The sequence below is a fragment of the Acomys russatus genome, chromosome 16 (assembly GCF_903995435.1).
Source record: "Acomys russatus chromosome 16, mAcoRus1.1, whole genome shotgun sequence".
Classification (NCBI taxonomy): Eukaryota; Metazoa; Chordata; class Mammalia; order Rodentia; family Muridae; genus Acomys; species Acomys russatus.
The window spans coordinates 29106438-29246132 of NC_067152.1; the positions used below are offsets into that span (position 1 = coordinate 29106438).

A 139695-nucleotide genomic window follows, 5' to 3' on the forward strand; every position below is an offset into this window, starting at 1 on the left:
TTCCAATGTGATGTGATACATATGCACATCCATAGACATATACACAACACCTATCCACCTTAAAAAAATGTAATAAAGATAAACAGAAAAGACAGGCAGGAGAGACACACGATGGACAAAGTGCTTGCCAGGCAAGTGTGAGGAGTTAGCATCCCAAGCACCCGGGTAAAAACCGAGAGGCCACCCACAGCGGCCTAACCATAATTGCAGCACTCGTAATCAGGCATGCACTTCTGACCTTCATGTGTGCATGCAAGTACACATGTGTACACAGATGTGCATACGTCTTTGTGAACATTCATACACAGGCAGGATACACACATATACAAATAAAAAACAAACGAACAAATCCAAGACCACCCCACACGAAGCAGACCACTGAAACCAAAGGTTCCGCCTGGTCCAGATGCTGTAAATCCAGGTCTATTTCAGGAGTCTTGCTTACTTTCACTTCCCATCAGGAATGTGCAGACAGTCTGGACAGCCTGTGCTTACCCTGTACAAGCCTTCTCAGGAGATATGACTTCAGGGACCCCAGGCCTGATGCTGACCTCTTTGCATAGCCTAAGACTTGTCACTGCTCTAAACAGCACCTGGGTACAGGATCTAAGGTGGCCACTGCCTGCTGGGTAGAGGTCACAGCTGCAGCATGCCTTTAAACGGCGGGCCGGGCCAGGCCAGAACTGCTCCCTTGTCAGTGTTTTTTAATGTTCCTGGCACAAAGATAACATCTCACTTTCACAAGACTACACATACTAAAAATAAAATATTTGAAAAGCTATCCACTTCCGTATCATTTCCCCCCATGGTCAGGTCCCATTCAGGTCACTGGCCATGCACGGACGCGTTATGAACGGTTGCTTGGTTCTGCCTTGCCTCGGGTTCAGGGCTGCCAGCCTCTCTGGGCCCCCCAGGGATAGCAGAGCAGATAGAGACACTTGTTTGCCTGAGGTTCAACGAGGGAATCCAGTCAGTTTTTCCTCCAGACACTAGCAGTGGGCTGGCTTCCTAAGGTTTTCTTTCACAGCTCCTTAATCTAGTTTAAAGTTGGCAGAGCGTGTCAAGGACAGGGCAAGGAAATTCTGCCCCATTTCCTCAGGACGGAGGGAGCAGAGGAAATCAACTGGCAATGAGCGCTACCCAGCATCCCTTGCTTTCCACTCCTGAGATACCGTTCTGTCCAGGTTGGAGAAATTTCTAGGTAATGATACTGACTCACCTAGGGGTGGGATGATTTTTCCCATGGGTCTAATCGTGGTCACAACGTCCTGAAACTACACTTCATGCTCTGAAAACTTAGGCTTAAGGAACTAATTGGTGATGGCACATTGTTCTGTGCACCCCGTGCCTGGCTTCCAAAGTCACTTTGGGTTCGTTCGCTTTAACCCGGATGGACAAGCCTGAGCCCTGGACAAAGTCCTTCCCCTCAGGCACCAAGCATTCCCAGCTCAGATACAACTCACTATGGCACGTCTGAACCTCTCTCTGCATCGGAGACTGTAAACATCCTCTTCGCTCCTCACTAGGGCCCACATTCCAAAGTACCTTTTCTTAAGACTTATAGCTCTAAAGCCATAATTTAACAATCAGCTAGAAAGAATTTTGGTGGTAGAACAGGCTTATATATTTCTTTGCATGGAAATTACAACATAACTTAAAAGTTCTGGACTAAGGATGGTGGCCCACACCTATGAGGCCCTTCTCAGAAGACTGAGGCAGGGGGCTTTCAAGTTTGAAACCAGGCACTGTAGGCAACTGAGTACTCAAAATTAAGTAAATATACAGCGATGGGGTGAAAGGCGGTGGTGAAAAATTTGCTATCATGTTTGAGGGCCTGGGTTCAGTCTTTACCAGAAACACACACACACAAGGTGTGTGGGGTGGGGAGCTTAGGTCTGTGGGTAAATCTGGGGGCAAATGCATTCCTGGCATGACTATGGCCTTAACTTCTATCCTTATCACTAAACCCAAACCACTTATTTTAAAATGAAACCACCATCCATAGACCTGATTATTCTGACTGCATAGGCCTAAGAAATCTGTTTAACAGGTGATGTAATGGCTACATTTGTTAAGAAAACCCCACCTCAAAGTTGGAAAGATGGCTCAGAGGATAAGAGCACTGGCTGCTCTTCCAAAGGTCCTGAGTTCAATTCCTAGCAACCACATGGTATCTCATATCCATCTATAATGCGATCTGGTGCCTTCTTCTGGCATGCAGGCCTAGAAGTAGGCAGAATATTGTATAAACAAATTCTTTTTAAGATTTACTTATTTATTGTTATGTATGAGTGTTCTATCTGCATGCACACCTACATGTCAGAAGAGGGCATCAGATCTCATTCTAGATGGTTGTGAGCCACCATGTGGTTGCTGGGAATTGAACTCAGGACCTCTGGAAGAGCAGTCAGTGCTCTTAACCTCTGAGCCATCTCTCCAGCCCCCTAAACAAATATTTTTTAAAAGGAAAATCCCACCTCACTTTTTATTTATTTATTTTTTGTTATTGTTGTTTTTCAAGACAGGTTTTCTCTATGTAACAGCTCTGGCTGTCCTGGAACTCGCTCTGTAGTCCAGGCTGGCCTTGAACTCATGGAGATCCACCTGCCTCTGCCTCCCAAGTGCTGGGTTTAAAGGTGTGTGCCACAACTTCACCTTTAATCCCACCTCACCTTTAATCCCAGCACTTGGGAGGCAGAGGCAGGTAAATTCTTGAGTTCAAGGCCAGCCTGGTTTACAGAGTGAGTTCCAGGATGGACAGAACTACAGTGAGAAACAAAACCACAAAGGGAAAGGAAGCCCTGCCTCAGGGCTCTCAAGCCCTCTTGGAAAGAGCAAAGAACACTGGATGAGGCACTGGGCAGCTATCCCACAGGCCTGGATTCTGTCCTCAACTTGCCTACTTCCACATTCTTCCTGCCTGTGAGCTTTCACCTCAGATCGCTAACAGCCATAAGCATGAAAAGTATAGTACTGGGGACGAGGGGGACAGCTCAGTGGGTGAAGAGCTTGCTGGGCAAACATGAGGACTTGTGTGTAGATCCCCAACACTGGACAAGAGCTGGTGTGGACTTGTGTGTAGATCCCTAACACTGGATAAGAGCTGGTGTGGACTTGTGAGCAGATCCCTACCACCCTGGATAAGAGCTGGTGTGGACTTGTGAGCAGATCCCTAACACTGGATAAGGGCTGGTGTGGACTTGTGAGCAGATCCCTAACACTGGATAAGAGCTGGTGTGGACTTGTGAGCAGATCCCTACCACCCTGGATAAGAGCTGGTGTGGACTTGTGTGTAGATCCCTAACACACTGGATAAGAGCTGGGTGTGGCTGTGCATCTGTACCCTCAGTGCACAGGGGCAGAGACAGGTGGGTCCTGGGACTCACTCGCCTCCTGCCTGGTCAAAATTCCGATTCCAGGTTCAGTAAGAGACCATGTCACAGCCTGGGCATGGTGGTGCTTACCTTTAATCCCAGCACTCAGGAGGCAGAAGCAAGCAAATTGATGCAAGTTTGAGGCCAGTCTTCGTCTACAAAGGCCAGCCAGGGCTACAGAGAAACTCTGTCTCAAAAAACAAAAACAAAAGAAAAAAAAAAGACCGTCACAAAAAGTAACAGAGAAGTAACTGAAGAAGACACTTGACGTGGACCTACAGCTCCTGCGGTCAGGCTCATATCCGTGTACTCGAACATAGTGTGTGCACACACAGAGTGGGTTATCCTATGTAAACCATGACACTACTGCCTTCCCTAGGTACCAGCAAATCTAGCAAAGATTCACTTTCAAAGCAAAGTCAAGGCTTTAAATGGCCCACAAGTTTATTACCAAATATGGTTGGCTGACTGGTTTAGTCTGTGCCGCAGAGCTCGGGCCCCTGTGTGCAACCAGTCGGACTCTCCTGTGTCTGCTCTCTGGGGAACCAAACGTATCGTTGGAGATTAATGCTCCCATCTCCGACTCCCCTTCCAAGGGAGGATTAGACTTCTGCCTCCTCCCACAATGTCTATGAATCAAACGGATCCAAAGATGGGTCACTGCTCCCATCTCCTGAGCTTAGAGCACAGCTTTGCCCTGCTTTCATGAGGTGACATCTTCCTCCCTGTTCATGAGCTCTGGCCCTGCCATGAAAAAGGACCTCCTTAGAGTCCAACTGTGTAGTAAGAAAATTTTTCTTTTTAAAGTTTGTTTGAGGCAGGGTTTCTCTGTGTAACCCTGGCTGTCCTAGACTTGCTTTGTAGACCAGGCTGGCCTCGAACTCATCAAGATCCGCCTACCTTTGCCTCCTGAGTGCTGGGATTAAAGGTGTGTGCCACCATGGCCACCTCAAGAAATAAATCTTTAAAAAAAAAAAGACCAAGCGCCTTGGGCACAGTGCTTGTCTGTAGCATGAGAAGTTTACATATTATACAGAACAAACGGACAACGGGTGCTCCTTGGCAGTAACGCAGGTAATCCCTTAGCTGTTCATGCAACATCCAAACTCCACTCCACATGACTGCATGGCGGCAACATTAGATTGATGGCTAACAAGTGAAAAAAAAATTGAGACAAGGTTTCTCTGTGTAGCCTTGGCTGTCCTGGACTCACTTTGTAGACCAGGCTGGCCTCGAACTCATAGCGATCCACCCGCCTCTGCCTCTCCAGTGCTGGGATTAAAAGCGTGTGCCACCATGCCCAGCGCCCCTAACAATTGATTTTTACATTGAAATTTTTTCCTGGTTTGCTGAGACATAGTTTCTCTGTGCAGCCCTGGTTCTTCTGGAACTTGCTCTGTAGACCAGGCTGGCCTTGAACTCCAACTGCCTCTGCCTGAGCTCTGTGTGAAGCCACCTGGTTACATTTAAATTATCTTAAGAAGGTAAAGTTGGGGGCTGGAGAGGTGGCTCAGAGGTTAAGAGCACTGAGTGCTCTTCTAGAGGTCCTGAGTTCAATTCCCAGCAACCACATGGTGGCTCACAACCGTCTATAATGGGATCTGATGTGCACTGTATACATAATAAATAAACAAATCTTAAAAAAAAAAAAAAAGGAGGTAAAGTCCTAGCTATGTTTTCTGGAACCAATACAGGAACTGCACCAACACTTAGTGCCTGAGGTAGAGACTTTACTGGAGAAAACAATTTTTCAAAATAATCTCAAATTTTGGGAGCACAGATTAGCCAATACCAGCCAACCCTGAGAAGCAGAATTTTACCATTTCCTACAGAGATTGTGGCCTAGAGTAGAGAGCCATTTAAACACCTGGATTTAGAGAGTGACGTGTGCTTCTCTGACAACACAGGTGCCTGAATCAAACCCACTTAACATGGTCATTATTAGCAGCAGCAACAGAACACACTAGGGACATCAGCCATAGGGTGTTCCCAAGTCTGTCTGTCTGTGTGGGTGGGATGAGCGGCAAGCAGGGCACTCAGCCTAGTGGCTCTCACATTTGATGTCTGTGCACTATCACCGTCTATCGCATAGAGACTAAGTGGAAGTTCTTTCCAAGCCGCACTGTACAGGTGCGGGGGTTTTACTCTGATGAGGCAAGACTTTAAAGAGGTTACATGATTGTATAAAGATGAAAGTATTCTAGGCCGGGCGTGGTGGTGCACGCCTTTAATCCCAGCACTCGGGAGGCAGAGGCAGGTGGATCACTGTGAGTTCGAGGCCAGCCTGGCCTACAAAGCGAGTCCAAGGCAGCCAAGGCTACACAGAGAAACCCTGTCTTGAAAAACAAAAAAAAAAAAAAAAAAAAAAAAGTAAGTATTCTAATACTGGAATCTTTCAAGTAAAACGACCAGCCAGGAGGGGGGGAAATTAAAATATGTCTATAACCCTAGCACTATGAGGAGGAGTTCAAGGTCATCCTTGGCTACAACATAGTGAATCTGAGGCCACAAGATTCACCATAAACCCAAACCCAAACAACCAGCAGTTGTATGTTTAAAAAATAAATAAAGCCAGGTGGTGGTGGCGCGCGTCTTTAATCCCAGCACTCGGGCAGCAGAGGCAGGCGGATTGCTGTGAGTTCAAGGCCAACCTAGTCTACAAAGGACAGCCAAGACCACAGAGAGAAACCCTGCCTCGGAAAACAAAACAAAACAAAACAAAACAAAACAAAGAATCATTTTTTATAACTGGGAAAGACCTTTGATTTACAAAAGGGCATTAAAGGAGATAGCATATTTGCCCTTTACTGAAAGCTGGCTGGCTGGCCTAAAATATATCAGCACCTATACATGTTATTTTTAGAAGCAGACCATCTCTCAAAAGACATATAAATGTATGCACATATAAAAACTGGATGTGTAAATCAGATGTCTAACAGGAGTAAGACTGAAGTCCATTCTTGGTCTTCCACATCTTTGTAGATGCCATGACACAAGAACCAAAGCACCTCAATGGCACCGTTAACTTGACCATTCTTTTGAAGATCAGAGATCAGACAAACTAGTAATTGTTATTTTGGTTTAGGGTTCCATACCCAAACCTGGGGATTGAGTCTAGGGCCTCATGAATGCCAGGCAAATACATTTCATCTCTGAGAAGGAACTCTAGTCCCAGTATTTGGTTGTTTTTCCAGACAGGGTTTCTCTGTGTAGCCCTGGCTGTCCTGGAACTCACTCTGTATACCAGGCTGCCCTTGAGTTCAGACATCTGCCTGCCTCTGCCTCCCAAGTGCTGGGGTTAAAGGTGTGTGCCACCATGCCTGGTCCTGTGACTATTTTGTTTTTTTTTTTTTTTGAGACAGGGTTTCTCTGTGTAGCCTTGACTATCCTAGACTCCCACTGTAGACCAGGCTGGCCTGGAACTCACAACGATCCACTTGCCTCTGACACCCGAGTGCTGGGATTAAAGGCGTGCGCCACCACTGCCTGGCGGTCCTATGACTCTTTAAAATCAATTATTCTTAACAGTTTCTTGTTATTTATGTATATTTGCGTATCTTGCCTACATGCATGCCTGTGCACCTCATGTGTGCTGTCTGCTGAGGCCAGAAGAGGCCGTCAGATCCCCTGGAACGGAAGTTACAGTCAGTTGTTAGCTGTCGTATGTATGGGTACTGGGATTTGAACCTGTCCTCTGGAAGAGCAGCCAGTACTCTTAACTGTGGATCCTTCTTTCCCTTAATGTAGGTCCATAAAATGTCATGAGGGGTAAATGTTATATTTTGCAAAAGTCTATGTTCAAAATCTGGAAGAAATATGCTAAGAAGGCATCGGGAGTTGGGAAATCCTTGTCATGATTAAAACTTTAGCAAGAGGGTAAAAATAAACTTCATAGTGTATGTGCATAAGGAGGTGACCTAGAATAACTCTTCTTCTTTTGGTTTTTCGAGACAGGGTTTCTCTGTGCAGCCACTGTGGCTGTCTGTCCTAGACTCACTTTGTAGACCAGGCTGGCCTCGAACTCACAGCGATCCTCCTGCCTCTGCCTCCTGAGTGCTAGGATTACAGGTGTGCGTCACCATGCCTGGCTAAAATAACTTTCTATAGGCTTTGAGAAGCTGAAGAGTCAGCTAGAGGGGAAGAAAAAATTCTCCTCATAATGGGTCAAGATGGGGCACTGTCTGAAACCAAAGGATGCTCCTGGCACCAAATGCCTTTGCCTGGTCTCCTGGCTTTTCTGCTTGACTCCTTCTCTCATCACTGATTGCCAGTCTTTCTGCTTTCAGCCACTCTGCTCTCCCTTAGGCTCTGGAGAGATGTCTGAAGTGTATGTGCATTTTCTGTCCTTCAACTGAGAACTCTGAATGCACTAGCAACGCAAGAACTGAGAGATTTTTGGTTTTGGGTTTTTGGAGACAGGGTTTCTCTGTATCACCCTGACTGTCCTGGACTCGCTTTGTAGACCAGGCTGGCCTGGAACTCATAGCAATCCACCTGCCTGTGTGTCCCTGAGAGTGCTGGGATTACAGGCATGTGCCACCACGCCCGGCTCAAACTGGGGGTTATTTTAGCTAGACTTAGGTGGTTAAAATCTTGCCAGTCTTACTCCCTATTATAATCAATTGGTTTGGAAAGACTGTCTATCTATTAATTACTCATGATACATATTTTTATTTTGTTTTCAAGACAGAGTTTCATTGTGAAGTCCTGGTTCTCCTAGAACTTACTCTGTAGACCAGGCTGGCCACAAACTCACAGAGATCTGCCTGACTTGCCTCCTGAATGCTAGGACTTATGGCGTGTGAAGTACCACTTGGTAGCACTGCAGATGTAAGAAAACAAAATACTTCCAAAACTTCAAAATGAGAGGTGGCTTGCAGAAGCTTCCTATTAGAAAGAGCAAGACAACCCTGAACGCTCGCTGACCTAGAGCTCTGCTCACCTTACCGTAACGCTGTATATAGCGACTCAGCACTCGGGGATAAAGCTCTGCAGTGTGGTATGAGATTGAAGATGGCAAGACAACACTGCAAACTACTAGTTTTATGAACATCAATCCTTGCCATTAACAAATGCATATGCTAACAGGGAATAAACACCGAGCTCATCTCCAAGACTGACCATGCAGACAGAACCCCACATTGGCAGACACGGGCAAGCCACACATAGTTTACAGCAACTGTTCAAATAAAGCACCTGGATTGAGACCTGCCACTTCCAGCATTCTTAAATCTGAGCATTTTTGTTTGTATTTCTAATGTTAACAGATACAGAAGATATTCATGACCAACTTTTTCAGAAACCAGTTGGGTTTCTGGACAGAGACTCAGGGCAACTTAGTCTATGTTCATTCTTCAGGCGTCAGGGATGCCTTTGCTTACTGGGAGAAGCAGCGTAGACCACAGCACTGCCATGCTCGCCGGTGAGCCACACTGCTCCTGTCAGACACACCATCCAGGCACCACGCAGTGGGAACCTCTAGTGGATCAGTTCTTTCCCCACTTTGGAAACATTTTCTAAGAATGGCTACAATTTGGTCACAAGAAGGAGATTCCAAGATCTCTCAGGCAGAAAGTAGATCTCAACCTCTTTCTAAAAGGGATCTTCTTCCAAAGACTTGAAGACTGGACTTTCTCCCTCAGTTTCCCTACGCATCTTAAATCTTTCCTGAAACACAAGAGGCACTTTTATTGAGTGTAGCATCCACTGAAACTCTAATCACAAGGTAACATTTGCTAAACAAAGTAGTAACACTAGCCTGTAACAGGCATTATTTACAATACTTTTTTCCTTTAATATAAAAAAGTATAACTACAGCAGTCCAATGTACAAATACAAAAAAAAAGTTATCATACTAAAAAAATGTACCATAATACTGTACATACAAAAACTGTTCAACAAGAATGATTTAAATATATCTGTTCTTCTCCGGATCTGGAAGACACAAACATAAAGTTCTGCAACTGCATTATTGCTGAGAACATGTGCCCGGGAACACTGTGCTTCCCTCTCCCCACTCATCCCAGCTCCACCTTCAGAGTCCCCTGAGTTTGGATCATGAGCCGACAGCATCCCTGAAGATAACCAGAGCCAAATGTTTACTCAATGGAAGTCATTATTCAGCGAGTTGCTGCTTACCATAAACTATGAAAACCCAAGTTTTAAGCCCAACCAAGATTAAATCCAGACGGAGGTCTTCCCATCCCCCGATTTGCTACTAACACTGCTTTTGTTGGACCCAGATTTGGACCCCACTTTGGCCTTCTTTTCCCGAGGACCATGGGGGTTGCTCTGGTGATGGTAAGCCTGGATAGCTAGATCCAAGCGCTCTTGAGCCATTCTGATCTCCCGCTGCAGAGTCTCCAGATCAGCTGGGAGGTGCTCCTCGTGGCTGCCATACTGCTGTTCCTGGGCGATATTGGCTTTGTTTTGCTTGTAGGCAATCTTAGCATTGGACAACTCCGTGTACTGGATTTGATCAGGTTTGACAGCAATGTTATAGCCAGGGGGAGCAGATGGCGTATTCCAAGTGAAAGGGTAATTATAAGCACCCGAATCGTCAAGTTCCCTCCTTTTACTGTTTAGTGAGTCTCGAATGGTCCCAAACCCTAAATGAAGCATTTCCCAAATGTTGAGCAATAGGCAGAGGCCTGTGACACCATACATTATCAGAAGGAAGATGGTCTTCTCAGTGGGTCTGGAAATAAAGCAGTCTATCTTATGAGGGCAAGGATGTCTGCTGCACACATAAAATGGGTGGACTTGGAAGCCGTATAGGAAATACTGCCCTATTAGAAAGCCCACCTCAAACATAGTCCTGGCCAGCAGCTGCAACACATAGATTTTCATGAGCCCATCCTCGCGAATCCGTCGTCGGCCATCATGCTTAGGTTTTGGCTGGCTCTGCTCTTTATTTTCTTTTTCACTTTCTAACTCCATTTCTGGGTACATCATAGGATCCTCCTCATGGTCCTCCTCCGTTTCTTCCAGAGCCCGGTGCTGTTTCCAGCGCATGGCATAGGGTTTGCTCCGAGCTGCTTTTTTGTCTGCCTCGCCATGCTCCATCTTGGCAATCTTGTGAATAGCGTATCCCAGGTACATAACAGAGGGCGTTGCAACCAGGATGATCTGGAACACCCAGAAGCGCACGTGGGAGAGTGGCGCGAAGGCATCATAGCAGACATTCTCACAGCCTGGCTGCTCGGTGTTGCACACAAACTTGCTTTGCTCATCGTAATAGATGGACTCTCCTCCCACGGCAGTTAGGACGATGCGGAAGACGATGAGCACCGTGAGCCAGATCTTGCCCACGAACGTCGAGTGATTGTGGATCTCCTCCAGCAGGCGCGTCAGGAAGCTCCAGCTCATGGTGCTGGGACTGCTTCGCCCTGGGAGATGGAAGGTATCAAGCAGGGGAAGTCAACACACGCTAAAAACAGCTTTCTAATTTTGGTGCCCAGCCCCAACAAATAACCAAACCCTAACAATGTAAATCTTTTTTTTTTTTTTTTTTTTGGTTTTTTGAGACAGGGTTTCTCTGTGTAGCCTTGACAGTCCTGGACTCACTTTGTAGACCAGGCTGGCCTCGAACTCACAGAGATCCGCCTGTCTCTGCTTCCCGAGTGCTGGGATTAAAGGCATGCGCCACCACGCCCGGCTCAACAATGTAAATTTTAATTCATAGTATTTCTAGGGACTTTGTAACCCTGAAATGTAACTCACTTCAAGACTCATAGTAGAACAAACACTAGAATCTAATGCATTTCACTCTAACAACTTCCGGTGACACAGCACACCTTACTTCATGTCTGGACATAGGTCTTGTTTGCTTTCCTAGCTCACTGGGACTTAGTTCTCAGATGGAGCACGCTGTGTTTCTTATAGATATTCATGTGTCATAGGAATCCATGCATTGTACAATACACATAACAAAGTAATGCACTGGGGTAGCTTTCTGGTCCAGTCAGAGTTTACCACTGTGAGAGAACATAAGAGGGACCCTTGGGTTGGACTTCACTGTGAAGAGGCAGTTTACTAGAGAGCGCAAGTTTTAGACCAGCTGACGAAGTGTTAAAGTAACTAAGGGAAGTCAAGAGTGGTCACACACCCTTTCACCCCAACTTGGCAGGCAGAGACAAGTGAATCTCTCTGATTTCAAAACCAACCTGGCCTATAAATTTGTTCGAGGACAGCCCCAGAGCTACGCAGTGAGACCCTGTCCCAGTTTTTTTTCAAAAGTAATTAAGAAATGGCACAGCTGCAAACAACTGACGATGATGAGCACTAAAAGGAGAAAGGGCCGGGTATGGTGGCGCACGCCTTTAATCCCAGCACTCGGGAGGCAGTGGCAGGAGGACTGCTGTGAGTTCGAGGCTAGCCTGCTCTACAAAGCAGGTCCAGGACAGCCAAGGCTACACAGAGAAACCCTGTCTCCAAAAACCAATAAAATAAAATAAAAAATAAAAGGAGAAAGGAACCAGGAAGCGCTCTCTGCTAGGTCACGCAGCAGAGCAGACCCTGGGTTTAGAAGCCCACAATCAATGTTCTTACAGTAATATTTTCCTTATGGTGGATGCAAAAAAATTTCTAAACAGCGCTATGAAAGCAACAAATCTAACTAGTACACAAACCCACTAAAAACCAGAATTTTTGTTTTGGTTTGGTTTTTGAGACAAGGTCTCACTATGTAGTTCCATCTGTCCTGGAACTTGCTATATAGACCAGGCTAGCCTCAAACTCACAGAGATCTGCCTCCAGAGTGAAGAGATTAAATGTATGCATCATGCCCAGCTCCTACTTTTGAGTTTTTGTTTTTCAGACAGTGAATCAACTGTTGCCAAGGTTGACCTTTGAACTCAGGGTCACCTCAGCCTTGGAATGCTGGGATTACAGGTGTCTGTTACCATGCCCACCTCTAAAAACAGCATTTTATGCCAGGTGGGGGCGGGCACACACCTTTAACTATAGCACTTGGGAGGCAGAGGCAGGTGGATCTCTGTGAGTTCAAGGACAGCCTAGTTTCCAAATGAGTCCAGGACAGCCAGGCTACACAGAGAAACCCTGTCTTGAAAAACCAAGTGGGGGGTGGGAAACCCCAGCATTTTAAAGGATAATTTTATTCTGAGTTACTCAAATCGATGACTAGAATCCAGGTCACATGTTAAATCCTTACTGTAACATTTGACACAAAGCACATGTAAATTTTCGACTCTTCTCTTCCCACTGCACTTGTAGATTGTGGTAAATCCCCACCACCAAGTCAGTCCAAACACTTACCTGTTGTCCAAAACTTCTGTTACCCAGAACCTTCTTTCAGATACGGTATTTTGTTTGCTACTTTCCCAAATTCTCTCTAAAAGGAAAAAGAAGAACAGGTCATAAGCCTCTTCCCACAGAAAACAATAAATCACTAACATGTCATTTCCAGGAAGTTCCAGGAGTCGCTGAGAATGAGATGGAGACTGGCTTGATGTGGATACCACTCTTTCCTCCTCCCAAAGTAAGTGACCGGCAAAATTAACAACCACCTCAAAGCTTTAAATCAGGCTCTACAGGAATGTGATATGGGGTGGAGAGGTGACTCAGGGTTAAGGCTGCTCTTTCAGAGGATGTGGGATCAGCTCCCAGCACCCACTTGGAGGCTCACGCTGTCTCTAACTCCAGTTCCAGGGGATCTGACACCCACTTTTGGCAGACACCAGGAATGCACACAATACACATACATAAAGACAAAATAAATAAAATTAATTTGAAAATAAAAGAAACCCTAATAGAGAAAGGAGTCATTTGTGAAAATTCAAAATTGCTGGGCATGGTGGAGCTTTAATCCCAGCATTTGAAAGAGAGAGGCAGATGTCTTAGAATTCCAGGCCAGCCAGGGTTAAAAGAGAGACCCTGACTCAAAACAAAGAAAAAGCCTCCCAGGAACTTTGGGAACTACAGCAAAAAGCAAAAGCCGCAGCAGCAAGACAGGGTTAAAGCAGGCTACCAGCAGCCACCACAGCCACTGCCCGCAGCCAGTGCTTCTCACTAGGATCTGAGCAGCCCAGGAGGAGCAAGCTGTTCAGCAAACACCCCACAGCTGGCTCAGTCACTGAGACACCATCTCCACAGGAGGTGATTCACACACCCAGCGGCTCACAGTCAGAGAAGGAAAACACCTGGATTGTGAGTAAAAACAAAACAAAGTGAAATTTAGGCCAGACTGGTCTCCAGAGAATTCCAGGCTAGCCTGCTACATAGTGTAACTCCTCTCTCTAGACAACAACACAAACCCATGTAGGAGAAATTAGTGCCCATTATTAAAGCCTGTAACTCTGAAAAGCTACGGCCAAGTGTCATCTACAAGCCACCAACTTTGTTCACTATCACTTTTTTTAAACAAATAAATTTAAAACAATTCCTGAGACTGGACCCGGTGGCACACAACCTTTAATCTCAGCACCCAGGAGGCACTGGCAGGCAGATCTCCCTGAGTTTGAGGCCAGCTAGTTTATGTAGTAGAGACCCGGTCTCAAAAACAAAAACAGAAACCCTGAATGTTCATATTAACTTAACTGAAACTTAGGATTTTGTTATTGTTTTAGTAATTTATTGTTTCTATTTTACGTACATCGGTGTTTTGCCTACATATATAAATATCTGTGTGAGAGTGTCAGATACCCCAGAAGTGGAATTACAGACAGTTGTGAGCAGCTGTGTGGACCTGTGAATTGAATCCTGGTCCTTTGGAAGAACAGCCAGCTCTTAACTGCTGACCGTTTCTCTAGCAACCTGTTGTTGTTTTTAAAATATTGAAAGGGGGGTGGGGGCTCGCATGACTTTAAAAAGCTAAAATGATTTCCAAAACACTCATGAAATAAAAAGTAAAAGGTACATACACATGGCATATATCAAAATCTACATGTGAAAAGCTGACTAGTGAAGCCACACCAGTGGGAGACAAGGCAGGGTGACCGGGAGTTCAGGACCAGGATGCTGCAGAGACGGTACAGTGGTTTAGAGCAGGGGTTGCTTTTATGAGGACTCAGGCTTAATTTGCAGCATCCACATAGTGGCTCATAATCATCTGTAACTCCAGTTCCAGGGGAATCAACACCCTCTTCTGGCCTCCTCTGGTGACAAGTACATAGACTGTGTGCAGACATATAAGCAGGCAAAACACTCATACACAATTAAAAAAAAAAAAGGCATTCAGAACCAGAAGCAGACTAGTTTTTTTTTTTAATTCCTAAGTTTTATTTATGAATTAATACAAAATACTCCAGACCAGCGTGTCTCAATCCTCGTCCTCCTCCTCTTGGTTGATCTGGAAGTAGCGCAATTCATAACTCTCTTTGCTGTTGGCGACAACGCGCAGCCAGTCTCGAAGATTGTTCTTCAGATATTTTTTGGTGAGATATTTCAAATACCTTTTGGAGAAAGGCGCCTCAGAAGTGACAGTGATCGTGATCTTGCTCCGCTCGATGGTCACAACCCCTCCGCCTAGGTTCCCCGCTTTGCCGTTGACCTTGATTCTCTCCTGGAGGAACTGCTCAAAGTTGGCAGCATCCATGATTCCATCTTCCACAGGATGGGTGCAGTCATGGGTGAACTTCAAAACTTGCTTCTTTTTTTGCCCCCCTTCGCCACAAGCTTTTTCACGGCGCCATGGCAGCAGAGGAGGCAGAAAGCCAGACTAGACTTTTAACCCCAGCACCTGGGAGATAGAGGCAGGCAGAGCTCTGTGAGTTCCAGGCCAGCTTGGCCAACACAGTAAGTTCCAGGCCACAGAAGGCTGAGTAGAGAGACCCTGCCTGGAAACAAAGAGGGGAAGAGGGGAGGACCAGCCTGGGCTACACAGGAAAAACCCTCAAAGAACCAAAACAGGCAGGCGGTACTATAGTTATGACCCAGCCTGCTACCTGCCTTTTTGCAGCTTACTCAATAAACAGTTGTTCCTTTGTTGGTGTTGTTTTTAAAGGGAATTTGAAAAAAAAAAAAAAGTCACTCAAAACAAACAAACACACACACACCCAACAAAAACAAAAAACCCAACTTTGAGTCACCTGGATCCATCACGTCTGTCACTCAGTGTGGAACCCCAGTGTATGGGAAGTAGAAGCAGGCAGGCCAGCCTAGGCTAATGGACCCTGTCTCAAAGTAAAAACATAATCCCATACACAATATACACTCCTCAATGATAATGTAAACCAGGTTTGTAACATAAAGCTTCACAGTGAGGGCTGGAGAGATGGTTCAGTGGTTAAGAGCACTGACCGCTCTTCCAAAGGAACCGGGTTCAATTCCCAGCACCCACATGGCAGCTCACAACTGTCTGTAACTCCAAGATCTGACACCCTCACACAGACATACATGCAGGCAAAACACCACCAATGCACGTACAATAAAAATAAATAAATTATTAAAAAAAAAAAACCTTCACAGTGATGTACACCCATAAAGTCCTCTAGGCTCAGCTTTCCCCAAACATCACATGTAAAAGCATTTCCCCAAAGTTGGAAATTCACTTTGTTCCCAATAAGACAAAATGAAGAAAATGTTACCAAGTACTTATAAAGCTATTTTTTGGTTTGTTTTGAGACAGGGTCTCACTACACAGTTCTGACTGTCCTGGAACTTGCTATGTAGACCAGGCTGGCCTCAAACTCAGAGAGATCCAGTTGCCTCTGCCTCTCGAGTGCTGGGATTAAAAGTGCACACCTGGCCAAATTTCAGGTTTCTTTGTTTCTTTGGTTTGGCTTTTGATCCCAATACCACATAAACGGGACACCTATAATTCAGCATTTGGGATGTGGAGGCAGGAGAATCAGAAGTAAGTTCAAGGCCAGCCCAGGAAGGAGGGTGAGAAAAAAGGAGAGTGTTAAACTATTCGAGCCTTACTTTCAGGGGCTTCTTATAGGACCACAGCATCCTGTATCTACATCCTTTAGTCTCTGGGGCAGGCCTCCCGACCACAGCATCCTGTATCTACGTCCTTTAGTCTCTGGGGCAGGCCTCCCGACCACAGCATCCTGTATCTACGTCCTTTAGTCTCTGGGGCAGGCCTCCCTATAGTTTATGCTCTGGACTATAAAATGTCTCAGAGAAGAACATTTTGATACTTGGTCCTACGTTGATAGACCCCACACAAATTATTTTATCTTTCTCAATTTTTGGAGGCTAGATACACCAACATCACTAAGAAAAATGACCACACAAGTGGCCCAGAGAGATAGCTCAGAGGTTAAGGATTCTCCATAGGACAGCAGCATCCACATGGTAGTGCACAACCTTCTGCAGAGCTCAGTTCCAGGCCATCAGGGGTCCTCTTCCTGCCTACATGGTCACTGGGCACCAGGCACACACATAGAACACAGACATACATACAAACAAAGCATCCATTACATGAAATACAACATTTTTTATGATTTATTTATTACGTATACAGTGTTTTGCCTGCATGTACACGTGAACTCTAGAAGAGGGCACCAGATCTCATTATTAAAAAAACAAAAACTTCTAAAAGAAGCCACCACACACACACAAAGATAACAGCCAAAGCCCCTTTAATGTTTTGGCTTTCCATTGTTTCCTCTAGTCTTTATCAATGTGAACTCCCAAGTATAAGATGGCATCAACTGGGCTGGAGAAATGGCTCAGCATTTAGGAGTAATTGCTGCTCTTGTAGAGGATCCAGGTTCAACTACCAGGACCCACATAGCTGCTCACAACCACCTGTAACTGCAGTCTAGGGGACCCAATGCCTCCTTCTGGCCTTACACTGGCCAGGTGGAAGGTCTACGGGCCGTTAGGGTGCTGACCTCAGAAGGGAATGTCCCTTGCACTGAATTCTGGGGAGAGGGAGTTATAGCAGTCTGATCCTGAGTACTGAGTCTCTCCTGCTTCCTGTGCGATCAGGTGACCTGCTGCCAGGCCCCTACTGCTGCTATGCTACCTAGGATCAGGTCAGGCTTTCACCAGAAGCTAGCGCCGTGTCCTTGAAGCCCAAAGCTCTGTGCTAAATAAACCAATTATGTTGGTTTTGGAGATAAGGTTTCCACGTAGCCCTAGCTGTCCTGGAACTCATTTGTAGACCAGATTGTCCTCCAAGATCCTCCTGAGAGCTGGGATTGCAGGCGTGTGCCCCCACTGTACACACAATGTTATTGTACACTGTGTGAAGATTCAAATGCCGGTCTACACCCCCATAACTGGTTGAATCCTTGTTCTGAGAATCTCCTGTCTCAATATTGTGTAAACACTGCTCCCCAACTGTTCCCTGATAAGTCAATAAAGAAGCTGAACAGCCAATGACTGAGCAGGGAAGAGAATAGGGCTGGTCTTCCTGCAAGCCAGGAGAAAGGGGGGGGGGGTGGGGATAGGGGAAGCGGGGAGTGGGATTCAGCCACCAGAAGAGGTCCAGAGAGTAACTGGAGCACAGAAAGCCATAAAATGACAGTATCTTGGGAATTTTAGCTGGGAGGTAGCCAGATTAGCTTAGAGGGTCAAAATAGATTAATACTGCTCAGTTGCTGTGCCATAAAGTTAAATAAATATATAATAGTCCACTTATTTGGATGCTAGCCAGATTAAGAGAAAAAACTGTAATACAATTTTAAAATAACCACTAACACACCACACCCCCACTATATAAACCTGATTTAAAAACCAGCCTGGTACATCAAGTCACAGCCAGACTAAGTGCATCCTCTCCTCCTAAGGACAGACAAGGCAGCCCAGCCAAGGAAAAGGGATCCAAAGGTAAGCGGCAGAGGGTGGGACTGGAAGGAGAGGAAAAGGGAGGGGGCTGTGATCAGGTTGTAAAGTGAATAAATAAATAGTGGGGAAAAAATTAAAATCAGCCTGCTTCAACATTTTACTGTATCACTTTGTTTAACAACGATGTGTTTACTAACTCTTAACATCTCATAAATGGGCGATAGGCATGTTTTCCTAAAATAAAAAACCAAGGGCTTCCAAAAGAATAGCAGAACTAGCACTAATTTTTTAGAAAAAGAACACTGCAGTTCATGGTGGTCCATAAGTCAAAACAATTCACACACCCACACACACTGAAGAAAATTATGTTTGCTTATATAAGTCACTGGACAGAAACCAAATATACTATTTTTAGTCCACTTTCCAAGTAACTTAAGATATAAATCTACCTTGTCTTGCGCTAGAAGTATTCTACCACTGAGTTACAGTAGACCCAGAGTTCATTAACATTTTTCTATTACTTATAAACTATTAGGATCAAGCAAAAACTTACTGTATTATTCTGTTATACAGTGTTCATAGGATTTTTAAAATTAAGTATAAAGCACATAACACTAATATACACACAATAAAAATAAACAAACAAAAAGATACTGGCTTCCCTAAAAAGAAAAACAAAAACAACAAACAAACAAAACTTGCTATGAGCAGGAAATTTCAGGGCTCAAGATCTTAAGCGTAGAATAAACCAATCTAAAGTTTAAAAACAAAGCAAAAAAATCTGCAAGGCCCCTTGCAACCAGGAGGGACAGAACCACTGAATAGGGTAAGGTCTGGACACTGAGAAATTTGTATATTCAGTTTCAGAACAGCAAGCCTGAGACAACTGTTAAAGGGGGCTATGCAGACTGTACATACCAAGCTCTGAGAGTTGTGCCTGGACTCAAGGTACATTAAACACATTATCAAGATTATTGAGCTGCCTGCCTCAATGTTCTATCTTGTCACCTCAACTTGACTGGGAGCCCTTAAAAGACAAACGCCAGACCCTTACCTCAGCATCTAGACCAGGAGAAGATATATTTTAAGTGCTAAATAAATATGCGATTAACAGATGAACACATGCATTTCTCTAGCGCCTGCTTTATACCCTTTGTTATAACCTTTTATACTTTTCTTCTTGATTCCCATTTCTTCAGTCTGTCTCAAAAAAGTTACAAGTAAGCAAGCCTGGAGGTGGTGGCACATGCCTTTAATCCCAGAAGAGGTGGGTGGATCTCTGTGAGTTCAAGACCAGCCTGGTATACGCAGCCAGTTCCTGAACAACGCTGGCTACACAGGGAGACCCTAACTCAACAAAACAAAACAGTGGTTAAGAGCTCCACCTGCTCACCAGGCATGGTGGCACAGGCCTTTAATCCCAGCGCTTGGGAGGCAGAGGCAGGTGGATCACTGTGATTTCCAGGACAGCCTGGTCTACAAGGAAACCCTGTCTTGAAAAATCAAAACCAACGAACCAAACAAAAAAGAGCTCCGCCTGCTCTTTGAGAGGTCCTGAGTTCAATTCCCAGTAGCCATATGGTGGCTCATGGCCATCTGTAATGGGATCTGGTGCCCTCTTCTGGCTGCAGCTGTACATGCAGATAGAACACTGTATACGTAATATCCTTGGGGGCGGGGGGAGGTTCGAGACAGGGTTTCTCTGTGTAGCCTTGGCTGTCCTGGACTTGCTTTGTAGAACAGGCTGGCCTCGAACTCACAGTGATCTACCTGCCTCTGCTTCTAAAGTACTGTGTGTCACCATGCCCAGCATAATAAATCTTAAGAGGGAGGGAAGGAGGGAGCTGGAGAGATGGCTCAGTGGTTAAGAGCACTGACTGCTCTTCCAGAGGTCCTGAGTTCAATTCCCAGCAACCATATGGTGGCTGAACCATCTATAATGTGATCTAATGTCCTCTTCTTTAAATAAAAGAAGAAAAAAAAAAAAAAAAAAAGGAAAGAGAAAGTAACTTCATGAGGCAGTAACCTTTGATTGTAGATGGCTTAAGCATAAGACAGAATATTGTGCAGAATCTAGTGTCAGGCTAGAAGTTAACCAATGTTTTAGCCATTTAAAAAAGATTTATTGCCGGGCGTGGTGGCGCACGCCTTTAATCCCAGCACTCGGGAGGCAGAGGCAGGTGGATCGCTGTGAGTTCGAGGCCAGCCTGGTCTACAAAGCGAGTCCATGATGGCCAAGGCTACACAGAGAAACCCTGTCTCAAAAAACCAAAAAAAAAAAAAAAAAAAAAAAAATTTATTTATTTACATATATATATACATATATATACACAAACTCTATTTGCATGTATGCCTGAATGACAGAAGAGGGCACCAGATCTCATTATAGATGGTTGTGAGCCACCATGTGGTTGCTGGGAATTGAACTCAGGACCTCTGGATGAGCAGCCAGTGCTCTTAATCATTGAGCCATCTCTCCAGCCCAAAGTTAACCGTTTTTACTTTCAAGTTTCAGTTCCTAATCTTTGTTCAACACTTTCAGAAACCCAATGTTTGTTTTCCCACAGATGTTTTATTTTGGCTCTGGCTCTTTAAAACCTGTACCTTAAGTCATTTGATCCCAGCCCAATCCCAGATTTTCAGAGGCTCTCATATTCTTTTGAAGAAAAAAGCCAACACATAGAAACGTGATCAACCTGCTCTATTTATTTACCTATCTACATTTTAGTTTGGGGATTTTCAGTATCTAGCCCAGATGTTACTACTTAGGCCAGGCTGTCCTTGAACTTGTGGCACTCCTCCTACCACTGACTCTGAGTGCTAAGACTACATAGCCAAGAATGACCAAGCTTAGCTTCCTCTATTTACCCCTAGAATTAAAAGAATAGTTTGCTGAAAACGGTTGGAGGGAACGGTGGGCTGAGCAGTAGCTACAGCACCTCATGTTTCTTTCCTCTTGTAAGAAAGGGTCTTACTCTGTGGTCTAGGTTGCCTTGAGTTCTCAGGAATCCTACTGAGTATCCCGAGAGCGCGCACGCACGTGCATGTGTGTGGCTCACAACCATCTATAATGTGATCTGATGTCCTCTTCTGGCCTGCAGGCAGAGCACTGTATATGTAATAAATAAATAAATATTTTTAAAGTAATAGACAATACATGACAGAGATGCCTGAAAGGAGGGAAACAACATGGGACCTCTATTTAACTAAGCTAACTGGAGGGTTTCCAGAACAAGAAGGAAGAAATACACAAAGCACAGTAGACTCACTGAGTTGATGAGACAGCCCAGACAGGCGGAAGCAGGAGGAACTAACTCATAGGGCAGAACACTAGAGCGTGGAAACCAGCACGCTGCATGGGATAGACCCTGGGTGTCGACAGAGGGCCTGCCTCCGTCTTCACACTGGACAATTCATGTGTGAGGAAGCTACCAATGAAGTGGGATAATGGTGGCACGTGACACAGGACAAGCGAGGCTTTGTACTCCTACCAACCAAAACGGACAGACAGCCTGACACCAGAGTGCTCAGAGGTCGCCAAGCTGGATTTAGACTGAGAGCTGAGCATGCTCAGACCGAAGCCTAGAGGCAATCAAATAAATCCAAAACAAAGCTTTGAAACATTTTTTAAAATATAAAACCAAGGGCTAGGCGTGGTGGCACACGCCTTTAACCTCAGCACTAGGGAGGCAGAGGCAGGTAGACTGCTGTGAGTTCGAGACCAGCCTGGTCTACAAAAAGAGAATCCAGGCCAGCCAAGACTACAGAGAAACCCTGTCTTGAAAAACCACAAACCAGGGCTGGAGAGATGGCTCAGAGGTTAAGAGCATTGGCTGTTCTTCTAGAGGTCCTGAGTTCAGTTCCCAGCAACCACATGGTGGCTCACAACCATCTATAATGAGATCTGTTACCCTCTCTGGAGTGTAGGCATACATGCAGGCAGAACACTGTATATATAATAAATAAATCTTTAAAAAAATAGAAAAACCACAAACCAAAATACATAAAAATAAAGAATTACATTTAATTTAAAAATAAAAAAACAAACAAACAAACAAAAAAAACAAGCAACAACAACAAAAACCCAAACAACCACCAAAAACAAAACCCAGACTCCAACACCAATTCATACTAGTTGACAATATTATGTGACTAATAACAAATTACCACTTACAGGAAAATGTGATCATGAAAAAAAAAACCCTCTAGATATATATACTAGAAATGACAGCTACAACTTCGTAGCAGAGTGCACTAACACAGGCCTCACATCAAGAAAGTAGAACAAATGATGCTAACAATAATAAGGAAAGTATTTCTTTTTAGTTATTTTTGAGACTGGTTCTCACTATGCAGCCCTGGCTGGAACTCACTATGTAGACCAAGCTGGCTTTGAACTCACAAAGATTCACCTGTCTCTACCTTCTGAGTGCTGGGATTAAAGCTGTGTGCTACCACACTTAACTCTAAAAATGTTTTTAGACCGAAAATGAAAAACAAACTTGCTATATATTCAAACATTCTGCTCTTAGGAATTATACAAAATAAGTAAAACTATGTTATTATAATTATTGTACATGACTGTTCATAATATTTTACTTCTAACAGCCCATCTAGAATGATACTGAGGCCATCAGGAGTCCTAAAACAGACTTAGCTATACAGCACGTTCAAGGCCAGCCTGGACCGTATGAGACCTGTCTCAGAAAGAAAGAAGGAATGCCATTCATAATATATATTAACACACACAACACAGGCACACATGAGTCTCAAGCAGGCTGAAAGTGGACACACTACATGATTCTCTTTATTTAAGCAAAGCACTTCCTAGGATGAGTGTGGTATGAGCCTTTAATCCCAGCACTGAGGAAGCAAACACAGGTCAATCTCTATGAGTTCAATGTCAGAAAGAGCTTCAAGGTGAGACTGTCTCAAAAAAACAAGAATTAGCTGGGCAGTGGTGGTGATAGCTGTGGCGGCAGCAGCACATGCCTTTGATCCCAGGACTTGGGAGGCAGAGGCCAAGGCCAGCTTGGTCTACAAAGTGAGTTCCAGGACAGGCAGGGCTACACAGTGAAACCCTCTCTTGAAAACAACAACAACAAACCTTTTAAATTAATTACAGCTGTGTCACTCGAGTTTTATGTACTGCTGGGCACAGAACTCAAGGGCTTGGTGGATGGATGCTACGTGAGACCTCTACCAACTAGGTGCTATAGCCTTAGCTGGCAGTCCATCCTTTAAAGTCCTAATTTCTTTTCTAAATAAAAACAAAACCTAAAATGAACTAAGTGGGTGATTCTTTCATTTCCCCCTGGCTGGAGAGACAGCAGTGGGTGCTGGGAACCAAACTCTTATATTTTTGGTTGTGAGCCTAGCCTTTAATGGTTGAGCCATCTCTCCAGCCCTAAGAGACTGATTCTTAACCCTAAATTTTGTGAAACTGAGCAGAATGGACTAGAAGCCGAGAACAGTGACTTCAGAATGTGATCCATGTGCTTTAGGAATGAGGTCTTCCCACATTTTCTTTAAGACTTTATTTTTAATTGTGTGTGTGTACGCTAGTGCATGCACACATGCATAGGCATATGATTACAGGTGCCCACTAAGGCTAGAGGCATCTCAAGTGCCGCTAGAGCTAGAGTTACAAGTGGCTAGGAACTGAATTGAGGTCCTCTGCAAGAACAGTACATGTTTTTCACCACTGAACCATCTCTCCAGCCCCTCTTTCCATATTTCCAATGGTGACATAAATGGAGAATATAAAACTAATTGATTTCTAAGGTTCACATTGCTTAATATTATCTCTGGCACAATAAAATTCATAATATAACTGAAAAATTGCATAGAATTCAGCACTCCAGGGTCAGGAAGGAAGCAAAGTAACAGCGGTCACATTAACAATTACAAGATGTCAATTTTTCATAGATATTTCCCAAACAGGAATTCCAGGAAATCTGTACTAGGACTAAATTTTAAAAATGCAAGACGGACTCACTGTGATCCCAAGGTATGGACTAACGATCCAGGCACCGCAGATCAAGAGCTGAGCAATCCATTAAGAATGGCCACTAGTGACTCACACCCCTGATGAGTGTGCTTTATTGTGCAGACAAGGAATCAATTAAAGGGTTTACAATGAAGTTTTGTTTAACTGGAACGTTTTAAGTGAAGTTAATTGCACATCAGTGATAATAGATGCCTAATAACTAGCTGGTGACAATTCCTAAGAAAAAGAATTATGGCAGCTAACTGGCAAACAGTAATCTTATGTGGCATAAACATGAAAACAACTTGTTTTCCAAAGTGTTCCTGGCTCTGAACAACATTTGAGAAACAAAATATAATCTATCATGAATGAAATTATAAAACCTCCTGAAAAGAGAGGCATCTGAAATGTTGGCTCCATCAACCAACAAGGAAATAAAACACACCATTGTGGGCTGAAGTGCCAATTTACACTGGCAAAGAGCCATTCTGCTTGAATTCAAGAACATTCAGGAACCAGCTGGAAAAGTATGGGATAGCACATTCGTCCACTATGCCTTTAAGTGGGGCTGTCTCCATTCAGAAAGGACAGTACTGGTATCCATGTCTGAAACAGCCTAAGCTTAGATCAATCGAGAGTTCTAAACAATGTTCAGTCTTGGAAAAGAAACATGTCAGATAAATGTATTTCCAATATTAGTAGGTTTGTAGAATTCTACTGTCATCACCACAGCAATGGCAAGTGTGATGTGGCATACTTCTCAAAGACCTCTGAGCAATATTTACCAAGAACTAAAATATTGCTGGGCACAGAATCATACGAGGGGCAGAGGCAGGACAGTCCAGTTCAGTCAAGGATGCTTGGTCTAAGACACCTCCCAAACAGCTACTCTTCCCCATGGGGGAAAAAAAAACCCTGTAAAATGCTGTCTTTTGATCAGCAATACTATGTGTGTAGTAGTACTGTAGTATTTCTGTATTAGTATCACTACAAATGTAGTGTCAGTAATATTGTACTACCCCAGAAATATTATTTGAGACAGAGCCCTGACAGACATGCCATAGCCTGGAAGTTACAATCCTACCACAGCTGTCCGAGTTCTGCGATTATAAGCAAATGCTATCATGCCTGTCTTATAATTTTTTTTTAAGATTTATTTATTATGTATACAGCGTTGTCTGCTTGTAGGCCAGAAGAGGGCATCAGGTTACATCATAGATGGTTGTGAGCCGTCATGTGGTTGCTGGGAATTGAACTCAGGACCTTTGGAAGAGCAGGTGGCGCTCTTAACCACTGAGCCATCTCTGCAGCCCTCTTATAATTTTTATAGCACAGAACACAACATATAATTATCTAGATAAAACTCAATATTTTCTAGACAAATTCAAACATCTGTAATTAGACTTAAAGTAGATTAGTGGTTGTCTAATCTATGAGGTGAACGATGATTACATCAGAATATTAACATTCTTCTTGGAAGGACAAAAGTCTTAAATTAATCATCGTGAAGGCTATATATCCTTGTGGGTACCCTAGAAATATTCTTTGATACTATATTTTCTTCTTGTAATGTGTGAGTGTTTTGCCAACCCAGGCAGTGGTGCCACACACTTTTAATCCCAGCACTCAGGAAAGCAGAGGCAGGCGGATGGCTGTGAGTTCAAGGCCAGCCTGGTCTACAAAAGGAGTCCAGAACAGCCAAGGCTACACAGGGAAACCTTGTATCGAAAAAACAAAAACAGAAGAGTGTTCTCCTTGCATAGGCCAGAGTTAGGCATCAGATCCACTGGAACCGTAGTTACAGATGGCTGTGAGCCACCTTGTGAATGCTGGGATCACAAAGAGGTCCTCTGGAAGAGCAGAGACTGCTCTTAACTGTGAAGCCATCTCTCCAGACCCTTTTGTGTGCTTTAAATGAGTGAGCTGGAACTTTAGCTCATACATATAAGATAAAAATAAATAGTACAAGAAAATGAGTGACTTGTAAATTTCCAATTATCTCTCAATAAAGCTTTTTAAAAAAACATTTTAACTGTTTGGATACCAATTAGATAATACAAGTAACTAAACAGGAGGCGAGCTTGAAACAAAAAGGAAAACAGCGTAAACCTAAAGAGGACAAGGGTTTCTTAGCTCCAGCTGTGACAACCTATCAGGCAGGCATATTTTTCTAAAGAATTCTTCAAGCTGAATTTTTATGTGCAATTTTGATTTTTTTTTTTTTTTTTTTGGTAAACTTACTGAAAAATAAAATACTGTAAAAAATTGGGCTGAGGCATAACTTGATGGTAGAGCACTTGCTTAGCATGCACAAAGCCCTGTGTGTAATTCCAGCAGCAGGGAGGGGAAGGAGCACATACACAAATACAAGCACACACCTTCATGAATTTTCACAAATTAAACATGTGGCCAACATAGAGATAAATTATAAAACACTACCAGGAAGTCAGCAAGATGGGCTCAGTGAGAAGTCATGTTGAACGAGTAGAACACAAGCCTGAGAGAAGCCATGGTGGCATGTATCTGTAATCCTAGCATGTCTACAATGGAGACAAGAAGTGGAAAGAGAAGAGTCCAGAAGCTCAAAGGCAGTGAGCCTGGGGCATGCTGCACAGCACAACGCCAAAAAAGACCCTGCATCAACAGGGCTAAGAGAGAACCAACTCCCAAAAGTTGTCCTGACCTACCCCTGCGCATCACGACATAGACCACATACCTTCAAATACACAATTTCATGTGCGTTGATGTTTTGCCTGCATGTATGTCTATGAGAGGATGTCAGATCTTGGAGCTACAGACAGTTGTGAGCTGCCATGTGGGTGCTGAGAGGGGGTTCTTTGGAAGAGCAGTCAGTGCTCCTAACCGGTAAGCCATCTCCAGCCCCACATATTAAATTTATAACTATAAAAAAGGGAGGCTATCACACCTAGTATTCCTTTGTTTTGTGTAGACAGTGTTTCACTTAGTCCACGCTGGCCTCAAAACCTTCCTACGTAGCAAGAAAAGGACTGCACGCCTCCTCTCTTTGCCCCTGCCTCTTGTGCCGGCCGACACTCCAGATCTATGTTACCATACTCAGCACAACAGTCCCTGGAAATCCAGTTGCTGACATTTTTCTTGGCTGAGTACTTGGAAAATTGATTAGAACAGCCACAGAGGCTGAGGACGTAGATCACTTGCTGAGCACCTGGGAGGTTCAAGGCTCCATCCCTCCACACACATACAGATTTAAAAAAAAAAAAAAAATCAGTTTCAATTACAAGTTCCATTAAATGTTTATCTGCAGCATGAACGTTACATAATTTTCATTTTCTAATCACTTTCCTTCATAGCAAGGGTTCTTTTGTTGGAATAAAACATGCTGTGAGATTCAGTGTAAGCTCAATGGACCTACTCTGTAGTATTAATATATAGTCCAAGACATACTTTTTAAAATTGCAAATGTTACTCTAAGGCTTTAGGATTGGCTAGCAGAATTTAAGAACAGTACTCTAAGCACAGATCTCCTTTTTCTTTTTCCCCTCTTAAGAAATTATGCTCATGTATATGCAATTTCAAACCTCCAGAGTAGGAAGTAGGTTTCCCACTGAAAAACATATAAAAAGCAGATAGAAACAAAGCTCCTAACAGTTGAGAGTTCTGTTTCTTCTTCTAACAGGATGTGGTGCACATCTGGAATCCCAGCAGCTGGGAGGTGGAGGCAGGAGGAACTCAGGGCTGTGCGCAGCTACATGTGGCCACTTGGGCTACGTGAAACCTGCCTCCAAACACATAAAACGAAAAAAGAGAAAAGGCTTTCTAACCTATGTGCAGCAGCAGCAGCTTTCGATGACAAAGATAAACTAAAAAAGGAAGGATGGCTTTTGCTTATGGTCTCAGTTTCAGTCCAGGGTCACTGCGAGCCATTACTCTGGACGTTCAGGTGCAGAACTTCATGGGAGGGGCGTGTGTGGAAGGTCACAGCTGCTCGCAGAGCACCCAGGAAGCACAAAGACTCCAAAGGCACACTGTCACCTCCTAAAGTTTCCGTAACTTCCCAACAGACCAACGCCTCCAACCCATGCTTAGAGCAGCACCTCAGGTGTAAACCATAACTCATACATACATAAGTTTTCTCAGATAATACCTCAAATCATGGACATATTTTCCACTTTCATATTCTAGGTTTAAGAACAATAGGATGCAATGGCTTCAGATTCAAACTCTTATATATAATGAGATATCTCTTAGCTGTGAAGAGACACCATAACCATGGGCAACTCTTTTTGTTTTTGTTTTTTTGTTGTTGTTGTTGTTTTGTTTTTCGAGACAGGGTTTCTCTGTGTAGCCTTGGCCATCCTGGACTCACTTTGTAGACCAGGCTGGCCTCGAACTCACAGAGATCCGCCTGCCTCTGCCTCCCGAGTGCTGGGATTAAAGGTGTGTGCCACCACGCCCGGCTGTGTAACTCTTATAAAAGAAAAAGGTATTTAATTGGGGTTTGCTTACAGTTTCAGATGTTTAATCCATTACCATCAGCTAGTGTTCTTAACACCTGAGCCTTCTCTTTAGCCCTGTTTTGTTTTGTTGAGACACGGTCTCACTATGTAGCCCTGGCTGGCCTTGAACTCACAGAGATTCACTTGCCTCTGCCTTCCTAAGTGCCAGAATTAAAGGTAAAGGCCACATGTTCAATTAAAAACAAATATTTAAACAAACCATAACAAAACAGCACTATATCCATATAGAAGACCACTAACATACAAAAGCCATGTATAAACCATGTGCACATGCTTATAACCCCACCACTTGAGGTTAAGGCAGTGCAGACCAGTTCTGAGCTATATAGAGGAAAAAGAAAACAAGAGAAGAATATGCAACATGTAACAGCAAGGCTTCCAAATAGATTCACTACGGCTTTATCAGAACTATTTTACTATACTAAACAACTACAAAGAAAAACCTAGTGGGCATCAAATTGCTGAATACATAAACGAACTAATTATAAGGTAGGTGCTGAGGGTACTGAGATATTAAAAACATTACTCTAAATATTACAGAACACACTATACGGTCTAACGGTGACATAAACATTATACAAATAAGCATAATTCCTAGAAGAATACTTTATTTTTAGTCTCTAGGCTAAACTAGAAAGAGGAAATGAGTTTCCTTCTTTTTAATTTCTTTTTATGTGTATGAGTATTTTGCTTATATGTATATCTGTGCACCACTTTTATGCTTGGCGCTTAAAAGGTCAAAAGATAGTGTGTTAAGATGCTATGGAGATTAAAAAAAAAAAAGATACTATGGAGCTGGAGTTATGGATGGCTGTAAACTGCCATGCTGGTGCTGGGAATTGAACCCATGTACTCTGTAAGAGCAAGTGTTCTTAATCACTGAGCCATCCTCTCTCTAGCCCTGAAGTCTTGACATGAGTATAAAGGATGAAGAATTGCTTCTGGGGTAAAGGACACAGATGTAGTGCATGCAAAGACTCTTTTGGGGAGCTTTAAACCTTCAGGAAGTAGGAAAAAGACATAAGTATGACAAAGATATACAGAAATACACAGGAAAAGAAAAAATGCATAGCCAAGAATTGTGTTTGCATGCCTTTAATTCTAGCACAGAGACAAGGCAGGTGGATCACTGTGAGTTCGAGGCCAACCTGGTCTATAAATTGAGTCCAGGAAAGCCAAGGCTACACAAAGAAACCCTGTCTCAAACAAAAAACAAAAAAGAAAGGAAAGAAAAAAATGTGTAAGCAGGGCTAAGGCTGTAGCTCAGTGGCAGAGTTTGTCCACTTGCCCTGAGTAAAATCTCTGGGACAGAACAGAAGGAAATGAAGACAACTATAAAAAACAAGGGGGTGTAGCTTAGCTGGCAGCGCTTCCCTAGCATGCAAGGTGTAGGCTCGCTCTCCAACACCATGTACACCAACTGGGCACAGTGACATACACCAGCAATCCTAACTCTACAGGCACAAGGAGAGAAAGAGGCAGGACTGCTCTGAGTTCATAGCCAACCCGGGCTAGAATAAGACCCTGTCTCAAAAACACAACAAAAAGCTCCACACATATCTGGTAAGGAAGACAGAGAATGGCTAAGTTTAGAATAGGAAAGGTAAAAACGTGGCCAGCATCAGAGAGGGGCCTGAGGAGGGGGCGGGAGGGCAGTACTGCAGGGCGGAATCCAAGTCCACATAAACGCCTGCTCTGGTCGGACAACTAGGAACCCCAGGTCCAAGAATGAGTCAAAAGGAATTCCCTAAAAATAGAGTCTAACTCCACTTAACTCCAAACACCCTCATAGGGTTTGTTACAGGTCATCGTGAGGTTACAATTAATCCAGTCGCAACCAGTCAGGTCCCACAAAGATGCGTATAAAACAAGCCACAGAACTGCGAGAGTTAAACACTGTTCAGAGGTTTAAGGGTAAGAATGGCATGTGAAGTTTATTCCATTTCTATAAAGGAAAAATGTATTCTACAAGTTTGCACATGATTTCAAGGATTTTAGATAATTTCCAGACTGCTAAAAAAAATTTTTTTTTGCATGTTAAAAACATTGAGAGGACAATTAAAAGGACGGCATTCATCTTTGCTTCTCCAATACCTATCTCTGGGCCACACACGTCTTTACTGGGGAGAAGGGTTGCCGAAGGTGCAAGGGCATCGTCAGTGCATGCTTAGCATATGCCAAGCCCTTGGTACAGTCTCCAGGACCACAAAAATGTTTGTTGAATGGCCCACCCACGGTGGTCTACACCTGTAACCCCACCATTCTGAAGGGTAAGGCAGTAGGAACCCCAGTTCAAAGCCACCAAGTTCCAGAGTGACCCATACTACACAATGATACCCTGCTTCAAAAAAGCATTTTTCTCTGCTTCAAAAAAGTTTTTTTTTTTTTTTTTCCTTTAATGAGATCATCTCATTGTTGTAGGGAACCCTTTGGGTAAAGACATTCCATAGGTCTGCAAGATAAACCTTCGCCAAAGTGTGCTGACAGCCAATCAGACGTTTGAAAACAAGACTTTACTGTCTGTATGTAAGGCAGTACTGAATACCTTACCATGCATCCTTTCGTAGTATGGGTTCCCCCAAAGGAACCGAATTGATAGGTTTGAGGCCATTACAAATCAAGACACATGTACAAAATTTATGGTGTCTGTTTTCTCTCCAAAATGCCCTTTCTTTGCCCACAGTACTCTGCACGGAGGTCTGGCGTAACTGACTGGCTTACAAAGCTTTTTGCCCTTTACCCAGAAAAGTCTGTTCTAGTTTCTGTCTTTCTGACATTACACAGCCCTTATGAAAATCCGAGGAACCTGCAAGTAAATCCCTGCTCACCCCCAAAAGAAACCGGCAAACTTAACAAAACTCAGGGCTAATTTAGTTAGGAGCGAAGCAATTAAGTTTGTGGGGCTTTTTTTGTTTGTTTGTTTGTTTGTGTTTCTCTTTGTTTTGCATTCTTACTCTGAAGAACATCTACAAACTGTCAACAGGGGAAAGGATTTGATTCCAAAATTACATTATTAACCTTCTTCCTACAGATGGTAATGTACTGCAGATAAACTGGTTTCTGCCTCACAAGACAATTTAAATTTTTCGTTTACGTAGCTCTGCACAGCGCTTTCACATATACCCACTTGTAAGGATGCATAACCAAAACCATCAACTTTTAGACTTAAGACACAAGATAACCTATCCTCCGTCTACCTTGATTTCCTCGACTGCACCTAGTGTTGACTGTCAATAAAAACCAAGTACGAACAGTGAAATCTGTAGCACTGCCAGTCCCCAGGACCAAAAAGTTTCCAAATGATAAAACAACAACAAGCAAACAAACAAACTCACCCACTGCGCGCAAAAGAAAAGCAATCCCAAATAATCGCAAGGGGCTGGGGGCAGGAGACCCCAAATTCTAAACACCGGTCACGTAAATCTTTTCAACTCCAAAACTCCAAACGCAGCAGCCAGCCCAATCACGGCATTAGCGCCTCCTCTCTATTTTCAATCCGGAGACTCAACGAAGAACAATTAAAAAAAAAAAAAAAAAAAAATGCAGAGCTCCAAAGTTTTACGAAGTGAGGATAAAGTCATCTCAAGTAAAGAAAAGGCATCCAAGCAAGAGGCGACGAGGGACCGGGTCCCCCCAGGCTAGCCCCTCTCCCGTTCCGCAGCGATCGAACCGGACCTCCAGGAAAAGACCTCCGAGGGGGCGGAGGACCCGCCGGACCCCGCAGCACGCCGGCCGCGGTCTCCAGACAAAGACCAGCCGGGCCAGCGCCAGCCGGGACCGGCCCCCAACCGCCCCGAGGAGTTGCGGGAGCGCCGCCGCCCGCTCCCGGCCCGCCCGAGCCGTTTCCCTCCCAATTTGGGAACCGCGCGCCCGGGGACAAAGAGGGCGGGCGCGCCGAGGGCGGCGGCGGGACGCGGATGGCGACGCCCCTCGGGAAGCCCTCGGCGGGCGCCCCTTCCCGCCCCGCAGCTCCCGGGAGCCCGGCCCGCCGCCGCTTTCGAGGCGCCTCAGAGTTCGCCCGGCCCCGCCCGGTCCCGGGTCCCCCTCAAGCCACCGCTCACCCGGCGGTGGGCGCCCACGAAGCCGCCTCCTCCGCCGGGCCTCGGCCCGTCCCGCCGGCCGCCGCCTCATGGGCCCCGCGTCGCCATCACCTCCGCCGCCTCGCCACCACCGCCGCCGCCGCCTTCTCCGCCTCAGCCCTCAGCCTAAGCTGAAGCCGCCTCCCGCCGCGCCCGCCGCCTCCCGCTCCCGCTCCCGCCGCCGGGACCCGCGGGGAGGCGCCTGCGCACTGCGTGCCGCGGTGGGGGTGGGGGCGTCCCGTCTCGGCCTGGGAGCGGGGGCGCGGCGGCACGTGCGCCTCGGGGGGAAGGCGGGGGAGGTCGGGGGTGGGGGGGGGGGGGAGACGAGTCCCGTGCGCGCGGCCCCGCGCCGGCGCCAACTTTCCGTGACCGGCTTGCGCGTGCTCCCGGGCGGTCCCGTACGCGGTGGGCGCGCGGTGGCCGGAGGATTTCCCCCCCACACCCGCACACCGCCTGCGCGTGGAGCCCGGAGCCCGGGTGGGCGGCTGGCTTGGCGCGCGCAGCGGGCTCATTTCCTGCGGCGTGATTCCCGGAGGAGCTTGACCACTAACGGCGTGATGGAGACACGCCTCACCTGACTTTGCAGGGTCCGGCTGAAGAGCTCCGCCGTTATCTGTCTGGGTGCTCTAGGTCAGGGCCTTCTTTGGTCCAGCGGATCTCGGGATGCTCATGGCCGTTCTAGGTTCTGCACTGCAGTTACTCGAAGAAACTGCGGGGCCTCTCGGCTAACCATCCCCGCCTGGTGGAATCGTGGCTTTTACAGGCGGTCTACATAGTTGAGGTCCGGGATTTCTCGGATTAGAAAGACCCTAATAGGCCATTTCCTCTTAACTCCTTGCATTCCAGCAGGGTCACAATTACAAGACTGTTTTAAAAATATGCATGGACTGGAATTTCCCCAGGTCGGAGCTGCCAGTTTAAAAAAAAAAAGAAAAAAAAAAAAAAAAAAAAAAAACACGAAAACTGGCGGGAGAGGTGGCTCAGCGATTAAGAGTTTGCACTGCTCTTGCAAAGCATCCTCTACGCACATGTTGGGCGGTTCACAACCACCTGTACCGCCTCTGGGGATCCGACTCCTCTGTAGGCTCCTCTACTGATGTGCACATACCTACACAGAGACAGACTTAAAAATAATCAAAATAAATCCTTAAAAACAAAAACAAAAACGGAAAACTCCCCCTAAATACTTTAAATAGATTAACACCGGATAAGGAAAGGCAGTTTACCCAGGATAATAGGAGGAGAGGGCCATTCCTGTATTCTAGAATTACAAATGGTCAGACTTTCAGTTTTGCCCCTGGCCAGGGAAGAAATGAAGCCTTAACAAGTGAGACAACCTGCAGGTCAAATTTCACCTGAAGCCAAAACCCTAAGGGCTAGTTTACAGGTTGGAAACCAACTAAAAGAGCTGTGCAATTGCTGTCCCCTCCCCAGCCTCCCAAGAAGAACACTACGATGTTTACCAAAATGTAAATTGCCCAACATTTTAACTCCTGGATTCTGGGGGCTTTCTCTAAAAATCAAAGGGTGTGCTCACTTTGAGCCCTACGGTTTTCATTTGTGGTGTTCTCTTGTTTGCCTCGTTCGTGAGAAAAAGTCACACATAGCCCAGGCTGGTCTCAAACTCGATTATAAGGCTGAGAACTGGCCTTGAACTGCTGCCGTTCCTGTCCTGTCTCAGTCTCTTCGCAGTTAGGATTGGAGGCGTGCATCACCACACCAGTGCTTTGCACCTTTGTTTTTGTTTGGTTTTGAGACGGGACACACACACACACACACACACACACACACACACACACACACACACACACACACACACCATGTAGTCTTCCCTTGTCCTGGAACTTGCTATGTAGACCAGGCTGGTCTTGAACTCAGATATTCTGAAGCCTCTGCCGCCTGAGTGCTAGGATTAAAGATGAGGGCCACCAGGGCCCAGCTCTGAGCTCCTGTTTTTTATGTGATAGCTATTTCTGGCCCACATTTGGTTCATTGGGATCCAACCCTGTCCCACTCGACTGATTGAATCTTTTTCACTCCTTTAAACAGCTTGGCCCCTGAGTATCCATGTTCTCCGCAGTCGGCCTTCCCCATCACACTTCTCTTGAGTGACATTTCAAGCGGCAAACGTGAAAAGCTTTTAAATACATGTAAATATGAATGAAAAAAAAAAAAACATGTTGGGGCTGAGGTGTAGCCCAATGCTCGAGCTCTCTCCTAGGATGCTTAAGGCCTTGGGTGTAATGCCAGCTCCCCACCCCCCACCCTCCTCATATCTTTGAATATGTTGATGAAAAGTTTAAAACCCCAGCCTGTACACACAATGTAAAATGGCAGAAATCACTTTGGAAAGCACATATCCACTAAAAGGTCAACGTAGGAATACACTAAAACATTAGCAATCCCACGAGACGTCTATAGAAACACCTACAGGTGTTCACCGAAATACTTGTGGCAGAATCTTCTTAGAAGCACTATTCACAATAGGCAAACAAGCAAACAAACAAAAAATAGGAAACTACTCAAAATGCCCGTCAAGCACAGAATAGATAAAAGGTACTGCAAGCATAATGTTGGCACAATGTGCATGAATGAGAATAAACAAAATACAAGCTCACAAAAAGCCCCATTTATATATAGTTTGAAAACTATAGAAGGAATTCTGTGCTGCTAAGACAGACTCAAAATTACCTGGTGTGCAGGACAGTGTCTGAAAAGGAGCCTAATACACAGGTGTGTTTAGTTGGTCTTTTGAGCTGTAGATAGACTTTATTTTTTTCTTTCTTTCTTGGTGCTGAGAATCAAACCCAGGGCCTCCTACATGCTGGGCAACTCTCGCACCACTGAGCTATACTCCAGAATGAGGGGTGTGTGTGTGTGTGTGTGTGTGTGTGTGTGTGGTATTTGCACATGCATTTAGGTGTCACGTCTCAACTGCTCTCCACTGTATTTTTTGAGACAAAACCTTTCGCTTAACCTGGATCTTGTTGACTCAGCTAGACAGACAGCCATGAAGTGAGTGCCAGCGTCTTCTTTCTACCTCCAGGGCATCAAGATTACTAACCGGACATGGTGGCACACGCCTCTAATCCCAGGACCCAGGAAGCAGACCCCGGCGGATCTCTGTGAGTTTGAGGCCAGCCTGATCTATACAGTGAGCTTCAGGATGTTGAGGAAGGAACAACACATAAAGAGATTTTGTCTCAACATACACACACACACCACACACCACACACACACAGACACACACACACACACCACACACACCACACACACACACCAACACACATACACACACACACCACACACACACAGACACACACCACAGACACACACACACACACCACACACACACACACACACACACCACACACCACACAGACACACACCACAGACACACACACACCACACACACACACACACACCACACACACACACCAACACACATACACACACACACACCACACATACACACACCACAGACACACACACACACCACACACACACACACCACACACACACATACACACACCACAGACACACACACACCACACACACACACCACACACACACCACACACACATACACACACCAGACACACACACACCACACACACACCACACACACACACCAACACACACACACACACACCACACACACATACACACACCACAGACACACACACACCACACACACACACCACACACACACATACACACACCACAGACACACACACACCACACACACACACCACACACACACCACACACACATACACACACCAGACACACACACACCACACACACACCACACACACACACCAACACACACACACACACCACACACACATACACACACCACAGACACACACACACACCACACACACACACACCACACACACACACCACACACACACCACACACACACACCACACACGTACACACACCACAGACACACACACACCACACACACACCAACACACACACACACACCACACACACATACACACACCACAGACACACACCACACACACACACACACACCACACACACACACCACACACACACACACACTGCCACGTCCCTCTTTTTTTAGGTACTAGAGATTCACCACACTCAAGTTCTCTAGTTTTACTGGCAATCCTTTTCCCACCCTGTGTAATTTTGATAATATGCTACTTTACTGTGAGCAGGAGAGGTGGCTCAGTGGATAAGAGCACTGTTTGCTCTTCCAGAGGACGTGGGTTCGATTCTCAGCAACCACATGGCGGCTCACAACTACCTGTAACTCCAGTTCCAGAAGGTCTGATGCCCTTTCAAGCCTCGGCTGGCACCAGGCATTCATGTGGTACACAGACATATATGCACAATTCATGTGGTACAGAGACATTGTATATGCACACAAACCACACATACACTTTAGAAATCCCATGGGAATTCTATAGAAATGCCTACAGATGGGTGTTCACCAAAATGCTTGTGGCAGACTGTTCACAGAAGCACATAAATAGCCGAGTGGTGGTGGTGGCGGCGGCGGTGGTGGAGGCGGCAGCAGCAGCAGCAGCGCATGCCTTTAATCCCAGCACTCGGGAGGCAGAGGCAGAGGCAGACAGATCTCAGTGAATTCAAGGCCAGCCTGGTCTACAAAGTGAGCCCAGGACAGCCAAGGCTACACAGAGAGACCTTGTCTCAAAAAACAGAACAGCAGGCAGACGGTGGTGGCACATGCCTTTAATCTAGCACTTGGGAAGCAGAGGCAAGCAGATTGCTGTGAGTTCGAGGCCAGCCTGGTGCAGAAGGAAAGACATAGAAGTGCGTTTTTGCTAAGGTTTTTGTTGTTTGGGGGCAGAAAGTTGCACTGTATCCCAAGCTAGCCCTGAACTTTTTGTGATCATCTGTCCTCTACTGCCCTGAGAGCCAGGATTCTAGGCACAAGCCATCATGGCCAGCTTGGCTTCAGCAGGTTTAACACTGTCTTGTTTTGTTTGTTTTGGAGACAAGGTCTCTTTACGGAATTCTGGCTGTCCTGTAACTCCATATGTAGACCAGGCTGGCCTTGAAACTCAAAGAGATCTGCTTCCTTCTGCCTCCTGAGTGCTAGGATTAAAGCTGTGTGCCAGTGCTTACAGCCATAGACAAATGTAAAGATGTGGTGGTGTGCCCGCTGCTGGTTCTGCGTGGATGTAGTGTGTCAAATATATCCCCAATTATGAACTCTTGGCCAAGTGGTGGGAACTGCACCCCACAGAGCTTCCACTGTGCTATCCTCATCATGCTAACGAATAAATCTTATGTACTATTCTAAAAGGATGATTGCATTTAATTATACATTTCACGTAATTAAAGATACACAATTATACACATGCAGAATCAAATACTCATTAGGATCATTCTCCTGTAAATTGGTGAAGAAGCCTGCCAGGGAAGCATCTTTTATCTCTGTCCACTTCTTACGGAGGCTAATTCTTTCTCTACCTTATTATCGAACACAGTCTCTCTTTACAAGTTTGCTGGTTAATTTCTTTTTAGCTCACTTGACACAGCTAGGGTCATCTGGCAAGAGGAAACCTTACCTGAGGAAACGCTTCCATAAGATTAGTCTGTAGGGACCCAGGCGGTCGTGGCACACGCCTTTAATCCCAGCACTTGGGAGGCAGAGGCAAGTGGCTCTCTGAGCTCGAGGCCAGCGTGGTCTACAGAGTGGGTCCAGGACAGCAAGAGCTACACAGAGAAACCCTGTCTCAAAACAAAAACAAAAACAAAAACAAAAAAAGAAAAGACAAAGTAAGACTTTGGGACATTTTTCTTGATTACTGATTGATGTGGGAGGGTGTACTTAGGCATGTGGTCCCTCTGTTGTATAAAGAAGCAAGCTGAGCCAGGCGGTGGTGGCGCACATCTTTAATCCCAGCACTTAGGAGGCAGAGGCAGGCGAATCTCTGTGAGTTCAAGGCCAGCCTGGTCTACAAAACAAGCCCAGGACAGTCAAGGCTCCACAGAGAAACCCTGTCTCAAAACGTTAAAAAATTTAACAAAAAAACAAAAACAAAAACCCAAGCTGAAAAAAAAAAAAAAAAAAAAAAAAAAAAAACCCAAGCTGAGCAATCCTTAGGAGCTACACTAAGCAGCATTCCTCTGTTTTTTTTGTTTGTTTGTTTGTTTGTTTTTTTTTTTTTAATGTCTTTATTAGATGCATTCATTTATTTTATGTGTTTTGCCTACAGGTTTCTATGTGCACCACATAGTGGTGCAGAGGTCAGAAGGGGAACAGATCTCCTTGAACTGGAGCTAAGGATAGTTATAAACTACCGTGTAGGTGCTGGGAACTGAACTGGGTGTTTTTCTGCAAGCCACCCTTAGCCGCTGAGCCATGTCTCCAGCCCCCTCCTTCGTGCTTTTGATTCAAGCTCTTGCCTTGAGTTCCTGGCCTGCCCTTCCCTTCAGCACGGATTGTAAACTCTAAGACAGAATAAACCCTCTCCTCCCCAAGTTGCTTTTTATCACAGCAATAGAAAACAAATGGATACAAGATGGAAAATGTGCGTGCGTGCGTGCGTGCGTGCGTGCGTGCGTGCGTGCGTGCATCTGTCTGTCTGTCTCTGTTGCTAAGGACTGAACCTAGAGTCTGGCACATGGCAGTCAAGCAGCACCCCAGGTCTATGGCACTTGCTTTTAGTGTTGCTCTTTGTTCTTTTTAAATCATTATATTTATCTATTTATTTAGTGTGCATCACGGTGCACATGACTGTGGAGTCAGAGGACAGCTGTTGGGAGTTGCTTCTCTCCTTCCTCCAAGTGGATTCCGGGGACCAAACTCAGGCTATCAGGGCTCGCAGCAAGTGCCGTTCCAGCAGACACTTCTTGCTGGCACCCTGTTATATTTTGTTCTGATGCTTTGTTTTGTTTAAGCAAAAGTTCATGTAGTGAACATTAGCCTTGTGCTCACTATATAGCCAAGGATAACCTCAAATTCTGATCTTCCTGCCTCCAACTTCACAGTTCTGAGATTGCAGGTTTGCTGCTGAACACCAAACCCAAGGCTTCGCGCATTCGAGGTGCGTACATGTTCCATTAACGGATCTACATCCCCTGCGAGGCCCTTGGTTTTGAGGAAGGGCCCCACTATGTACCTCAGGCTGGCCTTGGAGTTGTAATCCTCCTGCCTCAGTCTCCTTCTTACTGGAATTTCAAAAGTACCATTCCCAGCTCAGAGAAACCTTTTAAAGACATGGGGGGGGGGGGGCGTCGGTAAAGGGACCCAAGGGAGATAGATGATTTTCCTGTGCATATTTTTTGTTTGTTTTCTTTTTTCAGGCAGGGTTTCTCTGTGTAGCCATGGCTGTCCTGGACTCACTATGTAGACCAGGCTGGCCTCGAACTCATAAATATCCATCTGCCTCTGCCACCCGAGTGCTGGGATTAAAGGCATGTGCCACCATGCCCTCTGCATCTTTTAATTAAAGTTTTCTTTCTTTTTAAAAAAAATTTTATTTATTTATTTATTAAGTATATAATGTTTTGTCTGCATGAACACTTGCACACCAGAAGAGAGCACCAGATCTCATTACAGATGGTTGTGAGCCACGATGTAGTTGCTGGGAGTTGAACTCAGGACCTTTGGAAGAGCAGGCAGCGTTCTTAACCTCCGAGCCATCTCTCTAGCCCTCCTGTGCATATTTTTATAAACCAGATATATTACCTAAGGCTCCTGTTTTCTAGTTAGGATGACCCCCACCCTCACCCCCCACTGCCAAGCAATCTTGCTGGCTGGTAACATGTTTAGTCCCAACACAGAAATACAGATGGGGAAATGAGGCTAGAAGCTCTTGCCCCAAAGTCTGAAGAGATGGCTCAGCAGCTAAGAACACTTCCCTGCTCTTACAGAGGATCTGGGCTCCGTTCCCAGCACCCACAACTGTGTGTAACTATAGTGCTAGAGGGATCCAGCGCCCTCTTCTGGCCTCCTTGGCATCAGGCATGCATGAGGTGCACATACATTCAGGTAAAAAACATACATTTTAAAAGGATTTTTATATATTATGTATACAATGTTTTGCCTGCATGTACACCTGCACACCAGAAGAAGGTACCCGATTTCGTTATAGATGGTTGTGAGCCACCATGTGGTTGCTGGAAATTGAACTCAGGACTTTTGGAAGAGCAGGCAGTGCTCTTAACCTCTGAGATATCTCTCCAGCCCAAAATACATAAATTAATCTTAGAAATAAATCCTCTAGTGCGGAGAATGGTGGCACATGCCTGTAATCTCAGCACTCAGGAAGCAGAGGCAGGCAGATCTCTGTGAGTTCAAGGCCAGCCTGGTCTACAAAGTGAGTCCAGGACAGCCAAGACTATACAGAAAAACTCTGTCTTGGAAAAATGAGAGAGAGGAAGAAGAAGAAGAAGAAGAAGAAGAAGAAGAAGAAGAAGAAGAAGAAGAAGAAGAAGAAGAAGAAGAAGAAGAGAACAAACCAAATGAACAAGCATATATTTTTAAATTAAAAAAGAGAAAAAGCCAGCAAGACATTGTGATGCACACTCTTTATATCAGCACCTGAAAGGCAGGCAGAGGCAGGTGGGCATCTCAGTTGCTTCTGGCCTGGTTTACACAGTGAATTCCAGGACAGCCAGGGCTACTTAAAGAGACCTGTCTCAAACTTGAAAGAGAGACTGACCGACCAGAAAGCCGACTCCTATCTTGTAGAGCCCAGGTCAGGGCACAGCAGGTGCTTGGGAAACACGTGCTGAATGCCTGGATAAAAACTTACCTCTCCCGGCGTGGTGGCGCACGCCTATAATCCCAGCACTCAGGAGGCAGAGGCAGGCGGATCGCTGTGAGTTCGAGGCCAGCCTGGTCTACAAAGTGAGTCCAGGATGGCCAAGGCTACACAGAGAAACCCTGTCTTGAAAAACCAAAAAAAAAAAAAACAACAAAAAAAAAACTTACCTCTCTTAGACCAAGGACAGCCTGGGGGGGGGGGGGGGACAGAGACAGAGACAGAGACAGACAGAGCGCAAAACACCAAGCTTCAAACAGGGAAACAGTCTGGTTTCCGGGCTCTGGCTGGGAGTGGCGGGGACCCTGTGCTGTGAGAACCACTTAGCTCTTGATTCACATGAGGCTCAGGCAGGAAAAGATCAAAACCCAGTTTGAGAACTTGAGAGTCACCCCGGGGCTCTGTGGTTTGGGAACGGTAGGGTCAGCTCGAAGGCTGCATTGTGTCACTATTTCCATTACTGACTTTCCAGGGTCCCCACTTGGCTGGTAAACCCAGAGCAGATTCCTGGGGAGGAGGAGTTGGAGCGGGGAGGTGGGGGAGGAAGGGGAGATGGGGAGGGGAGGGAGGTGGGGAGGACGTGGGGAGGGGAGGGAATTGGGGAGGGAGAAGAGGGGGGGAGAAGGGAGGGCGGGAGGAGGGCGCTTGGCACGTGAAGAGTTCGCACTATTGGCAACAAACAGCTGAGTCCTGCCTGGCCCAGGCTGCATGGGAAAGTGGGCCACGCAGGGTTTCTCCCTTCCCTGGGAGTAACCTCCCTCCTTCTCGGCTAATCCGGGCAGTTTCGGTTCATCTACGTGACATATTGTACTGTTTCTTCCTGCCTTTGCCTACAAGGATGTTAGCTGAGTCTGATCTCCGTCGTGGGAAACTTTTTGAATCGGTAACACAAGCCGTGTAGTAGTGCAGCAGAAAAGATCAGCCAACTCCCACCACCTGCGTCCCGCATTGACGTTAGATTGTAAATACAGGTCAGTTTCCGTGGGAGAGTGAGGGCTAGATGCCATGCTGGGTCGGACTTAAGTCAGAACCCAGGGCTCTGGTCCAGGCCTGCCCTGACTTTGGGAAAGTGCCTAGGTCCCTTAATGCCTGCAAGGCCTGAGTCCCGTAGAGTCCACTTATCTGTTTGCATTCTTTTTTTTTTTTTTTTTTTTTTTTTTCCGAGACAGGGTTTCTCTGTGTAGCCTTGGCCATCCTGGACTCACTTTGTAGACCAGGCTGGCCTCGAACTCACAGCGACCCGCCTGCCTCTGCCTCCCGAGTCCTGGGATTAAAGGCATGCGCCACCACGCCCGGCGTTTTTTTTTTAAACTTTATTTATTATTTTGTATACATGTACACTTGCAGGCCAGAAGAGGGCATCAGATCACATTATAGATGGTTGTGAGCCACTATGTGGTTGCTGGGAATTGAACTCAAGACCTTTGGAAGAGCAGCCAGTGCTCTAAACCTCTGAGCTATTTCTCCAGCTCCACCCCCTGCCACTTTTTTTTTTTTTTTTTTTTTTTTTTTTTTTTTTTTTTTTTTTTTTTTGAGACAGGGTTTCTCTATGTAGCCTTGGCTGTCCTAGACTTGCTTTGTAGACCAGGCTGGCCTCGAACTCACAACGATCCTCCTGCCTCTGCCTCCGGAGTGCTGGGATTAAAGGCGTGCACCACCACCGCCCCGCTCCCACTTTTAAAAAGATTTATTTGTTATGTATACACTGCACATTTGATCACATATAGATGGTTGTGAGCCATCATGTGGTTGCTGAGAAATTGAACTCAGTACCTCTGGAAGAGCAGTCAGTGCTCTTAACTACTGAGCCATCTCTCCAGCCCTTGTTTCCAGTCCTCCACCTCTGGCTTTTTTTTTTTTTTTTTTTTGGTTGTTTTCAAGACAGGGTTTCTCTGTGTAGCCTTGGCCATCCTGGACTCATTTTGTAGACCAGGCTGGCCTCGAACTCACAGCGATCCGCCTGCCTCTGCCTCCCGAGTGCTGGGATTAAAGGTGTGCGCCACCACGCCCGGCTGCACCTCTGGCTTTTAAAAATTGGCTCTCAGGGACAGAAAGATGGCTCAGTACTTCAGAGATCTGGCTGCTCTCCAGTTACCCCGGATTGGTTCCCAGCACCCACTTGGTGGCTCCCAACTGTCTGTAATTTCAGTCCCACGAGTGTCCAATCCTCTCTTATGGCCTCCATAGCACCATGCAGATACTCAGTGTGCAGACACAAAGCAGGCAAAACACCCAAACACAATAAGATACTTTAAGAAATTTGCACTTGCTGGGTATGGTGGCACACACCTTTTACCCCAGCACTTGGGAGACAGAGGCAGGAGGATCTTTGCGAATTCAAGGCCATCCTGGTCTACAAAGTAAGTCCAGGACAGCCAAGGCTATTACACAGAGAAACCCTGTCTTAAAAAACAAAAAGCAAACAACAACAAAAAGAAAACCAAAATATTGCACTTAACTGCCAAGTCATCTCTTCAGCATCTAATTAGAATTTTAAAATATTTTTCATGAAAAAATTAGTTTTCCTATAGCCCTCTCTGGCCCCCAGCTCACCTTGCAGCTTCTGACACTTCCACTTGCACCTCCTAAATTCTGGGATTACAGGGAAGTGCCACCCCACTGGCCTCTCTTTTCCTTCTTCTGCTGGGGATGGAAGAAGCCAGGAAACTAGCATTAGGCACCCCACTCCTGATCCCGACCCCTGAGCTACATCCAAAGCATCTGCCCTCACTTTCCGTCTTGTTTGAGGCAGGGTCTCTCTTGGTTGCTGCTCTGCTATGCATTCCGCGCTAGCTAGCTCCTGAGGTTAGAGATCCTGACTCAGTTTATCAGGTTTGCATAGCAAGAATTTTTTTTTTTTTTTTTTTTTTTTTGGTTTTTCGAGACAGGGTTTCTCTGTGTAGCCTTGGCCATCCTGGACTCACTTTGTAGACCAGGCTGGCCTCGAACTCACAGCGATCCGCCTGCCTCTGCCTCCCGAGTGCCCGGGATTAAAGGCGTGCGCCACCACACCCGGCTCATAGCAAGAAATTTTACAAGGCTACACAGAGAAACCCTGTCTCGAAAAACCAAAAAAAAAAAAAAAGAAATTTTAGCTGCTCAGTCATCTCCCTACATCTTGTTTGCTTTTGTTTTGTTTTGTTTTCTCTTTTGAGATAGGGTTTCTCTGTGTAATAGCCCTGGATGTCCTGGACTCACTCTGTAGACCGGGCTGACCTTGAACTCACAGAGATCCACCTGCCTCTGCCTCTGCCTCTGCCTCTGCCTCTGCCTCTGCCTCTGCCTCCTGAGTGCTGGGATTAAAGGTGTGCGCCACCACCACGCTCTGCTTCCTGCTTTTTTTTGTTTTGTTTTGTTGTAACTTTTTTTGTTTGTTTGTTTTTTGTTTTCCGAGACAGGGTCTCTCTGTGTATCCTTGGCTGTCCTGGATTCACTTTGTAGACCAGGCTGGCCTTCGAACTCACAGTGATCTGCCTGCCTCTGCCTCCCAAGTGCTGGATTTTATGAGTGTTTTGTTTGCATGTATGTGTGCAAACCACGTGCATGTATTGCCTGAGGAGAACAGAAGAAGGCCTCCAATCTGCTGGAACTGGAACCACAGTATTTGTATTTGTGAGCTATCAAGCAGATGCTAGTAATTGAACCCAGGTCATCTGAAAGAGCAGAGAGTCCTCTTAATCACTGAGCCATCTCTCCAACTCATTTCTTGCTTTTTAAAATAGTTGTGATGGGGCTGGAGAGATGGCTCAGAGGTTAAGAGCACTGACTGCTCTTCCAAAGGTCCTGAGTTCAATTCCCAGCAACCACATGGATCTATAATATGATCTGGTGCCCTCTTCTGGCCTGCAGGAAGAACACTATATATATAACAAATAAAAATTAAAAAATAAATAAATAAATAAATAAATAAATAAAACAGTTGTGACTCATACTTGCTAGAACAGTATGAAGGATTAAATAAAATATGTAAGGTTCCTAAAGTGTCTAGGCTTTTGAAGATTTTTTTTCCTTTTTCTTTTTCTTTTTTGGTTTTTCTTTTCTTTTTTTCTTTTTCTTTCTTTCTTTCTTTCTTTTTTCTTTTTTCTTTTTTTTTTTTTTTTTTTTGGTTTTTTGAGACAGAGTTTCTCTGTGTAGCCTTGGCCATCCTGGACTCACTTTGTAGACCAGGCTGGCCTCGAACGCACAGAGATCCACCTGCCTCTGCCTCCCGAGTGCTGGGATTAAAGGAGTGTGCCGCCACTGCCCAGCGTGTTGAGTGCTTTTGAATTCCCATATCGCCCAGCACCCTCTAAAATGCTCTATGCAGATGATGCTTGGGCCTGGAGAGATGGCTCAGAGGTTAAGAGCACTGACTTCCAAAGGTCCTGAGTTCAATTCCCAGCAACCACATGGTGGCTCACAACCATCTATAATAACATCTGATACCCTCTTCTAGGTGTGGCCACACATGCAGGTATATAAATAATAAATAAATATTAAAAAAAAATCTTCAAAAGCGGCTGGGCGGTGGTGGCGCACGCCTGTAATCCCAGCACTCGGGAGGCAGAGGCAGGTGAATATCTGTGAGTTCAAGGCCAGCCTGATCTACAAAGTGAGTTCCTGGACAGCCAAGGCTACACAGAGAAACCCTGTCTCGAAAAAACAAAAACAATACAAAAAGGCACTCAACACAAGGACCTTAGCAAAAGATTTCAATTTCTGGGGACTGGAGAAATGGCTCAGTGGTTAAGACCTGCTCTTCCAGAGGTCTTGAGTTCAATTCCCAGCAACCACATGGTGCCTCACAACCATCTATAATGTGATATGATGCCCTCTTCTGCAGATAAAGCACTCATATACAATAAATACAATAAATCTTTAAAAAAAAAGAGCAGTAACAATAACCATCTCCCAATCACAAACAAACAAACAAACAAGATTTCAATTTCTGGTGCATCCATTTCCTGTCTGAGACAGGAGTCTCTGCCAGTATGTTCTACAGGCCAGAACTGTTCCTTCACAGGCAGGATTCTGTACGGTTGCTTTACCACAGCCAGGGTCAGTCTTACCCACTCCCTGCATCTCACTACGTTGCCTACAGTGAGCTGGGTTTAACTGATCCTCCCTCTCAATTCCCAAGCTGGGACTTTATACCGCAGGGCCCAGCTCTACCCGCGTCCTCTTAACAATCTGTTTGAAATATGTGAACAGTCTCCTCTGGAACATATCAAAGGTACTTTCCTGGCTCCACGCCTGTGGCGCCTGGGGACGCCCTCAGACAGGCGCCGCAAGGTCCTTAGAACCTCATCCTGTTTCTAACAGGAGATGGGGGGTGGGGTGGGGTGGGGGAGGAATCACAGCTTCCCAGGCCCAGGGGCAACCTTCACCTACACACTCCATCTGGAAACTTCTGATGACCTACCCCTTCCTGCTACTCTCTTTTCTTTTCTTCCTTCCTTTCCATTTCTCTTTTCTCATTCTTTCTTTCCTTTTCTTAAGACAGGGTCTCACTCTGTTGCCCTGGGCTGATCTAGACTTCGCTCTCTGTAGACCAGGCTGGCCCTGAATGCACAGAGATCTTCCTGCCTCTGCCTCTCAAGCACTGGTGTGCCACCACCCCCAGTCTTTTTCTCTGCCCTTTGCCTCTCAACTCCCAGGTACTTCTCCATGATCTAAATAGTTTCTTTTTCTCCTGAGGTGCCCTCTCAATCCCTCTATTCTGTTCTTTCCCGTTCCATGCCCTGCTCCTCGGCTAGTTCACATTCTTTCTCAACCTCCCCTCACTCGCAGCTCTCATTAGCTCACGGCAGACACTTCATGTTGTTCCGTTGCCCGGTGTGGCCACTCAGCTCTCTTGGGCTATATATAGCGCAGCTGTCTGTGCCTTTAGATTAAGTGCAGAGAGCTTCAAGGCCTCATCCCCTTCCCCCAACCCGTTGCACTTCAACCCAATGGGGACACAGTGGGGACAACATCCACAAAGCTTCCAGTTAGGGAATGGTAGCCCACAGATGCGGGTGCGACAGAAGGAAGGGCATGCTGAACCAGCACCTGGCGATCTTCCTATCTGTTGCTGGGGACTTCTCAGGCTGGGATCCATTTCCTGCTACTTGTTTGTCCTGGAAGAAGAGGGGCAGGCCCTGGAGATAGGTGTGCTAACCTCTGGATGGAGGCTGTTTCAACAGAGAAGGGAGGAGACTCAGAGATCAAGTGGCATAACAAAAAATATTTAGAGTAATCAATGTAGTGTGTGGGCAGATTGACTCTTGGTCCAACACTGGCCTGAACACTAAGTTTATCTATCTGTGTATTTAATCTAGGCCCCTCTAAGCCAGATTGTATTAATGTGACATGCTTTGGAAGAAAGCAAATTACTAATGTAGAAGTGTTTGCATGGAAACAATTATTAAACACTTGGCATATTAACAAAAATGATGCTGTCGTGACTTTATCTTATCTGTTTACTCAAGCAGGATGCTATGGAAACTTGTTACTTGAAGTTTCACTGTATGCCCTCAGGGTCGCTCCCCCACCACCCCCCCTCCCCCATCCCGCCCTTCCTTCTAAGTGCCCGGGACAAAATGCAGAGCCTTGAATGCTAGACAAATACAGGTCATTCCCGAGCCCTCCTCACAAGTTTTTGAAGTGAAGAAGCAACTTTTTTCTTCTATCTCAAGACTTCCTGTAGGCTTTGAACTTTTTTCAAATCTATTCATTTGGGGGTTTCTTACTGCTTATACCTCCCTTCCAACTCACCTGTCCTAGATAGGAGGGAAACAGAGAAACGGGAACAGGAGAAATAGACCTTCTTTGACTCAGTTCCTTGGGGGAAATTCCACTCTTCATTGTCAGGTTTTCAGCAGGCCCACTAAACAGCAAACCATCACGTCAGCAAAGGTGACTGCAACCGCAGCAGCTGGAACCCAGAGCAGCAGCCGGAACCCGGAACCTTGAAGCATTCTCTGGAGTGTTTCTCTCGTGGAGTGAACAGCCAAATAGTAGGAAACAATGCCAAGACCAAAAAAGCCTAAACCTCTTGTTTTGGGATATATATAATATATATATATTTATTTATTTATTCTCTGAGTCCGTACTAGGATGTTTATCAGCTGGCACAGAGCAAGCCCCCACAACAGGTGGCTCATCTTCTAGTGGATAAACATCCCACACTGGGGGTCAAAACAAAAATGTGTTTACATCCACTACAAATTCCCTTCACTATCTTCTTCTTCTTCTTCCCCCCACTATATATTCTTCTGTGTTAGTCAAGAGCAGGAAAACCTGATCTGAGGGGCCTGGAGAGATGCCTCAGTGGTTAAGAGTACTGTCTGTTCTTCCTAAAGGTCCTGAATTCAATTCCCAGCAACCACATGGGGGCTCACAACCATCTATAATGAGATTTGGTGCCCTCTTCTGGCCTGCTGACACAGATACAGGCAGAATATTCTTTTTTTTTTTTTTTTAAGATTTATTTATTTATTATGTATACAATGTTCTGCCTGCATGTGTGCTTACACTCCAGAAAAGGGCACCAAATCTCAAAACAGATGGCTGTGAGCCACCATATGGTTGCTGGGAATTGAACTCAGGACCTTTGGATGAGCAGCCACTGCTCTTAAAGTCTAAGCCATCTCTCCAGCCCATGATAATAAATCTTAAACAAATAAACAACCAACCAGCCAGAGGCTTCAAACCAGACAATGACTCACTGCAATGAACAGGTACAAGTAAAATGTTTAGACAAAATGGTATACTGTGGGACATACCGAGACACACTGCAGCCTCCACGGATAGATGGTTTTGTTTATTTGTTCTTTTAATTTTTTTCCTTTCATTTTCCTTTAGGGGAGTTTGCAAAGGCGGAGGGCAGATATGAAGGGACGGGGAGATGAGTGGGGTTGTGAAATTCACAAAGGCAGAGGCAGGTAGATCTCTGTGAGTTCGAGGCCAGCCTGGTCTACAAAGTGAGTCCAGGACAGCCAAGAGTAACACAGAGAGACCCTGTCTCAAACAACAACAACAAAAAACAAAACAAAAAAAGACTCAGTGATTAAAAGTGCTTGCCAGCGTGGTGTGGTGGCACGTGTCTTTAATCCTAGTACTTAGGAGACAGAGGCAGGTAGATCGCTCTGAGTTCGAGGCCAGCCTGGTCTACAAAGCGAGTCCAGGACAGCCAAAGCTAACACAGAGACCCTGTCTCAAAAAAAAAAAAAAAAAAAAAAAAAAAAAAAAAAAAAAAGTGCTTGCCACCAAGCCTGACAGAATTTGATCTCTATGCAAAAGTTGGAAGGAAAGAAGCAACTCTGTCTATGTGTCATGGCATATACATGGCCACACAATAATTTTTAAGGTTTTAGCAGACTGTGTTGTGTATGTCTTTAATCCTAGCAGCTGGAACATTCTGAGTTCAAGGCCAGCCTGGTCTATATAGCAAATTCCAGGCTAGCCAGTGTGCCATAGTGAGACTGTCTGGGAAAAAATATTTTTAGTTATATGTGTATGTGCACACATGTACACATGAGTGGGCGTATGCCAGTGGCATTGGATCTCTCAGAGTTGGAGTTTCAGGCAGTCTTCATGGCTATTTCAGATATGGAGGCTGGGAGCCACACTCAAGAGCAGTGCACAATCTTGACCCCCTCCAGCCCAATGATTTCTTTTTAGGCATATGTGTACATGAGGGGCTTGCATGTATGTCTGTGAACCACGTATGTGCCTTGTGTCTGTGTAGGCAAAAAGAAGGCATAGGATCCCCTGGAACTGGAGTTACAGGTAGTTGTGAGCCACAATGAGGGCGCTGGGATCCCAGCTGGGGTTTCTACAAGACCAGGCTCTCTTGCGTGCTGAGCCATGTCTCCAGCTCTTTGTCCCTGTTACCCCCTTTAATGATTTGAATTTGGACGTGATCCTTGTCTTGTCTCATCTAGGCATCCTGTGTCTCTTCCTGTGGCCTCCATGAGGGGAGCATATACCACGCATCTCTTGGGAACTCAGGCCAGCGTGGGGATCTGGAGAGGCAGCACCGGGGAGCATGTGTGTGAACAACTGAGACAGGAGTTCTCATGGACACTGGGGATCCGCGAAGGCCCGGGGGATTCGCTGTGACCTTGAGCCTGTTCTTACAGTAGTGAGTGTGAGGGAGAGGGAAGGGGGACATCAGCTGCTGGACACGCTTCCAGTGCCAAGGAGGCTCCTCTGGGGAACAGACACACACACATACGCATGCACACACAGAGTGACGTATGGAAGGAACAAAGGCCTGGAAGGGAGGGAGACCCTCCCCAGTGCATCGTGACCTGTCCCCATGGGCTTAGCTACAGCTGCTGCTTTTCCTAGTCAGGGATGCCAGGGTGGACCAGCAATCCTATGCTTCAGTATGAAGAAAGGGTTTCAGATTAGCCAGTGCCCTGGAGGCAGCCAGACATGGGATAGATCATGATACGATTTATTAGCTGTGCATCTTTGAACAAGTAATTTGGCATCTCAGAAGCACAGTCCCTTTCTTTGTGACAGGTCTGAGACATCAATACCCGGACACTCACACTCATGTCAGTCAGGTCATTGTCACGAAACCACAGTGAGCTTCATTCCAGTTGTTTCAAACTCCTGAGAGAAGTCCCTTTCCTGGCTGGATGTGGTGGCACACATCTTACAACTAGGGCTAAACCTAGGGCTTCCTACTTGCTAAGCAAGTGCTTTGTCACCAAGCGATACTCTAAGCCTCCTCAACTCCTTTGAACTTAATTTTTTTTGTTTTGTTTTTTTTTTTCGAGACAGGGGTTTCTCTGTGTAGCCTTGGCCATCCTGGACTCACTTTGTAGACCAGGCTGGCCTCAAACTCACAGCGATCTGCCTGCCTCTGCCTCCTGAGTGCTGGGATTAAAGACGTGCGCCACCACGCCCGGCTAAATTTTGTTGTTTTTTGAGACGGGGTTTCTCTGTGTAGCCTTGGCTGTCCTGGAACCTACTCTGTAGACCACATTGGCTTCAAACTCAGAAATCTACCTCCGAGTGCTGGGGTTAAAGGTATGTGACACCACTGGCTGACTTTATTTATTTACTTTTTGAGACAGTCTGTTACCTGCTTCTGCCTCCTGAGAGCTGGCATTAAGGTATGAACTAACACACATACCTCTTTTTTTGACAGTCTCATTTAAGTTATACAGGCTAGTCTTGAACTCACTCTGTAGCCCAGGCTGGCTTTGAATTTGCAATCTTCTTTCCTTAGCTCCCTAACTAGCTGGGGTTCCAGGCCTGGTTCAAAAAGGAACCAAGGCTAAGACCTGAAAGTCCTACAACTGAAGTATTTTACTGATACTCTGCATTGCTCATGGGGGTATTTCAAACAGCTCAGCCTGGGGGAGGAGCCAGCAGCCTTGTCCATCTTTGCTCTCTCGCCATCACAGCAGCATTCACACACATGCACTTCACACATGGGCACACAGGGGCTCACATCAGTTAAGGTTTCCTCACTTTGCTGCATCTTCAGCTCGCAGATGCAGGAGGTGGGTGGTGTACGACTGATGGCGCTCTCTCTCTTCCCCGCGTCTCTAACTTCAAAAACACGGCTTCCCTGACCCCACAGTGACAGCTCTGGCACTGGCTTTCGACTGATTCAAAGTAGCAGATGCTGAGCCTTGGTCTAACTGCTCACTCTCCACTTAGGGTAAGGACGGGCATGCTGAAGACTCTGGGGATACCAGGAGGAGCTGGCTTAGGTGGAGTCTTTGTCTTGCGGTTGGACTCACAGGGTACCCTACTGGTTGAACCCCTCCTCTGAGGACTGGGACTCCAGAGCAGACATTTTTTGAGGGTTCCCAGGAAGATCAGGATGGAGGCAGGAGGTTGACAAGCAGTTTGGGGACCAGAATCTGTTCCTGTAGTCTTAGGTGCAAAACCTATCAATGTCTCATCATTTCTATCTGCTCTGGTGGTTTGGTTAACTAGTGTTGAATCTGTCTGGAACAGCTGACTCCCTAGAGCCAGATCTTGCTCTGTAGCTCCCTTAGGAGCAACTGTCAACAGATCCATGACCAAGGGAGCCCCAAGATTCAAAGACTGTTCCAGTCTACCGTGGGTTTTTCCAGCTGTTTTTCTTGGCGAGAGGATCACACCCTTAGGGATGCAGATAGGGAGCAGGAAACAAGAGAACAGTAAAGTCAGATGAACTGGAGAGGAGGCAGATGTTAAGGACATGAAGAAAGTAGCCAGGAGCCGTCCAAACCTGAGGACACCCGGAGGGGCATCTTTTTAAGCGCAGGTTGCACTGGGCATGGTAAGGTCCTGGCAAGTGATCCTCCCCTGCCCTGAAGACTAAGGATCAGTCCTCATTGTGGACTACCTCCTAGGGCTGGGCTGAAGCCTAGGACACAGCTGTTAACATCTGGATCCCGGATCATGTCTGCTAACAAGGGCTTGTGGGTGCCACCCGAGGGTGAGGACAACCTGTCTGAGAAGTTCCTAAGGAAGACCAGGGAGTCTCCACTGGTGCCTATAGGTGAGCTGGGGAAGGGTTAGGGGCGATGCCTCCTCTCTGGGGATTTCCTGTCTCTTGGTCCTTAAAAAGAATGAGGCAATGGTCGGAGTACTCAAGTGGTGCACCCACTGCATAAAGGACAAACTCTTACAATGCAATGAAGGCGCCTGGATGGGTGTGGAGGTGGCAGCCAACTGAGTACAAAGTACATTGGGAAACAGGATGCTAACAGCAGCCTCAGGATGGGGGTCTTTAGTGCAATCTGGGATTGCCCCAGCGTTTCCCTTCCAAGCTCTAGAAAACTATGAAAACCTGTACATAGAGGTGGGAACCAGGAGTGGGTGGAGCTGCTCAGATGAGGGTGTAGACGTGACAGCCACCTACCAGCATATGGGGAAGGGGCATCTTGAGGGTCACAGCAACTCTAAAAATGCCACTGAGAGGAAACTAGCTGCATGAAAGAACCTGCTTGGGGCCTGGTGCCCAACCTGCACTGCCCAGAGGAAAGCCACGGGACCCTGGACTTGGACTCAGGCCAAGTGAGCCCATTCTCTGCCTGTAGGTGTAGGAGGCTGCCTGGTGGTGGCAGCATACAGGATTTACCGGCTGAAGGCTCGAGGTCCCACCAGGTTGTCCATCCATCTGATTCATACCCGGGTGGCAGCTCAGGCATGCGCTGTGGGTGCCATCATGCTCGGTAAGCAGTGCGGTGGGGGTCAGAGGGAGGGGACAAGAGGAGCGCCCTCAGTTAACTGGTCTATGGCTCAAGCACCTGCCTTGCACACTGGTATTCACATCAAGTCCTCGGTGAAGCCCTATGCCAAGGCCTTTCCAGAGTTCCTCACTGGTCACTGTTGCTGGGCAATGGGACAGTATGAAGACAGCCCGATTCAAGAATGTTCCCCAGAGGTGAGAGGTAGGAAGAAGCAGCAGCTACTTATGGGCTGTGACTGTGAGCTGGTCCCTTTCACTAAGCCTTAGTTTCCCCACCTCTGCCTAGACCACTCAGCAGGACACTGTGCAGAAGAGACTTCAAAGGGCTTATGAACTGTTGGAGGAGCTGCTCCCTCAGGCTGTGTGCCTGGATGTCTGGAGCAGCTGTTGGGACCTGGGCAGAAAGAAGAACAGGGAAGCTGGGTCTCAAGGGAAGAGCTAGAGCTCACCACCGGGATGCCCTGAAGGATGGGGGTTGGGGATTAGATGCCTGGCAGCACTTCTCTTCCTTCCTCATGCAGGTGCCATGTATACAATGTACAGAGATTACATCAAGAGGGCGTCAGAGGACCCTGAGAAGCAGGACTCCTGAGGCCGAGGGATACTCCATCCCCAGCCGTCTCAGTATATACCTAATAAAGTGATGCTGAGCAAACTTAAGTGCCTTCGTCCAGAGCAGGGCAAGGGAATTGTGGAGGGAGGGCCCAGGACGAGGAGCGGGAATCCAGGGGCTCTGGCCCCAACTCAAGGGAGAGCTACTCAGGGTGCAGCAGCCTGCTAGGAGGACAGACCTCAGCGCCCAGGCTCCCAGCAGCTCCCTATGTCCAGCCCGAAGCAGCCTGGAGTGGGAGTGGGAAGGCAAGGGCAGGGAAGGGGCCTGGAGGCCCATGGGAACACTGACTCTGACACACACATTCCACCACAGGCTGCTCCCCTAGGGACCTAGTCAGGAAGGCAGCTGCAGCTGGGAGCAGAGGCAGTACTGCCCCCTGGGAAATCGCATACCCAGAATGTAAGTGCTCAGATTAGACAGGCAGAGGGTGGGGTGGGGGTAAAGGAAAGCAGCAAACCAAGGCAGAGGTCAGAATGTTCTGTTCATTTACAAACTATGGCCGAGGCTGAACTTGTATGAAATAACATTCCATGTAAATCCTGAAGACAGGCCCCTTGGGGTTAAACACTGCCATCTTGTTCTCATTCTTCTCTGGGCCCAAGCTCTTCTCTGTTCCTTGGGACTGGGGCCAGGCAGAGGCCATAGAAGGAACCCGGAGGACAGATGCCTCTTCTTCACTGGGACACTGGGAGGGAGATCTGTAGGTTGTTCAGATGGCCCTGTAGCAGTTCCTAGATGCTCACAGCACAAAGGCCCAGCTCCGCAGGTCTCAGCTTGAGTCCAGAGCTGCAGGCACCGCAGGGAGCAGGAGTTGCTAGCCCCTTGCACTCACATGGGATAATTGAGCACAACATCCTGTTTGGCGAGCTCCAGCAACATAGGATCATCGAAGAACTTGCTGATGCTCACATCCTCACTCAGGCCCTGTGGAGAACAGAGCCAGACACTAGGGTGAGCTCCACATGAGGGGACTGAACCCTGGTCAACCAGGACCTGTGCTCAAGGGGAGGACTCAGGCCTTCACGGTGCTGTTACAGTCCTCTGCTCCCTTTGGGCCCTGGGTCTGCTTGTCTGAGGAGTGTAAAGAGCGAGCTTTCCAAGCAGCTCTAAACTGCCTCCAAGAGGAATAAAGAAGACACACAACTCCTGTGGAGAGCCTGGGGGTTGAGGGATGGCAGTGGTTTAAAGAACACATACCTTCCTACGACGGGTTTTGATCATGAACTCCCGGGCCAGGTGAGGAGCTGGCTGTGGCTCCAAGGGGCGGATGACAATGCTCTTGTCCAGGGGATCACCAGGAACAATCTGGAAGGCAAAGAAGTTTCAGGCAGTTGAGGCAGCTTCCAGAGGGTTCAGGTCCTGAAGCAGGAGTGTCCTGGAGGACATGCTGGATGAGGGAACTGGCTGAAAGGAGGACAGGGGAGGCCAAGCTGCCCAGGGCACCTCACCTGCCAGTGGTGGAAGACAGACAGGGAAAAGGCCTGTCCCTGCGTGTGAGTGCGGAGGTCGGTCTCGAAGCCAAATGAGTCGATGGCTGGGATGAAGGCTTTGATGGTGTAGAGAGGGGAGCCTGGTATGGGCGCATCCTGAGTCACATGACCCCTGAGAGAGAAAGACAAAGGTCAAGGCCCTAGCTGTATAAGGCCAGAAGGCGAGGGGCAACCTGTCTTCTGGCCCTTCTCTGTGTATCCTAGGACAGACTTAATGGAACATGCTCTATAGAGGGAGAAGGGCTCTTAGCCAAGGCCACAGGAGCAGCCAGCTCTGGCAGGAGGCAAGAGTGGGACACTGAAGACGCAGGACCTTACGGACAGCCCCACCTGCTTCACCTTAGCACTTTTCTCAGGAGCTAAGGGGAGCCAGGAAGAAACTGCAGTTGTGCCTGTGGTACAACTAGGGACTGCCTCAGAGCTTCCCTACTTCTTGTGGGGACAAGCTCAGGGGGGTTCTGGAGTGGAAAGGTGGGGAGAGCAACGATTGGGGCCACCTCCCCTTTCCCTTCCCCAGCAGCCAAGAGGCTTCTTGCTCTCAGAACCTTCCCCAACAACAGGTGCTCACCTGCGCCTGGCCAGGACTGTGTAAACGGCAGACACACAGTCTGCAGGGGCCTGCACCTCTACAAAGTAGTAAGGCTCCATCAGACGGGGAGTGGCCTGCAACAGAGCAACAAAGGTTCAGCCTGGGGAAGGCTTCCGAGTGAGGACATAAAGGGTCTCTAGACCGTTGGGTCCTTCTGTGGCCTCGGCCTGGGAAGCAGGACAGCTCCACTTACCATAAGGAAGGCGGAGTAGACCACTCTCCTGGCTGTGGGGATGATCTGGCCTCCACCCCGGTGCAGGGGCTCCTGGGCAACCACAGCATCCAGGATCTTAAACTTGACATTACGAATCACTGAAATGGCAGAGCTGGGGCTAGTCATGGGGCCCTGCAGAGCAGCAGGGTAATCTGCTACCCTGAGGCCATACTGCAGCCAGCCAGAGACACGAAACAAATATCTCACACCAATCAGCAAGGCCAGCAGCCAACAGCGGAGCAGTTCAACATTACTTAGCATTTGATTCAGACCATGCTATGACACGTGGAACTTTCTTACAAGTTTATGTGCTGGCTCTGAATAGGTTTTTTTCCCCTCCTGGACATAGACTATGTTCTAGAATAGTATTTGGTCCAACGTAGTCTAATCTACATCAGTAAACCACTCCAGCCCAATGACCCTCCTGCTACCTGCCTTCAGCATGTCCACAGACAGGTCCCACTTAGGAACTGAGAGCACAAGTCAGCCTATACATGCCTGCATTTCAGGCTATAGCAAGTGACGGCACTGAGCAGGGAGGGACCAGGGGGACACTGCCCAAGATTAAGGTTATCTCAGTGCACTCCAAGTTGCTTTTCCTACAGGGTCCCAAAGTTGGGAAGCCCATCCCTGTCTTATCACATCATGTGCCTAGGTGTAAGGGTCCTGGGGATGGAGTTGGGAGGTTGCTGGTGGGCTTACGTTCATCGCAGAGGGGTCCCTCCCTGGTTCCCCACTGGAAACCTTGGACAATGCTGTCCTTCACTGAGCCGAGAAGTGCCTTGTCCACCTGCAGAAACATAGGTCTCCTTAACAGTCCAATGGTAACAGCCAGCAGGTTTAGGAGGAGAAAACTATGGCTGTGAGAAGCCATCTTTCAACAGGCAAGAAGGCGCTGCAGTTTCTTCACCTAGGGATAACACTTTACCACAGGGGCTCTTTCAGTTTACTCTACCTCTGAGGGCAGCGTGTCGTCCACTAGGATATTGGGGCCTGTAGCATCAGGACCAAAGGCCCAGATAGAACGGGCAGCCAGCAGATCCCAGTCATACTTTGTTTGGAAGAACTCTCCCAGCTTCTTCCTGGAGGAAAAGAAGACAGTAGCTCCTGCGGCCATATATCCTTCCTTACTGTGAGACAGTACCCCACTCTACCCACGTCAGATCCAGGACAGCAGCAGAGAGGGAAGGGTGGTGTCAAGAGACCAAGGTCGCCGCAGTGTGAACCTTGGAAGCTGAGCCCCATTCCAACCTGTTCCAGGTGATCTGGACCACCTCATTTTCTATGTCCTCAGCGAGGCCCTTCTCAAGAGGCTCGGCAATCATAGTGATCTTGTTCCTGGTCAGAAAGGACAGGAGCAGTGAGAAGAGGTCACAGGATGAGCAGGGGCAGCAACAGACTGCTGAGATGGCAACAGACACGGAAGACGTAGAGCAGGGGCATCAAGGGGCATCTTGGCTTCTTTCATTTCTGGCATTTTTAAAAAAATGTGTATGAGTTATTTTGCTTGCATTTATGCAACTGTACCACATTGTATGCAGTACTCAAAGAAGCCAGACAAGAATATCGGATACCGGGCTGGAGAGTTGGCTCAGTGGTTAAGAGCACTGTCTGCTCTTCCAAAGGTCCCAGGTTCAATTCCCAGCACCCACATGGCAACTCACAACTGTCTGTAACTCCAAGATCTGACACCCTCACACCAATGCACATAAATTAAAATTAAATAAAAATATTTTAAAAAATAAAATAAATAAAAATAAAAGAAAATCTTAAAAAAAGAAAAAGAAAAAGAAAAAAAGAATATCAGATACCATGCACTGGAACTGCAAGCCATCATGTGGCTAGAAATTAAGTATGTCTGCAGGCCAGAAGAGGGCATCAGATCTCATTACAGATGGCTGTGAGCCACCATGTGGTTGCTGGGAATTGAACTCAGGACCTCTGGAAGAGCAGGCAGTACTCTTAACCTGAGCTACCTCTCCAGCCCCTGACTTTTTTTTTTAAATAAAGAATCTCTGATGACCCAGGCTGCTTCTCAAGCTTGTTATGTGGCTGAGGCTGGCCTAGAACTCCTGGTCCTCCTTTTACCTCCCAAGTGATAGAAATACAGGTGTGTGCTACCACACCCAGCTTCTTCCGTTGAGCGTGTGTGTTTATGTGTGCAGGCTGATGATGGATGTCTTCCTTCCCATACAATTCTCCACCCCACCCCCTTTGAGATAGACACAGTGAGTTCTAGGCCAGCCTCAGCTGCAATGTGAGACAAAACAAAAACAAAAACAAAACCAGTGTACAAAATCATGGGTTTCTTTGTGGCCTTTCCCCGAACACATACCACTGCATCTGTTCCTGTCTGTTCCCTTTTGCTCTCCCTTGCCCCCACCTCCTGCTTACTTCTTATTGGGTGTCTCAGCAAAGCATTTGAGGGAGGATGTTTCTACCACTGTCTCACAAAATGTCACAACTGGGTCAGCCACCTAGACAATGGGGAAAAAAAAATCAATTTTGTTGGAAGGACAAAGTTTTACCTAGGGAATTCTGAAGCATCCTTGTTTCCCTCCGCACGAGCCTCCTAAGTAGCTCTGCAATTGCAGGTAAAGCACTATCTGCATTACCATCAAGAGAGGCTGGGAGTAGAGAAATTCTCCTCCTGACTCAGCAGTAAGTGGGAGCTCACACTAGGGCTCCCAGCACCTGCCATTCACTGGCTAACCCCTGGGGGTATGACAGAAACTGTGAGCATCTGCTCTGTCCTCAAGCCATAGCCCCAGGAGTACAGGAGTCTAAGAAGGCAGCTGCCCAGTAACATAGGGCCTTGGAGAGACTATGTCTTGACTGAGAGACAGTGCCATGTCATACCATGCATGGTTCAAGGTGCTAGGTCAAGACTTGGTGATAAGCCTGAAAGCAAGCTCCCACTCTCCATGACACCACCCACCCTGGGCCAATCAGCAGAGCCTGGGTAGTTTTTTCCTAATGATGGGACAAGAATGACTCTAGCTTGAGAGCCTCAACTTTAAATACATGACACTGAAAATGACTCAGTGAGTGGGGCAAACCCGTTCCTTCTCTAAAATCTTCTCTGATAAACAACAACAACAACAACAAACTGCTTTCTGAGCCGGGCGTGGTGGCGCACGCCTTTAATTCCAGCACTCGGGAGGCAGAGGCAGGCGGATCTCTGTGAGTTTGAGGCCAGCCTGGTCTACAAAGTGAGTCCAGGACAGCCAGGACTACACAGAGAAACCCTGTCTCGAAAAGCCAAAAATAAAAAGGAAACGCTTTCTGCCGAAGGCCAGGCTAAAGAAGGGCACCTTGATGTCGATCTCTGAGTACATCTTCCGCAGATCATGCATGACGCAGTCCAGGTAGAGCTCCCCAGTGCCCAGGATCACATGCTCACCAGACTCTTCCACCTGAAACACAGCGGCCCCAGCAGTTACAGCCTTCGCTCTCATCTTGGTCACAGCAGATGTTAAAAAACATAACAAAACCAAAAAACCAAGGCACCAGAGAGGAAGGTTCCACCGCGTATTATCAGAACCAGTGACCTTCCCAGCTTCTCAAACTTCAGGGGAGAGAAGAGGGAGGGCTAGGGCTGGCTCAGGGGAGGGAGGGCTAGGGCTGACTCAGGGGGAGGGAGGGCTAGGGTTGACTCAGGGGGAGGGAAGGCTAGGGCTGTCTCAGGGGGAGGGAGGGCTAGGGCTGTCTCAGGGAAGGGAGGGCTAAGGCTGACTCAGGGGGAGGGAAGGCTAGGGCTGTCTCAGGGGGAGGGAGGGCTAGGGCTGACTCAGGGGGAGAAAGGGCTAGGGCTGACTCAGGGGAGGGAGGGCTAGGGCTGACTCAGGGGGAAAGAGGGCTAGGGCTGACTCAGGGGGAGGGAGGGCTAGGGCTGACTCAGGGGGAGGGAGGGCTAGGGCTGTCTCAGGGAAGGGAGGGCTAAGGCTGACTCAGGGGAGGGACGGCTAGGGTTGTCTCAGGGGAGGGAGGGCTAGGGCTGACTCAGGGGAGGGAGGGCTAGGGCTGGCTCAGTGGTCAAGCAATTTCTCTGCACAATTGGGACCTTGGGTCTCGAGGCTCAGCACACTCTACATCCCACCTTACTCCCTGAAAAAAGTAAAGAGAAGGCTGAGTGTGGTGGAAATCCAGTAACCCCAGCCTTCAGGTGGCAGAGGCAGGAGAGTCAGCCGGAGCCGAGGTCAACTTGATTTACATAGCTAATTCTAGGCCAACCAATACTGCACTGTAAGAGTCTATCCCAAAATAAGGAACTCAGAGGACAATACTGCCCTAACCAGTAGGTCTCCAAGACAACAGGACTCTTTAGCACTACACTACTAGGTATGACATCACTGACTTGATTTTTCTTTTTCCGAGACAGGGTCTCTCTCTGTGTTAGCCTTGACTATCCTAGACTCGCTTTGTAGACGAGGCTGGCTGTGAACTCACAGCAATCCACTTACCTCTGCCTCCCGAGTGCTGGGATTAAAGGTGTGCACCACCACAACCTGGCTCTGACTTGATTTCTACCGTGCCCATCCAGGTTAAATCCCATCTTTATATCTGCACAGAATAGCTAGATCTTTAACTCTCCTCTCCTGCGACTCAGAAATAGTTTGGTGGCAGGCTCAAGATTGTATAAGGATCAGTCACTTTAGTAATTTTCTATTCTATTCTATTCTGTGTATGGGTATTTTGTCCTCACTTATGTCTGTGCACCACATGCATGCATGCCTTGGCACCTGTGGGGCCAGAAGAGAGCTTCAGATCCCCTGGAACTGGAGTTACAGGTGATGAGCAGCCACCTGGGTGCTGGGAACTGAACCTGGCTTTTCTGGAAGAGCAGCCAGTGCTCCTACCTGCTGAGCCATCTCTCCACCCTGTCTGTAGCCCACAATAGCCTCTGACTTCCTATGTAGCTGAGGTTGCCCTGAGCTTTGGATCCTCCTGACTCAAATGCTGGAATTACAAGAAGCTACCACTATGCCGGTTTCTTACTTTTCTAGAAAACCAATTCAAACAGTGTGCCTAGTAAGGAATGCAGTCTATGTAAAGCTGCCTGAGGAAACGCAGGCACACACACTCCAGTTCTGCCTAGCCCTCAAATGATGACTGTTGGGGACTGACCAAGAACCAGGCGATGGGGAACACCAGACGAGCACCTGGTGAACGCCAGGAGCGACAGCGCAGACCAGTCAGTGGGGGCTCGGCAGCTACTGTAGACCTGGAACATACCTTGGTGGTGAGAGACGGATAGCTCTTGTTGACCTTGCGCAGGCCGTCGAGCATTTTGGGCAGCTCTGAGGGGTTGACCGGCTCCACAGCAATCTTGATAACAGATGTGGTATTGAATTTCAAGGGCCGGAAAATCTGAGCCTGAGACCCCAAGAACAGAGGAGTGAGGAAGGCTTCAGGGGTAGGCAAGAAGGCACAAGCCCAAGGGAGAAACTCAAGTCTTGATTCCCCAACCAAGAACCATGGTACAGCCGGAGCCCAGTTTAAAGGGCCATTTGCTCCAGGCACTTTGCCAGAGCACTGGGGAAGAACCAGAGAGACAACCTCTAACCCTAGCACCTGAGGGAGACCGCAGCAGCTGGGAGCCAGCACATGCTGGGACTAAGGAGGCAGCAGCAGAGCCCCTGGACTGGGACCTTTCTAGTCCCATGGCTTGTCTGCTCACACGCTGGGTCCTTGTGCCCCCCTAGCCCAGTGAGCCCCTCAGGGTCCTTGTGCCCCCCTAGCCCAGTGTGCCCCTCAGGTCCTTGTGCCCCCCTAGCCCAGTGTGCCCCTCAGGTCCTTGTGCCCCCCTAGCCCAGTGAGCCCCTCAGGGTCCTGTGCCCCCCTAGCCCAGTGTGCCCCTCAGGGTCCGTGTGCCCCCCTAGCCCAGTGTGCCCCTCAGGGTCCGTGTGCCCCCCTAGCCCAGTGAGCCCCTCAGGGTCCTGTGCCCCCCTAGCCCAGTGTGCCCCTCAGGGTCCGTGTGCCCCCCTAGCCCAGTGTGCCCCTCAGGGTCCGTGTGCCCCCCTAGCCCAGTGAGCCCCCCAGAGGCACTACCTCCTCATTGCCTCGCGGTTCAGTTATGGTTGCTGTCTTCACGATTGGCTGATCGACACCTTCAATCAGAACCCAGTTACCAGCAGGAACACGATTCACCTCAATGTGGTACCTGGAGTAACAATGAACAAGCGCAGAACTTAGGGCACGCACTCCATAAAAACGTACGAAGCACCTGGGACATGCTGGGCCCAGAGCCAGGAGCAGAGGGGAGTTACACAGCCATTCTAGCAGGGAGAGACTGATGAACTGTCACAGACACACACAGGGCGAGCGCTGTGAAGTGTGCAGTGCATGAGGACGGAACAGGAGAGCTTAATTCCAGCTTTCCTGGTAAAAGGCCTGCCCGGCAGACCTCTGTGCACTAGAAGCCAGCCTGGTCTACATAGTGAGTTCCAGGACAGCCAGGGCTATGTAGAGAGACTCTGTATCACAAAACAAAAAATAATACTGCAAGAGGATACCAAAACACAGACACTTTCATTTCTGAGCTCTTCAATTTCCTCCTGCCTTCTAGAGAAAAAGGGTGGGTCTGAAAGAAAGGGCCATTACGGAGGCAAAGCAGCCACATTACTGACAGGATTGCTGGCTCTGCTTGTCACCCGGGATGACAAACAGCCTAGAGGCCCAGATTTGATTCTATAGAGTGGGATGTGCCAGGGGCTGAGCACAACCTTAGTAGTGGAAACAATCGTTTTTAGAAAGAAACCTGAAACACCAAGTAAAAGAAGACAGGAGAAGCCAGGCGGTGGTAGTGCATGCCTTTAATCCAAGCACTTGGGAGAGAGAGGCAGGTGGATCACTGTTGAGTTCATGGCCAGCCTAGTCTACAAAGTGAGTCTAGGACAGCCAAGGCTACACAGAGAAACCCTGTCTTGAAGCAAACAAACAAGAAGAAGAGGAGGAGGAGGAGGAAGAGGAGGAGGAGGCGGCTGCTGCTGCTGGCCAACAACAGGAAAGATGGGAACTGGGTAAAAGGAGAGATGACTCAGCAGTTAGGAACACTGGCTGCTTTTCTAGAGGATCTGAGTTTGATTCCCAGCACTTACATGGAGGTTCACAATTGTCTGTTCCAGGGATCCAAAGCCCTCTCATGGCCTCCTTGGGCACAAAGCACACATGTGGTGCATAGGCATATGCGAAAGCAAAAATACTCACACACATTAAAAAGAAGAAAAAGAGTAAAAATAGAAATCCTTCTAAGAAGGCTTCATACAAGCATCCAAACTCATATGCGACATTCCAAAGATGTTACCCTTCAGCCTAGTCAACCTTAAGAACTAGATGTCAACAGATCTGTCAGGAGGGGCCATCTCATTCCTCACTGTACCAACCAGGTGCTGCTGTGTTTCCTAGGACCTGGCCTAACACCCTGGCACAGTCCCAGGATAGAAGCCTACAGATGACCTTCGGGCTGTGGGCAGCAGCACAGTACCTGGCCACCGAGATCCAAAGGCGGCCCACGGTGCATATCTGGGAGTCTTCTTCATCCTCCAGAGTGTAGTTCTCCCCCAGCACCTTCACAGGCTGCCCTGCATGGATGGTGCCGCTCAGCACCCGGCCAAAGGCGTGGAATTGGACTCCGTCGTCTGTGCTGTACATCTTGGTTGTGTGGCACATCAGAGGGCCCTGGCAGAGCGGACAGAGAAGAGCTCTAACCACACACATCACCAAAAATACCACCTCCCCTGACAGCAATGGCTGCTGCACAGAGAAACCCTGTCTCGAGAAACCAAAACAAAAAAACAAACAAACAAACAAAAAAAGAAAGAAAGAAAAGAAAAGAAAAGTGACAACTAAGGCAGAGAGAGCCTGAGGCAGGAGGACGCCTGAGTATGTAATGCCAACCTGAGGCAGAGTGAAAACCTATGCCATAAAACACAAAAAAGGGTCTAGGTTCAGCAGGTAAAGAGGCTTGCTGCCAAGCCTGACAATCTAAGTTTGATCTCTGGGACTCATAGGGTAGAAGGATGAACTTCAACAAGCTAGCCTTTGGCTTTCACATGCACGCCGCCACGACACCTTTATAGACACATCGACACACACACACAAATAAAAATGTGGAACAGACACACAATCAATCAAACAAAACCTCTTCTCTTTTCTGGGAGATAGAAAGCTGTGGACCTCGATGCTCAAGCAGCTGTGGGCTCATGAAGAGAAGCTAGCCTAAACAACAGCTGGGGTGTTTTTGTATTTTTCTTTTATGGTGTCTAGGAATTGGATCTGGGCCTCACCCATGCTAAGTATATATTCTACCAATGAGCTAGACCTTGAGCCCAGTTGATTTTTTTTTCCTGAGACAGGGTTTCTCTGTGTAGCCTTGTCTGTCCTGGACTCAATCTGTAGACCAGGCTGGCCTCGAACTCACAGCAATCCACCTGCCTCTGCCACTGGAGTGCTGGGATGAAAGGTGTGTGTCACCATGCCTGGCCCCAGTTGATGTTTTTAATCACCAGGGCTGACGAGACAAGCTGCCATGTTTCTCCGCTGTGTTACAGGCACCACACTCTACTCCTCCCTTAGCCTTGTTTGATTTTCGTTAACAGCCTCTCACACGTCATCCTCACAGCACAGACTCAGAGAGCTTGAGGAAGGCACCTAAAGTTACCCCACTACTTCTGGCAACGATCAAGCTCTGAATGCAGGACTGACTGTGCTTAAAAGGAAGGACAAGCAAGGACAGCAAAGAACGCAATACGCTTGCCACCAGAAATCAGTGTGTCCTTGCACAAGCAGAAGCAGCAGTGGGGCACGCTCCCTTACGTCTGGGTCACAGTCACTCATGGCCTCGCCAAGGTCGGAGTCCACGCCGCCAGTGTAGGTATGCTCGATCTTGGGCTTGGCGCCCACCTTTGGAGATGGAATGTGCTGCACACACATGTCCACAAAGCCTGTGGAGGGAGAAGAGGAAGCCATTACTACACCACTGCTACATACTCTTACAGGGGAAGTGGGTAGGAAGCTAACATTCTTAGGGAAATCAATTTTCTATGAGAGAAAACACATACTTTTGGAGTCACATTAATGTTAGGGCATTTAAGGTTTCAGTGGGCTGGAGAGATGGCTCAAGAGGTTAAGAGCACTGTCTGCTCTTCCAAAGGTCTTGAGTTCAATTCCCAGCAACCACATGGTGGCTCACAACCATCTACAATGAGATCTGGTGCCCTCTTCTGGCCTGCTGGCACACATACAGGCAGAATACTATATAAATAATAAATAAATCTTAAAGAAAGGAAGAAAGAAAGAAAGAAACAAGAGGTTTCAGTGGGACACAATTCCTTGAAAGCCAGCTGACAAAAAACAAAAACAAAAAGACTCTAAAAGAATCCATGGCTACAGAGATCCACAGTTCTACTGAGTTCTGACACTGAGCAAGATCAGTTTCCCGCCCACATCTCTTAGATTTGCTTAGGACAATCTTCAGCAGACTAGCCTGTCCTTTGAGAAACACTCCATGTTTCTATTCATTAAGTTCCTCTGTTCTCCTGACAAACTAATAAGCCATGAAAAAGAGACTGCTCATTAGGGCGGTGGGATTGGTAAAATCTTTTCTTCTTTAGTTCTGGACATCAAACCAGGAAGTGTACATATGAGCCACAGTCGAGTACCTGCTTTGACCGGTGTCCAGCATCTTTCTTTTTTTTCTGTTTGTTTCTCCTTCTCTCTCTCTCTCTCTCTTTTGGTTGTTGTTTTGGTTTTTTCCTGAGACATGGTTTCTCTGTGTAGCCCTCGCTGTCCTGGACTTGCTTTGTAGACCAGGCTGGCCTTGAACTCACAGAGAGCTGCCTGCCTCTGCCTCCTGAATGCTGGGGTTACAGGCATGCGCCACCACCGCCTGGCTTCACAGCTATTTTAAAAGATAGCCCCTTGCTCCATAACTCAGGCTAGGCTGCCTGAGTGCTAAAGTGCTACATAGCCCATGCGGGTCTCACACTCACAATATTGTGTCAGTCTATCAAGTGCTGAGATTACAGGCACGAGCTACCATTCCTGGGCACTAGTTCTATTACAGATGAGAATCAGTCACAGAAGAAATAGGAGGCTAGCCTTGCCAGGCGGGTGGTGCACGCCTTTGATCCCAGTACTCAGGAGGCACAGGCAGGCAGATCTGTGAATTCCAGGCCAGTCAAGTCTAGATTGTGAGACCCTGTCTTCAAAAACTGACAGACAAACAGAAGTTCAGGTCTTTTTTCTCAGCTATTCCTGGCTATTCCTACTCCAGTATCGGCCTCAGAGAAAAAGGGGTCACCAGAAAGGGAAGGGCGGTGAACCTAAGCCGCTGGTAGAGACTGAGTGTGAAGTGCCTCCACTGGCACACGGAACACTTGGTCTCCAGGTGGTGGTGCTGTTTGGGGTTGGGGTGGGCCTGCAGAACATTTAGGAGGTGGGCCTAGCTGAAGGAAGCAGGTGGCTGGGAAGCAGGTTTTGAAAGTTACAGCTGCTCTGTCCTAGGCCAGGCTCTCTGCTTCCTGGCTTGTGAAGATGGAAGAAGACCCAGCTGCCCACTCTCGCCATTAGGAATCCCACCATGTCTTCCCCTGTGACGTAAAATGTACCTTCTCAAAGAATGAGCCAAAATAAGCTGTTTCTGTCAGGTGCTCTGCCCCAGTGATGAAGAAAGCCAGCATTTCCCGAGTCCTCACTTGCACCTTCTCCACCAGAACATACCCCTCAGCAGCCACCTTCCGCCTGACCCCAGCAAAGCCCTCGCCCTGCCACCACCTGCTTCACCTGCAGGACCCTCTTGATGGGAGAAATCAAATTTCTTTTCTCTAACATGAGAAACAACTGAAGAAAACAGTTGGGGAAACCCTCAACAACTCGGCTGCCCCTGCAGGGAAGGGAGCTTCCAAGACAACCCACGGGAGGACGTACAAGTGTTTGTTGTTGTTTGTTTTCTGAGACGAGGCATCTTATGGCTCAGAGTGTCCTGTGAGCTCCTGATCTAGCCTAGTTGCGGAACTGCAGGTGTTAACCATGACGCCCAGCTGAGGAGTCGTGTCAAGGGCCCTGAGCTATGTGTTACCTGTGAACTCGCCAAAGAACTTTTTGCAGACCAGCCTGAGCAGGGGACGGATGTTCAGCTTTAGCTCTTCCTTGGTCAGGTGGATGCCAAGTTCGTCCAGGGTCCTAGGCAGGCTGGTGTCCACGTCACCCACCACCTGTGAGCATAGAAGGCACTGGGTCAGCTCTGAAGTGACAGCCCCAGTGAGGTATTCCACAGTGAGGAGAGACGGGGGAACCAAAGAGAAGTCTTACAAGCAGTCTTCTACAGGAAAGGCTACAAGAACAGTCTGGTTTGGAGGAGAGAGTCTATACTATCTAGCCTTCAAGCCAAACAGGAGTAAAGCTGCCCTGGTTAGGTCTCCATACACTGTCAGTGCTGTCCCTTGGCGTCTGACCCCTCCTACGTAAAGACTGCCCAGATTTAGAGGCTCATTATACTGGAAGGAACCAAAAAAGGCCACCTGTCAGGACAGGGCCAAGCTAAATCATCCTCTGCAGACTCAAGGTCTCTCTATGGAGGCAGATTCTATAAATTTCTTTTATTAATCCATTCCAGTCTGACACAAGATACTGTTTGTTAGCACTGATAAATTCCGGTCATTACTTTGTTCTACGATGGTGTTCTCCTCTTCTGTGGGATGGAATGGCCACACACATTGTGTGCATGTGGCTGTACGCATGCGCGTGTCCACTGGTTGCAGCACTGACTAAACACCTGCGTATTTCATTACTGTCCTGGGAGAAAGGTATGCATGAAAATTTCTATATAACACTTCTACCTTTTCAGCTCTGCACTTTAGCACTAATTCATAGAAACACAATGCTACATTCTACTTCTTGGAGACTCTCAAAAGCTCAATCACATCCTTACTAATTCTTCCCTCTTTCTTGTGTGGTACTGAGGCCTGACCCTAAGAATTCTCACACGAGGCAAATGCCTCACAGGGTAACACCATGATTCACCAGTCAGGTTTTCCTTTTTTTTTTTAATTTTAATTTTAATTTTCTTATTTATTAATTTATTACGTATGCAGTGTTCTATCTGCTTGTACACCTGCAGGCCAGAAGAGGGCATCAGGTCACATTTATAGATGGTTGTGAGCCACCATGTGGTTGCTGGGAATTGAACTCAGGTCCTTCAGAAGAGCATATAGTGCTCCTAACCGCTGAGCCATCTCTCCAGTCCCCACCAATCAGGTTTTCAATGATATAAACATTTAACTTATTTCCCAGACCTGTTCTTACTTTTTGTTTTGGGACAGGGTTGAACAACTAAATTGCCCAGGCTAGCTTTGAACTAACTTTACAGCCCAGGCTAACTTTACCTCCTGAGCCTCTTGCTCCAGCATCCTGGCACCTGAGACTATGGGCTTCATGACCAGGTGACTGCATCCTTACTATCCTTTCAACCTCACAAATATCACACATGCAAAATCCACTGGTCATTACGAAGCTCTTACGGCCATTCTTACAAACAGACAGACATCCCCCAACTGTTCTTGTCTGATGGGACCTTCTCACTGCTGTGTAAGTTGGTCTCAAATTCACAGGCTAAAGCCATCTTCCGGCTGCAGCCTCCTAGCAGTTTAGGACTGACCACAGGTGTGCACCACAACACCCAGGGCAGGCACTCTCTTAGTGACCACAAAGCACTCCATTTTCTGAGAAACATCATGATTACTTCACCTTTCTTTTTTGAAGATTTATTTATTCATTGTGTATACAGTGCTCTACCTGCATGACAGAAGAGGGCATTAGATCACATCATAGATGGTTGTGAGCCACCATGTGGTTGCTGGGAATTGAACTCAGGACCTCTGGAAGAGCAGACAGTGCTCTTAACCACTGAGCCATCTCTCCAGCCCCCTATTTCTAGATTTCTTTTTCTTTCCATGTAATGCTGTAATACACATCTTTCTTAGCTGGGTGTAATGGCACACACCTTTAATCCTAGCAGGAGGGAGAGACAGATGGATCCCTGTGAGTTCCAAGTCAGTTATGGCTATATAGTGAGATCCTGTCTCAACACAAAATAAAACAGAACAAAACAAAACAAAAACATGTTTTCTTTTGAAGACAGAGTTTTATGTAGCTTAGACTGGCCTTGAACTCTTTATCTTTCTGCCACCATTTTCCCTAAGTGCTAAACACTACAGGAGTAACAGTGTTCTCTATGTAAAATGTGGTTTTTAAGTTTTTATTTATGTGCATGTGTGTGTGAATTTATGTGCACCATATACATGCAGGTGCCTATAGAGACTGGAAGAGAGCATCAGATCCTCTGGAACTCAAGTTATGAGCAGCTGTGAACCAGCTGATGTGGGTGGTTAGCTGAATTTAGGTCCTCTATAAGAGCAGTAACTACTCTTAACTGCTGAACCAATCATGACGCCCTTGGATTTTTGAGGCAGGGTCTCAAGTAGCTAAGGATAACCTCTAACTCACTATGTAGTTAAGGCTATCCATGAATGTCTGATCATCAGGTCTCTCTTCCTAAGTACTGGGATTACAGGCATATACCTCATGCCTAGTTTTGTGCAGTGCTAAGAATTGGCTTTGTGTATGACAGGCAAGCACTTTACCACACAATGCTACATACCCAGTCTCCAAAACTTAAAAAAATTATCTAATTTTATGTGTATATCCAAACGCACTGAGTGTTGTGTACGTGTACCACATGCACGCAGATGCCCACGGAGGCCAGAAGAGGGCACCATGTGAAATTTTTTGAGATAGGCCCTCTCTCTGTAGCCCTGGCTGTCCTGGAACTCAGAGATCTGCCTGCCTCTGCCTCACCAGTGCTGGAATTAAAAGTGTGCAACACCTGGCTCAAAAGGTAAACAACTGGTGCAGTGGGTAAGACACAAGCTGTGCAGGCATGAGGACATGACTGGGATCATACCTACATGAGAGCTGGGCATACCTGCACATGTCTCATGCCAGCACTGAAAGGTGGGACAAGCCACACCGTTTAGTCAACCAGTGAGCTAGTGAGTTTAGTGAATGACTCTGTCTCAAAAGAAAAAACAAGGTCCAGTGCTAAAGAGGAAGACACCTGGGGCTGGAGAGATGGTTCAGAGGTTAAGAGCACTGACTGTTCTTCCAAAGGTCCTGAGTTCAATTCCCAGCAACCACACGGTGGCTCACAACCATTCATAAAGTGATCTAATGCCCTCTTCTGGCCTTCAGGTGTACATGCAGGCAGAGCACGTATACATAACAATTAAAAAAAAAAAGAGGAGCTGGCCATGGTGGATCGCTATGAGTTTGAGGACAGCCTGGTCTACAAAGTGAGTCTAGGACAGCCAAGGCTAGAGGAAGATGCCTGACACCAATCACTGCCTGCATACACATGCGTGCGCAAGCATGCAGCTGCACATGAACATGCACCTCCACACACACTCCTGCACACACACCACACACAAACACAAAATAAAACAAAAACAAACAGGTGATGGCCGAGCAGGTTTAAAGCGACCTGAGGCAGGCGGCCCAACACTCACCTGAGCAAGGATCTTATAAAGAGGCTCCAAGATGAACTCCACAAAACTCCTCTGGGAGCTGCTGGTTGGAGCCTTTTTTGTGAACTTTCTCCTAAAGAGAAACAGAAGTGTTGTGAGTGACCAAGGAGGGAGAAGTTGGCTTATCCCGAGGGTCCATCATCTAAATTCTGAGTCTGAGTAGAAGCCAGAGAGGACACATGGCTAAGGCTGTCCTGCATGCTTGAACTGGCCTTGAAGACCTGGGGGAAACAGCTTCTCCCTCCACTACAGCTCACAATGCCAAGCACTTAGAGTCGGAGAGACATGGCAGTTCATGCGTAAGAATAAAATAGGTTTTTAGCCTCAGAAATTCATGTGTCGTTACTAGGAAAACAGATCCCCAGTCCACAAGAGTAACATCCCACATACTACTTACGTCTTAGGATTGAAGTAGATGTCACCCCAGAGTCGTTTAGCAAATTCCTGGTAATTAATGTCACCTATAGAAGAAGCCACCAATTACCATTTGCCTGAGATAATGCAGTTAAAAATTCTGTTTTTGGCTGGGTATGGTATTACACACCTTTAATCCCAGCACTCATGGAAGCAGAGGCAGGTGGATCTCTGTGAGTTCAAAGCCAGCCTGGTCTACAAAGTCAATCTAGGACAGGCAAGGCTACACAGAGAAACCCTGTCTTGAAAAACAAACAAACAAACAAAAAGGCGTGTGTTCTTGTTTTTGTTTTGTTTTGTCTTGAAAAAAGAGTACCACTATATGCCCTGTCTGGCCTGGAACTCACATGTGGAGCAGGCTGTCCCCAAACTCAGATTATCTGTTTCTCTTCACCTCTTCAGCATACCCTACTGGCATGGGTACCACAACTACCTCTTTCAACAGTTAGTAACTTCAGTTTAGCTGCAATGTGAAATTCTATCAGACTGGACCAAACAAGCATGGCTTCTAAAAATCATGCTCCTGAGTCAGCTGGGAACAGAACGTGGTGATGGAGTGCTCACCTAGCATGGTTAATAAGCCCCTGAGGGTTCCATTGCCACTCTACAGAACAACAAAAACCTCTGAGCACAGACCTCCTGAAGCGTTGAGAGAGCTGAGAATGCCAACTGCCTCCCAGATCATTGCATCCAGGTGTCAGGCTGTCCCTCCTACCTCAGATAGCGGAAGAAAAATACCTCCCTTTCCCAAAAGCCACACTTTCTCTCCAGACTTTTCCCTCATTGAAGCTACTGCTGCATTTCAAAAAAGTCCCAAAACCCTTCTCGTCCTTTCTGCCAACTAGAAAGTCCCCTTCCTACTCTTCAAACACTGCATTTTTCATTTCAGCTGTTTGAAAAAAAAGGGGGGGGGGGGGGTGGGATGTAGCCCAGGCTGGCTTGAACTCACTATGAAGCCAAGGATGACCTTGGAATCGGATTCTCCTGCCTCTACCTGCCACGTGCTGAGATTATGTGCATGTACCACCATGTCCAGTTTTACTGAGGATCAAGCCAGGCCTCCTGCTTGCTAGAACTCTGCCGAATGAGTCCCACTGCCACACTTTTCTGCTTTATCAGTTATCAAAACTTCTCTTCCCCTGTGAACTGCTCCACCTAGCCACGCCCTTTACAGCCACTCTGACAGTGTTGGACAGTCACCACTGGACTGAACTTAAGAGTATGGGTCACTAAATCCAGGGCTCATGCTTACTAAGCAAGTGGTACCACTAAACTACGCCCTCAGATTCAACTGCTTCTTAAGTAGCTGCAAGAAATCTATGCGTTGTGATGCATGTCTGTAATCCTACCCAAGAGACTGAGGCAGGAGGATTCTAAATTCAAGGTCAGCCTAGGAAACCTAGGAAGAACCTGTTTCCCAAAAGAAACAAATCCTGAACATCTGCAGTAAAGAGCCTACTATTTTAACGTTTAATAAGCACTTAATTTCTGAATGAGCAAATACCCTCTCCTATCCTTCTCCTTTCCAGTATCAGATAACGACAGTCGCATTCACAATCTTGCCTCTGAATACTAACAAAATACTGACCCAGGCAGACCTCCCTGAAGGCCCTATCATCACCAGCTCTGCGAACACCACCACAATCTTTAATAGCTCCTAATGTCAAGGGAGCAGGCTCCTGGCTTCCCAAACCCTCCTCCACCATGTCACTATCATCTGTTTCTGCTAACTTTCTACCGATGACATAAACACTCAACTTTTGTCTTTCTGTTTTTGAGAAGGGGTCACGTGTCACAATGCCCTTCAGCATTGTGGGATTCTGACTTCTTACTGGAGGAAGCTCCTAGAAGCTGGAGCTTATTCACTGTCTCTTCTTATTCATCATGTCTTGTGTGGTCCATTGCCAGGAAGAGGACATATTGATCTGACAATATACTGCAAACAGATCCCAGGGTCCCAACGCTGGTAGAAGTTCTGTGACCACGTGTAAGTAATTATGTGAAATAAAACAGTTTGTATCACACATGAAGAGTAAAGGCCTGGGGCTCCGTGACCTTGAGTACTGCCTTCAATGCAGCCTTTCCTCGTGGTCTACGCAGCTTTTTTATGGCTAGGTTAGGACGGCACTAGAGCCTGTGGCTAGCTCCTCTGTCCACTAGTGGTGGGCCCAAAGGATGAGCAACCATTTCTCCCAAGGCTCAGGGCCTCCTGCCAATAAACTGTGCCATCTCAGCAAGCTATGGTGAGGGAGCAGTTTGAGGCCAGCCTGGAAACATGCTGAGTTCCAGGCCAACCTGGGACAGAGTGACACTCTCAAAACAAACCAAACCAAAAATGCCCCAAAACAAAATAAGCATATAGAAACTGAAGCACTTCTAACTTATAATTCAGGAAATCTTTGATTTTGCTTTTCATGTTGATACAAAGGACACTGAAAAACACAGATTTCTTTGGAACTCTGTTCATTTCAGTTTTATTCACTGTCCATCTGCCCATCCATCCCTTTATTTATGGGCTAGGGATAAAGCACAGAGCCATTCAACCCTCGGGCTCTCCACTCTCAGACCCATCTACCGAAAGGTCACAAAACTACAAAACAACTAAAAACAAACGTCTAATGGCAAGAATGCAGTCATCATTCCAGTGATGAGTTAAAATGCAGAAGATATTTACACATAAGTATCTCTTTTAAAAAATTATATTTGTAATTTTATGTGTGTTTGTCTGCATGTACATATAGGTACCATGTGCACGCAGTGCCCATGCAGGCCGGATGAGGGTGCCACAGCCTCTGGAACTGGAGTTATAGACCGTTGTCATGTGGGTGTTAGGAATCAGACCCACGACCCAATAAGTACACTCTTAACTGCTTGACCATCTGTCCAGCCCTATATATAACATCTCATTCATGTACAATAGTAAATATCAAAGCAGGAACCATAATCGTAAGAGTGGTTATGGCAAAAAGTGATAGGCAAGCCAGACACAGAGGTGCACACCTTTAATCCCAGCACTTGGGAGCAGAGACAGGAGGAGGATCTCTGAGTTCCAGACCAGCCTGGTCTACAAAGTCTGTTCCAAGACAGCCAAGGCTACACAGAGAAACCCTGTCTTGAAAAACCAACCAAACAGCCGGGCGTGGTGGCGCACGCCTTTAATCCCAGCACTCGGGAGGCAGAGGCAGGCGGATCGCTGTGAGTTCGAGGCCAGCCTGGTCTACAAAGTGAGTCCAGGATGGCCAAGGCTACACAGAGAAACCCTGTCTCGAAAAACCAAAAAAAAAAAAAAAAAAAAAAAAAAAAAAAAAGAAAAAAGAAAAACCAACCAAACAAAAAGATGAATAATAATAACAATAATACTAACAATAATAATAGTAGTAGCCGGGTGATGGTGGCGCACGCCTTTAATCCCAGCACTTGGGAGGCAGAGGCAGGTGGATCTCCATGAGTTCAAGGACAGCCTGGACTACAAAGTGAGTTCCAGGAAAGCCAGAGCTGTTACACAGAGAAACCCTGCCTCAAAAAAACCAAACCAAACCAAACCAAACGAAATAGTCAAGTAAAAAGTAAAAGTCACAGGCAAATCTGAGTTACTTGACTATTTTCACAATGAGTTTGTCCACCTATAATCAGCCAATCAAACCATCTAGCCATCTAGTCTATCTTCAGGACATAGTAAAATGTTTGCCTAGCTTTTGAATTTAATTGTAGGTACTGAAAAAAACATAAACAACAACAATAAAAACAACCAAGCAAACAATTCAGCCCAAGCAGTACACAATAAAATGACACCAAGGGGAAGGCAGCACCTTGTGACAGGTGGGTGAGATGGCTGTGGCAGTGTACTCCTGTCTATCAGCTTTGAGACCCCACATAGGGCCTGTCTCCTGAGCTCTAAAATCAAGTAACAACTCCCCTCTACAGAAATCTCACATTGACTCTCAGCTCCTATGGGACTGAGAGTTAATCACTGAGGCAGAGATGGAAGCCAGAGAGCCCGCTGGGTAGGGAAATTGGTCCCAGGGATACGGTGTCAAGGCTCTAGGAACCCATAAACTCAATCACCAGCGACTGCCAGGAAGGTTTGCAAAGGCTGACTGCCAGCCCAGTATGAGTTCTCAATGAGGCTATCACAATTATAAGTGCCCAGAGACAGTTGGAAAGACAGAAAGAAGCATTACCATCTTCCATCTTGGAAGAGAGCTGAAAATGCTTTGTGGGCATGGGTAATCCCTCCTCTACAGATGGTTTCACTCTAGGATGGAAGTTTATTTCTAAAATGAGCTCTTTTTTACAGGCAGGGCATCCCTCTGTAGCGCTGGCTGGCCTCTCCTTCTGAGTGCTAAAATTAAAGGCTTGCCCCACAATATCTGTTTCTTCCTAACTACTCTTTTGTTGTTGTTGTTGTTGTTATTTAGAGGTAGAAAGATGGCTCAGCTGCACAGAGGTCACTGCTCTTGTGGAGGACCTGGGCTGAGTTGCCAGCACCTGCATAACATGGCTCCATACCCATTCCAAGTCCAAGGGATCCCATGTCCTGTGCTAGCCTCTGAGGGACATACATCCACATGGCTGGCACGTGCGCGCATGCACACACACACACACACACAATTTTATCTTAAAAAAATTATTTAGAAACAACTTAGCCTGAATAAAGAGGCCAAAAGGAGCCCCAAATGTGACAATAATAAGTGATGAAGTAACCGCACCCCCAGCAGGGGACTGAGAGAGGAAGCCAATTTCTGAGCCATTCAGCAGGACAAGGGACACGTGACTGGGGAAGCAGCAGAGACGGCAGCAGGCAGAGCTTACCAAAGGTGTCAGCGTAGATCTTGGCAAAGGAGCCCAGTGTGAAGCAGATGCTGTACTGGGAACTGGAGAAGCAGACGTTGCCCAGGAGTGGGGAAAGGATCAGGTTCTCGTCAGTGGAATACATGCTGCAACAGAGACAGACCGCTGTGAGCCAGCGCCAGGCTGCGCGGTAGCCCGGAAGCCAGGCTGGGCTGCATAACTGACACGCTGCCAAGAGGAAGGGCAGCAACTCCCTGTCAGCCTTCATTCTCCAGCCTCAGGAGGTGCTGCCATTACCAAAAGCCTGGTCAAGAAAGTGACATGATTAAGTTGTTCCCTCACCCCCTGTAACAAGCTCATTTCTCAGAGCTGGGAAATTTAACAGGATAGACAAGGGAAAACCTGGCGGATGGAGATAGGGACCTTAGAAAACAAATGAATCTAATGTGACCAGAGAGGGAAACATTTGGGAGACATCTCAATTCCAGTGCAAATGGGCATACCGAGATGGGCAGTGCTGGTCCAGCACCACATAAAGTGGATGCGACAGCTGAGCCTGTTATCCCAGCACTCAGGCAGATTGCTTCAAAGTCAGCCTTGACTATATAGGATGTTCTAGGATAGCCTGGGCTATAAGAGGCCCTGTCTAGGGATGAGAGTGTGAGGGTGGGGACAGGACATAAAAGCAGCACTGAAAAGAGAAACAGAGTAGTGCTGCCCCTCCTCTCCACTGTCACGCTCTTTATTCTGTTTGGCCTCATTTCAGTTTCATGCTAAAAATTCCTCCCTTTTTTCTTTTCTTTTTTATGGCTTGTTGAGACAGGGTTTCTCTGTGTAGCCTTGGCTGTCCAGATGCGTAAAACTGCATGACTGGTTAAGACACTGAGCTGATGAGGCTAAGCAATCCTGCAGAGACCTGACATGGGCTGTTAGAACCATCTGACAGGCTCATCAACACACGCCAAAAAGTTCCTCCCAGGCGTCTTCAAGGGTAAAATTAAGATTTACAAAAGGCAGACTCTCCTAAGGACAGAAATGCACTCCCAGGGGTCTTATACCTTATTAATCCATTGACCTCATCCACAATGTGTCGCAGCTTGTAATAAGCATCTGTTGGTGGCAGTTTCAGCTCCAAGATCAGCCGGTCGATCTTGTTGATGCACACGGTGACCGCTAACCTCTCCTGCACCGCATGCTTGATCAGCCGCTCTGTGTTCAGCATCACCTGAGGAACACAAGGCTCTAAAGGCTCAAAGGGCAGAGGGCACGCACGATCGGCAGCAGAGCCAGAGTGCACTCTGCATAGTCAGTTCAAGGAGGGAAGGGCCTGGGGGATGAAGGGTGTGAGCTGGAAGCAGCATCCCCACGGCAGGCGTGGGACTGTTATGGAGTGCCTACCCAGCAGGGCTGAGAAGCAAGAAAACACAGGATGATGTGGGGCCCCAGGCTACTGAGCACCAGAGAAGAGACTCAGAGGGCGCAGGGACCTAGTGGACTCTGAAGTATTAGGATAAATGATGTACTTTCTTTTGTTTTTCATTTTGCTGGGATCCTAAGGATTAAAGCCGGAGCCTTTGTATGTTTGAGGAATGCTGCCTCTCAGCTACATCCCCAGCCTTTTTTTTTTTCTATTCTGAGTTATCACTAAGTTGTCAAGCTAGTCTCAAATTTGCTGCCTTCCTGCCTTGGCGTCTAGAGGAATTAGGATGACAGGTATGTGCCCCTAAGCCTGGCTGAACAAGCCATTTTTTGCTTGTTGTTATTTTTATTATTTATCTATTGAGACAAGCTCTTCTTGCTTTGTAGCCCCAGCTTGCCTCAAATTTGCTGCAATCCTGGCCGGGCATGGTTGCACACACCTTTAATCCCAGCACTTGGAAGACAGAGGCAGGTGGATCTCTGTGAGTTCGAGACCAGCCTAGTCTACAAAGGGAGTCCAGGACAGCCAGGGCTACACAGAGAAACCCTGTCTCAAAAAACAAAACAAAAATCAAAACAAAACAAAAAGCCACAATCCTTTACTTCCCCAGTGCTGCGGTTACGCTCAGTTTGAACACTTGACGTTTTCAACACCTGTGTACACAGGAGTGGCAGCTGTGTGGGTGTGCGCTAGCTAGCTGTGCTCAACGAATGAGCCTGGGAGTGAAGCAGCACAGCAGCAGTGAGCAGCCCCAGATCTTTGTTTCTAAACAGTGGTCTCCACTCTACAGGAAGCCAAAGCTTATTGATGAAACGACTGGTTTTAGGACAGGGGCGGGGAAGTGTGTAAGAAAGTAAGCTCGTACTTGAAACACAAGGTAGGTGGAAAAGATGAACACACCAGCTACAGGGAACTCTTGACAGGCCAAGACGGGTCAACTAGAGCATCAGGATATGCTGGGTATGGTGGTACACAGCTTTAATGCCAGCATTCAGAAGGCAGGGACAGGCAGATCTGTCCAAGTCGAAGGCTAGCTAGCCTGGGGTAGGCAGTGAGTTCTAGTCCAACCCAGGCTACATAGCGAGACACGGCTTTTAACTTTTGGTAACACTTGATAGGGGCCACTAAAATAACACAAGTGCTTCAGACTGTTCTCCCAGCAGAAGACACCTTTAAAAACGCTGAACTGTCTTCTTAACTTCTCCTGTGCTTGACCGTTGCTAGTTGGAAACACTCTGGAGCAGAGTAATATTACCTCCTTGAGCATGATCCGGCCCAGTTGTTTTCTTGACTTTGTTTTAGAATTAATCTCTTGTGTATCATCTAATGTGAGGTTCATGTACTCATCAAAGCCAAAAATACAGCCCTCTCTCCGCATGCTCCCTTGCTCATGCAGCCACACCTGGACGCGAGATCTACTTTCCAGCATCTGAAGACAAGGCTGATGGGCGGGCATCACCCTCTGCACCTTCCGTCCCTGGCCACGACACCCCATGGTGGAAGTCACAAAGACCACACGAGTAAGAAGCTTCTTTTTCTTTTTTCAAGACAGGGTTTCTCTGTGTAGTCCTGGAACTCATTCTGTAGACCAGACTGGCCTCAGACTCACAGAGATCTACCTGCCTCTGCCTCTCTGAGTGTGTGCCACCACTGCCTGGCTCTTTTTAACTTTTAAAATTACACTTATTTTATTTCTTTTTACATGTGTGGTCATGCTCATGTTATGGCAATGTGTAGAGTCAGAGGTCTCTTGGAAGCTGGCTCTCTGCTTCTACCATGTGTCAGTTCTAGAGACTAAACACAAGTCAAGCAGGCTTGACAGCAAGAGCCTTAATGAACTGAGCCATTTTGCCAGCCCCAAAGAAAGATCTCATTTCATTAAAAAAAAAAAAAGAAAGAAAACAATTTGTAAATACTTTTCTACATGTGGGAAAGGACACATGAGAGAGCATGTGTCTGGGTACAGAGAGAAATCATGAACAGACAAGACAAATTCCTTGCTCAATGTTTGACTAAGTCTGAACTTTCTAATAAGGTGCCTCTGGCTCCCTCTGCTGGTGCCTCACTAGGTTAGTAGCACACCCAATCTTTTAGTTTAGAAATACACAGACTTTCAACTACAATCTCTAACCTTGAACGTCACGTACTTCCCTAAATTTAGAGAAAAGTTAAGCCTTAATCACATGGACTTTCATGTTCTCTGGCTCCCAGAGGAATGTAGGGCATGCTAACAGGGCCCAGACTAACTTACCCCCTCAGCAGCATCAATGAAAAGGACCACTCCATCCGAGATGCGCAAGCCAGCGGTGACCTCATCAGAAAAATTCACATGACCTGAAAAGCAAATATGTCATTGTGTGATGAGGCTATTAATGTGTTGGGTGATCTGTGGAGGACTGTAAAGTCTGTGAACCCAATATCCCTCTTCCTGCTCACAGCCTCTCACAGTATAAATTTCTCCCATTAGAGTACCATCCTGGGATTAAGAAGGTCTCCACAAACAGAGGGTTTTAAAGCAGCTGACACACCAGCTTAGTGTGGTTGTCAATCAACAGAGTTCTGCAAGAGCTAGGACTATCTGGAGGCAGGGGAAATGGCAAAGGCAGGCATTAGAAGCATAGTGAGCTACTCCAAGAAAACAGCTCCCAGGCAGGGCACAGCTGGAGGAAGGGTCCCGGGCAGGGCACAGCTGGAGGAAGGGTCCAGGGCAGGGCACAGCTGGAGGAAGGGTCCCAGGCAGGGCACAGCTGGAGGAAGGGTCCCGGGCAGGGCACAGCTGGAGGAAGGGTCCCGGGCAGGGCACAGCTGGAGGAAGGGTCCCGGGCAGGGCACAGCTGGAGGAAGGGGGCGGGCAGGACCTTGAGAGTATCAGGCCCTGGGCACTTGATGGCACACTGAAGGCAAATTTACCAAACCTCAAATTGCCCAGATGTTAAATAAAACAATTATGTGCCAAGTCAGCCCTTTCCATAAAAGAGCGAGCTGGCAGCTGGCAGCAGGCACCTCTGTCCACTTCTGCTGGGATCAGGTTTGATTCACCTCTATTTTATCAGTGGCTAGGCATGGGGCCTGACATAAACCTAGAATTAAAATTCAAAATTCCACAGGAAAGTAAAGACTATGTGAAATCAAAGGCCAGGGGACCGTGCTTGCTAGTCTAACACGGAAAAGGGAATCCTTGAAGAAGAAAACTCAACGAAGGAGAAGGGAATACACACACCGAGAACACTGTATGCTGCTGTGAAAACAGAACGCAACAGAAAGTGGGACAAGGTGAGGAGAGTGAAGGCAAGGGCTGTCCCACCTGGAGTGTCCATGACGTTGAAGAGGTAAGATTTCCCTTTGGTGTCGGGCAGCACCACCGTCACAGGAGTGCTCTTGATGCCAACACCTCTCTGAAATTCACAGACAGAGTGGTCAAGACGTATTCCCGTGCCAGAGGACCTCACTCAGCTCTTGGGCCTTGTCAATTGCTAGCTGGTTACACCAATGGCTCTCCTTATAGCAGGCATAAACTCTTTTTATCTAGGCCTCTATCTGCATGATCTTGTAGATGAAAGACACATGCACACACTTTTTTTTTTTTTTAAAAGAAAAAAATGGCTTTTCAAGACAGGGTCTCTCTCTGTAGACTTGGCTGTCCAGAAACTGGCTTTGTAGAACTGGTTTTGAAGAGCAGCCTGTGCCACCATCCACCCCCTGTCTCTCCCCCCGCCCCTTTTTAACAGTGCTTGGGAATAAACCAGGGCCTTGTGCATGCTGTGCAAGTATTCTACCACAGAATTATATCTCCAGGCCCCAAAACATGTTTTTTGGGAGGAGAAGGAATGTTAGGAATTGAACATGGTGTTTTTCATAGCCTAGCTGAGCAATGCCCTCAGCTCTAAGTTTTTATTTTGAGATAGAGTCTCACTAAGTTGTTCAGGCTGACCTTGTCCGCGTCCTGTCACCCTGATAGGCTTTGAACAACTTTTTTTTTTTTTTTACTTTTGTGTTTTTGTTTTGTTGATTTTTCAAGACAGGGTTTCTCTGTGTAGCCTTGTCTGTCCTGGACTCGCTTTGCAGACCAGGCTGGCCTCAAACTCACAGAGGTCAGCCTGCCTCTGCCTCCTTGAATTCTGGGATAGGCGTGCGCTACTGTACCCAGCTTCTTTATTTTTTGAGACAGGGTTTCACAATGTAGCTCTCTGGCTAGTCTCAAACTCACAGAGATCTATCCATCTGCCTCTCCCTCCCAGTTCTGGAATTAAAGGCATGTGTCACTACACCCACTTGTCTTTGAACTTCTGATGGGGCCTTCTGAGTACCTGGGATTAAAGCTTGTTCTACTTGGTACATCAGCTAGGAAAAGTGTCTTAAACACTATTAGTTTTAAAAACCAAAACCAAAACAAACCAGGCTCGGTAGTAACCTGTAATCTCAGCACTCAGGGAGACCGAGGCAGGTAGATCTCTGTAATATCCAGGACAGCCTGGTCTATAAAGCAAGTCCAGGACAGCCAAGGCCACACAGAGAGACCATGTCTTGCATAAATACATACATACATACAAGAAGAAACAATTTGGTTTTGTTTTTAAAGAAAAGAAACATTTAAAAGTTCTAATAGGAGGCGGGCTAGTGCCCTACACCCTTAATCCCAGCACTCGGTAGGCAGAGGCAGGCAGATTGCCGTGAGTTTGAAGCCATCCTGGTCTACACAGTGAATCACAAGATAGCTATAGCCAGGACTACACAGAGAGACCCTGTCTCCCAAGCAACCCAAAAAAGAAAAGGGAAAAAAACTCCTGAACTCCACAGGGAGGCCTTTAACACCAGCATGGGTGAGGCTGTGGAAAGCGATCTTGAGTTTGAGGTCATCGTAAAATTATTTACCAAACCCAAAACGAAACCCTTGCACACTCAAATAGGCAACTAGTTAGAAACAGTCACCATGTTGTTATGGTGGCTTATCCTGTGGAACAGCGTCCTAAAGTCCTTTAGTTAACCCTGTGTGTATATATGAGAGCCTTCTATGAAGTTTTTTAGGGAAAAAAGGGACAGATTAATAAAGGAGGAAGGAAGAAAAGAAGTGATAGGGAGGGAGAAAGGAAGGAAAGAAGATCAGACAGAAAGTAAAAGCAGCACATGGGCCCCCCAGCCCTTCACAGAGAAGCCCCTCCTGGAAGGAGGTGGACCCACAGGGCATCTTAGGGACTGCCAGGCTACTGGAAAGATCATACTGAGCATTACAAAGTTGAACATCACCTCTCAGTAGTTGCCTTATTAGGCAAAACTAAACCCACCCAAGGACTGGAAGGCTCTCCCCACTCATGCTCCAGGTTGCCTTCCCAGTTCTCACATGGGATGACCGAGAGCAGCAGGAGAGAAGTGTAGGGCAGGGAATGCTAGGGTGAAGCCTCTCAGTGTTCCCTACAAAACTGGCTGGCGGGTCTGTGTGGGCGAAATCTAATTTCCCAAGACACACTTACCTCTTGCTCTGTGAAGAGGATGTCAGTATAGCAGAGCTGAAAAAAATGAAGTGACATTACACCCGCATTCAGCCTTCTCTCCCATATGCACACCACCAACCACCTTCCCTCACCTCCTTCCCACTCAAGGGGCTTCCCTCAGGAGGAGACTAGACTGAAGACAGCAGGGGCCCCGAGAAATTCCAGACAAGGAGACCAGTGCCCTCCCAGGTGGAAAATGTTCCTGCATGTGTGCGGGGGGTGTGGGGTGTGAATGGGGGGGGGGGCGCGGTCACTAAAGACCTTGTGTGGCTGGAGAGTTAGGCTGTATACACTGTGCTGGATCTTAGGAGACACATGCCAGCCCTCGAGTCTCACACGTCAACAGTCAATCTGGCAGAGTCTGAGCATTCACTGCCCTGAGATTTGCTCACAGTTTGGCCTTGTTCACAGGCAGTTCAATTTACTTTGAAAACAAGGTACAACCGTATGACATTTATAGAGCAGGCTATTAATAAAATGACAGCAAAGGGGAGACTATCAAAGTCAGGATACATCTGAGGAGGGAGCCCAAATGCAGACTAGATCTCCTAAAAATACAGCAGGCTAATGTTCCCCACGCTCCTGAGAAAGCGGAAATCATCTGCTTACACCTGTTAATAGATGACAGTCCTAGAGCAGCAGACGGAAGCGCCACAGTTTGTGAGCACAGAGTGAAGGACAGGACGGGGCGAGGCACCCCTCTCCATGGTCTACTTACATCTTGGTCATAGCGCTTTCTGATTTCCGGATGCGTCTGCTCTATTAAACAATCTACAAAACATGTCTGAAAAAGAAGAGATGGGTAAAACCTGTCACTTGTGGAGGAATCTGTGCCTTTCTCCCCAGCTCCCAACGCACCACGCAATTCAGGCAAAAAGGGAGAAAAGAAAAATAAAGAGGATTATGGGACAGCAGAGGATTAACACAGAAGCTACAGGATTATTTTTCAATGAAAAGATGAAATCTTTCTTGGAAAGACCTCCCTCAGGAAATAAAGTTCCCTTTCTTTCTCTCTTTTTTTTTTTAATTTTTAATTTTTATTTTTAAGATTTATTATTATGGGCCGGGCGTGGTGACACATGCCTTTAATCCCAGCACTCGGGACGCAGGAGGCAGGTGGATCGCTGTGAGTCCGAGGCCAGCCTGGTCTACAAAGTGAGTCTAGGACAGCCAAGGCTACACAGAGAAACCCTGTCTCGAAAAAGGAAAAAAGAAAGATTTATTATTATGTATACAGCATTCTGCCTGCATGTACACCTGCACACCAGAAGAGGGCACCAGATCTCATTATAGATGGTTGTGAGCCACCATGTGGTTGCTGGGAATTGAACTCAGGACCTTTGGACGAGCAGGCAGTTCTCTCAACCTCTGAGCCATCTCTCCAGCCCTCAATTTCCCTGTCTGGGTGCAGATGGACATACTAAGCTCAGGCATGTAAGAGGCACATGGCCTAAGAACAGGCTCCAGTAATGCTGGAACATCCCAACAGTTCCATAAGACATGCATGGAGTGTTGTCTTTTTGTCCCTGAACCACGAACCCAGCCTTAGGACTTCGAGTCCCCATCCCTGTGACTGACCCCAAGGGCTCAGAAGATGAGCAGGTTCAAAGAGTGATCCTGATCCAGGAAGCACAGAAGTCTCTTACCTTGCCGTGGTGGAGGTGGCCACAAAGGGTCACGTTTCGGATGAGCTCTGAGTTGTCCATCAGATCTGCTAAGAAACTGGAAGGAAAAGGCAAAGAGAAAAGGACCTATGACAGAAGCTCCGGGTGGTGCAAAGGTGTGCCAGCTATTTTCAGCCAGGAACTGCAGAATAGTCAGAGGCAGAGGGTCTGGAGTCACACAAGCCTGGCTTGGGTGCCCACAACACAACACAACCCAGAAATGAAATATCATGAGATCAGTGCCCTCCGGATGAAAGCACACAGGTGTGCATGGGGAGGCTGGAAGACAGCTTTTGTGAGCTGGTTCTCTCCTGCCATCTGGGTCTGAGGAATCAAACTTAGTTGGTGAGACTTGTCTTTCCCACTGGGCCATCCATCATGTTCACCCTTGTGTGGACTTCATAAAATGATAGAAGGGTAAATGAAGAAAAGGCAGGCATGGCGGATCACACCTGTAACCTGGTACTTAGGTGATGGAGGCTGCACAGCAGGATCAAGACCAGCCTGGGATGCATGAGACCCGGGGCAAGGAGGGTGCAGAGAACACTTGGGCATGGTGGTATAGCAGGATTTTCGTTTTTGTTTTGTTTTCGGTTTTGTTTTTGTTTTTCAAGACAGCGTTTCCCTGTGTAGCCTTGGCTGTCTTGGACTCACTTTGTAGACTAGGCTGGCCTTGAAATCACAGCAATCTACGTGCCTCTGCCTCCTGAGTGCTGGAATTAAAGGCGTGTGCCACCATGCTTAGCAGGTTTATAATCTAACACCTAGTAGGTGGAGGCAGCGAGCAGGACTTTATTGTCATCCTTGGCTACCTAATAGATTTTTGTCTTAAACCTAATGGGATTTTTGTCTTAAAACAAACAAACAAATAAAAAACAGGCTGGGCAGTGGTAGCACATACCTTTCATCCCAGCACTCAGGAGGCAGAGGCAGGTGGATCTCTGTGAGTTTGAGGCCAGCCTGGTCTACAGAGCGAGTTCAAGGATAGCCAAGGCTACACAGAGAAACCCTGCCTCAAAAACCAAACCAACCAAACAACTAAACAACCAAACCAAAATCCGAAACAAACAAACAAACAAACCAAAAACCCGGTCACCACCAAAATAGAAAGAGAGAGAAAGGGAGAGGCGAGGGCAGGCAGACAGAGATACACAACAACAGATGTCGGCAGGAGCTTCCTAGGGTCATTTCCTCAACTGTTGCTGATCACAGCTCTCAACACTGTAAATTGTAAGACGCTCTGTCGCAAGCCTGGCTTCCAGGACTACCCCGGGTTAGAGGTGGTGCTGGGATGAAGGAAAGGGAACAGCTGATAGCTGGGTGCAAGCTGGGAGAGAAAACTGAACTTAAAACCTCCAGCAGCCATAACTCTGGCAGATCATAAACAACTGCTGTCACAATTCTCTGGCTCTTTCAATCACAAACTACCTTTTCCTGCCTCTAAGAAATGATGCCCACACTATTTCTTCCCGGAACTGAGAGATCTCACAACTTACTCCATCTCATACACCGTGACAGGTAAGGTCTGCTCCATCAGAGTGAATTTCTTGGTTTTCACTGGCTTTATAATGGGCTCTGGGAGGAAAAGAGAAAAGTACTGACATGTAGGTAGGCATAAAACAAAAATACAGAGCCCGTTCCATTGGACTGGGCTTTAGAGTGCATGATATCTAACAGCAACTTATTTTATTCTCAAGGACGTGTCGTCAGGGTGAGGAGGCTGGGGAGGCTATCTCAGCATGAGATGAGAAGGGACCTGAGCTCTGCACTGAGAAGCACGAAGCTTATCTGGTGAGAGGAGGGGAAACAATGGACACCAAAAAAGCCCCTAAGTCTCCATTTTAAAATGGAGCCCTTTTCCTCAACCACCATTAAGAGGTGGACAGTAAACGCCACACGGACTGCTGAGAAGGGCTGGAATTTGCACGGGAAAACATCAGCCCAAAGAGAGAACTTAGCAGTCTTTACGCATCGAGGAGTAGCTAAAGTACACAAATATATTTAGTCACTTCATTTCATGCGCATGGGCGTTTGCCGTCGTGTGTGTTTACATACATGTGCATGCCTGGTGCCCTCAGAGGTCAGCAGGGGGCACTGGATCTTAGGACCTGAAGGCGCAGGTGCTTGTGAGCTGTGAGCTACCACGCGGGTCCTTTGCAAGAGCAGCCAGTGCTCTTAGCTGCTGAGTCATTGCTACAGCCCCAGAGAACTAACTCTTTTTGCTCACTAACAAGCTGACTTTTGCTGAATATTAACCTTAGTTCAGAAGTAATACTAAAAAAAATAAAGAAAAACAGCCCAATTCGCACCGAGCTTTGGAGATCACGGGCAGCCGTACCTGTGAGAGGCTGGGTGTCCTCCTCCTGCACGATGGTCTCCACCTCGGGGCCGTACACCTCCTCCGCTGTGGGGTAGTACTTCTTGTCCTCGTGCAGCACTACCTCCATCCCGGGGTGGTCCTCATCGTGCTCTCCCACGTCCTCGTCGTCCTCGTCATCATCCATCTAAAGGCAAGAGAGAGGGAGGACAAATGGGGCACCTTCTGCCTGACGACTAGTTGCCACCCTCTGTAAGAGCTGACTTTGCCCGAGTCCTGTGCTGGTGAGGAGGGACTCCACTCCTGGAAGAGCCTCCACTCAGGGACACTGGGAGCCTTGTCTACGCCAGCTCTGTTGCACCCAACTTGCCTCGCTCTTACTGGGATGACTGGCCACAGTGGGTTGAGACTAAAGAAAACAAACAGCTCATCAAGCATAGCCAATTAAGAAACAAACAAGCAAAAATCCCATTTTCTCCAAAGGCAAAAATCAGAAGCCAGAGGTAGAAATTACAAACACACCCCTATATTAAATTTTTCACTGTGCCTGACAAAATCGGTTTTGAAAAATGATCTTGTTGACAGACAATAACCAGAGCTGTCGAGACTGTGGGAAGCCACAGCCCTCCATGCTGTGAGTGGGGAAGTGGTGGTGCTGCTTTGGAAAGATCCGCAGTTCTTCAAAATGTTCAACATAACATTAACTACAACCAAGCAGGTCTAGTCCTAAGCACTAGTCAGGGTTTCTACTGCTGTCATAAACACCATGGCCATCTGCGGGAGGAAGGGTTTGTTTCTGCCTACGCTTTCACATCATAGTTCACTCCTGAGGGAAGTCAGGGCAGAAACCTGGAGGTAGGAGCTGAAAAGAGGCTTGCTCCTTGTTGCTTACTCAATCTGCTTTCTTTCTTTTTCTTTTTTTCTTTTTTCTTTTGTGAGGGGGATAGGTGTAAAGACAGGGTTTCTCTATGCCTGTCCTGGAACTCATTCTGTAGACCAGGCTGGCCTCAAAGTCACAGCAATCCACCTGCCTCTGCCTCCCGAATGCTGGGAGCAGAGGTGTGCGCCACCACCCAGCCTTCATTCTGCTTCCTTATAGCAGCTCGGACCACCAACGCAGGGTATCATCGCCCACAGTGAGCTAGGCACACCCTCACCATTCAATCAAGAAAATGCACCACAGGTTTACTCATCAGCTGGTCTGGTGGGGGACATTTTCGAAATTGATGTTTACTCTTCTAACAGGACTCTAGCTTGTAAAGTTAACATAAAACTAGCTGGTACAAGTATGAACCTCAAATACCCAAAATTGCAGATGCAAAGACATATTAATAATTATACTTGGTAGTATTATTCATAATAGCAAAAACAAAAAAAAAACTAGAAACCCAAATGTAGATCAATTTACGACTGGGTGAATGAAATATAGCTTTTATATGAAATAATACTTGGGAATCAAAAGAAATGAAGTGCATGCGCCACCTGAGTGCATTTGCGTCAAGACAGATGAACTAACAGAGGACATAAAGTGAGAGTGACTGCGTGTGAAAGGCTATGCTGCTTCATCTCAATTCCATAAAATGTCCAGGGCACGAAAAGAGAAAAGAGAAAGAACATAAGGCTCAGGGACGCAAAGGTCAGCAGGTGTGGAGTTTTTTCCTGGATGATGAGAATGTTCTGAATTGATAGTGATGATGGTTGTATGACTTTGTGAAGATCCTAAAAACCACTAAAAAAGTCCTCAACAATTAACTGGCCCCAAATGAAGTCCTTACATATCAACTTCTGATAACGAGCAACGCTGTTCTTCATCAACTAAAAGGGTCTTGGTTTGCGGCGGGGAGGCCATTCTACTTAGCTGAAACAGCAAATGAAAAGACTTGAGCCAAGAGCTCGTGGGGACTGTGAGGGCTAGCCAAGGCGCTGACATGTTAGGAGCAGAGGGACGACGGGATAAGGGTAAACTGAAGTCATGCAGGAGGTAACCAGACACAACAGCAGCCTGCGTTTGCCACCCTCTTCTTTCTTCCACCCTTCTCTGGAGTGGAAGTTCTGGTGTCTTTAAAAACTCAGTTATGTAGCTGGGCGTGGTGGCACATGCCTATAATCCCAGCGCTCAGGAGGCAGAGGCAGGCGGATCGCTGTGAGTTCAAGGCCAGCCTGGTCTACAAATTGAGCCCAGGATAGCCAAGGCTACACAGTGAAACCCTGTCTTGAAAAACAAAAAACTCTCAGTTATGTAAACATGTTTTGTTTTAATCCCAGGTGTGGGATAAGGGCTAGTTCCGTTTGTGCACAGCAGCAGACTATTCGTATGATGCAGGCTCTGAGAAGGGCTCCTTGTCAGCTGCAGAAAGTTAATTCTGAGGATTCTGGAGAGGGAGAGGGAGGGGCTCCGAGAAAGGGGAAAGCTGCTGGTGCTCCCCATGCTGCTCCTGGTTGCTGTTGACGCAGTGTGACAAGAAGTTGGAGATCTCCTGAAACAAAGAGTGGACCTGCCCCAAGGACCCCACCAATCCTAACCAGCAGGAAGCAGCTAAAGAGAATTAGGCCTCCTGTCCCCACTAAACCTTCTCTCTCTCCTACCTGATGTTGGAGATTGGGGTGGAGTAGAGAGGTAGAGACATAAGAAACCAAAATAAAATAAATAAAACGTATGCCTACACTTCTCCAACCTTCTTCTTCCCTTTCAAGTCCCTAACACTGATATGAGACAGATATGAGAGAAAAAAGGGATAGAGAATAGAGAGGAAAGGAAAAAGATCCCTGAATAAAGCCAGGGGTGGGAAGGGGGCGGTGTGGTCACTAGCCTACTTCCTGCTGATTAGGGGTGTGGAGCTCCTTGGGGGCAAGTTTGTTGTTCCTTCTTTGCTCGTGACTACTTAACAAACCTCGACCTACAGCAACCAACAGCCCCCTCCAGCCCCCAACACACACCTCTCAGGGCCCTAGCATGTATACCCTCTAAAAAGTCCCCAGAATTCCAAACATCACACAATTGCAGAAACTATCTACAGCTGGCAAAATCATGACCCTGCAAGAGCACAAGGCAAATTATAGTCAGCTGCTGTGAGGCGGCCCCATATCCCCACACCTGGGATTAAAACAAAAACATAGTTTTGTAATATTTCTGTGTTTTTAAGAGAAACCAAAACTCCAAAATTCTTACTACAAAGAACCTTCCAAATTATGGGTTCAGGGGACAGAGCGTATGTCCTCACTGAGTCTCTGGCCCTGACTTTATAGTGGTTTTTAACTAGGGTAATCTGCAGCAGCAGTTATAGCTCAGTGCCTTGGATACCAACTTCAGAGGGGGGGTGGGGGGGGTGGGGTGTGTGTGTGTGTGTGTGTGTGTGTGTGTGTGTGTGTGTGTGTGTGTGTGTGTGTGTGTTGGGAGCAGGGAACACAACTCATCATTTCCCATCTTGAGAACATACTGGAAAAAGGCTAGTTAGGCGCCTACTGCAGTAATTTAGGAAAGAGACGGTGAGTTGCACCATGGGAGCTGTGAAGATGGTGAGAAGAGGCTGAATCCTAGAAATATTTTGTAGAATTGAGTGTTTTCTCATAAACGCAAACATGCTTAAGGAGAGAGAGGAGGCCCCTGATGTGAGCAGTGGGGGCAAAGCAGAGTTCCCACAGGATGAGGCGCGGTTGAAGAGCAGTATGGGAGGGGCTCGGAATCCGGCAGGGCTAGGCATCAAGGACAGACGCCAAGCAGGGCATAGAAAGCTGAGGCTCAAGAGAAAGGTCATGGAAGACAGAACCCCAGGGGTCTTCTGGTCAGAGCTTACCTGACAGACCGGATACGATGACCAGTGCAGTGTAGGGGTGGAGGAGAGGTGCAAAGATAGAGCTCTAGGCCTTCTGGCCTCTGGAGGCCTAGCTCACCAGATTATAGTGAGAATTTTGGTTTCTTGTAAAATCTGGTTATGTTGGGAATGTTTTTGTTTTACTCCCAGGTGTGGGATATGGGGCTGCTTCAGATTGTCCACAGCAGCTGACCATGATGTCTTGGGCTCTGGCAGGCATGTGATTTTGCCAGCTGTAGATACTTTATGTTTGGAATTCTCAAGACACTTGAGAGGGTATAAATGTGAGAGCCACAAGCGGGCCTGTGGCAGCGGCTGCTCCTGTGCCTGTTGCTCCTGCTGTTGTTTGCTGTATTGCTGGTTGGATATCCTGACTACAAAGATCAAATTTGCCCCAAGGACACCCCTAATCAGCAGGAAGGAGTCTAACGAAATCGACACCCCCTTTCCCCTCTATTTTTCTTTCTCTTCTACCAGGGGATTGGGGGGAGTTGGAAGGGATTGGGGTGGAGAAGAGTGGTAGGAAAAAGAATCCAATATAGTATCTACAACTCTGGCTACAGCAGATGCTGAGGCAGGTCAGGTGAGACCCTGAGACTGGTGACTTTGACAAGAGCAATGTCCAAGGAGTAGGATAGTAGGTTTGAGAGCAATGGGAGATTTGAAAACAGCTTCAACAACTCCTGAGGCACTTAGGGATGCAAGGAACCAGGGAAGAGGTAGAGTGAAGTTAGGCATGGAGCCAAAAAAGGGCCGGTGGTACTGGTGACGTTTTGTTTTGTTTTCTTTCTTTTTTTGTGCTAGTATGTATCCCTGGCTGTCCTGGAACTCACTGTGTAGACCTCAAGCTCAGAGATCCCATGCCTCAGTGCTGGGATCAAAGGTGTGCGCCACCATGCCAGAGGTTTTTTTTTTTTCCTTTCCTTTCTTTTCTTTTTTCTTTTTCTCTCTTTTTGAGACAGGGCTTCTCTGTGTAGCCCTGGCTGTACTAAATTCACTTTGTAGACCAGGCTGGCCTTGAACTCACAGAGATCCGCCTGCCTCTGCCTCCCTGAGGGCTGGGATTTACAGGCGTGTGCCACCAAGTCCGGCTTTGCCAGAAGATTTAAGGTATAGCAACAAGTTTGTACTGTGACAGGGATGACCCATTAGTGAGGGAAAACTGATGGAGCAGCAGAGGGAGGGGAGAAGCACTGTGCGAAGGTCTTGAGTGTGAGAAGGGATGAGGGGTAGGATTTAGTTGACTGAAAAACAACTCATCCACAAGAACAGAGTGGAAGGCATTGTATGGAGTGAGGTGGGTAAATACAGCAGTGGGCGTTTGTTTTCCTTCACACAAATTCCAAAATGCCAACCCACTTTTTAAAAAAAGAATGCAAATACCTACAGTGCTGGGCTGCCTGGCTACCTCCTGCCATCTGTATGTTCTACTTCTACTAAAGCAGCCTGAGATGACGCCAGCTCTTTCAGCAGCCAAACATATCCTACTGGTGGTGGCTCCAAAATAGCTAGCAAGCCAGTCTTCTGTCCCATATGGCTCAACGCACTGGGAATGTAACTGTGGGCTTTTATGTAATAACTCCTGACTCCTCTAATCGTCTCCACAGGAGCATCATGCAGTAGCTCAAACGAGCTGAAAATAAAGCTAACAAGCATCCTTTTAGCACCCACCCCCTGCCCCGTCTGTTAACAAACAGGGTTCCTCTAGGAACCTCATCCTCCCTCATTCCCTTGTTCCCTCATATTCACGCAGTGGTCCAAGCCCACATCTTCACGTGGATGCTGGCAGCACTGTGATGAAGTCAGGACTCCAACCCTCCTTTCATTGAAAGAAAAACTCCAGCATTTTGCTTTGACCATGTCATCCCTGACTCTGTCTTCTTTTTCTTTTAAGACAGGGTCTCACTGTGTAGCCCTGGCTGTTCTGGAACTTGCTCTGCAGATGAGGCTGGCCTCGCACTCACAGATATCTGCCTGCTTCTGCCTCCCAAGATCTGGAATTAAAGGCATGCTCTAATTCCATTTTAAGAATTACTTAATTTGCTGGGCGTGGTGGCACAGGCCTATAATCCCAGCACTCGGGAGGCAGAGGCAGGTGAATCGCTGTGAGTTTGAGGCCAGCCTGGTCTACAAAGCAAGTCCAGGACAACCAAGGCTACACAGAGAAACCCTGTCTCGAAAAACCAAAAAAAAAAAAAAAAAAAGAAAAGAATTACTTAATTCACTTTTTTGTTCCAGGGCCTCTCCTCTCCACCCTGCACCTTGGCAGTGCTAGGCACTAAGTCCAGGGTCCCTCGTGCACAGCACGGAAGCACATGCCCGAGAGGCTCTCAGCCCACCTCTTCAAGATCCCCTACCACCGCACAGGGCACGACTCACCTGGCCACAGACAGGGACACACTGACGATCCGAGCTACTCTCCTCTCAACACACCTACGCGGCCTCAACTTTCTTTTTTCTAGTGCTTATTTTTTCTAACTTGAGCAACATTTTCTTCTATGGTGACTAATGACAGCCAGAACTGTTCCCATTTTCCGCTGCCTTGTGAACTCGTGCCTCCTTGTTAACCCAGACCGATCCGCTGCTGAGAAACAGGGTATGTCTGCTCTCGTTGTCTGACAGCTTTACACATTTCTGTGAGGAAGTCGGTTGTTCTCACCCCACCCCCTTCTCATTCCCACTGAAGTCATCCTCCCCAGAGACCCCACGTTCACCACATCTACGGTGTACTCACCATGTTCTGAAGAATGCTAACACATGACAGCAACTTTGGGTCCTATTGTTATTTGAATGCAAAATGTGTCTCACTTGCCCATGCTTGAACACTTGGTCCCCGGTTAGTAACACTGTTGTGGGCTGTTGTGGGACATTTAGAAAGACGAGCCTTGAGGGTCACAGTGAGGGTCCAGCTGCTGTCCTCTGCTAGCTGGAACCCTGAGATATGACTAAGTAGCTGCCATAGAGCCAGCTGCTGTCATGTCTTCTCCACTATGAACAACTGTAGTCCTTCAAACTGTGAGCCACTTAAATTTATTTTCACTACTATTTTTTTTAACGCGGTTTTGTTTTTTTCTTTAATTTACCTTTATTTTATGTGCATTGGTGTTTTCCTTGAATGTATGTCTACATGAGAATATCAGATCCTGGAGTTACAGACAGTTGTGAGCTGCTGGAATTTGAATCCAGGTCTTCCATAAGAGTGGTCAGTACCCTTAACTGCTGAGCCATCTCTCCAGCCCCCTTTTTACTAATTCTTTAGAGCTGTATTTTTGAGACAGGATCTTATTTAGCCCAAGGCTTCCTCAAACACATGATAAAATTGAGGCTGACTTTGAACTCTATTTCCTGCCTCCATTTCTAAGTGCTCAGATTACATACACTCCTAGCTTGATAATAAAGTGCCTTTGGCAGGCCTCAAACCATTCTGGACTTCAGCTCCCACTCTTAAACTGAAGTAACAGGAATCTGCACCCACCCTCCTTTGTATGCCTCTTTTAAAATCTGGGCACTAACAACGTTGACTTCCTACTCCTAAATTGGGATTACTCATGATTGTCAAAAGATGCCCTGGGAACTTGGAGAGCTATTACAGAACTATTACTAGAGCTCAGATTATCTACCCACCTCATGAAAGAAACCCTCTTACTTCCCCTTTTCAACTTTTAGGGGCTAATATAAAATCTCAATAAAAGTCATGCTATAAGAAAGGCAACATTAGCCAGGCGGTGGTGGCACACATCTTTAATCCTAGCACTCGGGAGGCAGAGTGAGATCGTTGTGAGTTCAAGGCCAGCCTGGTCTACAGAGCAATTCCAGTGCTACACATAGATCCAGGGCTACACATAGAGAAACCATGTCTCAAAATACAAAAACAAACAAACAAGGCAACATTAGCCAGGCAGTGGCAGCACTTGTCTGTAGACCCAGCACTCTGGAGACAGAGACAGGTGAGTTCTAGGCCAGCCTGGTCTAAACAGTGAGTTCCAGAACAGCCAGGGCACACAATCTGTGTGCTTGTCTTGAAAAACAAACAAACAAAAGCAACTTAGAGATACCTGCAGAGAGCATTACTATTATTTTTGTTGTTGTTGTTTTGTTTTTTGAGATAGCGTTTCTCCATATAGCCTTGTCTGTCCTGGACTCACTCTGTAGACCAGGCTGGCCTCGAACTCAGAGATCTGCTTGCTTCTGCTTCCCTGGGGAACATTATACTTAAAAGGAAAGGAATAAAGAAAAGTGTTTGTTTTACCTCATCAAGGTCTTTTGTCTCTCTTCCCAGTTCATCATCATCTTCATCAGAATCAAGCTCTGGTCCAATATAATTCCCAAATTCATCATACAGGTCAGTATCCATGACGCTGAAATTCAACAGGAGAATAGTTAGGGTCTGGCAAGTAATGAAACCCACACCCCACCCTCACCTTACCCACCTCTCCTTCCAGGGCTAACTAGTGACTGACCAATCTACTCAACAATCTCCCCAGAGTCCAGAACCTTCCCACTTCTCTGCCCTGCTCCTTCTGCCTATTCACACCATGCCCCCATCCTTTCATTTATTTGGGGACAGGGCCTCTTTGTTGCCCAAGCTGGTCTCCAACTCTACATAACTCACATTGGCCTTGAACTTCCGATGCTCTTGCCGTAGTCTCCTGAATGCTGAGAATACAGATATATTATCATGCCTGGCCTTATTTTATTTTCTGTGTATGGGTGTTTTGTTTGCATGCATATCTATGTACCATGTTCATAGGCACATGGCACCCACAGAAGCCAGATCCCCTGGAATTGGAATTATAGACAGTTGTAAGCTAATGTGCAGATGACGAGAATCAAATCTGGGCAGCCAGGGCTCTTAATCACTGAGCCATCTCTCCAGTCGCACTTGGCTTTATTTTGAACTTTAAAGACAGGCTCTCACTGTTACCCAAGCTGGCCTTGAACTCTCGATCCTCTGCCTCCCGAGTGCTGATATAATATATACAATTCATGACGAGTCTACCTTCCTCTTCAAAACTTATTTAATCAATTAAAATTATTTATGTGTGTGTGCATGTCTATGTGTAATGATATGTACATGTATCAGAAGACAACACTGGATCCTCTGGGGAGCATGAGGATTGTCACGTGGGTGCTAGTCCTACCCCCAGTCTTCATGACTACCTAACAGGTGCTCTTAAATGCTGAGCCATCTCTCCAGCATCTCACTTTTAAAAAAAATTTAGCCAGGCACGGTGGGGCATGCCTTTAATCCCAGCACTCAGGAGACAGAGGCAGGTGGATCGCTGTAAGTTCGAGGCCAGCCTAGTCTACAGAGTGAGTCCAGGGCAGCCAAGGCTAACACAGAGAAACCCTGTCTGGGGTGGGGGGGGGGGACTTAACCTTAAAGTACCACAAAAATTAACACTGGCAGGTTGTTCTTCCTACTACACAGGCCCCACCAAGTCTGACAAACTGTCGCAGTAATGAACTACACAGCCAAGGATGCAAACCAGGATCGTATGTTTGCCCGAAGGCATCTTTATTCTTTTAATCTAGAACGATTTTTTTAGGCTTGACTTTTACAAGCAATGATTTTGTTGGAGGGGACGTCCCCTCATGTGGATTTGCCTGGCTATGTATCTTGAGCAGGGATGTCACCCAGGGATGCTCTGCTGGTTTTGATGCAGTTACGACTTGTTCCTATGATACTAACTTCGGTCCCTTGATTATGATGGCAGCTGACAGGCTTTTTGGTATAAAATTACTCATTTTCCCTTTATAATGAGTAAGAACTATGAAGTTTTTAAAAAATAATTTATTTTTATCTTATATGCGTTGGTGTTTGCCTGCATATTTGTCTGTGTGCGGGTGTCAGATCTTGGAGTTACAGACAGCTGTGAGCTACCATGTGGGTGCTGGGAATTGAACCCAGGTCTTTTGGAAGAATAGCCAGTGCTCTTAACCACTGAGCCATCTTTCCAGCCCCGAACTGTGGAATTTTTTTTTCCCACTTCAATTACTGAAATTCTGTTCAGAGGACTAGTTTACACCCCACCTTTCAATTTTTTCCCAGATGTTCAATTTCTCATTTCTCTGTGATGCTGTAACATTGTGGACTCTCATCAGTACTGTCTGTCCTGAGTCTAGTTAACTAGTTATGAGGTGTTATTCTCACCAGCTACTCTACAGCAAGCAGCAAAGTCTAGAGCACTGGAGAAGCATCAGGCATCCAGGGCTAAAGACCTCCGTCCGTCACAGCTTCACCTCATCTCTAACAGTGATGCCACTCCCAGGAGTTACCCTGCCTCTCTATGTATTTCTTCAAGTAGAAAACGGAATGGATAACTTATCAGAGCGCCACGGAGAGGGCTCAATGGGTAAAAGCCCTTGCTGTGCAAGCCTGATGACCAGAGTTCAATGCCGAAAACCCACAGACAAAGCCAGCTGCAGTAACACGAGTGTCTGTAACCCTAGGCGGCCTACAGGAAGTGGGAGGCAGGGAGTCTTCTGAAGCTCAAGAGCCAGCTAGCCTCGTACTCACAGTGACAAGGACACGTTACCTCAAACGAGGTCAAGAGATGAGCACCAAACCCTGAAGGTTGTCCTCTGACTTCCACCTGCATGCCACAGCACAGCTGCACCACCACTTATCACACACACACACACACACACACACACACACACACACACACAGGAACACACAAACCATGATTAGCGGGACATGGAGCCTTAACACCTGTCATCCCACATAGTGAGCTAGATGCCACCCTGAGATATATGAGAGACCCTGCGTCAAAAAATAATAAATGTTAGTCAGCATAAAATGTGACCGATGCTGAGTATGAGAACCCCTGTGTTCCTTAGTGCTCACCTGCCAGGACCCCAGGCAGCACCTTGCACGGATAAACACTTAATAACATTAACTGAGTGGAATGTTTAGTTCTGAAATTCTGGCAGTTCTTACAGGAGGCTGGATACCTTGATGAGCTCTGCTGAGCACTCACCGTAAATAAAATACAGAATTAGAGTGCTAACCACTGGCAATTAAGTATAAGTCATTATGGAAACTCTGATACACTTAATTTGTTTTTATTTCTAAGGAGCTGCCACATATATGTCCATTCCATTCTCCCAAGACTCCCATCAAGTGACGGCACAAGCTTTTCCGGAGAGTTGTTTGTTGAAGAAGCCAAGCTCATTCCTGCCTCAGGACCATTGCACTTGTTGGTCCCATTCTCCTTTGGCTATTTATACCTTGTTATTTCACTTAACTCAAGTGTCTCCTTTAATGTCACCTATTTGTAACTCTAAAAATCCCTCCCTATACACCTGCCAAGCCACCCTTACACTAATTTCTTTGTGTGCTGTAGGGTGCTTAGCATCAAATCCTGGGCCTCACACTTTGTCACTGAGTTACACCCCCAGCCTAAGTAAACAAATCGTTTTAGTACTTGGGGAACAAGTTTGTATCTATCTGCTATTGATAAACGTTAATCATAAAATTGGAGCAAAAAGAAAAACAGTGCCTGACACAAACTAGCCACTCAAGTTTAATTAAGCAAAGATAGTTTCTAAATACTCTAAACCTGCATCTTCCAGCTACAACGCAGATCCTCAAAGGAATGCTGAATCTTTTCTATTTTGGCTTTTTGAACCAGACTCACTGCTTGGCCTAAGCTGGCCTTGAACCGATAGCAATGTTTCTGCCTCGATCTTCAGAGCAGGAGAATTTGGCATTAGCCATCGCAGCCAGCTCGAAGGCCAACAGTTTGAAGATGGAGACAGCTTGGCGGTGAGAGCAGGTACCGATGGAAGGGGGAGTGGCAGGGGTCTGGGTTGTTAAAGCGCCACTTTTACTCAGGGGCAGGATTTTAACTACACAGGCTATCGAAGGAACCCCGGAATCATCACCGGTGTGCGCGTGTGTTGGGGGTGGGTGTCTTTCATTCCCTCTCCCACTCCAGTCTCCAACTTAAACGTGCGTTAACCGAAGGGAATAAAAACTATATAATCGCCCCTTCCCAAGCTCATGTTTCTCCCATTTCCCACACACACCCCCCACCCCCAGCCCAGGGTATTCTTCCCAGGTCAGCTTACCCGCCACTTGCTTCGCCGAGCGCCCCTAGTCCGCCGCCTGAGCCCGCGCTTCCGCCGCACGTCGCGACAACGCCGGCGCCGATATCCAGGAAGGACCCCCGAGCGCGTCGCCTACCTCTCCTAGGAGGCCAGCCCGCTGCCTGAAGAACAGCGTCGAGGGATGCTGGCCTCGGACACAGAAACAGGACAAGACAACTTGTTAGTCTTCAAACCAAAGAGTGAACTGCTCCAAAGAAAAGCGTGGCCGGAGGATTCACGAATCTGATCAGGCGCCTTGGGACAACCTGAACGGTGGGGGTGGGGGGTAGGGGAGGGCCTTCGGGCCGGCACGTGGGCAGGCTAGTGAAGCCGTTGCTAGGCAACAACCGCTGTTGGGAGGGCGGTGCACTAAGGTGTTCGAACAGATCCCGGACTTGCCCGAAAAGAAAGCAAAGCAAGGGATCCAAGACTGGGGCTGCTGAGTGAGGGTCTACGGACAGAGTAAAGAGGATTGCTCAAATAGTTCTCTAATTGGGGAAGGTTTAGAACTCGATAGGTGGGCGGTGGGAGTCTGTAGTCTCTGCCGCTCTCGAGGCTGATCCTGGAGGAAGGAGTATGAGAAGTTTTGGAGGGAACAACCTGGACTACATAGCGAACTCCACACACGCCCCTAAATATTGCATAGGATCTGAGACACTTGAGTTCATTTGTTGGCTGGCTAACACAGCCCACTACATGGCATCCCGCATTCCCTCTTGAGGTTGAAGATGGTTGTGGCGTTTGCTTGCTGTCCAGCTCATTTCCTGCCCTAGGGCTAGCTGATCACGAGTGAACTAAATCTAGCTCGGGCTCACAAGGATTCTGAGGTAGAAAGGGGTGTCATAGTAAACGTCAGAGCCCAGACGGGAACACATAGATTCCTGTGAAAACAGCCCATCAGACTCATACCAGGGGGCAGGAGAACTTTCAGGGGGGTTAGTTCAGGACGGGAGATAATGCCCCACAAACCACAGAACCTGAGCCTTCAGCCTACCGTTGGCCAGGGGTTTGAGGATGAAGGCCAATGAGCTTTTCTGTCACTTCTCCTCCACTCCCTGCTTAGGCATTGCTTTTGGTTTAGATGAAAATATTTTTTTTTTCCTCCATTAAAAACATTTAATGAAGTGTGAAATTTTATCTTTGAGCTCAAGGGTAGCTAGTGTGTGTGTGTGTGTGTGTGTGTGTGTGTGTGTCTTTTGTATTTTTTTTGGGATCAAACCCAAGGCCTGGCATCTACTAGGCAAACTTCTGCCACTGAGCTAGCCCTTAACATTTAAAATATTGTTAGAAGCCGAGAACAAAATGAAGACTTCAAGCTGGAAGCTTTCTGTTCTGTTTTCAGTGAGGCCTCAGATACGTCTTCATCATGCAATCCCATTTGATCTGTAAAGGGGGGGCTAGAGTTCTGTAAAGGTCCCCCCACCACCACCCCAGGATAAGCATCGGGTTGCTTTGGGTCATTTCACATTCTGGCAAAGAATCCCAAAGTATCATCCTTACGCTGCCAGTGAAGCTCTGCCGAGATGCACTCTTCTTGCCTTCCCAGGCCTTCTTTAGCCATGGAAAAGAGTGATGTAATCAACTTCAAGGCCTTGGAGAAAGAGCTGCAGGCTGCACTTGCTGCTGACGAGAAATACAAAAGAGAGAACGATGCCAAGCTGCGAGCAGTTGAGCAAAGGGTGCCTTCCTATGAGGACTTCAGGTTGGCTTGCAGCTGTTTTTCCTCAGGCTCTTCTGTCATGGTGGGCTGCGGATGTTAAAAGCCGGCAGTGTAGACTCAGATCACTCTAGGCTTCTGGCATGCCCCTGACTTGGTGATCTTACCCAGGCCCCTTAACCTGTCTCAGACTCAGTTCTCTCTGTAAAAGAGAGAAAGTGCTGTTATAGTTACTTGAGTTGTTCTATATAAGACACTGAGCACAGTGTCTAGCCCATTTTGAAGTGCATGGTCCAGCCAAGTAGTTGGCCCCTATTCAGAGACTCATTAAGCTCATTCCCCAATCTCTGTCTTTCACCCAGAGGCATTGTCCTTGCATCACACCTGAAACCTCTGGAACAGAAGGACAAGGTGGGAGGAAAGAGAATTGTGCCTTGGAACTGTCACACTACTCAAGACAGAACTTTTCAAGATGTGACCACTGAAATACCCCAGGTGGGTGCGGGCTAGCTTCTTTAGCCCAGCAGGATTTCCCTGTGCTAAAGCTATAACTCCCTTTTTCTTCTTCTTCTTTTTCTTCTTCTTTTTCTTCCTCTTCTTCTTCTTCTTCTTCTTCTTCTTCTTCTTCTTCTTCTTCTTCTTCTTCTTCTTCTTCTTCTTCTTCTTCTTCTTTGAGACAGGGTTTCTCTGTGTAGCCTTGGCTATCCTGGACTCACTTTGTTTTGTTAGTTTGTTTGTTTTTGAGACAGGGTTTCTCTGTGTAGCCTTGGCTGTCCTAGACTCACTTTGTCGACCAGGCTGGCCTTGAACTCACAGTGATCTGCCTGCCTCTACCTCCCAAGTGCTGGGATCAAAGGCGTGTGCCACCACGCCTGTCCTCTTAAGGCACATATCTCCTCTTTATGTCTCATGGAAGCCAACAGAAGCAGGCTTTTTCCTTCCAATCCCAGAACAGCAATCAGATGCTTGGACTGAGTTGAGTTGGGCTCAGCATTCTGTTCCTTCCCAGGTCAGGTGGTAGGTAGTATCATGCCCCTGTGGCAGTATTGGAGAGGAACCCAGCCCGTCAGACCCTTGACAGTACTTTGAGTTTCTTTTTCTCTTCGGGAGATTTATAGTAAACTCCTCCACTCTTCTCTGACTTACTCTAAAAGGCCAAGAGCTATGTTTCCTTTCTCAGGAGAAAAACCTCAGTACAAAAGAGACCTTCAAATCATAGCCGCGATTCTTTTGGCGTGCCCTCCCTCCTCTCCCCTCCCTCCTCCTCCTTTCCTCCAAAACTCCCTCATCTAAAAATGAGGCCCCAGAGACCAGCCTTCCCTGAGCTCAGAGAACAGTTGCAGTGGTAAAATGAAAACCCATACCATACCCCACCACCCACATCACAGTTGCAGACTGGCAAGGTGAGCTCTGCACTCCTTTCCCTTTGAAATGCAGGAGCAAGCACCCTTCCAGCCCCAGACCTCTGCAGAATTTTACCGTGATTGGCGGCGCCACTTAAGAAGTGGACCGGAGCGCTACCAAGCCCTGCTTCAGCTTGGGGGTCCCAAGCTGGGCGACCTCTTCCAGATGGATGTGGGTTTTGGACTTCTCGGGGAGCTGCTGGTGGCACTGGCTGAACACTTTAGGCTTAGCGACCGGGCGGCAGTTCTGGAGATTCTGCAGAGCTTGGCTAACACTGGGCGATTCGCCTTGAACCTGAGCCTGCTGAATGGTGCCGAGCGAGCGAGCTGCCTGCGCTTGTTTCAGAAGTTGCAGGCCAGTGGCATGGAGGAGCCATCTGCGGGACTCCAGGGAGAGGAAAGGCCCCTACAAGAGCTGCTAGAGCTGTACGGGGGTGCATTGATAGGACAGGCTGCCCTCAGTGGTCTTCCAAAGGATTAAAAAACAAAACAACAACTTGTTTTACTTTATGTCTATGAGTGTTTTGCCTGTGTGTATGTATGTCCACCATGTGGGTGCCCAGTGTCTGAGGAAGCCAGAAAGGGAGCCACTGAAAGTGTAGTTACAGATGGTTATAAGCTGCCATTGTGGGTCCTCAAATAAAAACCAAGTCCCCTGGAAGAGCAACCAGTGTTCTTAACCACTGAGCCATCTCTCCAGCCCCCTTGGAACGGATTTTATGGTGGTCATCTTGGGGTGTCTGCAGAATTGTTCAAGGGACTGCTGTGAGAAACCCAGAGCCACTTCCCTTTTCAAGTAGTAGGCTTGCCCACTTTCCCCAACCCATAATTTTACCTGTGTGGATCCCCAAAATAGCCAAGGGCCCAGTTGGCTGAGAGTGTTTGCTACCCATCCCTCAAGGCTGCCATGCCCCTAGCCTACAAGCTCTGAGAGCCTCCTCTGAGGTGTGTGTGGGGGGGGGGGGAGGGAAGAGGGTGGGGAGGAGGGGAGGGGTAGGGGGTGGGGGGGCACTGAGAACAAACTCACTGGCCTTTAAATGACAGATAAGCAGTGATCACAACAACCAGAATATTAATAACCCAGAGCCAGTGAATAAAGAGCTAATCAACAGTGAGCAAATGCCCCTTCATTTGAGATGCAGAATTCCCCCCCCACCAGGGGTTTAGTTCTTTTGCAGGTTGAGCCTAGGAAATCCCAAAGCCTTTGGCTCAGGTCTGGCCAGCATCCCAGATGACCAGCTGTACAAGAAAAGGTTTCTGTCGCCTCTCATCTTGATGAGAGGATGTTCTCTTGGGCAGACAGGCCAGAGGGTGCTTCCAGATCATTCTAGTCCCCCCTTGACCCATTCTTGGGTGAGTGCCAGTGTTCTAGAAAGGTGAGCGAGTGCTAGGTTCTAGAATGACTTTGCCTCAAGATTGGTCCTGGCGCATCAGAACAGCGTCTTGTACTCAAGCTGGGAATAAACTGCCTTGCACTGCCTCTCCCCTCTGCAGTTTGTGGCTTCCTTTCCTGGCTGTTTGAACCTTTCCCTGTCTAGTTGCCTCCTCTCAGCAGTGATTTCTAAAAATGCCATAGGTCTTTGGCACCTTTGTTTTTTGCCCTGCCCCCCTCAAGGTCCCCCTTTCTACAAGCATGAGGCTGGCCCACACCACCGTGCTCCTGTGGGTCTGGGGCAGTCTCCCGGCCTTTGAAATTGTGGAGAAGGAGAACATTTTTCAGAGGACGCCCTGCCCTGCTTTCCTGATGTTTGATAACGCTGCCTACCTGGCTGACATGAGCTTTGAACTTCCCTGTCACTGCAAACCTGAGGATGTTTCGGCCGTGGTCTGGTATTACCAAAAGCACCTGGGGAACAGCCACACCACAGTGCTCACCGACTTCGACGGGAGGTTGCTTACAGAGGCGGCTCACATGCGAGCAGGCAGCAGCATGCTGGTTCGGTTCAGCATCCGTATGTTTAGCCTCTTGGTCTTCCAGGCCCAGCCAGAGGACTCGGGCCTATATTTTTGCGGTACCCGCAAGGGGGACTATTTTTATGCCTATGATGTGGACATCCAAAGTAATGAGGGGATGGTGGCCACCTTCAAGGACAAGGGCCAGGAGCCATTGTCAGATGAGTACTATGGGACCCTCCATGTCTTTACTACCTTCTGGGAGTGGACCCCCTGTGACCGTTGTGGGGTGCGCGGCGAACAGTGGCGCCTTGGACTCTGCTACCTGCAGAATCCTGACCTCTCCCCTCGCTACATTAAGACACTGCCCGATGTAGTGTCCTGTGGCTCTCGAGCGGTGCCAAGGAGACTACGCATCAAGACCAAGTACCACACACCCGAGCTGCTGATTCAGAGCTGCCTAGTGTCCTGTGAGAAGAGGCATCAGATCCACGGGGGTGTGCTGGCAATCTTCAACTATGTGTCCAAAGTGGGCAGCCGGCCCTGGCTGCCTCAGGTGCCCATTCAATTCCATCAGCAGAGACTAGGTCACGGCCTCATCATCTCCTGTCCCGGAGCCAGGCCAGAGCACGCCGTGGCCTGGGACAAGGACCGCCAGCCCCTCTACCGCACACAGTACCTAAAAGGCGTCAACAGATCCATGAGAGTGTTCATCGACCACGGCAACCACCTCCACATTCGCTTCACCCAGCTCAGTGACCGGGGTATCTATTACTGCTGGCGGCAAGGGTTGCGAATCGCCGGCTTCCGGTTGGGAGTGACATCTCGAGGGCGCTACCCGGCCTCGCTCTCAGACCCTGAGACTCGCACAGCGGTGGAGCTCACCCTGCTAGGCTATGTGCTCATCACAGCAGTGTTTGTCGCCATTCACCTCGGCCGTTGCTGTTGCTATTCCTTTCGCTCTTGTCCCAACTTCTCCGCCCATGCCCTTCTCCAGCTGTGAAGACCAGTTGTGTTCTAATACGTTTGTTAAATGGTACCAGATGGCTTCCGGGTGGGCAGCCTTGGGCTGGGACACGTGACGAGGCAATATGCACATCTAGTAGTTACGGCCTGCCCCTCAGCTTTAGGGGAGAAGCCCGGGTCTAATCTGGGAAGTGGAGACTGAAGTCAGGAGGGGGCAGGGCATGAGCGGTATAGCATCTCGTCTCACTTCACACTCAGGAGGAAGCAAACTGGTCAGCAGATGACCTGTCAGTGTTGGTGACCTTGGGAGAGCTTTGACTCTCAGGACTGCTGCTAGGCCCTGGCTGAACTGCTTGGGGTTTGGGATGGAGAAGAAAGAATCGTGGAGGGGGAGGGAGCTGGCCTGTGCCCTCTGCTGCTTCTGGTTGTTCTGAGGACAGCAGAGCAGCGCATGTAAAATGAAGGTAAAGGCAGGGACCAGGGACAGGAGATCAAACCCAAGATGGCTCTGAATGACGATGGCCCCCAGGCTGGGTGGGGCACTGGGGGTGAGAGGAGGGCTTGGAGCAAAGGCTGAGGGCACCAGGGCTCTGTAGGAGGTGGCGTTTGATAGGCAGCTATGGAGGTCTAGGATCTCAAAATGTCCTGTGACAATGAGCAAGTTGGGTCTTGTCCTGGTCCTCACCCCATCTTCTGAACAAATCAGAGCCACTCTGTGGGAGGCTACGGCACATGTCTTTATTTCTGCCCAGTGAGTAAAGGCAACAACACTGCTCTGAAGGTTCGCAGAGGTGGCAGGGAGTGGGAAGAGAGGGTACAGTATCCTGGGAAGGCGGAGGGGACCTGCTTTCCCTCTCTTGACCTTTGAAGGGAGGAAAAGACACCCGAGTGGACACTTTCCGCCCCATCTCTGGGCACAGTTCCCCACCACCTGCTTCAGAGAGGGTGCTCTGAGGAGAAGGCACTTCCCTCCAGGCTCCAAATACATACCAATGTACTTGGCTCGTGCCTCAGTTTCCCCAATTGTCAAATGGGATGATGCCAAAACTAATAGGTAGTATTATGCCTATGCATAAGAAAGGGCTCAGGCTCTTGGCTTGGAGAAGAAGAGCTAGTCCTTGGGGGCTGGAGAGCCTTGGACGGATGGTTGTGGTTTCGCCAGGGTTGAGAGGCAGCAGTGATGGGAGGACGGGACTGAGCGGGTGGGGGATCCTACGGCCAGGGATAGACCTACATAACTGAGACACAGATGTCCCTCTTTTCTGTTTCGGCACCTTCAAGCCAACGAGTCATCTCCCTGATTCTGAGGGTTTAGAGCCAAGTGTCACCGCTTGCCTACAACGTCCAACTCCACTGGCTCCACTCCCGGCACCCCTGCAGCCTGAGTAGGGGAGCCTTCTTGGGCTTGGCCTCTCTACATCCGCACTTAGAGGCCAGGTGGCCCACCTCTAATTCCCTCTCAGTACCACTTCCCTCTCCACTTATGCGATAGATTTTCCCCCCCAAGTGTTGAGGACCAAGTTTCCACGTGCTCACAGGCTGTCGACCTGCAGGGCTGAGACACACCGGATGGCCCTTCAGGACTGCCTTAGTGGCTATCCCAGGTAGCAGGTCAGCCCTGCCCACTCCTAGATGAGTCAGGGTTATTCTGGATGTATAAGTCTGGCTAGAGCTACTTTGCCTTGGGGACTTTCCCTTTCTATCTGCCTTTGTGTCTTCCTCCGGCAGCCTGTGGAAACTCAAAGTCCAAGTTCCCAGAGACCTCCAGCTCTGGCAACAGTTTCCATAACAACAAGGATGAAGGAAAAAATTTGTTAAGTCTCCCTGACCTGCCCATCTTTCTTCTTCCCTTCCAATTCTAACCCAGCTGCTGGGCCCTTCCCTCCTGACTGTCCCTTTGGGGTGAGTATCCTGTTAGTTGGAGATGTGGGGGGGGTGGGGAGGGCGGTATGTGACATCTGTCAAGCTGAGTACTAATGGAGGCTCGGGGCAGCAGACTGTCACAGAAGCACAAGAAAGGAAGAGTGGCAATAGAGATGGGAATTGGGCGTGGGGGAACAGGACTATCTGAGGAGGCGCTTCGGGCCCTCACACTGTATGGCCGGGGGCCACCAGGTGGCCACACCTCACATCACATCCTTGTGCTCCTGCTTGGACTCCTTAATGACCTGCAGGGGACAGGGAAGGTGCACAGTGCACAGTTAGGGGTTGTCTTCCTTGACTGGTCACTGTCATTACATCATTATGTGGCCACACTGGGGTGTGAGACATCACGTGTAAAGCATTTAACGCCATGCCTGACACTATGGCATGAGTAGCCAGCTGTTGTTGCTGCCGCCACCCCAACATGTGGAGAAAGCCATGCTATATCTACTTTCTCTTCCAATTGCTCTCTGGAAAGAACCCTTGAGTACAAATTGAAAGCCTTTTCTTTCCCTAGCTGTCCCAGTCAGAGCTGGACCATCAGGTGGCCTTGGTACTCAGGTTGCCCTTAGTACACCGCCTGGGAAAGGGCTGAGAAAGGAGAAATACATTCAAGGTCGGTCCCTTCTCCCAGAGCTCCGTTGAGAGCCCAGGTAGCTAGTTAATAAGGACCTTCAGTGAGCATGTCCCAGGCTTTCTCCAGTCTAGCCCCAGATCTCCTGGGGGCGGGGCAACCAGAACCTTTCCTCACCTCACCATCCCGCATCTCCACCGTCTTTACCACGATGTTCCTCTTGAGGTGGCCCTCTGACACGGACTTGGTGTCCAGGCTGGTTTCTGCGGGTGCGAGGAGAGGAGGCCTCCGTGGGCTCTTGGGATCCCAGACATCCTGCCTTGTACCCAACTCCCCCATCTTGTTCTCGGAGTCATGAGTACAGGGCTAGCTAGCTAGGCAGGGAAAGCCTTGGCTCTCCTAAGTCACTGGAGACCGCCCAGAGCAGGGCACATCCTGCTGCTGTCTCATAGCCCACTTGGCCTTTTGTTCTGGCACCTGGCTTCCTAACAACAAAGGGTCTCACCAAGGAAGATGCCTCAGTTTCTCCTCTTACAAAATGGGATCACAATACCTACTTACCTACGACACGGTGAGGTGGCAACTAACATGTGAGAACATGTGACACAGGTTAGTGATTAACACATGTGGGACCCTTCCCCGTTCCTACTTTTCTCTGTCCCTTGTCTGAACTCTAGTGTCCCTTGACTGTTAGCATTTAGCACTATTACCTCTCCCGGGTCAGCAATGATTAACTTTCTAAGGCTGAGTGATGCCTTGAAATATGCATGGCCAATATTCCTAAGTAGAAATTTCCCCCTGGATCTAAGAATCATCCAAGGACCACATACCAGTAAATAGTAATTTGGCTCACTCCCCCCCCCCTTAGAGAGAATAATGTAATGTGGCAAACTCACTAACATGTAAAATGAACAGCAGGGACCATAAAGCTTTATTCTCTGCAAGAACAGCAGTCCAGAGGGAACCCGTCCTTTGGGCTGAAGCAGGACTGAGGGAAGCAACAGAGCTTTGGGAACATATGAATCAAACACAGAGCCAGCCCACAGGCACTGCAGGACCCAAGGGGACCGCCTAGTGACTGAAAGAGGTGAGGCAGAGGCTGGCATTTGCACAGAGGCTTCAGGGATGTGCCATTAACATAGGCTATCCCTGTTAGTATAACCTAAACTTTAACATAGGCTAGCCCTGTTGGTATAACCTAACCATTAACATAGGCTAGCCCTGTTAGTATAACCTAACCATTAACATAGGCTATCCCTGTTAGTATAACCTAACCTTTAACATAGGTTAGCCCTGTTGGTATAACCTAACCATTAACATAGGCTAGCTCTGTTAGTATAACCTAACTTTTAACATAGGCTAGCTGTTAGTATAACCTAACCATTAGCATAGGCTAGCCCTGTTAGTGTAACCTAACCTTTAACATAGGCTATCCTTGTTGGTATAACCTAACCATTAACATAGGCTAGCCCTGTTAGTATAACCTAATTACACACAGCCAGGACCTGGGCTGGGCACTGAAGCTTCTGGAAAAAGAACATGGTCCTAGTCCTTTAGAGGAGGCCTGGGAGGAAAGAGGGCAAGAGGACCGGGGAAATGGGGTTGCTGAGGCTCAGTCCCTGTCAAGCTGGGGAAAGTGCACAACTGAAGGCATCTATCTAACCGAGAGGTGGCGGGCCTCCATTTACAATCTGGTGAGCCTGAATTGGTATAACTTGTATTGTGAGCCTTTTGAGATGTCTTGTGACTTTGTGGCCTTCCCCTTCTTTGGTGATTTTGCCCCCTGTAGTGACAAGCAGTTAAAAAAACAAAAACAAAAACAAAGAACCAACATAAAAGACTCAGAAGGACAGAACTTGTTCATGGCTTGCCTACCTAGCGCCAGTTGAGACCCCAGCAGGTTCTACAGGGGTACAACTTGGGGTGGGGACACAGCACGAGACAGGGACAGCTACAAGCTGGGGACGTTGTGTTCTGTCTAGGATCTCAGTGGAGGGTCATGAAGGCTCCAAGGAGAACTTGGATCCCTTTGCCCCCAGTCCCCAAGAGCCATCCACAGGCCTGGGGGAGGAGGTGGGAACTCAGTATCTTTTCCCACAATGCCCTCTACTGACCTCGGATCTGTAGGTTGGAGAAAGTCTGTACAGGAATGGTGATGCTGAAAGACATAAGATGGGTAGGGATGATGAGGCCACCCTAGAGCACCACCAGGGCCAGCGTGAAGATCCCAACGCCTTGTGCCAGGCCAGCCTGACACACTCTCCTCTCTCTCTCTCTCTCTCTCTCTCTCTCTCTCTCTCTCTCTCTCTCTCTCTCCTCCTCCTCCTCCTCCTCCTCCTCCTCCTCCTCCTCCTCCTCCTCTCCTCTCCTCTCCCTCTCCCCCCCAACTCTTTCAGATAAGGCCTCTCTATGCAGTCTTGGCTGGCCTAGAACTCAACATATAGACTAGGCTAGCCTCAAACGCATAGAGATCTGCCTGCCTTTTCCTCACATGTGCAAATGCTAGGATTTAAAGCTATGCACAAGCACGACTGGGATGTGTGTGTGTGTGTGTGTGTGTGTGTGTGTGTGTGTGTGTGTGTGTGTAGATGAGGGTGTTGGATCCCCTGGAACATTACAAGTCATATATGGATTTGGTAACCAAACCCCTAACTACTGAGTGATCTCTCCAGCCCACACTACCTAACTTTCAACCCAGCAATCAATACTCTCCAGGGGCAGGGAGCTTGTGTGTTATCGGCTCCCACAGAATGCCTCCAGGAAGGAGAATGAAGAGTTTTAGAGACAGGAGGAATAAAGGGGGGAGGGGGGAATGGTCACAATAGCTCCAAGGAGGCAGAACATGTGAAATGCCACTTCTGTTGGCCAGGCTTGGGGGCGAGCCACTTAGTTTGGGGAGTAACTCAGGTTGGATCCATCTATTTATTCTTCGGACGTTTCTTGAATACCTATGGTGTGCAGGCCGAACATTGCGGGTGGGAAGGGATGCGAGGCTAACTCACTCCTGAGTACTGAAAGGAACATGAGGTCTCTAGGGGGAGGCAGCAGGCCAGTCCCTCAAGGGCTGAGGAAGCTCACCGGTTTTCCTCGCCCTCCAGCAATTTCCTGTAGGTGGCGATCTCGATGTCCAGGGCTAGCTTAACGTTGAGTAGATCCTGGTACTCCTGCAGGTGGCGGGCCATCTCCTCCTTGAGGCTTTGGCTCTCCTCCTCCAGCCGAGCGAGGGCCTCCTGGTAACTCGCCGACTCCCGCGCGTGGCGCTCGTCCTGTTCCCGCATTTGCCTCTCCAGGGACTCGTTCTGCGGGATGGAGCCGACTGATCGCTTGGAACGGAGATTCCTAGAGGCTTCGAGGTCCCGACTCGATCCCCCTACCTCGCCTCCAACTTTTCAGATCCCTTCGCCCATCCCACCCCGCCCCGCCCCGCCCCGCCTCCACCTCCTCCTGCCTTCCACCCCGGTCCCATGGCAGCAACCTCTCTGGCTGCCCCAAGCTAGCTCACCGTGCCGCGCAAGGACTCCAGGTCGCAGGTCAAAGCCTGCAGTTGGCGGCGATAGTCGTTAGCCTCGTGCTTGGCCTGGCGGAGCAGCTCTGCATTGCGGGAAGCAGCGTCTGTAAGGTCCGCAAACTAAACCGAGAGAGGGCCTGATGTTGAGAGGAGGGGACTGGAGCCTCCCAGCGACACCAGGCAGCTGCCTGAGCCTGACCTCTGGAAAATCAGCCAAGTGGGGTCGGCCTCAGGGCTCTCCCAGGAGTAGCCACTGGAACCCAAGAACCCACGAACAGGCCTTATTCCTGCCTGGACTGTCACTGGCTTCGTTAGCTCACGCTGGGCTTGGTGCCCTGGGTCAGCACCATCTCTCATCTCTTTGGGCTTTTCTGCCTCAGGCCTCCTCACTCATAGAGCCTGTTCTCGACCAGAGACGCCCTTTCCTTCCCTTTTTTTGAGTTTCCTCCGGCTGCCTGATGCAACCCCCCATCTTTCCTGTTTCCTACTGTCTTCATAAACTCTGACATTGCCTCGACCAAACGTTCCTCTGTATCTTCGAGGATACTGTGTGTACCTGGCACACAGCAGACGGTAACACAGGGCATAGACTGGCAGGGGCATAAGAAAGGCAGGCTCTCTAATGAGATGGGTTAGGATTGAAAATGTATTCCATGATCCCTTAGGAGCTGTGTGGCGTTGGGCAAGCTAATTAAACTTGTAACCTTGTTGATTAAAAGTGATAGCAGCGGGCTGGAGAGATGGCTCAGTGGTTAAGAGCGTTGCCTGCTCTTCCAAAGGTTCTGAGTTCAATTCCCAGCGACTACATGGTGGTTCACAACCATCTGTAATGTGATGATGCCCTCTTCTGGCCAGCGGGTATACATGCAGACACAGCACTGTATACATAATAACAAATAAATAATTTATTTAAAATGTGCATTGATGCTTTGCCTGCATGTATCTGTGTGAGGGTGTAAGATCTTGGAGTTACAGACAGGTGGGTGCTGGGAATTGAACCCAGGTCCTCTAGAAGAGCAGCCAGTGCCCTTAACTGCGAAGCCATCTCTCCAACCTCCAAATAAATAAATCTTAGGAAAAAAAAAAAGTAATAGCAGCAAAAAAATAAAAGTAATAGTAGCAGTAACAATGAGTGGTTTGGAAAGTAGTGATGCCTGAGTGGTTCTGGGCAAGTCATCCATCTCTCTGGGCAAGACTGGTCATTTAGGTTATTTTTCAAGCTTCCTCCCCTTATTCGCTGGTGTGGGCTACCTGGAGGAGGTAGGCTGCCCAGCATGTACCTTGGACCGATACCACTCTTCTGCCTCTTGCATGTTACTGGTGGCCACTGCCTCGTACTGAGTGCGAATCTCCCTCAGGGCAGCTGTGAGATCTGGCTTGGCCACATCCATCTCCACATGGACCTGCTGTTGGGCTAGCTGCTCCCGGAGTTCTCGAACTTCCTAATAGGGTAAAAGAAGGGTTATTGAGGCTCAAGTCTCAGGCTACAGCTGGGGCTCTCCAGCATCGCACTTCTGTCGGCTAGATATGGTATTGGCTCGGTCAAATGGGGCAGCCCTGACTGAAGAAAGAACGTGGACTAGCCTAGCTCGGCACACACCTTTAATCCCAGCATGTGGGAGGCTGGAGCAGGCCGACTTCTATGGTTTTGAGGCCAGCCTGGTCTATATAGCAAGTTCCATGCCAGCCAAAGCTATACAGTGAGACCCTGTCAAAGAGTATAATTAATTCCAGGCAGTAGTGGCACACGCCTTTAATCCCAGCACTTGAGAGGCAGAGGCAGGCAGATCGCTGTGAGTTCGAAGCCAGCCTGGTCTACAAAGCGAGTCCAGGATGGTCAAGGCTACACAGAGAAACGCTGTCTCCAAAAAAAAAGTATAATTAAAATCCCTAAAGGGCGTGGAATGAGAGTTTAAGGATATCTTCCTCCCAAGACTCAGTAGTTAGGAACCAGGCATGAATATGTCTTGCAAACAGGCTCTGAAGTCAGAGAAAAGAGGTGTGTGTGTGTGTGTATGTGTATGTGTGTGTATGTGTGTGTGTATGTGTGTGTATGTGTGTGTATGTGTGTGTGTATGTGTGTGTATGTGTGTATGTGTGTGTATGTATGTGTGTCTGTGTGTATGTGTGTGTGTCTGTGTGTGTGTGTGTATGTGTGTGTTTCAAACAGGGTCTCCTGTAGACCAGACTGGTCCCAAGTTTTCTGTGTAGCTGAAATTGGCCTTGAACACTTTGCGCCTCCTGCCTCTACCTCCCAAGGCTGAGATGGGTACCACTCTGACATGTCCTCAGTGGGGTTTTCATGAACGTCTCACATCTTAATGGAGATGGGTGGGAGAGAGGGTGAGACCAGAGAGGCTGTGTACCTTTGGGGTTTTAACTTTCTTGGGGTTTTAGTGTCCTTCCTGCTGTGAAAGGGGGTGGTGAGAAGGGCTCACAGAGCTGCCATGAAGGAGAAACCAAAGACCTGCTCGGCGCTTCTGTGAACATGGTGGCGGGGGAAGGTCTGTGTGCATTTTCCAGGGATAGTACATACTGGAAACAACTCCCTCTAGTCTTTCTGTCTTTACTCTTTCTCATTTTTTTATTCCTGACAATTGGTTTCTCTGTCATCTGCTCTGAGTATCCCTCCGTCTGTCTCTAAGTCTCTGTCTCTCACTTGCAGTTTCTTGTTGGCCTCCTTCCTTCTACCCGACCTCACCTCCTCATGGACCTTCCTCAGGAACCGGATCTCCTCCTCCAGCGACTCCACCTTCCTCTCCAGATCCACACGGGCCATGGTAGCTTCATCTGCCTCCTGGAATAAGGAGAGGGCTCTTTGACCCCAGAGTCCTCCCCACCACAACCTCCAGTTTGGTCTTCCCCCTCCTTGTGGGGATCTGGGAAGCAGGCAATTGCTGTAGGGGGCTAATTTTAGCGGCTATGTTAGGGTGGGCTGCCATCCACCTCACTGCCCCCACCTGTTCCTCACCTGCCCCCCCACCTGCCCCAACCTGCCTCCCACCTGCCTCCCACCTGCCCCCACCTGCCTCCCACCTGCCTCCCACCTGCCCCCACCTGCCTCCCACCTGCTCCTCATCTGTCCCCCACGCCCATCCCTCCTATCTCTCTGACCTGTCTATAGGCAGCCAGGTTGTTCTCTGCCTCCAGCCTCAGGTTGGTTTCATCTTGGAGCCTAGCAAAGGGGACACAGTATATGGACTTTAGGCTTTCCTGAGGACTCCTGGATCCCTGTCCCAACCTCTCTGGTTGGGGGACTGTCGTGAAACGCTGCCGCAGGACCCTTAGAGTGGCAGGAGATGTAAGTGACAGAGGGTTTCTAGACAGAGAGAGGCCTTGGCTAAGAGAGTGAGCAGATAAGGGCTTCCTCATTACTGAGGCACCTTATCAGGCTTGGTGCACCTGCTCTTGCTCGCACAGGTGCATCCACCACCCTGTGCTCACTGTCACAGACACCAGCGCACCTCCTGCAGCAGCGGGACACAAGAATGTCCACCACTCCCCTGGGCACTCTCTTTTAGGACACATTGTATTACAACCTCTACTTCGAAGCTGTGCCAACCAAAATGACCTGGGTAGGGTCAAAAGCAGGGGACAGACAGTCCCCTGGGCCCTGCACCCAGGCCCGCCAGCTCTTTCTTGGATTTCCTATGCTTTGGAGACCAGAATCTCCTCGGAGATGCAAAGCTCTCTGGCCGTTCACAGGGCCGAGCGAACGGAACAGCAAAGCACCTGCTGGCTGGTGCCCTGTAACCCACATAGCCCTCCCCAGTGTGGAGGTGGCCAAAGTGACCAGCTCCCTGCCAGCAGACCTCTGGGAATCTGATCCCTGAAGTTTTGGTCTCTCCCTGGCTAGTCCCATCATATTAGGGTGTGAAGACAGTTCTCCCTCTCCCAGGCGTGGAAGTACTCTTCCTCACAGGCACCCTTCTGGGTTCAGTCTCACTGCTCACTAGCCATTTTCCCTGGCCCCCTTCTCACTTCTGCCTCAGGGTGCCGAGGTCCTGTGCTAGATTGTCCCTCTCCACCTCCAGCCGGGCACTGTTAGCAGTAAGCTGGTCCAGCCGCAGCCGCAGCTCCCGCAGCTCTGCCTGGTAGACGTCAGCCAGCTTGGTGGGCTCCTTGGCTCGAAGCTGGTTCAGCTCAGCTGCCAGCGCTTTGTTTTGCTGTTCCAGGAAGCGGACCTTCTCGATGTAGCTAGCGAAGCGGTCATTGAGCTCCATCATCTCGGCGCGCTCACTGGCCCGAGTCTCCTTGAAGCCAGCATTGAGTGCCCCGGCCAGAGAGAAATCTACCCTGGCAGGGAGTGGAGGAGGCATTCGAGACAGTGAGAAGCGTGGGATGGTACCCAGGTGGCGGCTGGGACCCAAGCCCCTGACCAGCGTCTCGGAGGAGGCGTAGGAGCGGCGTGCAGAGGTGATGCGTCTCCGCTCCATCCTGCCCTATCTCTGCTGGCTCCTGGGGCGTCAGGGCTTTTATGGAGGAGTGGGCTGGACTGACTCTGCCCTGACTTCCTGGCAGCACCCCATTGAATAGCCTGAGGGGGTGGAGCTGGGCCCCAGCCCAGCTATGGGGAGAGCTCCTCTCATCACACCCAGGTCATTGTACCCAGAGTCAAAGCTTCCTTGGGCACACCAGCCTGCCTTCCCAAGTGATCAAGAAAACCCTCTTTCTGGTAAGATGGGTCAAAACAGGACTAGAACGGCTGAGGAAAGAGCTTAGTTCATAAATTGCTTGCCTGCCAAGCATGAAGACTCAAATTGTCGCCACAGAATAAATACAAAAGGTTTCACAATTCAGAATAGTAAGTCCATGGCTGGGGAATGAAAGCCATTCCTGGGTCGAGTCGGTGAGTTCCAGGTCCTAGGCAACTGGGCCTGAGGAGCAACAGTACCTGAAGTTGACCTCTGGCCTTCACACATGTGGGCACACACACACACGAGCATCTGTGTAGAGAACACATGTGTGCACATGTGGCACATGCACGCGCGCACACACACACACACACACACAGAGAGAGAGAGAGAGAGAGAGAGAGAGAGAGAGAGAGAGAGAGAGCGCAGGAGCTGGGCTGGGTGAGCTGCCTCCAGCTCTGAGAGCCTGTAAACCAGAGCCGCCCTCACTCTGTTCTTCTCCGTCGTCCTGTGGGACGCTAGGAACTTGAAGAACCCACGACTCACATTGGGGATCAGCCTATATTACAGTTTCTCGCTGACTCCCACTCCCAACAGATAGATGCCCAGACCCCTCTCCTCGGAACCCCTCCATCTTTGTCTTCTTATCCCTGGAGTTCAGGACAGGATGGTTGGATGGGGTTGGGGTGCTCCCTGTGACTCCAGGGTCAACTGTGGGGGGCTCTATCCATGTGTCTAGGGGTCATGATAGAAAGAATGCATGTAGACCCTCATAGGGTAAGACAGCAGGCCTCCCTTCTCAGCCCCTCTGTGGCCTCTTGTCTAGCCTGCTGTGCTGTTTCTCTCTGGTCCAGCTTCCCTCTGCCCCTCCCAGAGCCTGGCCCTTGATGTGAACGAGTTGGCTGTGCGTGCTGGACTCTTTATTCCTATAGCACCCTGTCTCCCCTGGGCACCCCTCGTTCTCCCAGGAGATTTATCTCCTTCAAGTTCCCACACATCAGGCCTCTTGTGGGGCGGGGGGAGGGAGGATATGGAGGTCTGGGAAAGTAGAGTCCACCCTCATCCGTGGTGGGGAGGGGACTGTTGTCACTTGAGACTTCAGGCCCATCCATCTCCTTCACTCAGGTCCCTCCCAGGCGCCTTAGCCACCCATTGCCCTGGGCTTCTGGAAAACAGACAGCTCTCTGCTCCCCGCACCCCTGCCTTCCTCTGCCCATGCTTAAGCTTCTGATTTCTTCTCCAGGGCACTTGCTGAATAGAGCCTTGTTCTCCGCCGCCAGTGAGGGAGCCATAGGGCAAGGACAGCCCCATGGGCTGCTTTTATCCCAAGATGCCAGGATGTCAGGCCCGGGTGCAGTACAAGCTCCCGGTTCAACGGACTTCTCGGAAAGCAGAGAAGAGGGCCGGGAGTACAGCGGGAGGCAGGCTGTGTGCCCACCCCTGACCATTGTGTCTATGCCAAGGTGAGTCATTCAGTGGGCACAAGGTCCTGGGGGGTGGGGGTGGCCAGCTCAGCACTGTCAGGTCTCCAGCTTACAGACAAAGGCCTGGCTTTTTCCTCCCTCACAGCACTCAAGCCAGTTAAGACCCAAGTCCCTGTCAATAAACTTCCCATACTCCATACCAGGGACATGGTATTCATTTGAGCGTGCAATGGGCAGCCAGCTCAGTGTCCCCTAATGAGTCTTGGCATGGGGAAGGGAGGAGCCCCTCAGGCTCCAGCCACACCTTCCCCAATCCTGAACAGACATAGTGAGGAAGGTCTCAAGAGAGATTCCCAGTGACAGGATCTCATCATGTGCCCTGGAACTCACTATATAGATCAAACTGGTGTGGAGTTCACAGAAACCCAACTGCCCCTTTGGGATTAAAGGCTTGTGTGACTACTTCCTGCTCTCAGTTACTTTTTTTTTTTTTTAAGACAGGGTTTCTCTGTGTAGCCTTGGATGTCCTGGACTTGCTTTGTAGACCAGGCTGGCCTCGAACTCACAGAGATCCATCTGCCTCTGTCTCCCGAGTGCTGGGAGTAAAGGCGTGCGCCACCACACCCGGCCTCTCAGTGACTTTTGATACTCATATAAGTTGGGAAATTAAAGAACAGGGCACTTTAAAGGAAGCTCTTACTAGAGACCAGCTCACAATGTAGGCCTACCATTTTAGGTATAAAACTGATTCTGGAGCCGGGTGTGGTGGCGCACACCTTTAATCCCAGCACTCGGGAGGCAGAGGCAGGCAGATCTCTGTGAGTTCGAGGCCAGCCTGAACTACAAATCACACTCAAGATGGCCAAGGCTACACAGAGAAACCCTGTCTCAAAAAAAAAAAAAGTGGTTCTGGAGGGAAAAAGATATGACAAGGGCAGGAGAGTTCGTCAGCACAGATGGAGACTTCCTCCCATGTATAGGAATTTATTTCAGTCCTAGCCAAGGAGTCCCCAGTGTCTGCTCTGGACCTCTGCTGCAGGTTCAAGTTTCTTTCTAGCCCCACCGCGCTTTCAGATCCTTGCTGCACTCTCTCAGGGGGACTTTGTGCATAGAAACACAAGAAAGACATTTTTGGTTGCAGTTGATGTACAAACTTTCATTATTAGTATTTTCTTTCTTTCTTTCTTTCTTTTTGTTTTTTTTTTTTTTTTTTTTCATTCACTGCAGAGAAATCAGAAAATACATATAAGCAATAAAATATTTAATTAGCCATAATTTTGCCACATGGAGATAAACACAGCCAGATTTTCCTGCACGTATAAATACATTTTTTCCAAAACAAGCCTGTGCCGCGCCAACTATTTTGTAATTTGCTTTCCTTTCCACAATATGTTGTGAACATCTTTCTAAATCAATAAACATTTACCTCCGTCATCATTTTAACAGCTGCATCGTTTTCCACTCTATGCATTCATTTAACTAAGCCTGTTGTTGGACAGCTCTCTAGCCAATTTCCCAGCCCACTTCTCAGCACATTCACAGGCACTGGGTAGGAAAATAGGCAGACCCTCTGCTCTCCCAGTTGCCACTGGGACTCCCATCATCCCAGCCTGGCTCCTGCCTCAGCCGGTGGCTTACTCCTTTTCAACTCTCCCAAGCAGAAGTCTCCAATGTCAAAAGCCTGAGGCCAAACTCCAGGCGACTTTTAGACTCCACGGCAGGGGGGCTGCCAACCATAGAGATAGATGCTTGGCTACCTCACCACAGAGCCTGCAGTCCAGCTGAGCCCTGTTTCAAGCCAAAGTGGGGATAAGATGGTCCCTGTATTCAAACAATGCCCCCCACTCCCAAGCCCCCACCTCCCCCACCCCACCCCCACCCCCGCCATCCAGGACAATCTCACTTTTGGCCTCAACTCACTCCCTGGTGAACCACAGAGGTCAGCCTCTAATACAAGTGGCTGTGCAGTTTGAGTGTCAACTGCTGGCTCTGCTTGCACACCTACCCCTGCTCAGTGCCCAAGTACAGCACTGGGGTGAGATCAAGGCTGGCCGACCCCCATCCCATGGTTCTGCCTGAAGGAAGGGAATTGAGGCCCAGGACCACTAGATGGCAGTGCTCAACTGTCCAGGTCTGACCACAGAACCCTGGTGGAAGGAATCAGGGTTTCCTTAATGGTTGGTGGCCTTTCTAAAGTCCACCTTTGTATTTGTTTCCCCTAGCTAGTCATTCTGTTTTGATGTTTGTTTTTCCCTCTAGGCTCGCCTCAGCTGTGCCAGTGCCCTCTTGAGGAGAAAGCAACACTTTGGCTCCTCAGAGGCTGTGATGTCTTGGATGACACCATCTCTGATTCTCCATTTCCACCTCTGTGGAGCTGTGTAGTGAGGATTCACCTTCCAGGACCATTGTGAGGATGGTTAGTGAGAGACATCCATAGCAGGCACTGTTTTTTTTTTTTTTTTTTTTGTAGGCACTGTTGACACGCCGTGGTGCCCATTTCATGATGCCTCCTGGGTGCTCGATTTACCCACACGCCAGTGTTTCTGTGATGGGTTTGGCCAGGAGGGGTAGGAACTTGAGTAAGGTGTGCCAAGTCCTACTGCCTCTAGTGGGAGTATGTGAGAACGTTCCAACAGAGGTCACATGGCAGTGTGGATGGGACCAGGGTGTGACAGCGGGGTAATGAATAGGAGTCAATGTCATTTTACTAAGGCTTCTAGCTGTTGGTGGCTTCAGGTCCTACAAGGGACATAGTTGGTTTTTGTTGCTCTTTGTTATTTGTTGTCACTGTTTTTGTGAGACACGGTCTTCTATATCTCAGGTGGCCTTAGATTTGCTATGTGTACAGCCAGGGATGACCTTGAACTTCTGACCCTCCTGCCTCCACCTCCTGAGTGCTAGAATTACATGTGTGCACTATCGTGCCTGGCTTATTCGATGCTGCAGCTCAAACCCAGGGCTTCGTGCACGCTAGGCCAGCGTTCTATCTACACCCACAGCCCAGCCCCACAGTTGTTTGTAACTGCGTAGAGACTGAAGTAGATGTTGCCCCCTAACTCACTTGCTTGCCTCCCTAATCCCCTGGTGGCTCTGTTCTCACTTGCTTTCCCTAGACTTGAGGCCCTTGACTCCGACTCCATCTGATTTCAGACACTTTTGGTGTGTTGATTCCTTTCATGCCTGGGTCCCCTGCGCAGCCTGAGCTCTCCTTGCAAGTGGAGACTTCTCGATGATGCTAGAATCTTTCTCACCCCCCAGGGTCTATTCTGCCCAGATTAAGGCCCCACGGGACAGGCCTAGATTCTTACCAAAAGAAGCGTCTGCAGGAGGGGGCTGTCCCTGTCATCACTTGGGAGAGGACCAGCCTTAGATCAAGGACCATCCATTGCCCCACCATAGGCTAAAACCTATGCCCAGCCAGGTTCTGCTAGTTAGAAATCAGCTCCCATGGCTGTAGAGTGATCCCACACTGGACCCCCAAAGTCCCTTCTTCTTCCTCCTTGGGCCCTGCCTCTTTCTATTGTTGGAGTCACCAGCTCATTTGCTTTCACGGGTCCTGGGGCCAGGCTGCAGTGGCAGGGTTAATAAGCTCTCACGCCTTTCCTGGCCCCAACCAGACTTACTCCAGCCTGTCCTTTACTTCCTAGTCTCTAACCCTGAGATCTGCTTTTTAATTGCTTTCCCAGTTTGCTTTGCGCCTTCTCCCCACATCCCTTCCCCCTTCCCCCTCCCCCATCCCTGCCTGGTTGAGTCCCTCAAGGATGGTAAGAGGCAGGGACTAGATGTGACCCTGGAGAGAGAAGAGGGCTGGCAACCGCCCACTGTTTCCAGACCGGCAGCCCTGCAAGTGGATAGGATGGGCCAATGGATGGGGCTTGTGCTGCGCAGAGGAGAGCCTTGAGGCTTAGTTGAAAACATAGTTCTCGGATTCCTGGGGGGTGAATCTGGTCCCTCCCTCCCCCAGTGACATTCACCTCCAACTGTCCTGGATGCCTCTTCACAAAATCTATGGGAAGCCAGCATGGTAGAACTGTCTTTTTCTGTTTGTTTGTTTTGTTTTGTTTTTCGAGACAGGGTTTCTCTGTGTAACAGCCCTGGCTGTCCTGGACTCACTTTGTAGACCAGGCTGGCCTCGAACTCACAGTGATCCACCTGCCTCTACCTCCCAAGTGCTGGGATTTAAGGCGTGTGCCACCATTGCCCGGCTGATAGAACTGTCTTTGGCCAGAGGATCTCTGAATTCCAGGCCAGCCTGGTATACACAGCAAGTTCCTGGACAGACAGCACTACATAGAAAGGCCCTGTCTCAAACAAGCAAGCAAGCAAACAAACAAATACCAAAGACAGCATGACTTAGTTTCTATCTGGAATCAGGATCTCTTAAGCACAGCCCAGAGCCATGAGGCCATCCCAGGGACTCTGGAGATAGGTGAGTGGCCTCCAGGATAGAACTCATAAACTAGCTGCCAAGGAGAGACCCTGGCTGGGCTGACGTCTCCTGGGAAGGGGGCAAGCTGGAGGCTGCACATAGGGGGAGCAGAAAAGGTGGATTTTGCTGTTCGTTCAAGTACAGGGATATGTGCCGTCCCTTCTCCTACCAGTAAGGTTTTCGGCTCGTGGCCACAAGCCTGGTTTTGTGAACTGGGTAGAAATGTGTACTCCCACAGCAGGTCCAGATCTCAGCTTCAGTGTGAATGTGTGTGTGTCGGGGTGGGGGTGGGGGCTGACAGGATTTCTAAACTCATAGAAGCAGGCCGGGATGATGCTGGGTGAGGGGGCGTTAGGCCAAGCCAGGCCAATGGCGGATGGGGAGGCATTGATTACTGTGTCTCGTGGATGACTCTGAAAGAACAATCCAATTTCAGAGTCTCATCGCCCATGCAAGTCAGATGGAAGCTGGATGTCAGCTTGCCGCCCTCCTGCAGTCCCTGCCAGCCCGACTGCCTATGGCACACAGGACACCACACAGCAAGCTCCCAAGCCCGACCTCCTCTGATTGAGGGCAAGAGCCACGCGTGCTTAGTGCCGTCAGCCCAGAGCCTTTGTACATTTTATGGGCCACCCGAGAGAGCACACTTTGTATCACAGAGCTACAAATGTTTGCCGAGTGAACAGCTGGCTGCTGAACATCCCCCAAGAGCGACCTCTTTCACTGTCAGGCTGCGCCCCCAGCCTGGGCAAATGCCCCCTCATGCAAAGACCGTATCATGCAGAGCATGCCCTTCTGGCCCTTGTTACGGGTTGTCTTGCCCCATGCCGACTGCCTCTGCACTTGAAGAGGCTACTGTGATGCTCAGAAGAGGTAATATATGTGAGCACCCCAGGAAATGGAGAAGTTATTTCATCTGAATCCAGCCATCACTCAGCAAGGCCTCCTGGAAGTGAAAGCGCTGTGCCAAGCTGCTGGGAGGTGGGGGTGGGGGTGGGGATACAGATGTGAATCTCCGACTGGTTCCAGGGAGCTGCGGTACACAGGGGAACAAACTCATTAAGACTAATTGGAGAGGCGGGAACCCCAGGCCTGAGAAAAAGAAATGATGTCTGTTCACTTCAAAAAGGAAGGAGCCCTGTGTTATGTAAAAACCGGGTTGTGTGCTAGCTGGCAAACACGGGCTGTCCAACAGCAGGCTAGCTGGGCTTAGGCGTTGGATTTTCCCACTCTCCCAATAAGGGACAGAACTGAGCAGGAGGGAGGGGCCCAGGAAGGCAGAAGGCAGCTGCTCCCCAGAACTGCCAGGGCCCCTCTGTGCCTGGTGGCATTATTTACACGCTATTCATGGTGTGCTAAATATCTTTGAATTGTTTGTATTCAGAAGCAAGTTCAACACTCGCTCCTGTAATTTTGTTTACACTATTAATTCACTCAGCCAACCATGTCTTCATGGAGAGAACAGAGATAACCACGTTGAACTGCCATCCAACCCAGTGAGTAGAAAGGGAGGTGAGGAGGGGCAAGCTGCCCTAGACTCTAGCTGGGATTCACTTGGAGCCTCACCTCAGACCTGGGTCTCACCCCTACCTGACAGCAGAATGACCCCTAAGGTCACAGCAGGTAATAGACATCCCAGTGAGAGTCCTTTTAAATCCACTGGGAGCAAAGGTCCTGAAAGGAAGAAAACGCTGCGTGTGTGTGCATGTGTGTGTTCAGGCAACATGCATGTCACAGCATGTTTGTGTGTGGTCAGAGGACAACTCTGTGGAATGGGCTTGGAGACTGAACTCAGGTTGCCAGGCCTATAAAACAAGAACATTTGCCTGCTGAGCCATCTTTCTGGCCCAGGGAGGGGGTCTTTAATGGAGTGAAGAGCCAGGCACAGGCCAAAGCAAGAGGCTGCAGGAGGCCAGGAGGTATTGGGTTTGAACTCCTAAGTTTCTTTTCTTTTTCTTTTTCTTTTTTCTCTCTCTCTCTTTTTTTTTTCTTTTTTTGGTGGTTTTCCAGACTGGGTTTCTCTGTGTAGCCTTGGCTATCCTAGACTCACTTTGTAAACCAAGTTGGCCTTGAACTCACAGCGATCTGCCTGCCTCTGCCTCCCAAGCGCTGGGATTAAAGATGTGCGCCACCACTGCCGACACACCTAAATTTCTTGAACCAGGGCTGCAAGCATGCTAGGAAGGCGCCCACCACTGAGCTACAGCCTGAGACACAGCATGCTAGGAAGGCACCCACCACTGGGCTACAGCCCTAGCTGCTGATTTCTTTCCTGTTATGCAGCAAACGTTGGCTTCTAACTGGTGATCCTCCTGCTTCAGCGTCCCAAGTGCTAGGATGACAGGCGTGTCACCACCCCCAGCCTGAGGCCTCAAAGGTTAAGAAAGGAAAGGTGGCTCTAACCTATCAGGCTGTAGAAAAAAGAACACATTCCAGAGATGGAGAGGATTTATTAATCACTACAGTAAAAAAAAAATCTGTAGGTCTGTAGGCATACACCTGTGTGTCTACACAGAGATACTTATGTATATGAGAAGAAGGCAAGGGGAAGAGGATGCCTAGGCGCCAACTCTACCAGCAGGCATTTACACCCAAGCAGGGACACTAAGGCTATGTTCCCTTCCCCTTTCTTCTTACATACTAAATGTACGCTGTGTTTAGTGAGTGAAAATAACAAATCTGCCGTCCTTTACAAACCAACTCCCTGTCATGAGCCACATCAAGGGGCGTGGCGTTCCCACCTCAGGCTGGGGGCACGGGACTGCAGTTGCCCATCTCAAACAGCAGACGAGCTAAGCCAGGACCTGTCAGCAACCTCTCTGTCCTCAAACACCTTCACTGTGCAGAGGCCATCACTCTGCGGAGCCCTGTCGTCAGACATGAGGTTGCAGGGTAAAGAACAGAGCCCAAGGGTTCCCTGCTTGCGCGGAAGGCTTTGGGAATGAGAGGATGCTTTAATATAGGCACACGTTTAAGACGTACAAATCCGAGTACAAGAAGCTGGCTGTGACAGAGATCAGGAAGAAGGCTAACAGCAGATGAACGGGTGGGAGGGGCATTAATACAGGAGAGGCACGTTGGTGTTAATTGTTCCACGGTGAGGAAGGCAGGTCATGGCTCTTGGTATTGGCAGCTCCAGGGAAGGCTGTCGGCCTAGCGGTTGTGGTGGGTCAGGGGAAGCTCGGAGGCTAGGAGTACCTCGTGGTCAGGACACCGAGTTAACAGCACTCTGTCATTCCCATCAGCCCCTTATGAGTCCTCTGGTCGCCAAGGGAGTGGAGACTCAAGGGCGGGTCTGCAGGCCAGTGAGACAGACAGGATCACAGAAGAACAAAGTGAGGCTCAGGCCCACTGTTCCCTTGCCTCCCATCCCAACCCCCTCCTCCTCCCTCATCAGGGACCCTGAAATGCTTCGAAGTACGTCAGGCCCTCCACCTGGGTCTCCATCCACCCTGTCCTATACCCCATTTTCAACTGCCACTCCTGCCCAGCTATACTTGTGCCCAGTTCCAGTTACCTGTGGCTGCGGAGGGCCTGTCTGGCTTCTTCAAGGTGCTACTGGGGAGGCGGGCGATGCAGCTGCGGCCTCGGGAGACTGAGGGCCTGAAGGAGGGAAAGCAGGGCGGCAGGAAGGTGAGAAAGTCACAGGCAAGCTCTGGATTGCAGGTGTGCACGGAAGCGGGGTAGCTAGACACTAAGCCTCGAGGGCAGAAGCTGAACAGTTTTCACAACCATGTGAGAGAAGATGGTAGGCACAAGGAGGGGGAGACTTGAGGAAGGAGGGACATTCAAGGAAGCTGAGGCGTGGGCAAGTTTTCCAATCAGTGGATTAACCAATGAACAATGACTATATCCCTTATGGATAAGGGGCAAAGGCCCACATCATCTCTGGGAACATCCTGTGATAAAGAACAAATAAAAGACCAGAGGAATTTCAGTCAAAGAATCAAATGCTGGCCTGCTCACAGGCTCAGCTGGTGCTCCCTGTTCTAGTTAGGACTTTCTTCTCCCCACCTCCAGCCTCACCTCACAGTGGGCCTCTTCTTGTTAGCAGTGGTCCCAGGAAGAGAAGGCTTGGGGCCTTTCATGGTGAATAAGACAGGTGCACTGTGGGGCAGGAGAGGCGGGTCAGGAGGGAGCCAGAAATGCCACTGACCGGTCTCCTCTCCCCACCCTGGAGCTTGCAGGGAGTGGGGGGGTCCGACCAAATGACCTGAGGCTTCTTTCTGCTAAGAGGTGGTCTCTTTCCCTGCCTCTCCCAGCCTGGGCTGACAGCTGAGTGACAGCCCTGTTCTGGGAGAACATCCAGATGTCAGTTTCTGGTGCGTCCTGGGAGCTGGAGTTCAAGCAATTTCACCCTTCCACCTGGCCAGCTCTGAGCTTGTTACCGAGAGCCTGCTCAGGGGCATGGAAGGCATGGGGCTGGGGCAGCTTGCCGGCCTCAGCCTCACAAGTCCAGGTCAATTTGCCACTTGTTCAGTCCTGAGCAGGTTGCTGTTCCCTTCCCCCATCGTGTAGTCAAAGGGCAAAGGTAACAGCTTTACCTTTGCACTAGAAAATACTGAAGTTTTCCTTCCCTAGGATGTGTGTGTGTCCCGTCCTCCCCCCCCCCCCCCCCCCCCCCCCCCCGCGCCAGCCCCCTGGCACTTTTTTTTTTTTGAGACAGGATTTCTTTGTGTAGTCTGGGCTGTAATGGTAGTTTTGGTTTCTTTGTAAACTCAGTTATGTTATGTAAATATGTTTTTGCTTTAATTCCAAGTGTGAGATTTTAGTTTGGGCTTTAGTTTGTACCCATCTGATAATTGCCTCGTGTGGGGCGTGGTCTTTGCTAGTTGCAGTTAGTTTTAATTCTGAGGGCTCTGAGGGGTATAAATACAAGAGCTCAGAGAGAAAGCGTGTGGCATTTTGGAGAGAATGGAAAGAGAGAAAAGGTGATGGTTTGAGAGAGAGAGAGAGAGAGAGGGAGGCTTTAAGTAATGCTTGCAGAGAGAGAAAGAGATGCTTTAATCAACCCCTAAACAGCAGTGAGAAGTGGTCTACACCCCCTCTCCCCATTAACCTTTCTCTCTCACCTAGTGTTAGGGTACTGGAAGGGATTGAGGTGGAGAAGGGAGATAGAGGCAGGAAATATTCCAAATAAAATAGTTTAAAAACTAGCATCAACACCTAGCTGTGCTAGATTTCATTTATGTAGACCAGGCTGGCCTCAAATACAGAGATCCATCTGCCTCTGCTCCTGAGTGCTGGGATTAAAGGTGTGCACCACTATGCTCAGCCTGCCTTTCCTAGTCCAGATGCTGGGTTAGAGAGAAAATCCTGGAGTACTAGTAGTTAAAATGGGTATTTGCCCATGGGATACACATTCAGAACCAAAACAAAGCATAAGAACAGACATGGAGCCGGGCATGGTGGCGCACACCCGTAATCCCAGCACTCAGGAGGCAGAGGCAGGCGGATTGCTGTGAGTTCAAGGCCAGGCAGGTCTACAAAGTGAGAACAGGACAGCCAAGGCTACACAGAGAAACTCTGCCTCGAAAAACAAACAAACAAACAAACAAACAAAAAAACCAGACATGGCTGGGCTTATTACTCCTGGTTTGCTGATGGGCCTTCCTAAGCTAAGGTCCCATTAAGCGACTCATGAACTCACCACAAACCAGCACAGAGTTGGAGGGCTGGGGCACAGGCACAGGCACAGGAGACTCTAAGGTAAGCCATGCTGCCTTACAACCTCGTGTTCTGCTTTCTTGGGCCTGGGCACAAGGCTGACAAGTGACTAATGGGAGAGAGATGGCTCCACTCCCAGAGTCAGGCTGCCTTCCATCTTCTGGCAGAGGTGGGAGATGCCTGGAGACTCACCTGGGGACAAAGGGCAGGTCTGTGCTGCTCAGCTCTGGGAGAACTTTCTTGCAGCCAATAAGTTCATGGAAGCTGGGCTTGGAGGGGGACTCCTCAGAGACATTGAAGGTGGTGTTGAGGTCACAGATGGGCAGGGCCAGAGGAGTAGAGCAGTTCTGTAAGGCAGAAGTGCCCAGGGGTACCCGGCTTTTAATGACTGTAGCTGGGCAGACTCGGGAAGAGGGGGAGGGGGAAGAGGCCCTTTCTCTTTTGGGAGTTCTGGGCTCAGAGGAAGGCTGGGCCTTAGGTAGAGAGCCCCTCCTCAGGCAGGGAAGGAAGGACTGGCGTTGGCGCTTCTCCTGATTTGGGGCTGCTGGGCTGCCTGGCTCTGTGGGGTTCAGTTTCCTTTTCTTCTTCTTCCTCTTCTCCTCGATGGGCTTCTGGACCATCTTATCTGAGGCGCAGTCAGGTGCTAGCAGGATCCCCAGAGTGTTCGTGAGGCCATTCAATTGCTTTGCCATGGTCCGGGTCACAGGGCCACAGTACCCTGACAACTCTGGAGGGAAAGGGGAAAAAAATTCTGAGAAGGGACCTGGAGCAAGCCAGAAGGGGCGCGTATAGAATTATGGGGAGCAGACATCGGAGGCACAAAGGAGCCCTAACTCTTCCGTTCTCTTTGGCCTGTTTGTACATAGAAATACACAACCTTGAGCTCCAGGCCACCACCATGGTACAGCGTCGGAGGCCCCAGTCCACACCTGGGCTTCAGCTGGGCCTTAAGAGCTTGCACTAACAGGCGAGAAGGAGCAAAAGTGACACTCACTAGACTCTGAACATAGCTCCTGAGCTAGAAGGTCGCCCCTGGCCAGACCAGGAGCCCTGGGCCGCTCAGCCCCATCTCCACTGTTTTCCTCATGCACCAGCTGCTGCAGGGTCTCAAATTCTGAGATCATGTCAGGGGTCAGGAGGTTGGCCGCCTGCAGCAGGGAGTACTGTCTTTGGGCCAGGCACAGCACCCGGAGGGCCAACCTGCAAGAAGATAGAGAATTCACATGTAACTCAGTTAGACCAGGCTGACCAGGCAGCTCTCTGTGATGTATGCTGTCCCATCAGTCTAGATGTGACTGAGGGAACCTGGACTAGCCTGCTAGCTCCCCTCCTGCCTCGCCCCCAGACTGGCTTACTTGCGTCACCCTCCTCTGGCCATGGCTCCTGCCTGCTCTGGCATACCCTTCATGAAGGCCAACGCTTCTACAGTTAATGGTGAGAGGGGTCACCTATCACCCGTGCCCTACAACAAAGACAGCGACCTGGGACATAGGGAAAGAGTGCCAAGTGACCTAGGACTTGGGAGCTCTGAGCTCCTCCTCAGCTCTGTCACTTACTAGTGCTGTGGTCAGGCGGGTGTGGTGGTGCACGCCTGGAATACCAGCACTCAGGGAGGCAAAGGCAGACGGATTGCTGTGAGTTCAAGGCCAGCCTGGTCTACAAAGTGAGTCCAGGATAGCCAAAGCTACATAGAGAAACTTTGTCCCCCCCAAAAAAAACCCAATAAACAAATAATAAATAAAAATAGTGTTGTGGTCTTTTAGGTCTCATGTGGTCCAGACTGGGCTTGAATGTGCTATAGGGCTGAGGATGTCCTTGAACTCCAGATCTCTCCTCCAGGCCCCACCTCCCAAATGCTAGGGTTACAGATATGTGTGCCACTCCTAGCTTAGTGCTGTGATCTCAAGCTCGTTTATTGTCAGGGTAAGATAACAGCAAAGAACCCAGATCCGGTCAGTGCTGCTCACAGCCCAGTTCAGCATGTCCCAGCGGCAGGATGGTGACTGTACTGGTTGCCAAAGGCAACTTTAAGATGGGTGGTAACAAGTACAATCACTTCAGAGGGCTGCTGGAAATGTTGACTGAGGGCTATTTATTTATTGGTTCTTCAAGACAGGGTCTCTCTGTATAGCCCTGACTGTCCTGAACTCACTCTGTAGATCAGGCTAGCCTCAAATTCAGAGATCTGCCTGCCTCTGCCTCCCGAGTGCTGGGGTTAAAGGCGTGCACCACTACATCTGGCTTTGTTGTTGGTTGAGGCAGGGGCTCATCACATAATTCTAGTTGGGCTGGAACTCAGAGATTGCCTTTCTAGCCTTCTGAGTTCTAGGACTAAAAGTGTGCGACATCATACGTGGCCTAAGTGATTTATTTTACATGCAAAATATTTAAAGAAAGCCCGTCACACAGTAACTACTATTTCTGTAAAATGGTATCTCCCTTATTGGGATAAGGGATATTAAATAAGATAGGCTATGTTGGCTGTGGCTTTGAGAAGACCTTTAACACATTTGGAGATGTGTTTTCTGGCTTAACGGTAGGGATTCTGAAAACGTGTGAAAATCAGCACACATTTCACATGTACCAGGGGACTCTTTAAAGGAAATTCTAAGGGTAATGTGATTATTGGTATTGTAAATTTAGATTCTCATAAAGCAAATTTTCTTCCTCTAAGGCACGCTGTGATAAAAGAATAAACACAATTACCTTGGTAAGGACTATTCGTGGCGAGTGATTTATCCTCAGGTAACTACCTGTCTGCACTCTGAACCCCTTCACTGCCCTCAGTCAGTGTGTGCATGGAAACACAACCTCATTTGGCAAAGTGGCCTCCAGGCCTTTATGAAAGCAGGCAGGACGTTAATTAAGGAGGACACAGCAGAAATGCTGTATCTTTCTGAGCCACTATTATGAGGAAGATTTGAACTCTTAAAAAGAGTGAGCACTGGGAGAAAAACACCAGCCTAGATATCAGATAACCCAGGTCTGGCTCTGTCTTTGCTCCGTCTGTGCCTTGGACAAAGGCTACAGCTCCCCAGTGGACAACTGGGCTTTCAAATTAGGTTTCCAGCACGCATACAAAGGACCTGTGTATCAGACCTCAGCATAAGATTTCATGTGACACCTTTAATCCCTTCATGGGAGGGAGAGGCAGGTGATCTTGGTGAGTTGAGGCCAGCCTGGTCTACATAGTGAGTTTCAGGACAGCCAGGGCTACATAGAGACCCTATCTCAAAGTACCAAAAACCCCACACAAACAAACTTTTTTTTTTAAAAGAGACAAAAGAAAAAGAAAAAGATTTTACAACTAAAAATAAACTGAAAAACCTCTGACCTGGAAACACAAAACAAAACAAAACAAAAAACCCTCAAGTCTGTTCACTGCCCAGGTGGCCCAAGGTCTCATTAAGTCAAACAGAGATGACTATTACCTGGCTGTCAGAGCTTTTCCAAATGCAAAGGACACTGAGACATCCTGTAATAACTGATCTTGGGATCCTGTGTCGTATTTTATTAGTATTTCATCTCAAAGAACTTAGAAGGCATAAAAATTGTGACTTTCAAGCCACAGACTATATGAAAGTAACTCGTCAGAGGCCACCAAAGGACAGGCAGAGCAGAAATAATGACCAAGTGACCTCTCTCTTTATAAGGGGGGACACCAGGCAGCAAGACACTGAGTCATCCATGAGAGCCAGTAGCTGGGAGGCCGATGGGACATCCCACCTACATATCCCCCCCCCCCCCCCCCCCGCCTCCTCAGGGCCCAGGGAGTTGGCAGCATGAGACAGATAATGAGCCTTTGATTATTCAGGCCGCAGCATTTTTGCTGAGTCGGGAACAGACACTCCCCGACAAGAAATAAAATTAAGCAGGCCCTTCTGTCCAGACGCTTTAAATACACTGCCTAGTGTGAACCGTGCTGGGGAGGGGAGAGAGGAGCAGTGCTAAATGGCAGGGGATTTGTGTACTGGGGCCCATGGGGAAACAGAAGAACCCCTCTATGTGGCCCAGAAGAAATGGTCCAGATAAAGATCTGGCTTGGGGTGGAAGGTCTCACTCACTGTTGTGAAAAATTCGCCACAATCTGTTGTTGAGGATGCATAGAAAAACCTGAATCAGGAAGGGTACCCCTGCTTCCACCTGCTAGCCCCAGCAGCCTGCCTACCTGGCTTAGTGCTTGTGTGTGTGTGTGTGTGTGTGTGTGTGTGTGTGTGTGTGTTGCTTTCCTTGCCTGCCAGGCTGCCAATCTGCCAATGATGTGGCAGCATAAAGAGCGATGACAGAAAGACAGAATCCGTGATCACTGCAAGGGTTTGAAAACAGCAGAGGGTAAGATTGATGAAAAGGGAGTTAAATCGGGTGGTTCTGGTGAATGCCTTTAATCTCAGCATTCTGGAGGCCAAGGGCAGAGGGCAGAGGGCAGAGGGCAGAGGCAAGAGGATCTCTGAGTTAAAGGCCAGCCTGGTCTATAGAGTGAGTTCCAGGATACACAGAGAACCCTGTCTCCAAAAACTAAAAGAAAAGGGGCTTGACTGTCAGCTAAGCACCAACACTTTCATGATACTCTGAACATCAGCTTCCATCCTAGGAGGATGCCCAGTCAGTCACTTTCCACCTCGGAGACAAGACACCTACTACTGGGGCTGGAGACATGGCTCAGCGGTTAAGAGCACTGACTGCTCTTCCAGAGGTCCTGAGTTCAATTCCCAGCACCCACATCGCAGTTCACAACTTTCTGCAACTCCAAGATCTGACACCCTCACAGATATGCATGAAGGCAAAACACCAATGCACATTAAAATGAAACAAACAAACAAACAAACAAACAAAAAAAGACACCTACTGTTTAGAATAGTCCCCATCCAGTCTCTGTGGCGAGTGTTGCAAAACTGGAGTAGGGGACCCTGGCAGGTTTGGCTCTGGCATCGGGGCTGGAAACTAGAGAAGAAGGAGGAGGTGGCCTTAGTAAAGCAGCCAGGGTGATCTCCTACGATCTTTCCCCTGGGCCACTGACAGGACAAGGCATTTGCCACTGAGCCTGAAGACCTGGGTTCAGTCCCTGGGAACCACAAGGTGGAAGGAGAGAACCAGCTCTCATGAACTGTCCTCTGATATACATATACACTATAGCATGGGCACACGCAATGAATGAATGTTCAAAAGTAAATAAAATCCTTTCCCCTCTTCTCCCAGCTGCTTTCAAACACATCAGCACCTGGCAGATTCAAGCCACGCATGTGGGTGGAGACAGCGGAGGTGCCTTCCTGGTATCCCGGCAGCCCACTTTTCAGGGCCCAGGCTTCAGCCTTTACCTGTTTGTCCTGTGGGGCCTCCTCCTCCTCTGAAGCATTTTCTTCCACAAGCCCCTGTCCTTGGGCCACTGTCCTCAGGCTCTCCTCTTCCAGGGTCCCACACTTTGTTTGGAGTTCTGGGGTGTAGGACTGGCTGGAGCGCCCAGGCTGGACTGGAGAGCTAGAAAGGCTAAGGAAAAAGGGAATTCTGAGAGCCTTAAGAGGGGGTTTAGGGCTGGGCGTGGTGGCGCACGCCTTTAATCCCAGCACTCGGGAGGCAGAGGCAGGCGTATCGATGTGAGTTCGAGGCTAGCCTGGTCTACAAAGTGAGTCCAGGATGGCCAAGGCTACACAGAGAAACCCTGTCTCGAAAAATAAAAACAAAAACAAAAACAAAAAGAGGGGGGTTTAAGAGCCGGGTGTGGTGGCGCACACATTTAATCTCCTAGCACTCTGGAGGTAGAGGCAGGCAGATCGCTGTGAGTTTGAGGCCAGCCTGGTCTACAAATTGAGTCCAGGATGGTCAAGGCTACACAGAGAAACCCTGTCTCAGAAAAAAAAAGGGAGGGTTTGCAGGGGGAGGCAGAATTTTCTGGTTATTTGGGTGGCAGAACCCATTTGCAACACTTAAGAGACAAATGGGTTGCCAATAGGAGACTTTCTGGTTTGAGACAATGACACCCAATCCCTAAGCGGACCTGCTGGTGAGGAGACACTGCCTATATGGGCCAGGGTGTTAGTTCCGCATCTAGGTACATATTAACTGCTCGGTCCTGGCGAGGAACCCTTGTTTTAGGTGTTGGAACACAGACACAAGATTTCTAGCCTATCAAGTGGGGAAAAAGAAATTGTGGGGGGCTCATTCCTTCTGCAGCTTATGTGAAGGGTGGGGCAGGAAAAGGCAGGCAAACTCACCATTGCGGCATGCTTAACTTGGGTGGCTGTGGGGAGCGGTGCTGCAGGGCCTGGCCTCCAGCCTCATATGTCTTGAGTTTCTCCTTCAGGGCAGCCACCTGAAACACCCAGTCCACAGAGCTCCAGGTGACCACAAAGGCCAGGGGTGGGCAGAGAACCCCGGCAGGACCCCAAGCCTGCTTCCAAAAGGTCTCCTCACCTCAGCCTGGAGCTGCTGGCAGATGACAGCATACTGGCTGATATGCTGGTCCAGGCTGATCACATTGCTCTTCAGCTGAGATGGGGCACAGAGGAGGAACCTGTTTAGTCAAACAAAAAACAACCATCTCCCGGACTACATGCCGTGTAGGAGACCTCACCCGTGTTACTGGCACTCACTATCCCCAGACAGGGAATGGAGCAGCGGCCAGTGATGTGCCTGGGAGCACAGCAAGGGGCGGAGGAGCGTGTATGTGGCCTGAGCCCTGACTCCGACCTTACACTCTAGCCAGGCAGGGGCTGCTCTGTAGCATCTCCAGGTGAGGAAGCTATCTAGGGCTTGTCCCGACCTCCTCTCAGGTTGGGGGCTCCCTCCCTGCTGGTACACACTGTGAGTTTGATCTCCTTGGCACGGTCAGCATATTTGAGGGTGTTGTAAGTATCCTCGTAGGTCAGGCTGGAAGGGCTGATGGCGGCAATCATCACAGTGCGGCAGTTGCCCCCAATGGAGTCCTTAAGCAGGCGGGTCAGCTTGCTGTCTCGGTAGGGCACGTGAGACTTTCGGCCCTGGGGGGTGGGGGGTGGGAGCAAGTGGGTAGCTTGGTTAGACTGCCCTGTGTTGGGGGGAGGGAACCCTGGGTTCAGGTGGTCATCTTCTGTTCTTGGGGTACCGGGCCAGCACTACGTTCATTACCTTTGCATCGGCTAGGGCGTTGAGGACGTTGATGAGTGCTAACAGAGAGCGGTTGATGTTGGCACCCTCCCGTAGCCGCTCTCCTTTGGCATGGGTGCTAGATGCCCGCTCTGAGCCAGCCAGGTCAATCAGACTCATCTTGGCTACTTGAAGGGCCTGGGTCAGCCCTGGAACCCGATCCCGCTGTTTCACAAAGATCTGAGGGGGAGGACAGAGGGTAGGACTGAGGCGTGTAGACAGCAGGACCGGCCAGCTTTAGGCTGAGCGCATAGCGCTGCTCACCTGGAAGATGGCGTGGGAGCGGGAAGACGTGGCGTTGGCATCAGTGGGGTGCTGTGTGCGGCTGCAGTTGCCTCTGGTCAGCATCTCGAGGAGCTGCTCAGCTGAGGCCGGCTACAGAAAGACACCCAGGGAGGGGGCTGCGCCTTACCACCATGGTTTTTCTCCTGGCAGGAAGGCTGCTCTTCAGAGCCTGTCACACTCTATTGATGCCATCAATGCAGCCTCCACCACCACCACCCCCGCCACCGCCACCACCAGAGCATCCAGGAAATTCCCTAACTGCCATTTGAGGGAACCCCAGAGGACCAATGGAGTAGCTGGCCACCACACCCGAGGCCCAGCGAATACCTGGTGGAAAGAAAGTCCGGGCACCACAACACCCTTATCAGGGTCCTCACGGATAGTGAGGGGTCCTTTGGGCTCCAGGAGGTCATGGATCTGCTCGTTATACACCTTAGGGAAAAGGACAAGAGGAAGAGAGGCCTGACGAAGAGCATCCTCCCGGAGACAGCAACAGAGCATAGATGGGGGGGGGGGTGGTGGTGGCAGAGGGCAGGGCGGTGATAAGTCTCACTTCAACCCTGAGAGTGGTCCTTTGCAGGTGATGTCGGCTGACAAGAGCAGGGAGGACAGGTCTCTTCACATGGTTTCTCATGGGGCTGTATCTCTGACCCCCGGACCCTCTCCCTCAGCCCCCACCTCATCCCTCTTCAGGCGTTCTGAGGAGGGGGTATGATGCCAGCCAGAGTGGCAGCAGCCCCTACCTCCAGGTAACTGATGAGCACTTCGAATTGTTTTTCTTCCTGCCGGGCCTCAAGACGCCTGTATAGCTCCATGGTGGTCAGGTACATGATGCCAGGCTCCCCCTCCCTTCCCAGCATTGTGTGTGTCTTCCCGGCCCCGGTGGCTCCATAGGCAAACACTACAAAGGACAGGATGGGGAGGAGGGTGGCAGCAGCAGGGCCAAGTCTTCCTCTCCTAGGGCTGTCGCAGCACACTCCCACCAGGCTCAACCTTCCCAAGTCCCTTTCCTCTGCCCTCTATGACCACAGTCCCAAGGCTTCTATCCCCTCAGAGCTCAAGTTCAGCCTGTGTTCTCCGGGGACCTATCCTGGCTCCCCACAGCCCAGCGGATTCCAGGCCGAGAGGACCCACATTGGAGTTGAGGACTATCCCTTCCTTCTCCAAATGAGGGTTGTCTTCTGATGGAGGTCCGTATAATTAAATGATCACACACACACAGGTATAATTAAATGATCACACACACACACAGGTATAATTTAATGATCAGTGTTTCTTCCCTCCAGAGTGTTAAAGCATCAGGAGTTCAAAACCTGGCTACTGTAGATAGACTACCGTCAAGTGAATGAATGGAGTGACCCCACCCTGGCCCCGCCCCTGGCCCCGCCCACACACACATGCACTATTACCACCAAGCAGAGACCACAAGATACACGGAACCCTTTTCTCAAAAAGAAACAGAGGCAGGCCCACTACCCAGCAGGCAGTTCTCACCTGAGCAGTTGTAGCCCTGGAGGAAGCTGTCAAGGACGCTGTGAGTGGTGTGCTGGAACACATCCTGTTGAGTGGCCACCTCACTAAAGACCCGGTCAAAGACAAAGGTCATGTCTTTGCCCTTCTTCTTGGGGCCGTTGTGGGAGCCGCTCCATTTGAGGCCAGGGAATCCCCCGTCACATTCCTCGGGGTCGAACACCAGCATCCGCTCGTCTACCACCTGAATCACAGGCCGCCGCTGGCTCTCTAGCTCCCTAGGGGTGGGGGGCCTCACCCGCACGACCACCCGAACCACGCTGTCTTCTACAGCCATCACCATGGCAACACCTGTGCAGAGAGATGGGGATCGAGCCAACTCAAGAGCATGCTTCAGCACCGAAGGGCCTTGCTCCCACCTTCCCAGTGGCTGTCCTCTGTCCTCCAGAGAGCAAGGCATTGGGAGCAGGTATCAATTATTAACGCATTTCTTTCCCACTTGAAATACCACTTCTGTCACATTCAAATGACTTTGTTTCCAAAGGTCTTTTGCTGGACTTCCTATATTTTCCACTAAGCCACTTGGCCATAGGGCCGGTGAGATGGCTCCGCAGGGAAAGGTGCTTGCCGCCAGGTCACCTGCACGTTGGCCTCTGACCCCAATGCGCGCTGTGTGGCCTCTTTCCAACAGCTGGTCTATACCCACACTACTACCATGCTTTTCCTACTGTTACAGCACGCTTTAAAATCTAGTGGCAAGGCTTCCTCACTGGTCTCTTTCACAACTTCCTTAGTTATTCCCAGACATTTGCTTTTCAAGGAGCTAGCCCTGGCTATGCAAAACTGTAAGCCCAGCTGCAGGAGAGGATAAGGCGGAAAAACCGTGAGTTCAGGGCCTGCCTGGGCTACAGAGCGAGGCCCTGCCGCAAATAAATAAAGTAAATAAATAAGAAGCTTGGAGGCAGGTATGTGCGATGCTCTGGCTTCACTGTTAATATCAAAGGGGAAATAAAAGAGAGAAAATTGGAATTTGGGGTGTGGTTTAATGGAACATTTTTTAAAAAGATTTATTTATTACATATACAGTGCTCTGCCTGTATGTATACCTGCACACCAGAAGAAGGAACCAGATCTCATGATAGATGGTTGTGAGCCACCATGTGGTTGCTGGGAATTGAACTCAGGACCTCTGGAAGAGCAGACGGTGCTCTTAACCACTGAGCCGTCTCTCCAGCCCCCTTAATGGAACATTTATGGCTAGCAGATGCAAGGTCATTGATTTGATCCCCAGCACCACTAAATATATATATATACATAAATTTCTAAATACATAAGAGAACAAAATTAAGCCATGCGGTGGTGGCGCACGCCTTTAATCCCAGCACTTAGGAGGAAGAGGCAGGTGGATCGCTGTGCATTAGAAGCCACCCTGGTCTACAAAGTGAGTCCAGGACAGCCAAGGCTACACAGAAAAACTCTGTCTCGAGAAAAAAAGAATTTGGGCTGGAGAGATGGCTCAGGGGTTAAGAGCTATCTGTTCTTCCAGAGGTCCTGAGTTCAATTCCCAGCAACCACATGGTGGCTCACAACCATCGACACTGAGATCTGATGCCCTCTTCTGGTGTGTAGGTATACATACAGATAGAGTACTCACATACATTAAATAAATAAATAACTTTTTAAAAAGTTTGTGTGTATGACATATGTATGTTTTATGTGTTCATGTATGTGAGTATAGTGATGTGTGCAGAGGTCAGAGAACACCTTGCCTTCACTTTGTACAGCAGGGACTTTTACCAGCTAACACTCTATTATCTTAAATAGAGTTATTAGAAAGATAAAGAACATTGGCACCTTCTGATAATGTCTATGTGTCTTCTCTCTGAGGTACATTATTGGATATTACTGATATCAAAGCAACTGTGTATTCCTAGGGGAAACCTGCTTAAATGTAGTAAGACTCGTAACATTTTTGTTTGTTTGTTTTGACATAGGGTCTCATGTAGCTCAGGCTAACTCTGAACTTCTAATTAGCAGAGGATGGCCTTGAACTACTGATTCTCTTGCCTCCATTGGCAAATGGTAGGATTACAGTTGTGTGCCACTATAGCCAGTAAGGACAGACAATTGTCAGCAATTTTCAGGCAGCTTTACGCCATTTTTTTTTTTTTCCTTTTTAAGGTAGGGTTTCACACAGCTCATGATTTTTGTTTGTTTGGTTTTTTGTTTTTGTTTTGTTTTTTGAGACAGGGTTTCTCTGAGCAGTCTTGGCTGTCTTCTACTCGCTTTTTAGACGGGGCTGGTCTCGAACTCACAGACATCCTCTGCCTGGATTAAATGCCCAGCCCATGCTGTTTTGTTTTGTTTTTTAAATATGTAACTGAGGCTAGCCTTGAACTCTTGATCTTCCTGCATCTGCTTCCCTAGTGCCGGGATGGATCATAGGAATGCACTGCCACTCCTGGCTTAGTTTTATTTTTTTGAGGGAGTGTCTCATGTCACCCGTGCTGACCCTGAGTTCAGTATGTTCAGGATGACCCTGAACCCCATCCTTCTGTCTCTGCTTCCCACCTGCTGGATGGAGTTACAGGTGTGGACCACCACGCCCAGGTGTTTTTTATGACTTCTATGTCATGTTTAAGATGACATTTTTTTCTTCCTAGGCTGGGGAGGCAGAGGCAGGTTAGTTACTTCCTGTGAGTTAGAGGCCAGCCTGGTCTACATAGTGAGTCCCAGGGCATCTAGGGCCACATAGTGATACTGCCTCAAAACAACAAACAAACAAACCACCATTTCTTCCCCAAAGCAATGCATGCCTTTATTCCCTCCTGCCAGATACCTTCTTCTCTTACATTCTACTTTATAGAGATACAATTGCTGCGAAGTTTTAAAAATATCTCCCTTCCCAACTGACAAGCAAGCATCTCAAGATCGTTCATTGAAGACGACTTCTTTCCCACCTATTTCAAATGCAAAATTTAACGCAACTAATTTTTTATAGAGACGTGGCCTTATTTGTGGGTTTTGCTCTGCTGTCTGCTGCCTTTCTAGCGCACTGCCACTGCAGCTCCTCAGTAATGTGCCGCCTCTCGCTCTTTTTCTTGGTTGTTCTTGGACGTCTTGCCTTGCATATGATTTTAGAATCGCCTTGTGAAGCTCCACCAAGAAAATCCTGCTAAGATTTTAATTTGGATTATTTTTAATTTATAGGTTAATATGAGAAGACTTCGTGTCTTTACGGTACGGCAGCTTCCCACCTCGGAACTGCTGTCTCCTTCCAGGCACTCACAACTTTATAATCTTCAGTAAAATTTCATAATTTTCCTCTCGTGAGTACCGTACATTCTTGATTAGGTTTATTACTAGTTATTATGCAGCCTTTGTTATATTGTGAATAGATGCCCTTTAAAATTGCATTTTCAAGACCATATTTTGCCAGAACACAGACGGGAGAGCTGTGAATATCTGGGTGCCGATCGTGCACCTGTAGAGAATACCAAATGTTCTTATTAGGACTAATAGACTGCCATTGATTCTCTCAGATCTTTCAATTAAATGATAACACAGTTTGCAAATAGTGACAGTTGCTTTCTATTTTCAGCTCTTCTTTATTTAGCTGCCTAGCGGTCCGCTGCCCATTAGGGATGTAGGAATGGGCACTCGGTGAGA

General features: G+C 48.3%; 8 protein-coding genes and 1 pseudogene across 11 annotated transcripts in view; 3 read left to right on the top strand and 6 right to left on the bottom strand.

Annotated features, from left to right (window-relative positions):
• Positions 1-8599: 8599 nt before the first annotated feature.
• On the bottom strand, positions 8600-33428 carry Gjc1 (gap junction protein gamma 1). Of its 2 annotated transcripts, none has more exons than XM_051158798.1 (3): positions 33216-33428; positions 12651-12726; positions 8600-10762 (listed from the first exon to the last, which is right to left on the bottom strand). In XM_051158798.1, the coding sequence occupies exon 3, from the start codon at positions 10740-10742 to the stop codon at positions 9552-9554; it is 1191 nt and encodes a 396-aa protein (XP_051014755.1). In that variant the 5' UTR covers positions 10743-10762; positions 12651-12726; positions 33216-33428; the 3' UTR covers positions 8600-9551. The 2 variants fall into 2 exon arrangements, with proteins under 2 accessions (XP_051014755.1, XP_051014754.1); XM_051158797.1 differs by lacking the exon at positions 33216-33428 and adding an exon at positions 32624-32712.
• On the bottom strand, positions 14615-16286 carry LOC127200663 (60S ribosomal protein L22-like). The gene is made up of 2 exons (XM_051159054.1): positions 16257-16286; positions 14615-15051 (listed from the first exon to the last, which is right to left on the bottom strand). Exons 1-2 carry the CDS (start codon positions 16284-16286, stop codon positions 14653-14655), a joined length of 429 nt encoding a protein of 142 aa, XP_051015011.1. The 3' UTR covers positions 14615-14652.
• Positions 33429-51930: 18502 nt separating the features above from the next.
• On the top strand, positions 51931-54233 carry Higd1b (HIG1 hypoxia inducible domain family member 1B). 2 transcript variants are annotated; one of them, XM_051158803.1, is made up of 4 exons: positions 51931-52061; positions 52744-52892; positions 53434-53568; positions 54107-54233. In XM_051158803.1, the coding sequence occupies exons 2-4, from the start codon at positions 52793-52795 to the stop codon at positions 54175-54177; spliced, it is 306 nt and encodes a 101-aa protein (XP_051014760.1). In that variant the 5' UTR covers positions 51931-52061; positions 52744-52792; the 3' UTR covers positions 54178-54233. The 2 variants fall into 2 exon arrangements, with proteins under 2 accessions (XP_051014760.1, XP_051014759.1); XM_051158802.1 differs by lacking the exon at positions 51931-52061 and adding an exon at positions 52097-52670.
• A 374-nt stretch (positions 54234-54607) lies between these two features.
• On the bottom strand, positions 54608-99189 carry Eftud2 (elongation factor Tu GTP binding domain containing 2). Its single transcript, XM_051158792.1, has 28 exons — positions 99057-99189; positions 95230-95338; positions 87190-87355; positions 86348-86426; positions 84834-84909; positions 83906-83971; positions 83167-83202; positions 81003-81093; positions 79950-80032; positions 77337-77503; positions 76300-76424; positions 71471-71534; positions 71056-71146; positions 67572-67707; positions 65309-65436; positions 63978-64171; positions 62543-62654; positions 61727-61867; positions 59806-59907; positions 58886-58968; positions 57743-57829; positions 57447-57573; positions 57194-57281; positions 56471-56589; positions 56257-56351; positions 55647-55800; positions 55396-55503; positions 54608-55122 (listed from the first exon to the last, which is right to left on the bottom strand). The coding sequence occupies exons 2-28, from the start codon at positions 95332-95334 to the stop codon at positions 55027-55029; spliced, it is 2919 nt and encodes a 972-aa protein (XP_051014749.1). The 5' UTR covers positions 95335-95338; positions 99057-99189; the 3' UTR covers positions 54608-55026.
• On the bottom strand, positions 78919-79928 carry LOC127200497 (small nuclear ribonucleoprotein E-like; annotated as a pseudogene).
• Positions 99190-99438: 249 nt separating the features above from the next.
• Positions 99439-102733, top strand: Ccdc103 (coiled-coil domain containing 103). The gene is made up of 4 exons (XM_051158800.1): positions 99439-99536; positions 100621-100776; positions 101094-101226; positions 102169-102733. The coding sequence occupies exons 2-4, from the start codon at positions 100634-100636 to the stop codon at positions 102613-102615; spliced, it is 723 nt and encodes a 240-aa protein (XP_051014757.1). The 5' UTR covers positions 99439-99536; positions 100621-100633; the 3' UTR covers positions 102616-102733.
• Positions 102734-103767: 1034 nt separating this feature from the next.
• On the top strand, positions 103768-105030 carry Fam187a (family with sequence similarity 187 member A). The gene has a single exon (XM_051159061.1). The coding sequence runs from the start codon at positions 103768-103770 to the stop codon at positions 105028-105030; it is 1263 nt and encodes a 420-aa protein (XP_051015018.1).
• Positions 105031-107022: 1992 nt separating this feature from the next.
• On the bottom strand, positions 107023-115463 carry Gfap (glial fibrillary acidic protein). 2 transcript variants are annotated; one of them, XM_051158796.1, is made up of 10 exons: positions 114980-115463; positions 114113-114173; positions 113700-113795; positions 112279-112440; positions 110993-111118; positions 110569-110789; positions 109605-109648; positions 109154-109273; positions 107668-107753; positions 107029-107161 (listed from the first exon to the last, which is right to left on the bottom strand). In XM_051158796.1, exons 1-10 carry the CDS (start codon positions 115432-115434, stop codon positions 107120-107122), a joined length of 1413 nt encoding a protein of 470 aa, XP_051014753.1. In that variant the 5' UTR covers positions 115435-115463; the 3' UTR covers positions 107029-107119. The 2 variants fall into 2 exon arrangements, with proteins under 2 accessions (XP_051014751.1, XP_051014753.1); XM_051158794.1 differs by lacking the exon at positions 109154-109273 and having other exon boundaries at positions 107023-107161; positions 114980-115462.
• Positions 115464-124854: 9391 nt separating this feature from the next.
• Positions 124855-139695, bottom strand: part of Kif18b (kinesin family member 18B) — a 20669-nt gene continuing 5828 nt past the window's right edge. Inside the window, exons 2-15 of the mRNA XM_051158806.1 lie at positions 136051-136377; positions 135300-135457; positions 134884-134988; positions 134536-134646; positions 134254-134451; positions 133950-134126; positions 133561-133635; positions 133362-133459; positions 132468-132636; positions 131999-132093; positions 128147-128352; positions 127345-127879; positions 125512-125592; positions 124855-125088 (exon numbers count right to left, since the gene is read on the bottom strand). Coding sequence (XP_051014763.1) covers positions 124977-125088; positions 125512-125592; positions 127345-127879; positions 128147-128352; positions 131999-132093; positions 132468-132636; positions 133362-133459; positions 133561-133635; positions 133950-134126; positions 134254-134451; positions 134536-134646; positions 134884-134988; positions 135300-135457; positions 136051-136369 — 2439 coding nt within the window. The 5' untranslated portion in view covers positions 136370-136377 and the 3' untranslated portion in view covers positions 124855-124976. The remainder of the gene's footprint in view (positions 125089-125511; positions 125593-127344; positions 127880-128146; positions 128353-131998; positions 132094-132467; positions 132637-133361; positions 133460-133560; positions 133636-133949; positions 134127-134253; positions 134452-134535; positions 134647-134883; positions 134989-135299; positions 135458-136050; positions 136378-139695) is intronic.

Bases quoted from the DNA above. Each gene is read 5' to 3' on its own strand.
- Gjc1 (XM_051158798.1), bottom strand. From the start codon at position 10,742: ATGAGCTGGAGCTTCCTGACGCGCCTGCTGGAGGAGATCCACAATCAC.
- LOC127200663 (XM_051159054.1), bottom strand. From the start codon at position 16,286: ATGCTGTGGTCCTATAAGAAGCCCCTGAAA. The intron at 15,052-16,256 runs GTAAGGCTCGAA...TTAAAAGTCTAG, and splicing joins CCTATAAGAAGCCCCTGAAA to TCTGGCTTTCTGCCTCCTCT.
- Higd1b (XM_051158803.1), top strand. From the start codon at position 52,793: ATGTCTGCTAACAAGGGCTTGTGGGTGCCACCCGAGGGTGAGGACAAC. The intron at 52,893-53,433 runs GTGAGCTGGGGA...CTCTGCCTGTAG, and splicing joins GTCTCCACTGGTGCCTATAG to GTGTAGGAGGCTGCCTGGTG. The intron at 53,569-54,106 runs GTAAGCAGTGCG...TTCCTCATGCAG, and splicing joins TGTGGGTGCCATCATGCTCG to GTGCCATGTATACAATGTAC.
- Eftud2 (XM_051158792.1), bottom strand. From the start codon at position 95,334: ATGGATACTGACCTGTATGATGAATTTGGGAATTATATTGGACCAGAG. The intron at 87,356-95,229 runs GTAAAACAAACA...TCTTGCCTTTAG, and splicing joins AGACAAAAGACCTTGATGAG to ATGGATGATGACGAGGACGA. The intron at 71,535-76,299 runs GTAAGCTCTGCC...CTTCTTCTATAG, and splicing joins GATCTACGCTGACACCTTTG to GTGACATTAATTACCAGGAA.
- Ccdc103 (XM_051158800.1), top strand. From the start codon at position 100,634: ATGGAAAAGAGTGATGTAATCAACTTCAAGGCCTTGGAGAAAGAGCTG. The intron at 100,777-101,093 runs GTTGGCTTGCAG...TCTTTCACCCAG, and splicing joins CCTTCCTATGAGGACTTCAG to AGGCATTGTCCTTGCATCAC. The intron at 101,227-102,168 runs GTGGGTGCGGGC...TTTGAAATGCAG, and splicing joins TGACCACTGAAATACCCCAG to GAGCAAGCACCCTTCCAGCC.
- Fam187a (XM_051159061.1), top strand. From the start codon at position 103,768: ATGAGGCTGGCCCACACCACCGTGCTCCTGTGGGTCTGGGGCAGTCTC.
- Gfap (XM_051158796.1), bottom strand. From the start codon at position 115,434: ATGGAGCGGAGACGCATCACCTCTGCACGCCGCTCCTACGCCTCCTCC. The intron at 114,174-114,979 runs GTGAGAAGGGGG...CCCCTTTGCTAG, and splicing joins CTCGGCACCCTGAGGCAGAA to GCTCCAAGATGAAACCAACC. The intron at 107,754-109,153 runs GTTAGATAGATG...TCGCACCCGCAG, and splicing joins TGGAGGCCCGCCACCTCTCG to AAACCAGCCTGGACACCAAG.